This window comes from Mobula birostris, chromosome 21 (assembly GCF_030028105.1).
Source record: "Mobula birostris isolate sMobBir1 chromosome 21, sMobBir1.hap1, whole genome shotgun sequence".
In the NCBI taxonomy this organism is placed as follows: domain Eukaryota; kingdom Metazoa; phylum Chordata; class Chondrichthyes; order Myliobatiformes; family Myliobatidae; genus Mobula; species Mobula birostris.
In genome coordinates this window covers 18,207,404-18,351,582 of record NC_092390.1, presented here as the reverse complement: position 1 = coordinate 18,351,582, position 144,179 = coordinate 18,207,404, and the positions used below count along the sequence as shown (strand labels likewise).

At 44.9% G+C, this 144,179-nt stretch overlaps 2 protein-coding genes across 5 annotated transcripts; one reads left to right on the top strand and one right to left on the bottom strand.

Annotated features, from left to right (window-relative positions):
- Positions 1-26,520: 26,520 nt before the first annotated feature.
- Positions 26,521-41,753, top strand: sfr1 (SWI5-dependent homologous recombination repair protein 1). Of its 4 annotated transcripts, none has more exons than XM_072239070.1 (4): positions 26,521-26,546; positions 34,910-35,028; positions 36,003-36,443; positions 37,762-41,753. In XM_072239070.1, exons 2-4 carry the CDS (start codon positions 34,927-34,929, stop codon positions 37,948-37,950), a joined length of 732 nt encoding a protein of 243 aa, XP_072095171.1. In that variant the 5' UTR covers positions 26,521-26,546; positions 34,910-34,926; the 3' UTR covers positions 37,951-41,753. The 4 variants fall into 4 exon arrangements, with proteins under 4 accessions (XP_072095171.1, XP_072095173.1, XP_072095172.1 ...); XM_072239072.1 differs by lacking the exon at positions 26,521-26,546 and adding an exon at positions 26,564-26,570; XM_072239071.1 differs by lacking the exon at positions 26,521-26,546 and adding an exon at positions 26,592-26,830.
- Positions 41,754-42,248: 495 nt separating this feature from the next.
- Positions 42,249-141,115, bottom strand: cfap43 (cilia and flagella associated protein 43). Its single transcript, XM_072239068.1, has 33 exons — positions 140,974-141,115; positions 136,648-136,769; positions 134,636-134,767; positions 133,339-133,455; positions 126,254-126,334; positions 124,760-124,908; positions 122,999-123,102; positions 121,022-121,174; positions 120,227-120,393; positions 118,768-118,920; positions 115,377-115,507; positions 109,161-109,290; positions 103,316-103,459; positions 101,173-101,250; positions 98,178-98,303; positions 97,399-97,503; positions 96,458-96,574; positions 91,340-91,543; positions 89,168-89,374; positions 87,709-87,798; positions 85,423-85,503; positions 78,185-78,310; positions 76,769-76,888; positions 75,962-76,069; positions 74,980-75,066; positions 74,511-74,599; positions 70,942-71,140; positions 62,033-62,145; positions 57,500-57,659; positions 55,419-55,583; positions 55,065-55,145; positions 45,363-45,516; positions 42,249-42,557 (listed from the first exon to the last, which is right to left on the bottom strand). The coding sequence occupies exons 1-33, from the start codon at positions 141,023-141,025 to the stop codon at positions 42,379-42,381; spliced, it is 4,224 nt and encodes a 1,407-aa protein (XP_072095169.1). The 5' UTR covers positions 141,026-141,115; the 3' UTR covers positions 42,249-42,378.
- Positions 141,116-144,179: the final 3,064 nt, after the last annotated feature.

Below are 144,179 nucleotides of genomic sequence, written 5' to 3'. Positions count from 1 at the left end.
TTTCACCTCTGCCTGTACGCGCGTAGGAGAAGGACAGCCAGGTGATCTGATTTCCTGAAGTGCGGTCTAGGCATTCCTTATCTCAGTATAGCAGTAGTTTAGTGTGTTGGGAGGTAGATAGTGAGGCAAAGAGTCCCTCTTATCATACTAGGGAAGTATTTTAATAGTCTTAAAGCACTTGGGTAGATGCTGTCCTTGAACCTGGCGATCTGTGCTTTCAGGCTTTTGTAGCCTCTGCCTGATTGGAGGGAGAATATCCGGGGTGGGTTGGGGAGTTTGATGATGCAGCTCCTTACCGAGGTGGCAAGAGGTGTAGACAGTCCATGGAGGGGAGGCTGGTTCCTGTGATGTGCTGAGTTGTGTCCACAGGCTGAATTCTCCGGACTCGGCCTTGAACCCATAGAGCTGAGGTTGCGCACAGCAGGACCGACTCAGGATTCTGACCAGAGGATATAATTACCTGTCCCCTCTGCAGATTCCTTCATTCCATTAAACACTTCACTTCAATCATTCTTTTACATTCTGAATCCAAAACAACCAGAGTGAATCTGTGTAACCTTTTCATCTTTGCTGCAGGTTCTGCTGCGGGATCAATACCTCCTTCAGGGTCAGGTGTGGGAAAACGGATGCTGTCCCCTTCCCACACCGAGGTGAGTCCAGGACTTTGCACGGCTCAGCGTCATTCAGATTTCAGCCTGTGGGCTGTGACATGACATCTGACCAAGCACTTTCTAGCTCATTGTACCTCCCTGTCCATGGGTCAATGGTGGATCCGAAACCCGAGGCGCTCACCCCAATGTTTTACCGATCAGAAAACACCCAGAAGTCTCTAAATTTTATCTCTCACATGTCTGTCTACACACTGAGTCCACTGACTGTGCAACACTGCCCCTCCAACACAGCAGCACCCGGTTAGAATCAGAATCAGATTTACTATCACTGACGTGTGTTGTGAAGTTTGTTTTATGACAGCAGTACAGGGCAATACATAAACTGTATATTAAAAATAAATAAATATTGCAATACGAGAGTGAAATATTGAGTAGTGTTCATGGGTCATTCAAAAATCTGATGGCAGAGGGGAAGAAACTGTTCCTCTATCGTTGAATGTGTCTTCAGACTCCTGTACCTCCTCCTTGATGGAAGTAATGAGACAACGGTATGTTCTGGGTAGTGACGGTCCTTAACGATGGATCCTGATTTCTTGAGGCATCAGCTTTTGAAAATGTCCTCAATGAACATAGAACATAGAAATTTACAGCACATTACAGGCCCTTCGGCCCACAATGTTGTGCTGACCATGTAACCTACTCTAGAGACCGCCTAGAATTTCCCTAGCGCATCGCCCTCTATCTTTCTAAGCTCCATGTACCTATCCAAGAGGCTCATAAAAGACCCTGTTGTATCCACAGTGGTGAGGAGGCTAGTGCCCATGAAGAAGCTGACTGAGTTTACAACCCTCTGCCATTTTTTTCTGATCCTCCACACCAGTCAGAACGCTCTCCACAGTACATCTGTAGAAATTAGCCAGAGCTTTTGGTGACATATCAAATCTCCTCCTAATGAAATATAGCCTCTGGCGTGTCTTTTTCATCTTTACACCAATATGTTGGGCGCAGGATAGATCTTCAGAGATGTTGACACCCAGGAACCTGAAGCTGCCCACCCTTAACTGCTGATCCCTTGATGAGGACAGTTATGCGTCTCCTGACACATCTTTCCTGAAGTCCCCGAATCAATTATTGGTCTTACTGATGTTGAGTGCGAGCTTGTTGTTGGAACATCACTCAACCAGCCAACCTATCCTGCGCATGTACGCCTCCTCATCACCATCTGAAATTTTACCCACAACAGTGGGGTCATCATTGAATTTACAGATGGCATTTGAGCTGTGCCTAACTGCACACTCATGAGCATGAATACGCAACCTTGAGGTGCGAGAGTGGAGATTGTTAGCAAGGAGATGTTATTTTGGATCCACACTATTCCTGTCAGTACTGCCCCTCCACCATTGCAACACCTGTTGGTGTTACTACTCCGGTACAATCGTGCTTTTTGGTCGGTGTACTGTGGTCAGACTCTCAAAGTTGTACAGCAAAGTAACAGGCCACTCGGCCCACCAAATCCATGCCAAGCCTTTTGCCATCTGCACTAATCCCATTTGCCCACAATAAGCCAATATCTTTCTCCGCTAACCATCATCGCCACATGTGTTTTGAACCTGCGTGCACTGCGGCTGGAGACGTCAGAGTGAATCTTCCAGAGTTAATCACGCTTTCCCAATTTACTCTAGGAGTGCATTACTGTCATATCCGTAGTTGCCAGGGCTGCTCCACACAGTCCGGGCTTGGATCCTGGCACTGGGCTCTGGGTGTGTCTCACCACTTTATATCAGGTGAATCACCACCCTGATTCACCGCCCCAAAGGCTGCTCAGTAGACGGGGTGTGAGGGGTAAACATGTCAGGAGAGAACACTCATCTTCCACAGCTGTTACCATACACAAAAAAAATGCGGACAAAAATGTAGGTGTGCTGATCAGTAATTTTGCAGATGCCACAACATTGGTGGAGTTGTGGATAGCGAGGTAGGTCATCAGTTAGACGTAGAGCAGTTGGGTGAACGGACAAATGGCGAGTGGCGTTTAATCTGGACAAGTGTGAGGTGTTGCACTTTGGGAGGTCAAAAATGCAGAAGGACAGTATACAGTAAATGGCAGGACCCGCAGCAGTGTTGATGTAAAGAGAGAACTGAGTGCAAATCCATAGCTTCCTGAGAGTGACAACAAGCAAAGAGGAAGCAGGGCACTGTGGTGTGGCAGTTACACGACTTAGCTTGTGGCTTGTGGCCTGGACATTGATTCAGTTGCATGAGTTCAGAACCAACCATCTCATCTGCTAGAGAATCTACTGGGTGGTATGGTAACAAGGCAGTTAGGGTAATGATATGACAGAGCCAGTGACCCAGGTTCAATTCTGCCACTTTCTGTATGGGGTTTGAACGTTTCCCTGTGACTGTGCAGGTTTCCTCTGGGTGCTGTGGTTTCCTCCCACATTCCCAAAATGTATAGGTTAGTAGGTTAATTGGCCACAATGGTGTAATTGGGCAGTATGGGCTCGTTGGGCTGGCCTGCCACTGTGCTGCCTCTCCAAGTAAATAAAAATTACACCAGTAAATAGGGTGGAAATGCAGGTGTACAGCATTGCCTGTCTTCATCAGTCAGGCCACTGAGGCTTGGAGTTGGCTTATTACTGTCACAGCCACCAAGGTACAGTGAAAAGCTTGTCTTGGCACACTGATCCTACAGATCAAATCATTACACAGCGCAATGAGGTAGCAGAAGGCAAAATAAAGTGTAACAGCTACGGTGAAAGTGCGATGTAGGGAGATCTTAACGAGGCAGATTGTGAGCTCAAGAGTCCATCTAATTGTATTAGGGGACCATTCAACAGTCTTATAACCATTGGATAGCATCGTGGTGTGCGCTTACAGACCGCTGAACCCAGGCACAGGGGAGCGACAAACTCCCATGTTGAGATAGAAACAAGAGTTTATTCATCGGAACTCCAACTGAGCTTCAGTGGCTTGACCGAGTGACACTGCAAGACGAATCAACCTCAAAACACACAACATACAAGGACCCCATGATAACAGTGTCCGCTTTAAAAATCACAGAAGGTGGAAAACCCGTGCCAGTCACAACTAACTTGTCGCAATTAAACAGAAAGCACGAGGGCGTAGTGACTCCAGTGAAGACGATGATTAGTAAAGGCAGATGCTTGAGAAGCCTAGAAGCCCAACGCTCTATGGATCGCCACAAAGGTCTGCAGTGCTAGTGACAGGATAGGAACTGTTTTTGAGCCTGGTGGTATGGGCTTTCAGGCTTTTGTATCTTCTGCCTGATGGGAGAGGGGAGAAGAGAGAATCTCCGGGGTGGGTGGGGTCTTTGATTATGCTGGCTGCTTTGTTGAGACAGTGAGTAGATAGAGTTCCTGGGGGGAAGGCTGGCTTTGTGATGAGCTGAGCTGAGTATAAAAGTTGAGAAATCATGTTACAATTGGTTAGGTCAGATTGGGAGTATTGTGTGTGGTTCTGGTCACCACACTATAGGAAGGATATGGAGGCTTTGGAGAAAGTGCTGAAAAGGCTCACCAGGATGCTGCCTAGAATAGAGTCTATTAGATTATGAGGACACACAGACCTCTTTTATCGTCATTTAGTAATGCATGCATTAAGAAATGATACAACGTTTTTCCAGAATGATATCACAGAAACACATGACAAACCAAGACTGAAAAACTGACAAAAACCACATCATTATAACATATAGTTACAACAATGCAAAGCAATACGGTAATTTGATAAGAACAGACCATGGGTACTGTACAGTCTCAAAGTCTCTCGAAAGTCCCATCATCTCACGCAGACGGTGAACCTCCAGCGCTGCAAACTTGCCGATGCAGCATCCTGGAAGCATCCGACCACAGTCCGACTCCGAGTCCGTCTGAAAACTCCGAGCCTCCGACCAGCTCTCCGACACCGATGCACTGAGCACCATCTCTGCCGAGCGCTTTGACCCCGGCCCCGGCAACAGGCAATAGGCAAGGCCAAGGATTTGGGGCCTTCCCTTCGGAGATTCTCGATCGCACAGTAGCAGTGGCAGCGAAGCAGGCATTTCAGAGGTTTCTCCAGATGTTCCTCCGTGCTCTCACGTCTGTCTCCATCAAATCAGGACTGTGCACAGCATCCTACTTCACAGATACGATATCAATTCGGAACGGCCGCGCGCACTGCATTGCGGCGCCATCTTCTCCTCCCTCCAAACCCACAAGGAGAGATTGGACAAACTTGGACTGCTGGATGCTGTGGGGTGATCAGACAGGAATATATAAAATTACGAGAGGCATTGTTAGAGTAGTGAATCAGCGAAGTGATGTATTTGTGAAATTCATTGCCACAGGTGGCTGTGGAAACCAAGTCTTTGGGTATGTTTAAAGCAGCGGTTAATAGATTCCTGATTAGTCAGAGCGTCAAAGGTTATGGGGAGCAGGGAGGAGAATGAGGCTGAAAGGGATAATCAATTAGTCATGATTGATCAGCGGCACAGATTCGATGGGCTGAACAGTTTAATTTTGTCCCATGCCTTATGATTTTATGGTAGATTGTCAATGCTTTTCCAAGGGTAGACATGTCAAATACTAGAGGCTGCACTGTGGGGTGGTGTGTGGGGGGGGGGGTGACGTTGTTTGGGTGAGATGTAGCCTGCAGGCTCCACTTGCTCCCTTGGGAAGAGGGAGACAGATCTCTATAGATGAGGGATCTGCAAAAGATGTACAAATGCCAATAAGCACCCTTCCATTACAGTCACAACCAAATGGAAACCAACTGGTAACTTTAAACCATTGCAACAAAGTGCCCCCTCCAGGATTACAGATCAGTGAGAGACAGTGTTGGGAACCTGGTCACTAAGTCGAGGTGTTGCCAATCCCTTGACCAGCTGGGACACCTGCAGTGGGTTGGCCCGAGGGGAGAAACACTGACTGAATGTGGGCAGTCTCAGCCCACATATATCCTGGAGAGGAGTGCTACCTCGAGCTGACTTGTAGACAACAGCTGGAATCCATTCAGCCCACCAAGACTGTCCTTTCCTTCTATAAGTCCACTCTCTCTAATATCCCTCTCTCTCTTTCGCTGACATCTCTCTCAGTTCCCTGTTCAGGAAGCTCCTCGAATGGAATTTGCTTTCAGCCCGCTGCCTGGCCTCACAATTCATGCCTCAACAACTCTTTGTCCAAATCCAATTCTCCAAGCCTCTCCCTTCCTCTTTCTGAACATAACAACTCGATCCTACCTAGCTTCTGACTCATCCACTTACAGATGCTTTTAAATCTATTTATCTTCTGAAAGTCTCAAATTTTAAACCTCTCTGTTCTAATAAAGATCTTCAGATTCTGTAGTCAACAAAAGACCTGATTTCTGGCAACAACCCTGTAAACTTTTCCCCTCCCGACAGTGTGGATCTGGAAACCGAACATGATACTTTAATGATTTTTTACAGGTTTGGTATCACTTTATCTAAGTGACCAGGTACAGCTATCAGGAACATTTATGTTTTATTCAGAACCCTCCTGTATATTTAAAGATTTTACTTCTGGCGTTGGGCTCATGGCTTTGGTAGTAAGGAAGACAAATGCAATGGTAGAGTTCATTTCAAGAAGATGAGAATGTACAGACAAAGATGAAACATTGAAGCTTTATAGGGTATTGGTCAGGGTGCATTTGGAGTATTATGAACTGTTTTGGGCTCCGTGTCTAAGAAAAGATATGCTGGTGTTGGAGAGGGTCTAGAGGAAGTTCATGAGAATGATTCCAGGAATGAATGGGTTAACATATGAGAAGCACTTGATAGCTTTGGGCCTGTACTTGTTGGAGTTTACAAGAATGAAGAGGGATCTCATTGACTCCAATCAAATGGTGAAAGGCCTCGATCAAGTGGACGTGGGGGAAATGTGCCCTATTGTTGGGGGTCTAGGGCCTCAGAATAGAAGGATGTAGTGTAGAGCAGAGGTGAGGAGGAATTAGTTTAGGCAGAGGGTGGTGAATCTGTGAAATTCATTGCTGTGGAGACCAAGTCATTGAGTATATTTAAAGTGGAGGTTAATAGGTTCTTGCTTAGTTAGGATATCAAAGGTTATGGAGAGAAGGCAGTAGAATGCGGTTGAAGAGGGAAAACAAATCTGGCATGATGGAATGGTGGAGAAGACTTGGGCCGATTGGCCTAATTCTGCTCCCGTGTTTTATGCTGTAAGGTTTTAAAGTGTGACTCTTATATTATCAATGCGTAGAATGACATTGCATGGCCTGTCGGATCTATGGTCAAACCTGCCTCCTGTCTGCGAACCTCTCCACAGGATTTAGGGACTTCTCAAAAGGAGATCCACAGGGTGCTGGTGAGACGACAGGAGAACCAAGTTCAGGTCCTCCGTCGTCGGCATACACACCCGGGTGTAAGTGCCTTGAGAATAAGTTACTTGCAGTAGCAGTGCACTACATCACAAACGTGACAAACATCAGTTAACATAAAGTTAAATTAACCAAAATTACACATGACTTACACAACAAAAGTAAATGACACTAGTGTACATTAATGTAATCCTGAGGCAGATTTGCAGTTTTCAGGTTGGTTCAAGAACCTGGCAGCTTCACATTTGGTTTCCAGCTCCTGTCTGTGGGGAGGGGAGTCGAGAGGGTGACGGAGGAGTTAAAAGGGTGTTGCCAGAAATCAGATCTTTTGTTGACTACAGAATCTGGAGCTCTTTAACAGAACAAAGAAGTTTAAAATTAAATCTGAGAGAGGCTTTCAGAAGATAAATAGGTTAAAAAAAACACCTGTAAGAAGAAGCTGTTGTAGGTCTTCAGGCTCCTGCACTTCCTGTCTGATGGCAGCGTTGAAAAGGTGATATGACCCGGGTGGTGAGGGTCCCTGATGACAGATGTCACATGCAATTCTGGACTCGTTCAATGAATGATATTTGTACTGCAGGCACCCGTTCTGATTCCCGTGTGACTGGTTGGGCCAGTGCTCACTGGAGATCAGAAGGGTGAGAGGCGATCCTGTTGACATTCTGACAGGATTGGCAGGGAAACTATGGAAATTGTTTCAAAGTGTCACAGGGCTGTGGACGGCACGGTAGCATAGCCATTAGCATGGGGCAGCACGATAGCAGAGTGGTTTACCGTACAGGCCACCCGGGGTTCAATTCCCACTGTCGCCTGTAAGGAGTTTGTACGTTCTCCCCATGACCTCCTGGGTTTCCTCCAAGTGCTCTGGTTTCCTCCCACATTCCAAAGACGTAGGGGATAGAGTTAGTAAGTTGTGGGCATGCTATATTGGCGCTGGAAGCATGGCGACGCTTGTAGCCTGGCCCCAGCACATCCTTGGACTGTGTTAATCGCTGATGCAATTGATGTATTTCACTGCTTGTCTGATGCATTGGTGTACACGTGACAAATAAAGCTAATCTCTAATCGATGTAGGTAACCTCAGCACACAGAAATGGGCCTTTCAACCCACCACATCCATGTTGACCTCGTGATGCCCATTCACACTAATCCTATTTGCCTGCAAGCCACTGCATTGGTGGCTGGACCCAGTAACCCCAGCTCACTGTATCCTTCTGTAACTTGCTTACTTACAGGTCCAAATACTTCTGAAACATTCCCCAGCAGCATCGTCCAGATATCAACCACTCTCCGTGTAAAGATTTACCCCTCAGATCTCCTCTCACCTTAGACCCATGCCCTCTTGTTTTTGACGGGAAGAGGATTCTGTCTGTTAAGGGGTAACCAGAACAAGGAGCACTGTTTTAGGTGAACAGGTCAGCCATTTAACATGGAGGTGAGGAGGGATTTCTTACAGGGTTGCGAACTTCTGAAATTCTCTCCATGGTAGGCTGTGGAAGGAGAGATGAGAGATTCAAAGGTGGTTTGGTCTACAGTCTGCGGAAGTGGAGCTGAAGGCAAGACCTGCTGTCACTGAAGGAGGAGCAGGCTGTCAGGGTCCTGCCTGTTCTTGTATTCCAACACCTGGCTTGGCAAAGTAAATGTTTAAGCTGCATATTTCTGCCTCAACCTATCAAACAGTGTTTGTGTTGGTTGTGTTGGGGGGTGGGGGGGGGGGGGTGGAGGAGAGGTTTTCGTTACCTGAGGACTATGAATTGCTACTGGCTTGCCTCTGGATACACAATGAATCAGGTCTTCCCGCAGCACTAGGTGGAACAATAGCTGCTTTCTCTCTCATCTGCGTGAGAATGTCAGCAGACTAGTAACTACAGATGGGCAACACACACCATTCTGACAAAGGAAATATACTAGGTCGCAGAGCAATAGTTCAAGTTTATCGCCATGGGCGCACACACCCCGGGAGAGTAAGCGACATGAAAACTAGCTTTTAGCAGCAACAGCACAGTACATTACCGACATAAATTTACATTAGTGTAAATTAACTTAATGATAACACAAAATAAACAGAACAACATTAGTCCAGTTGGGAGAGAGAAAAAAAGAAATGTAACCCGAGAAAATAACAATGCCCTAAAGTCCAAAACCCTTACACCAGCAAATTTCTTGAGAGAGGGCAACAGGTTACGTGCTCACTTAGATGAGGAGGTCAGAGTAAAGAATGCAAGGGATTCTTCCTCCAGTCAGTGAGGATGAGAGTAACAGGCAATGAAGAAGGGCGAAGTTGTGACAGAGAGCGGTGTAACATGCGAAAGGGCAACATTTCTATAGCAGCCATGAACATCCAGGGCATTGCCAGGGATGAAGCAGTTTGAAGTATTGCAAGAGTGGTAATGGTGGGAGGCTGGGAACCCACAGTGTAAAACAGGATTCATCAGAGCTTTCTTTCAAAGGGCATGGAGATTGCTGGCGTTGTGGTTAGTGAGAAAAGTTACCTAAGCGTACAGTAGGACATTGGCCAGGTGATAAATTTGTCCCAACAAGTGTAAGGTATGTATTTTGGGAAGTCAAAAAGGCATAGGACATGATCAGTAAATGGTAAGGCACTAAGGAGGTGTTTAAAATTATGAGGGGGATTGATAGAGTTGACATGGTTAGACTTTTTCCATTGAGAGTGGGGAAGATTCAAACAAGAGGACATGGGTTGAGAATTAGAGATTCAAGATTCAAAGATTCAAAAAACTTTATTGTCATTCTAACCATACATCAGCTCTGCAGGGCAGAATGAGACAGCGTTTCTCAGGGGCAGTGCAATCAAAACATAACAAACGCAACACAAAATAATAAACATAACAATAGATAGTAAAACACAACAGCCACATGTCAGTTAAAATCAGTTATAAGTGTCCAGTGTAAGTTAAAAGTGTCCAAAGCAGAGTCAGGTGGAGCAGCTATTTAGCAGTCTGACTGCCTGTGGGAGGAAGGACAAAAGTTTAGGGGTAACATGAGGGGGAACTTCTTTACTCAGAGAGTGGTAGCTGTGTGGAACGAGCTTCCAGCAGAAGTGGTTGAGGCAGGTTCGATGTTGTCATTTAAAGTTAAATTGGATAGATATATGGACAGGAAAGGAATGGAGGGTTATGGGCTGAGTGCAGGTCGGTGGGACTAGGATAGGGTAAGAGTTCGGCATGGACTAGAAGGGCCGAGATGGCCTGTTTCTGTGCTGTAATTGTTATATGGTTATATGGTAAAAAGGAATGGTAGTGACACAGGAACATTGGGGTTCAAGTTCATCGTTACTCTGAAATTGGCACACAGGTGGATAGGGATGTGAAGAAGGCATGTGGCGTGTTTGTCTTCATAAGTCGGGGTATAGAATATAAAACTTGGTAAGTTATGTTGCAACTTTACAAAAATATTGCTTAGATTGCACTGTGTGCAATTTCCGTTGCTGACTATAAGAAGGATATGATTATCTAAAATCCCCAGAATGTTGTCTGGAGAAGAGGACGTTAGTTATGAGAAGAAAATGAATAATCTGGGTTTGCTTTTCCAGAGCGAAGAAGGCTGAAGACTGACCTGATAGACTATGAGAGGCATAGATAGGGGACGCAGAATATTATTTTCTCATGGTAGGGGTATGAAAAAGTGAGAGGAAAGGGGCTTAAAGGGGATTTAAGGTTTTTTTTTTGGTTTAGATCGGAACTTGTTGCTAGAGGAGGTGGTGGGATCAGACACACTCAGTGGCCACTTTATTAGGTACACCTGTACACCAGCTCATTAATGTAAATATCTAATCAGCCAATCATGTGGCAACAACTCAATGTATAAAAGCATGCAAACATGGTCAAGAGGTTCAGTTGTTGTTCAGACAAATATTGGAATGGGGAAAAGATGTGATCTAAGTGACTTTGACCATGGAGTGATTTTTGGAGTCAGATGGGGTGGTTTGAGTATCTCAGAAACTGCTGACCTCCTCAGATTTTCACACACACCGTCTCCAGAGTTTAGAGGGAATAGTGCAAAAAACAAAATAAATCTAGTGAGCAGCAGTTCTGTGGGTGAGACTGCCTTGTCAGTGAGAGAGGTCAGAGCAGAATGGCCAGGGATCAAGCTGACAGGAAGGTGACAGCAACTCAAATAACCACGTGTTTCAACGGTGGTGTGCAGAAGAGCATCTCTGAAGGCGTAACACGTTGAACCTTGAAGTGGATGGGCTTCAGCAGCAGAAGACCACAAACATATGCTCAGCAGCCATTTTATTAGTTACAGGAGGTACCTAATAAAGTGGCCACTGGCTGCAGAGTCACTACGTTTATTTCGAGATACAGCAGGGAACAGGATCTTCTGGCCCAGAGAATCACACTGCACAAATAAAATGCCACCCCACTCACAGGACAATTTACAGTGACCAATTAACCTACTGATCAGTACATCCTGGGACTGTGGGAGTAAACCACAGCACCTGGAGGAAACCCACATGCTCACAGGAAGGACGTACAAACTTCTTAGGAGAGTTCTAGAATTGAACCTCAAACTTCAGGATGGTCAAAGTCTAATAGCATCACACTAACTGCTTTGCTACGGTGGCACCCCGATGTTCAGAAGTCATTTAGACAGATACTTCAATAGGATACAATCCCCACGTGAGCAAATGAAGTTAATGCAGTTGGGCAGGAAGGCTGGTGTAACTGTGTTATGTTGAAGACCCCATTTCAGTGCTGTACCAGTCTATGATCATTTTAATTAAGGAACGTTGAAATGTGGTGAATTTTAGGGATCTGGAGTAATCAAAAGCTGTCTCACTGATGGTTTTGAAGTTTTTGGGACGGTTCAGATTGAAGTATTGGGATGGGAATGTGGAGGAGTAAGAGGTCAGGCTGGAGTCCAGGCCACCGCTCCATGTTCGAGGTCCAGTGACATAGATGGATCAGAGGGACATCTGTAGTCCAGGCCTATGCTCTGCTTTCGAAGGCCAAGGACGTGGATGAAGGATATCCATGAATGTTGGTGAGTCCTGAGATCAGATATCCATGTGAGCAGGAGGCATGAGGGCCGTCAGTCGGCCAGCCTGCTGCTCAGCCCAGGAGTTCAGTGTCCCGTCATCGGTCAGTCTGGGGGTCGGTACCAAGAATCGAGCAAGCAGCTGAAAGCAGGAGGCCACCCTGTGGAACTTCTGCGCAAGGGGATAATGTGCGGGGTTAGTTTAGGTGGGGCAGTGAAGAGCAGAGAGTGCGGGAAGAGGTTACTATCTGGATGATTATCAGTGACTTAAAGAGTCCCACAGCCAGAGGTGCCGGGACCTCAGCTATTGACCATCTGCATTCTTGACCTGGGTGAAGAATTCACGGTTGCTGACACAGAGACGGGTGGGATAACAGGCTGAACGAACACGCAAAGAGCTTTGTCCAGGGACGTGAATAGAACGTGTGAGCTGCAGCAAGAGCAGTCGTAGCCCTTGAGCAAAATCAGAGAACAGGCAAAGACGCAAGTTGGGACACTCATGCAAAACATTCATGGTAAAGCCAGCTGACGGCAGGTAGGTGCAAGTCTGGGAGGATGGGAGAGGAATGAAACAACCGCACCCTCCAAAACAAAGTCTGTGGCCACTGCAGGGCGGGGGTGCCTTACCAGACAGCATTAGCAGATAGACAGAGCAACAACAGCATTCCACAATCCCACCCCAGGCCTGAGAAGGAAGCCGAGCAGGGGCAGTGGTGGTAGCAATGGATATCATAGTGTGGCGTGCCAGGATCGAGCTGGTCTGGTAGATTATTAAAAATAAACCACATATACGTTTCCCTTTTGGGCACACAAATCTAACAGGGAATGTACATAAAAATTCAGAGCAGGAGTATTTACTTTGTACATTTAACAATCGCTGTGTAAGAACCATCTGCCTATTTGACATTTCAGTAAATAGCCTTTGATCTGTTTCCAAAGGTCTTACATCTATCCTTCAAAGAAGGAGAACAGTTCTGCACACTGTACTCCAGCAGTGCCCTGTATTCCTGAACCATCACCTCCCTCTCTGTTCTTATTCCTTCCCATAGATGCTGCCTGACCTGCTGTGTTCCTCCGGTATTTTCTGTGTGTTGGATCCATTTCCCGGCACAACAAATAGTAACAGAATCAGAATTATCATCACTGACTTGTGTCATGAAAATAGTGATCAAATAGTGAGATAGTCATGGGTCGTTCAGAAATCAGATGTCAGAGGGGAAGAAGCTGTTCCCTAAACGCTGAGTGTGGGATCTGAAAGCTCCTATGCCTTCTGCCTGATGGTGGCACTGAGGAGAGGCCACATCCTGGGAGGTGAGGGTGATGGATGATGCCTGTTTGAGGCACCACCTTTTGAAAATGTCCTCGGAGAAGCAAAGGCTGGTTCCCACGATGGAGCTGGCTGAGCCTTACAATGAAGCACTAGACTCCCAGATCCCTCGGTATCCCCGACCTCATCTGTTTCATATAATTTACATAAAATCCTTCTTTCCTTTCCCTGGAGAACACACATTATACTCTGTCTTCCAGATCTGAATTATTTTGTAATTTATAGCAAGTTATAGTCCTTACACTGTAGTGTTACTGCAATTTCACATCACATGTCAATGATAAATCTGATTCTGATCTATATCCCCTCTTATGTCCTCCTCAGAATCTTTCCTATCATTGTGTCATCAGCAATTGCTACAGGTGCAGTTTTACAGGTGAAACTCAGGCCCCACCAGCACATCCAGGTGGGATGTCTCTGAGTCATTATTTCACAAAGACTCACAAGGACTACCCCTCACCCAGCATCTAAAATCAGATCATCTGGACACGATCACATTGCAGTTTGTGGAAGTTTGCAGTGCTTTTGATACTAGAACACAGAACATTGCAGGCCCTTTGGCCCACAATGTTGTGCTGGTCACTTAACCTACTCTAAGATCAATCTAACCCTTTGCTCTCTAATAGCCCTTCATTTTTCTATCATCCATGTGCCTAGCTACGAGCTTCTTAAATGCCCTTAATGTATTTGCCTCTATCACTAGTCCATACACCCACCACTGTCTGTGTGAAAAAAAAAGCACCCCCTATAATTTCCACCACTTTCCACCCTGGGAAAACTTTCTGGCTGTCCACTCAATCAGTTCCTCTTCTCGTCTTGAACACCTCTGTCAAGTCACCTCTCTTCCTCCTTCACGCCAAAGAGAAAAAGCCCTAAGCTCGCTCACCGATTGTCATAAGACCTGCTCTCTAATCCAAGGAGCATCCTGATAAATTTCCTCTAAAGTTTCCACATACTTCCTCTGATGAGGCAACCAGAACTGAACATAATATTCCTATTGTGGTCTAATCAGATGTTTAGAGAGCTACAATGTTACCTCACAGCTCTTGAACTCAATTCACTCCCCCCGCCTTCACCCCCTGACTAATGAAGGACAATACCCCATACATCTTTTTAACAAGCTATCAACTTGGAGGGATCTACGGACCTGTACCCCAAAATCCCCCTGATCCTCCACACTGCTAAGAATCCTGCCATTAACCCTGTTTCCTACCTTCAAATTCGACCTTTCAAAATGAATCACTTCTCATTTTCCTGGGTTGATACTGTAACATGTGACTTCACTTCAGACATATTTCTTGGTTGACAGCTCTTTTTGGATGCCCTGGGGATATATAAATCTATTAGGGTGTAGTGCCTAGAAATTCCCACAGTTTTTAATGTGTAACTCGGCACTGGCACGCATCAAGGACACGAGGACTAGCTAGCTGACAGAAAGAGGGGAATATCACAATTATATTGCTGCAGCAATCCCTGATTTATTCAAGCCTAATCACGGGACAATTTACAATAACCAATTAATCTACCAACTGGTACATCTTTGGACTGTGGGAGGAAACTGGCACACCCAGAGGAAACCCACGCGGTCACAGGGAGAACATACAAACTCATTACAGGCAGCTGCGGGAATTAAACCTGCGTCACTCGTACTGTAAAGCATTGTGCTAACCACTACACTACCGTACTGGCATATGACATGAGATTTGTGGTTTTGTGGCGGCAGTTCAGTGTAGTGCGTGGAATTGCTACAAGGTACAGAAAATAAATAAGTAGTGCCTAAGACAGAGAATGAGGTAATCGCTGGGATAGGAGGTTGGTGCCTCAGTGATCAATACTGGGGAATGAGCTGTTCATATACCAATGATAGGCAAAGGGACCAAGTATAATATATCCCGTCTTGTTGTGGCACAAACATTTGTTGTGTCTTCCCTTGCACACTGGCTGTTTGTCAGTCTTTGTGTGTAGTTTTTCATTGATTCTATTAAATTTCTTTGTTCTACTGTGAATGCCTGCAAGAAAATGAATCTCAAGGTGGTATATGGTGACATGTACAGTATGTGATTTGATAATGAATTTACTTTGAAATGTGGCTGTCAATATTGGAATAGGTTTATTATTGTCACATGTACTGAGATACAGCGAAAAGCTGGTCTTGCGTACTGTTCATACAGATTGGATCATTACCCAGTGCATTGAGGTAGAACAAGGTTAAACAACAGAGTGCAGAATGAAGTGTGACAGCTACAGAGACGGTGCAGTGCAGGTAACCAGTGAGGAGCAAGGTCATAACACAGCAGATTGTGAGGAAGAGAGTCCACTTTATGTAATCTCAGATTCAGATTTAGATTTATTTATCACACGTGCATCAAAACTACAATGAAATGTGTCATTTGCATTATCAACAAGCACACCGAAGGATGCGCTGGGGGCAGCCCGCAAGTGTTGCCACACATTCCAGTGCCACCACGGCATGTGCACAACACTCAGCAGGACAAAACGGAACATGCCAAACCACAAGGGAACCTCCTAGCAGGAAGGTTTGCTGGTGCTGCACAGGGGTGGTTTAAACTAAAGCTGCAGGGGGATGGGAACCAGAGTGCCAGAACTGATAGTGGAGAGGTTGTGGAGAAAGACGTTGTTAAGCCTATGTACAAAGTCAGGAATCAAAAGGTCAAACATGGTGAGACTAATATTCTGAGCTGCATATATTTCAATGCAAGGGGTATTGTAGGGAAGGTGGAATAGCTTAGGGCATGGTTCAGCATATGGAATTATGATATTGTAGCCATTAGTGAGACTTCGTCGCAGGAGGGGGCAGAACCAGCAGCTCAATGTTCCAGTGTATTTTTAATGTAACAGAGCAGGAGGGGGTAAAGGGGAGAGATGGCATTACCAGTCGGCGAAAATGTCACAGCAGTGCTCAGTCAGGGCAGAATGGAAAGCTTGTCCAGTGAGGCTTAATGGGTAGAACTGAGGAATAAGAAAGCTATGACCACATTAATAGGATTATATTATAGACCACCCAACAGTCTGTGGGATTTGGAGGGGCAAATTTGTAGAGATTGCAGACTGTCGCAAGAAACATAAAATTATGATAGTAGGTGATTTTAAATTTTCCACATATTGACTGGGACTTCCATACTATAAAAGGAGCAGATGGAAAAGAGTTAAGGAAACTTGCTTGAACACATTTGGCAAACTCTTTTCCATGAGTTTGCCAAATGTGTTCAAGCAAGTTTCCTTAATCAGTACATAAATATCCCAGCTAAAGAGAGTGCAATACTATATCTCCTATTAGGGAATGAGACGGGGCAGGTGACAGAAATTTGTGTAGTGGAACATTTTGCACCTAGTGATCATTATGCTATTAGTTTCAAGGCAATTATGGAAGAGGATAGATCTGTCCTCAGGTTGAGAGTCTAAGTTGGAGAAAAGTCAATGTTGATGTTATCAGAAATGATCTGGCAAGTGTGGACTGGACCAGGCCGTTTTCTGGCAAAGGGATTCTTGGCATCCCTTCAAATGGGAAATTATGAGAGTGAGAAGTTTGTACATGCCTGTCAGAATAAAAGACAAAGTTAACAGATTTAGGGAACCTTAGTTTTCAAGAGATTTTGAGACCCTAGTTAAGAAAAAGAAAGAGATACATATCAGGTGTAGGCAGGCAAGAACAATTGAGGTACTTGAGGAGTAAAAGAAATGCAAACGAACACTTAAGAAGGAAATCAGGAGGGCTAAAAGAAGAAGTGAGGTTGCTCTAACAGATAAGATGAAGGAGAATCTTATGGGCTTCTATAGGTATATTAAAAGCAAAAGGGTAGCAAGGGATAAAATTGGTCCTCTGGAAGATCCAAGAGGTAATGTATGCGTGGAGCCAAAAGAAATGACTTACTTACTTACTGTCTGTTACGGCACTGGTGTTTAGGGCGGCAATGAAGGTCCTTCATCTCTGGCAGTGTTCAGGGCTTCCTTCATCATGTCAGTAGATTCTTTTCAGTTTTCACTAGTGTCAGTCATGCAAGTCCCGGGTGGAGACTCAGGAATACCAACGCACTCAGATGTAGAAGGATTCTTCATTGCTATTTTCCGTAACAATTTTGTTTTATCGTCAGAGATGTTAGCCCTGAACTGAACCCCTGAACCTGCAGGACCAGTGGACCATTCTGAGTTTGGCCTCTATCCTTTGGTTCCAACCAAGAGCCAAAGCAATAAGCCCTGACTCCAGCCAAAGTAGCTCTTTGGGTCATTGAGGCACTGAAGTCTCCAAACCATGATAACGCTGTAGTCCTCTTGGAGGGCAAGAGATGAGAGAGATCTTAAATGGAATTTTTGCATCAGGAGATGGACACAGAATCTATCAAAGTGAGGCAACGTAGCCCCAAGGTTATGGATCCTTACAAAGAACAAGATACTTGCTGTCTTGAGGCCAATAAGGTGGATAAATCCTCAGAGCCTGATAATCTGTTCTCTCGGACCCTGGACAGGCTAGAGCGGAAATTGGAGGGCCCTAGCAGAGAAATTTAAAATGTCCTTAGGCACTATTGAGGGGCTGGAGTATTGGAGGATAATGTCGTTCTGTAGTTTAAGAAAGGCTTTAAAAATAAACCAGGAAGTTATAGGCCAGCGACCCTATAAAAGGCAGGATATAAAGTATTTGGATAGACAGGGACTGATGAGGGCTCGTCAACATGGTTTTGTGTGTAATAAGCTGTGTCTAATCAATCTTATAGCTTTTCGAGGAAGTTACCAGGAAGGTTGATGAAGGCAAGGCGGTGGATATCGTCTATATGGACTTTAGCAAGGCATTTGACAAGGTCCCGCATGGGAGGCTGGTCAAGAAAGTTCAGTTGCTTGGCATTCAAGATGAGGGAGTAAATTGGTTGGCATTGCAGAACAGGCCAGATAGTGGTTGCAGATGGTTGCTTCTCAGACTGGGTGTGCCACAGGGTTGGGGCTGGGTCCATTGTTGTTTGTCATATATATCAATGATCTGGATGATAATGTGGTCAACTGGATCAGCATATTTGAAGATGACATTAAGATTGGGGGTGTAGTGGACTTACGAGGAAGACTATCAAAGCTTGCGGTGGGATCTGGACCAGATGGAAAAGTGGGCTGAAAAATGGCAGATGGATTTTAAAGCAGACAATGTGGGGAGGACTAACCAGGGTAGGTCATACACAGTGAGCAGTATGGCACTGAGAAGTGCAGTTGAACAGAGGGATCTGACCTTACAGATCCCTCTGTTCAACTGCACTCCTTCCTTGAAAGTTACTACTTCCTTGAAAGTAGAGTCATAGGGTCATAAAGAAAGCTTTTGGTATACTTGCCTTCGTAAATCAATGCATGGAGTACAGGAATTGGGATGTTATGTTGCAATTGTATAAGATGCTGGTGAAGCCTAATTTGCAGTAATGTGTCCAGTTTTGGTCACCTATCTGCAGGAAAGATATAAATAAGATTGAAAGAGTGCAGAGAAAAGTTATAAAGATGTTGATGGGACCTGAGTGACAGGGAAAGGTTGAAGAGGTTCGGACTTTATTCCCTAGAACATAGAAGATTGAGGGGAGATTTGATAGAGGTATACTAAATTATGAGGGGTATATGCAAGCAGGCTTTTCCACTGAGAAAGAGAAATTTGGGTAGGTACATGGATGGGAGGAATATGGAGGGTTATGGTCTGGGTGTAGGTTAATGGGACTAGGCAGATTAATGGCTTGGCATGGACTAGATTTGCCAAAGGGCCTGTTTCTCTGTGCTGTAGAGTTCTATGACTCTAGACCAAAACTACAATAGTGAAACGAGCCCTGTTTTTCCCTACCCCCCTTCTCACCCACTCATGCACAAGCAGAGTCCTCTAACCCCAGTATAAGCTGTTTTCTTCAGCCACTAGCTTCCAGTGGACTCCTGGATTCGCAGACACTGAGTCCCGTCTTCACCAGTGGACTCAGAGGGCTCTGGCCATTGTGCCTCAACTTCTGATCGATCTTTATGGTGGAAAAGGTAGGAAAGGTAAATACTAATTGAAAGGTGTTGGTATTCAGAGAGATGAGAACACCCTTGTATAGGAGTCACTGAAGGTTAACATGCAGGCACAAGTGAATAGGGAGACGAATGCTATGTTAGCTTTTGTTGTAGGAGGATTGGAGTGTGGAGTTAAGGCATCTTACCCCATTCAGTGCAGCTCTGGGAAGAGTGTGTGTGGTAAGAAGAAATCTTAACTTCACAACGTAGCTCACTATGACCTTTACACACTATTGTTTGCCTACGTTGAACTTTTCTTTGTAACCGCACCACTTTATTCTGTGCTCTGTTATTGTTTTCCCTTACTCTACCTCATTACATTGATGAAATGAAATGATCTGTATGGATGGCATGCAAAACAAAGTTTGCACTGTTCTTCAATTTACCAATATAAAGAGAGAGAGAGAGAGAGAGAGAGAGAGAGAGAGAGAGAGAGAGAGCGAGAGAAAATGAGGAGGAAGAGGTAGACAATTAACATAATGGGTAGGAGGGAGAGGGAGAGGCAGACAGTGACCAGAGATGATGGTGGAGAGGAAGGGTGGTGGGAGAGAATGAGAGAATGAGAGAAGCAGAGTGTAAGAGAGAGAGAGACAGACAGAGGGAGAAAGAGAAAGAAATGGAGATAGAGAGCGAGAGATGCAGGACATGAGGAGCTTGTGTCTGTGTCACTGTGAGGGTAACTGGGGAGAAGGTGAGGTTGTCAGGGGCAAGACCAGTTCTAGCGAACAGGGGCTCAAACCCATTTCTCGTCTTGTGGATAAATCGAAGTAATTTGCAGCAAGTGGCAACAGGCTAAGACACACACACAAACATGCTCACAGCTCCTTGGGCACAGCATTGAGCTTAAAGAGCAAGTGTAAGCAATCCTCATTGTCTTCAGCAATACATCAGCGTCAGCTCCCCAGGTTCTGCATATTGCGCCCAGTTCCGGGTGTGGCTGCTGGCAACAGCTCTACCTTGCCAGAGCAAAGCTCACTTACACAGCACTTCTTCACTGAACCTTGGTTGCGAAAAGTTCAACATCAGACACAGGAGCAGCAAGTCACCATTCAGGACAGCAAAGGAGCAAATTCATCCCATTAATCCTATACTGCCAAAAAAGGGAAAAACATTGAGAACAGAGAGTGCGTACTGGTCTCTGGCCTCAGCTCATTAGGAAAGACTCTGTACCAGTCTGAGATCCAACTGTCCCCAGGATCCTTTGGGCAGGGTCCACTAGTGTTTAAGTCCCCCAGCCCAAGATGCCGCGCTGAGCACGATGGAAAATTAAAATAAATTCCTTCTGCCTGCGCATGGTCCACGTCCATAAGATAAAGATTAGCTTTATTTGTCATATGTACATTGAAATATTAAAACATACAGTGAACATAGAACAGTACAGCACAGGAACAGGCTGTTCATCCCAGAATGTTGTGCCAAGCCAGCTAAAAAATTAATCAAGAAATCCTCAAACACTAATCCATCCTACCTACACAATGTCCATATCCCTCCACCTGCCTCCCATTCAATTGCCTATCTAAACGTCTCTTCAAAGCCTCTAATGTAGTTCCTTCCACCACCCTTACCAGGGAGCACATTCCAGGTATCCACCACTGAGTAAAAAGCTCACCCCTCACAGCCCCTTTGAACCGGCTCCCTCTCACCTTCAATGCCTGCCCTTTGATATTAATCGTTTCAACCTTGGGGAACAGATACTCTATCCATGCCTCTCATAATCGTGTAAACCTCCATCAGCTCTCCCCCCAGCCTCTGCTGCTTCAGAGAAAACAACCCAAGTTTATCCAGACAGGTCAATTAGTACTGTGTATATTATTATTCTGTACTTTATTATTAGTTAAGTCTTTGCACCCTGCTAAGTTTGTTTTTAAATGTTGTTGCTGTTACAAAATAACTTCCCACTCAGGATCAATAAAGTACTAATTATTATTATGATAGCACATGCTCTCTAGACCAGGCAACGTCCTGGTGATCCTCTTCTGCACCCTCTCCAAAGCCTCAGCATCCTTCCTATTGTGGGGTGGCCAGAAATGTGTGCAGTACTCCAGATGTGGCCTCACCAGGGTTTTATAAAGTTGCAACCGAACCTCTAGACTTTTGAACTCAGTGCCTCAACTGATAAAAGCAAACCTTCTTAACCACCCTTTTCATCTGGGTAGCCACTTTCAAGGAGCTATGAAATGTGTCATTTGCGTCAAGAGCAACACGGTCTGAGGACGAGCTGGGGGCAGCCCAGCTTCCGGTGCCAACACAGCATGCCCACATCTTACTAACCCTAACCGTACATCTTTGGAATGTTAGGGGAAACCTACACAGTCACAGGGAGAACGTACAAACTCTTTGCAGACATAGGTGGGTTGCTTGAGCTGGACAGCGTTATGATAACTGCTACATTACTGCGCCACCCAGTACTGTGATCCATATCCCGCTGTTCCATGCCTCTTCATGCATCTCAGTCTCTCAGAAGCCACTGTGGTAGCTGCCCGTTCCAGGCACCCACCGCACTTTGTGTGAAAAACTTGTCCCTCACATCTCCTTTGGATCTTCTCCTGTTCACCCCAAAAGAAGCCACCAAGACTATAAGCTGCAAGGAGTCCTTGGGAGTAGGTCGTACAATCAGTTCAGAGTTGTGGTCACTGCTCTACTTGCTTATGACGCTGAGGCTCGGTACAGTTTCAATGCCATATTTAAGGTTGCTGAAGACATCACTGTTGTTGGCTGAATCAAAGGTGGTGATGAATCAGTATATAGGAGGGAGACTGGTTGGATGGTGCCACAACAACAACCTCTCACTCAACATCAGTAAAAATAAAGATCTCATTATTGACCACTGGAGAAAGAAACTGGAAGTCCATGAGCCATTCCTCTTCTGGGGATCAAAGGTGGAGTGGGTCAGTAATTTGAAATTACTTGGCATTAGAGGATCTGTTCCGGGACCACCACGTAAGTGTCATTATAGAGAAGGCACAGCGACACCTCTTTCTTAAAATTTTGCCTAGATTTGGCATGTCATTTAAAATTTTGACAAACCATCTATAGATGCATATTGGACAGTATCCTGTCAGGCTGCATCATCATCCGGTATGGAAACAGTAAAGCCCCAAAGCAGAAAATCTACAAAAAGTGGTGGACATGGCCCAGTCCATTGCAGAAAAAGCCCTCCCCACCATTGAACACATCTACAAAGAGTGCTGTCACAAGAAAGCAGCATCTATCATTAAGGACCTCCAACATCCAGCCCATCCTCTCTCCTCAATGCTGTTATCAAGCAGGAGGTACAGGAGCCTCAGGTTCCACACCACCAAGTTCAGTAACAATTATTACCTCTCAACCATCAAGCTTCCGAACCAGAGTGGATAACTTAACTTACCTCAGCTCTGAAATGGTTCCACAACGTGTAGGCTCACTATCAAGGCCTCTACAACTTATATTGTCAGTATTATTAATTAATTTATTTAGTTATTATCAGCTTTTGTCTTGTTTTGCAGATTGTCTTCTGCATTTTGGTTGCTTGCCAGTCTTTGCTTGTCAGAAACGGGTTTAGTATCACCTGAATATGTTGTGAAATTTGTTAACTTAGCAGCAGCAGTTCAATGCAATGCATGATAAACACAGAAAAGATGAATAAATGAATTGTAGTAAGTATATATATTTGTATTAAATAGTTAAATTAAAAATAGTGCAAAAACAGAAATTTTAAATAAGTGAGGTAGTGTTCACGGGTTCAATATCCATTAAGAAATCGAATGGCAGAAGGGAAGAAGCTGTTTCTGAATCACTGAGTGTGTGCCTTTGGGTTTCTGTACCTCCTTGCTGATGGTTAAATGAGAAGAGGGCATGTCCTTGGTGGTGGGGGTCCTTAATAATGAACACCACCTTTCTGAAGTACTTCTCCTTGAAGATGTCTTCGATACAACGGAAACGAGCGCCCATAATGGAGCTGACTAATTTTACAACTTTCTGCAGCTTCTTTTGATCCCCTTCCCACCCCCGATACCTGACGGGGTGATGTACCCGTTCAGAATGCTCTCCACTGTACATCTGTAGATGTTTTCCAGTGTTTTAGATGACAAACCAAATCTCCTCAAATTCCTAATGAAATATAGCCGCTGTCTTGCCTTCTCTATAGCTATGTTGCGACCAGGTTAGATTCTCAGAGATATTGGCAGAGGAACTTGAAATTGCTCACTCTCTCTACCACTGATCCCTTTACGACAAGGGTTCGTGCTCCCTTGTCTTACACTTCCTGAAGTCCACAATCAGCTCTTTGGTCTTACTGACATTGACTGCAAGATTGTTGCTGTGACACCACTCAACTAGCCGTTATATCTTGCTTCTGTATGCCCCCTCGTCTCCATCTGAAATTCTGTCAACAATGGTTACATTATCAGCAAATTTATAGATGGCATTTGAGCTTTGCCTAGCCACACAGTCCTGGGTACAGAGAGTGTAGAGCAGTGGGCTAAGCACACATCCCAGAAGTGCGCCAGTGTTGACGTCAGCGAGGAGGAGATGTAATTACCAACTCGCACAGATTAAGGTCTTCCGGTTTAGGAAGTTGTGGATCTATTTGCAGAGGGAGGTACAGAGGCCTAGGTTTTATAGCTTTTCGATCAGGACTGTAGGTTCAGAGGTGTTAAACACTGAGCTATAGTCAATGAACTATATTGGTGTTTGTATTGCCCAGGTGATCTAAGGCCACATGAAGAACCATTGAGATTGTGTCTGTTGTAGACCTGTTGTGTCGATAGGCAAATTGCAGTGCATCCAGGTTCTTCCTGAGACAGGCGTTGATTATAGCCATGTCAATGTCAGTAGCCTCCAATGTCCACCTTAATGATGAGATCCAACATCATCTTAAATGCGCTGGAACAGCTTCTGGACATCTCCGAACAAGAGTCTTTCATGATCGTGACATCCGAACAGACACCAAAATGTTAGTGTACAAAGCAGTGGTAATCCCAACGCTCCTGTATGCATTGGAAACCTGGACAACATACTGACAACATCTGAAGGCACCTGAAACGTTCCATCAATGCTGTCTTCAAAACATCTTAAATATCAGCTGGGAAGATAGAAGAACCAATGTCAGTGTGCTAAATGAAGCAAAAACTACAAGCATTGAAGCCTACATCATCAAGAGCCAACTAAGATGGAGCGGACATGTTGTTGGGATGAAAGACGAACGTCTGCCGAAACAAATCTTCTACTCCCAGCTTAAAGAAGGCAAACGTAAAAGTGGCGGACAACAGAAGAGATTCAAAGACGTCTTAAAAGCCAACATGAAGAAATGTAACATCGACATCAACAATTGGGAAACCAATGCCAAGGATAGGAAACTCTGGCAAGCCATCATCCGAGAAGGAACAGCAACTTTCGAAGCCAACAGATGTGCAGAATTAGAAGAGAGAAGATGGAAAGAGAGGCAGCAACAACCAAAGCCCGATCTGCCATCTGGAACTACCTGTCCTGAATGCCGAAGAACTTTCAAAGCCAAGATTAGACTCATAAGCCACTTGAGAGCCAGTAAGTAGATCAACAGAACAAAGACCATCATCCTCGACCTCGAGGGATAGCCACGATGACGATAGCCATGGTCAACCTCTCAAAGTATTTCATCACCACAGATGTAAGTGCTACTGGATGATAGTTGTCAAGGCAGTTCACACTACTCTTCTTGGGCACTGGTATAATTGTTGCTCTCTTGAAACAGGTGGGAACTTCAGATCGTAGTGGTGTCTTGTATGTGGTTGTTCATTTATTCTATTTTATTTCTTTGTTTTATTCTGAATACCTGCAAAAAAAAAAACCTCAGGCTAGTCTTTGATAGTAGATTTACTTTGAATTTTGAACTGTGCCTGAACCTGGTGGTGTGTAGTTCTCGTCGGGCTGCTACCATCAGACAGGAGAGCCACGGTTTTACTATTCAGCCAATATCGTCAGCGAGTAGAGGACGATGAATCGTGAATCGCTGAGGGGCAGCACAGAGGGAACTCGGCCCCGCAGGCCGGTGGTACTGAGGGAAGGGCAGAGCAGGCCGGTGGCACTGAGAGAAGGGCACAGGGGACTCTGCCCCGCAGGCCAGTGGTACTGAGGGAAGGGCAGAGGGAGCTCTGCCCCGCAGGCCGGTGGTACTGAGGGAAGGGCACAGGGGACTCTGCCCCGCAGGCCGGTGGTACTGAGGGAGGGGCACAGGGGACTCTGCCCCGCAGGCCGGTGGTACTGAGGGAAGGGCACAGGGGACTCTGCCCCGCAGGCCGGTGGCACTGAGGGAAGGGCAGAGGGAGCTCTGCCCCGCAGGCCGGTGGTACTGAGGGAGGAGCACAGGGGACTCTGCCCCGCAGGCCGGTGGCACTGAGGGAAGGGCACAGGGGACTCTGCCCCGCAGGCCGGTGGTACTGAGGGAAGGGCACAGGGGACTCTGCCCCGCAGGCCGGTGGCACTGAGGGAAGGGCAGAGGGAGCTCTGCCCCGCAGGCCGGTGGTACTGAGGGAGGAGCACAGGGGACTCTGCCCCGCAGGCCGGTGGCACTGAGGGAAGGGCAGAGGGAGCTCTGCCCCGCAGGCCGGTGGTACTGAGGGAAGGGCACAGGGGACTCTGCCCCGCAGGCCGGTGGTACTGAGGGAAGGGCACAGGGGACTCTGCCCCGCAGGCCGGTGGCACTGAGGGAAGGGCACAGGGGACTCTGCCCCGCAGGCCGGTGGCACTGAGGGAAGGGCACAGGGGACTCTGCCCCGCAGGCCGGTGGCACTGAGGGAAGGGCACAGGGGACTCTGCCCCGCAGGCCGATGGTACTGAGGGAAGGGCAGAGGGGACTCTGCCCCGCAGGCCGGTGGCACTGAGGGAAGGGCACAGGGGACTCTGCCCCGCAGGTCGGTGGCACTGAGGGAAGGGCACAGGGGACTCTGCCCCGCAGGCCGGTGGCACTGAGGGAAGGGCACAGGGGACTCTGCCCCGCAGGCCGATGGTACTGAGGGAAGGGCAGAGGGGACTCTGCCCCGCAGGCCGGTGGTACTGAGGCACAGCGCCCTGCCACAGCTGTGAAACTGGGCACTAACACCCCCTTAGTTAACCACCGATCTCCTCTATCCGTGTAACGTTGTCGCCTGAAGTCCGAAGCCGGCGGCCGGCACTACGGAACTGACGCAAACATGAGATAATAAGACTACAAGTCCCAGAGAGCTTAGCGAGAGTCCTGCGCAGGCGCAGTCGTTGGTGTCGCTGAGCGGGAAACGGTGGGTACGAATGCAGGAGCCATGGTAACGGGTGTCCGCTTCCCCCTCGCGGCGGCTCCCCAGGGTGGAGGTTCGGTCCCGGCCGCTCGCCCCATTCCTCCCTCTCTTTCCACTCCCTTTCCTCACCTACTGGCCGCCGGCGACCACCGGCCCCATCCCCGGAGCTCCTCTGAGGACTCTGGCCCCGTCAGGGGGTTTACGCTGAACTCCACCCCGGGGCTCTGCTGTGCTCTCCAGGCTCTGTCCGCCTCCCCCGCCCCCGGTCTTGAGATTCTTTGAAATCGGTACGGTTAGGCTTTGAGACCATCCTCGGAATTCCCTCCCCGGCAAAGCTCAGAGTGCATGAAGCAAAAACTAAACTCCTGGGCCCCTCGGGGCCGAGCGGCCTCTATAGAGGCAGAAGGATGGTCATAGAGGGGAAGGGAGACATTATGGAGGAGTGAAATGGGTGGTTGAGGGAGGAGCTGTCAAGGAGATAGATGGAGACAGGTGTGGGGGGGTGACGGACAGATGGAGACGGGTGTGGGGGGGTGACGGACAGATGGAGACGGGTGTGGGGGTAAACGGCAGATGGAGACGGGTGTGGGGGGGTGACGGACAGATGGAGACGGGTGTGGGGGGGTGACGGACAGATGGAGACGGGTGTGGGGGCCGATGGAGCGATGGAGATGGGTATGGGGGGCAGATGGAGAGCTGGAGATGGGTGTAGGGGGGCAGACAGAGAGATGGAGATAGATGTGTGGGGGGTGACAGGTGAGGAGGGAGACGGGTGGGGGGGACGGACAAAGATGGAGACAGGTTTGGGGGTGATGGGCAGATGGAGATGGGTGTGGGGGGGTGACGGGTGAGGAGGGAGACAGGTGGGGTGTTGATGGGTAGATGAAGATGGGTGGGGATACAGATGGAAAGATGGAGATCGGTGTGGGGGGGGGGATGCTGATCGGGCCATGGATGCATCTCCATCTACCTGCCTTTTCCCCATAACTCTTAATTCCCCTACTATGCAAAAACCTATCCAACCTTGTCTTAAATATATTTACCGAAGTAGCCTCCACTGCTTTATTGGGCAGAGAATTCCACAGTTTCACCACTCTCTGGGAAAAGCAGTTCCTCCTCGTTTCTGTCCAAAATCTACTCCCCCGAATCTTGAGGCTATGTCCCCTAGTTCCAGTCTTGCCCACCAGAGGAAACAACTTTCCTGCCTCTATCTTATCTATCCGTTTCATAATTTTATATGTTTCTATAAGATCTCCTCTCATTCTTCTGAATTTCAGTGATTACAGTCCCAGGTGACTCAATCTCTCCTCATAGTCTAACCCCCTCATCTTCAGAATCAATCTGGTGAACCTCCTCTGCACTGCCTCCAAAGCTGGTATATCCTTCCTCAAGTAAGGAAACCAGAACTGTGCACGGTACTCCAAGTGCAGCATAACCTCCCTACTCTTAAATTCAATCCCTCTAGCAATGAAGGGCAATATTCCATTTGTTTTCTTGATAGCCTTCTGCACCTGCAAACCAACCTTTAGTGATTTATGCACAAGCACTCCCAAGTCCCTCTGCATAGCTGCATGCTGCAATTTTTTACCATTTAAATAATAATGTGCTCTTTCATTTTTCCTTCCAAAGTGGATGACCTCACATTTACCAACGTATTCCATCTGCCAGACCCTTGCCCACTCACTTAACCTATCTATATCCCTCTGTAGACTCTTTGTATCTTCTGCACAATTTGCTTTTACACTCAATTTAGTATCATCAGCAAACTTAGATACACTACACTTGGTCCCCTTTCCCAGATCATTAATGTATATTGTGAACAGTTGCAGGCCCAGCACCGACCACTATGGCACACCACTCACCACTGATTGCCAACCAGAGTAATGCTTATGTATCTCAACTCTCTGCTTTCTATTAGTTAGCCAATCCTCTATTCATGCTAATACATCACCCCCAACTCTATGTATCCTTATCTTATGGATGTCTTTTATGCGGCACCTTATCGAACACCTGGAAATCCAAGTAAGTAACGTCCATCTGTTCCCCTCTATCCACTGCGCTTGTTATATCCTCAAAGAACTCCAGTAAGTTTGTCAAACAGGACCTGCCTTTGCTGAATCCATACTGCATCTGCCTGATGGATCCATTTCTTTCCAGATGCCTCACTATTTCTTCTTTAATCATTAAGCATCTTCCCAACTGCAGATGTTAAACTAACTGGCCTATAGCTTCCCGTCTTTTGCCTATATCCTTTTTTGAACAGTGGCGTGACATTCACCATCTTCCAATCCGCCGAGACCTGCCCAGTGTCCAGAGAATTTTAGTAAATTATCAACAAAGCCTCGACTATAACTTGTGCCATTTCTTTCAGCACCCTGGGATGTATTCCATCAGGACCAGGGGACTTAGCTATCTTCAGGCCCACAAGTTTTCTCAGCACTACCTTTTTAGTGATAGCTGTTGTATCGAAGTCCTCACCTCCCATCACATTCATAATATCTCTTCGTGGCATGTTAGATGCGTCTTCCACTGTGAAGACCAACACAAAATAATCATTCAATGCCTTGGTCATTTCCTCATTACCCAATATCAATTCCCCCTTTTCGTCCCCCAAGGGACCTACATTCACTTGAATCACCCTTTCCCACTTTATATAATTATAAAAACTTTTACTATCTGTTTTTATAGTTTGTGCTAATTTATTTTAATAATCTAGATTCCCTTTCTTTATTGCTCACTTAGTGATTCTTTGTTGCTTTTTAAAGTTTTCCCAATCTTCCAGTTTCCCGCTACTCTTGGTGGCTTTGTATGCACAAGCTTTTAGTATGATGCGCAAACACAAGGAAATCTGCAGATGCTGGAATTTCAAGCAACACACTTAAAAGTTGTTGATGAATGCAGTAGGCCAGGCAGCATCTCTAGGAAGAGGTACAGTGGACGTTTCGGGCCGAGACCCTTCATCAGGACTAACTGAAAGAAGAGCTAGTAAGAGATTTGAAAGTGGGAGGGGAAGGGGGAGATCCAAAATGATAGGAGAAGGGGGGGGGGGAGGGATGGAGCCAAGAGCTGGACAGATGATTGGCAAAACGGATATGAGAGGATCATGGGATAGGAGGCCTAGGGAGAAAGAAAAGGGGGGGGGGATGCTCAGAGGATGGGCAAGGGGTATAGTGAGAGGGACAGAGGGAGAAAAGGGAGAGAGAGAAAAAGAATGTGTGTATAAATAAATAACAGATGGGGTACAGGGGGAGGTGGGGCATTAGCGGAAGTTTGAGAGATGCTGCCTGGCCTGCTTTTAGTTTGATGCCTTCTTTTATTTCCTTAGTTATCCAAGGCTGGTTCTCCCCACCCTTACTGTCCTTGCTTTTAACTAGAATATACTTCTGTTGAGCACCGTGAAAAATCTCTTTGAATGTTTTCCATTGTTCCTCAGCTGTCCCACCATACAGCCTGTGTTCCCAGTCCACACTAGCCAAATCCTCCCTCATCCTATTGTAGTCTCCATTGTTTAGGCATAATACACCGGTTTTCAATCGAACTATTGCACTCAGTCTTTCCAAGAAGATCCTTAACTACAATTTCACCTGTCTCATTGCACAGGACAAGATCTAAGATAGCACGTTCCCTTGTAGGTTCAGTAACATGCTATTCAAGAAAGCCATCACAGATGCATTCTATGAAGTCCTCCTCAAGACTGCCTCGATCAACTTGATTCACCCAATCTATGTGCAAGTTAAAGTCCCCCATGATAACTGCTGTTCCATTCTTGCATGCCTTAGATATTTCTCGGTTTATTACTTGTGGCAGTGTAATGTTATTCGATGGCCGTTAGACAACTCCCACCAGTGATTTTTTTCCCTTTACTATTCCTAATCTCGACCCAGATGGATTCAACATTCTGCTCCTTAGATCTTGTATCATCTCTCACTATCGCCCTGATCTCATCCTTAGTTAACAGTGCTACCCCACCTCCCTTACCTTCCTGCCTATCCTTTTGGATTACCTGATATCCTTGGATATTTAATTCCCAATCCTCTCCATCCTGCAACCACGTATCTGTAATGGCTACTATATCAAACCTCTTTGTACTGTTTTGTGCCACGAATTCACTGACCTTGTTTTGAATTATTCCCATATTTAAGAGGGAGTTCGATATGGCCCTTGTGGCTACGGGGGTCAGGGGGTAGGGAGGGAAGGCTGGGGCGGGGTTCTGAGTTGGGTGATCAGCCATGATCATAATAAATGGCGGGGCAGGCTCAAAGGGCCGAATGGCCTACTCCTGCACCTATTTTCTATGTTTCTATGAATTCTGTAGGCATTCAAATAAAGTGCCCTTACACACATTGTGCTTTTGAAATCTTGTAATCTTACTCTTTTGCACTTGACTTTGCTTCACTCCACTCTTAATTTTCTCTTTTTTAAAAATCTTTTTCTTTATCTTTATCCACACTTTTTTACTTTATCCATACTTCTCCAATCTGTTGAACCCACCCCCATACTATTTATTTTAAAGCTCTATCCACAGCCCTAGTTATGCGATTTGCTAGGATCCAGGTCCCATCACGGTTCCGGTGGAGCCCATCCCATTGGTACAGCTCCCTCCTTCCCCAATACTGGTGCCAATTTCCCATGAATTCAAACCCATTTCTCCCACACCAATCCTCGAGCCACACATTTAACTCTCTAATCTTCTTGACCCTATGCCATTTTGCACGTGGTTTTTTGGTTCTGCTTTTTAATTTAGTCGCTAACTGCTCAAATTCCCTCAGCAGAACCTCTTTCCTCATTCTACCTATGTCGTTGGTACCCACATGGACCATGACAACTGGATCTTTCTCCTCCCACTGCAAATTTCCCTGCAGGTCAGATAAGATGTCCTGAACCCAGGCACAAGGAGGCATCACAGCCTTCGCAGCACTCTAACCTTGTGACAGAGAACTCTGTTTCTTCCCCTGACTATACTATCCCCAATTACCTCTACAATTCTCTTATCTCTCCCCTCTGAATGGCTCCCTGAACTACAGTGGTACAGTTAGGTTGCTAATCCTTCCTGTAGCCTCCACTCTCATCCACACAGAGAGCAAGAATCTCAGACCTGTTGGACAAGCTCAAGGGCTGAGGCTGCTCCAACACTGTCTCTTGGATTCCACTATCCACCTCACTCGCAGTCACACCTCTTGTCCCTGACCACAGACCAAATTTGAATCAGCTAATCTAATGGGTGTGACTCCCTCCTGAAACAGAGAATCCAGGTAACTCTCCCTGTCCCTGATGTGCTGCAGTGTTTGAAGCTCAGATTCCTGGTCATCACCTTTGAGTCTGAGTTCCTCAAGCAGCCAACACTTGCTACAGATGTGGTTACCAGGGACCACAATGGGGTCCATCAGCGCCCATGTCACACAGCTGCAGTACACAACCTGATCCTGCATCATCCCTACTTTAATTAGCTGTAATTTAGTGACTTTTTATTCAACCGTTACAAATGCCTTACCTGCTATTTACCCCCTGTGCCTCCTCCCCAAAGCCTCAAGTTCCCACTCCTATACTAGTCCACTCACCCAATAGCCGCTCTGCTTTGACCCTGCCTTACTTTTATTTTCTCCTGCTAATGAATCATGAATCGATTGGTCCACCGCTAATGTGCCGATCCCCGCAAAATGCTTGTTCTTTAAACTCTTCTCCCTGATGTGTGTGAAGCTCTTTCTCTCTCTTTGAATTGATTGGTCCACCGCTAACGACGGGGAGCTGGAGATGGGTGACGGGCAGATGGAGACGGGTGATGGGCAGATGGGGACGGGCGATGGGGAAATGGAGATGGGTGATGGGCAAATGGAGATGGGTGAGGGGGTGACGGGGAGCTGGTGATGGGGATGGGTGAGGGGGTGATGGGCGGATGGGTGAGGGGGGAGATGGGGATGGGTGGGGGGTGATGGGGAGATGGAGATGGGTGTTGGGGCGATGGGGAGATGGAGATGGGTGTTGGGGCGATGGGGAGATGGAGATGGGTGTTGGGGAGATGGAGACGGGTGTTGGGGCAATTGCAGATGGAGACGTGATGGGGAGTTGGAGACGGGCGATGGGGAGATGGAGACGGGTGTTGGGGCGATGGGGAGATGGAGATGGGTGTTGGGGCGATTGCAGATGGAGACGGGCGATGGACAGATGGAGACGGGCGATGGGCAGATGGAGTCGGGCGATGGGGAGATGGAGACGGGTGTTGGGGAGATGGAGACGGATGATGGGGAAATGGAGATGGGTGATGGGCAGATGGGGATGTGTGATGGGGAGATGGAGATGGGTGAGGGGGCGATGGGGAAATGGAGATGGGTGAGGGGGTGATGGGCAGATGGGGATGGGTGAGGGGGGCGATGGGGAGGTGGGGATGGGTGAGGGGGGTGATGGGGAGATGGAGACGGGTGATGGGGAGATGGAGATGGGTGTTGGGGCAATGGGGAGATAGAGATGGGTGAGGGGGCGATGGGGAAATGGAGACGGGTGATGGGGCGATGGGGATAGGTGAGGGGGCAATGGGCAGATGGAGATGGGTGATGGGGATGGGTGAGGGGGTGATGGGCAGATGGGGATGGGTGAGGGGGGCGATGGGGAGATAGGGATGGGTGAGGGGGGCGATGGGGAGATGGAGATGGGTGTTGGGGCGATTGCAGATGGAGACGGATGATGAGGAGATGGAGGTGGGTGTTGGGGCGATGGGGAGATGGAGATGGGTGATGGGGAAATGGAGAAGGGTGATGGGGCGGTGGGCAAGTGGAGACAGGTGGGGGGGGCAATGGGCAATGTATCTTAACCCTTGGGAGTCATCCCATTGTAACTGACATTAAGGCCAGGGAGCTTTGCCTTGAAGTAGATGTTGATTGTAGAATTCTGCAGAAAGGGCACTAGTGATATTTCTCCAGTCCTTTTGAGGTATCTGTTGCAAATGATCCAGGTGTGTAACACTGAACAGTACAGCGTAAGAACAGTGACCATAATATCAATTTAAACTAATCCCATCTGCCTCTGATTGGTCAATATCTGTACCCATCTTGTTCATGTGTCCATCTAAAGGCCATTTGAACATTGCTGTAATAGCTCTTTCTATTACCTGCCCTGATAGTGCATTCTGGGCACCTATCATCATTCCCGATGTGTGTGTGTATATATATATATATTTTTTTTTTTAGAAACTTGCCATTCAAATGTTTAAACCTTCCATTTTCTCACTTTAAACCTATGCCCTCTGGCATTTGACATTTCCACCCTGGTAATAGACTGAGCATTTATCCTACAAAGGTCTCAAAGAATTTTATTCATAGTTATGTCTATCAGGTGGCCCCTCAGCCTTTGAAGCCCCAGATAAAACAATTTAAGTTGGTCCAACCTTCCCTTAAATCTAATACACTCAATCCAGGCAACATCCTGGTGAATCTCTTCTGCATTCTTTCTACAGCCTCCACATCTTCCTGTAAATGTGACAGAACTGCACACAATACTTCAAATGTGGCTGAATGTTGCCATGTCAGTTTTTATACATGATGGCTGAACGATGAAGACAAGCATGCCATATACCATTTTTAATACCACATACACTTCTGTTGCTATTTTCAGGGTGCTTTGGACTTGTATCCCAAGAACCCTCATAATATTAATGCTGTGAAGGATCCTGCCATTTACATTTTACGTTTGTTCAGATTAAACAAATTTCCAATTAATCTATATTCTGCTGTATCCCTTGACACTCTTTCTAGCCAGGGATCATTGCTGCTCAATAAATCAGGAACCTTGTGTAGAGTTTCAGATCTTCATCTATAGTACCCTTTTTATTGCATTCAGACAAAAGATGTGCAGGTACACTGAAAACATTGTGGAATTCATCATTGATGTCAGGTTTACTGAGAGGTAGATACTGAGTTATTGAATGTGGATTACATTTTTTGTGGTTCTTTACTGTCAGAGTACAATATTGTACAGAGGGGCCAGTTGGGTAGAAGACATTTGATTTGTCGATATCAGGTCTGAGGTCCTCGCAGTAGAGACTGTAAATCTGATAAACTGAGTGAATCAGTTGTAATTTGGAAGTAGCTTTTGAATATGTGCAAATTAATTCTGCAGTCTGAAACCTACTATCTGATGTTGAATCTGAAGTGAAGGTATGTGAGTTGTTTGCTTTACTATTAGTTTAGTCCTATCACTGCAAAGCAGGTGAGTTTCCTGAGCCCTCCTCTAAGGTAAGGGAGGAGCATGTGCTCTGTGCTTACCTACTGGGTAGTACCTGACCTAGCAGAGGTCAGTGTTTCAGCCCCCATCACTGTATGGATTGTACTCTATTGTGGAGGACTGCTATGTGAACCTGTGTTGTTATATTGTAGAGAAACAGAGTGCAAGAATGGAGAATGTAACATTTGGTTCCCCGTGCGAGTCCTTGTCTGCGGACCAATTGAGCACAAGTGTTCAAACTCCAGTTCATTCCAACACAGTGGTGAAAACGGTGAGTGTCAAACACTGTGAAATCTCTGCAAGTAAGCAGCTCCCTTCTGCAGTTCTGACGCACTACTCCTTGCACAGGGAATGAATGTACGCAGGTGCTGTGGTCAGTGTGATTGGCCTGCAGCTTCTTCCCAGTGCTCTTCTCACTCTTGGGTGGAGCCAGCATTGTGAGATAGCATCAATTTTCCTGCTCCCGTGTATTAATCCTTGCATTAACATTCCTGAAAAGGGAAAATTTGAATAGGAATTTGCAATCCCCATTGTTGTAAAATCTTGTGGATTTCATGAACTTGATGTCCCATAGCACTTTTCAGCCAGTTAAGGTCTTTTGAAATTTGGACACCATTGGAAATGGTAGCCTATTTGTAGATAGTGCAGTCCCACAAAAGCAGCATGACAATAACCAAATAATCCATGGATAATCGGATGAGCAAACTGCAGGTCTGAAACAAAACTAGAAGATGTTGGAAGCACTAAGCACAGCACAAGTGAAAAGAGAAACATTGTGTTTCAGGTCTAAGACCCTTCACGAGATGAACGGTCAGCTGTGTTTCTTTCGCCACTTGTGCAGTCTGTTGGGTACATTGCGTTAGGAAAGTATTGGACACAAGACTTTGCTCTAAAATGATTCCATTGGATCTTTTATGATAGGGTCAACATCTCTATGCTTCTATGACAGTGAGGCTCTCCTTTGGAACTATTTGCCAAAACTTGCTCTGAATGTACTTACGCAATAGTATTTCCCCCAGCAGCATCCTCAAACAGTGCAGTTCCCTCGGTGCTGTACTGGAGTGGAGTTTACATTCAGATTTCAGTAGTGGGACAGTAAGCTACTCACTTGGAGCTGAGAGCCCACGAATGCATAACTGACTTTATGAAGGATGGGGACCAGTCTGAAAGTAATTAATAGCAGTGGCGCAATGTAAATTTAATTACAAACACAATACTATTAATTTTAATGTCTCCCTCTGTTAGCCAATGAGTGCTAGTCTCCGGGAGCGGCTGAAGAAAACACGGCGTTCCTTTAATTCTCCCTTCATTGTGCCAAAGCGATTAAAGGTAGACTGTGATGGCGAGGGTAAGAACTGTTCAGAGACTGGTATGGACCTGGGTATCAGACAGATTGGTGAAACTTCTGCTGCTGGGAGTGTTGTGTGCACGAAGACAGAAAGCCCTTGCAAAAAGACACTTGAATGGCATGAAGTAGATGCAGAAGGGGAAGGGCTGCGTTCTGGACCCTCCCGAACAACCTTGCGAAACGCCTGGACCCTAGCCAAGTCACCAAGACGTTATCCCGGGACTGTGAGCGTCGAATATCAGGCACTACTTGAGGAAAGGAATCGACTGCAAGGGGAAGTGCAAAAGAAAGAAGAGCTTCTTCGCAGGTTGAAAATGGTTCAGATGTATAGGACAAAGGTAGGTAATCGACCCAGAAGACTGGATTGCTGTTGGCCTTTACCACACTCTCCTCCCCCCCCACCCCACCCATTGGAAACCCACCAGTTCTATTAATGTTTTGTTAGACTGAGATTTATTAAAACCAGGGTACAATTTCATGTGGCCCCACCCAACTACACCAACTGTTACTGCAATGGCACCCTGATTATAGCAAAGACGAGCCAAGCTGCAGCATGAGAGCATTGGCAAATTTAAAAATAAGGACAGAGCCACATTAAGTTCTAAACATGATCAAAACTTTGGCCAGTGTCTCAGAGATTATGTTTTAATAAGTGTCAAAGAAGGAGATCTACAGAGGGAATTCCAAAGCACTGGACCCAGGCAGCTGGAGGCAAAGCTGCCAGTGATGAGTTGATTAATTCTGGGATGAAGAAGGCTGTTAATGGGAACATTATAGAGATCTCAAAAGATTGGGATATATTTGGGCAGGATGAGAGCTTTAACCGGGCCATTGTGGGTCATTGAGTACAGAGATTACTGATGAGTCAGATTTGTTGTGAGTTAGATCACAGGTTTACAGAGTCAAGTAGGGAAAGCAGCTAGGAGTGAATGTGGGTTGTAGAGATGGGCATAAATGAAGGCATAAATAAGGGATTTGAAATTTAACCTAGGATCAGATATGATGCCCAGGTTGTGACAGTCTGGTACAACATCAGACACCTACTGTGAGAGGTTGGAGTACTGTATGTGGTTTGTTACATGAACGGAAGGCAGTAGTCATTCCGATGTTTTGGAGTGAATTTCTGTTCATTCACTCCCGGATGTCATATTTGCTATGGAAATGTGGAGCTTCTTTAAAACTGAAACTGTTTGTGGATGATGCAAAGAGGTGGAACATAAGCAGGAGGGGTAAAGAACAGATCCTGGGGAGTCCAGAGGTGTGGAATGGATTAAAAAGATGACGTGATTTTCTGGTCACCACTGATGGCTAAGGATGGAAGGCATTAGGTGGGGTCCTGTGGAGAGTCATGTGTGACCGACTGTGTCAAAGACTGTATTTGGGTTGAGGAAGATTTAGTGATTTTTGACAGTAACGTTGGATGTAATTTAACCAACACTAAACACTATCCATTGTACCCGCTTATCCTTCGTTGTAGACTTGAACAGTGGTGTTTCTTTCATCAATCTCACTAGATTGCTGTTATATTTTCTGGGTTCAATGTATATTCAGATGTGTACTTTGGATAATTATCAGTTACTGATATTTTGCACCATAGGCAGGAACATTGTACTTTTCTCAATAATATACCAACATTATGATTCTTGTTTCTTGAAGAATAATTTGACAGAACTGGGGACGCTGATAGAGAAATGGAGGAAGAGCAGCCAAAATTTGCTTTACGAACTTCAAAGGGCCCTTTCTACTGATAACAAGCCCACTCTCACTCAACTCATAGACAGCTTGGCTGTGGAAGATAGGCTGCTACACTACAACAGGTCTGAGGAGGACTTCATAGATACATGAGGATCAGCAGCCTTGTCACAACAATACAACACCCAGAACTGTGATGTAAGCCTTTAGTGACCCTGTGAACTCAACATTTTTTTGCCACGATGAGACATGCCTTATTATAAAGACTGCTCCACTGGGTTCTAAGTGTGTCCTGTTTTTATTTTCTAAAGTATATTGTGCTTTCTGTTTTGAGAAAAATACAGTGCTATGTGTCATGAACTCTTTTCTAGCCATTATTGATACTGTTGGCATTATCCAGATGATATTTACGGTGGATTGGCACTTGCCCTGTCCTGCGGTGGTCCAAGATCACTTGAACAGGTTTTTACACAGTGCAGTGTTTCTCAGCAATGACCCATGGAGATGTTACAGCAGAGAATAACAATGCAACATTACACATTTCATAGGCGACTTTAATGGCTGAGGAGTGGACAGGGCAAGTATGCAGAGGCAAAGAATGGGAAGTCAGCATGATGATTGAGCTCAAGGCTTCTCTCAAGGGGATGGAATTGGGGAAGATCACTGGATACAATGCAATGCCATTAGCTCAGTGAGGACTTTTTGTTACAGGTCACAGTTAAACTCAATAAAATATAACCAAGTGCAATCCGTTTAACAGCGCATTGCTGGTCATGAAATGGAACCTCCACTTTTATTAAAAATCTTTTAAGATGAATAGTGGGAATTAACTTTGAGACCAGCCTTCATTTAAATAAAGGGCACTATGAAGGTGCAATGCAGGAGTTGGCTGTGATGGATTGGGAAACATTAAAGGGTTGATGATGTATCTGCAGTGGTTAGCTTTTAAAGACAGCATGGATGGAGTACATCATTCTTGTGAATGCAAAAATAAAATGAAGTGGCTTACAAAAGAAATTAGGGATAAAATTAGATCTAAGGAGGGAAAATATAAAATGGCAAGTCAAAGCAGGTAGCTTGACAATTGGGAGAGTTTAAAAGGATAAAGGCATTGATAGGGGTAAAATCAAGTGAGCTTGTAGGGCATATAAAAACTGATGGTAAATATGCAAAAGAAAAAAATGATGAAAGAAATGTTGGTTCCTCACAGTCAGACAGGGGGCAATTTATAACACGGAACAATGAAATGGCAGAGCAATTGCCACAGACTTTGGTTCTGTCTGCACAGAGAGGAGGAGGAGGCAAATAACCTCTTCATTAACATCAACAAGATAAAGGAAATGGTTATCAGTTTCAGAAGAACTTGCACCCTCCTTTAACTGCAGCACAGCAGCGGAAACTGCAAGCAGTTTCAAACTCCTGGGAATGCACACCTCACACAACCTCTCATGGTCCCAGAACATGTCCTACACAGTCAGGAAGGCTCACCAATACCTCTATTTTCTGAGGAGGCTGAAGATAGCTGGACTGTGCACATCCAAACTTGCGTTATTCTGCAGATGTGCAGTAGAGAGCATCCTAACAAATTGCATCACTGCTTGATACGGAAACTGCACTGCAACGGACAGGAGGGCTCTACAATGGTAGTCAGAACTGCCCAATGCATCATCTGCACCAGCCTACCTGCTATCCAGGACATGTATACAGAAATGTGCAAGTAACATCATGAAGGATCTCACTCACCCTACTCATGGGCTATTTGTCCCACTCCCATCGGGTGGAGGCCAAGCAGATTCACGACAGGTCCACCAGACTCAAAAATGGTTACTTTCCCCAAGCAGTAAGGCTGATTAACACCTCCACCCACTAACTCACCCCTCCATGCCTCAAATACCACTACTTTATTAATTCCTGTCAGTCACCTTATGAGCAAATACTCCTGTGCCTACTGTTACTTAGAGGACATAAAATCAATCTATGTATATAAATTATGTATTATGTTTTACTTGTGCTGCATTGGATTGGGAGTAACATTTCATTCTGCTGTACACTTATGCACTACAAATGACATTAAACAATCTTGAGTCAAAAGAGGATACAAATATAGAACAGGACAGACTTCAGCCCATGATATTGTGCTAACGTTTTAACCTACTCTAAGATCAATCTAACCCTTCCCTCCTACATAGCCCTCCATTTTTCTATCATTCATGTGCCCATCAAAGATTTTCTTAAATATATTTAATGTACCTGCATCTACCACCATTCCTGGCAGGGCATCACCCACACCCACTATTCCTCGTGTAAAAACCTACCTCAGACATCCCCTCTAGACTTCCCACCAATCAACTAAAAAGTCTGCTGCTTTCTGTTGGTCATTTCGGCCCTGGGGGGACAAATGTCGACCTGACCTCTATCATCAAGTATCCTCCCAGAAATGTTGGGGAACACAAGATGTAGTAATGCAGAGAGACTGAATGAAATAGGTATTTAGTAGGGAAATGGGGTTGGAAAAATTAATGGAATTGAGGGCCAATAAATCCCCAAGCACTGATAATCCAACTCCTAGAATACTTAGAGGTGGCCACAAGGTGCAATGCTGATGCTTTACCAAAGTTCTGTAGCCTCCGGGACAACTACAGTGGACTGGAGGATAATTAATGTGACCACCCCCCCACTACATTTTTTTTTAAGAAAAAGAGAAAAAGCAGGGTATTACAGCCAGTTAGCTCGACATTGGTGGTGGGGAAAATTGCTGGGGTTGTAATATCAAACATGTGGATAGCAAGACAGGTTAAACTAAATCAACATGGATCATTGAAAAACAAATCACACCTGACCAATCAATTAGAAACTTTTTGAAGATGCCATTAACACTGCCCATGAGAGAGAACTGGATAGAGATTAGCATGCAAAATTAAAACACATATTAGTAGTAAAGTACTGACACAGATGGAGTAAATGTTGGCAGACAGCAAAGACCAGAAATAAATGGGTATCTTTTTCCATGTTCCAGGCATTTGCCATAAGGAGTAGTACTTTGGTCCCAGCTATTCACAATATACATTAGTGATTTAGACGAAAAAACCAAATATAATTATTTCCAGGTTTGCAATGCTGCAAAGTGGGTGGGTGTGAGTGGAGAGGAGAATGCAAAGAGGCTCCAGAATGATCGGGAGACTGAGGGACTGGGCATAGTGTATGAACATGCAATATAATGTGGAGGAATGTGAAAGTATCCACCTCATCTGGTAGAGGTATGTTATCTGAATGGTGATAGATTGGTATTGAGTATTTTATGGTATTGCTGAGGAAGGAAGTGCCTGCTAGGGAGAGATGGTTACCAGACTAATTTCTGGGATGGTAGAACTGACTTATAAAGAGAAACTAGATCAATTAGAGTCATATTCATTAAACTTGAATGAAAGGGGATCTTATGTTATCAGGACTGGAGAGATTTGATGTGATGTTCCTGATGATGGGGGGTCAGTCTAAGGCTGAGGGGTATACTATGTAGGACTAGGATGAGAGTGGTGAACCAGTGAAATTCTCCATCATGGAACACAGTTGAAACCAAATCATGGAATGTATTCGAGAAGGTGAATAGGACTTCAAGTGCTATAGGGACCAAGAGATGTGGGGGAGAGCTGAGTCAAGGAATTGAATTGGGATGATCAATCATAATCACAGTGCCACAGCAACTTCAAAGGGATGGTCTACTTTCATTCCCGCAAGAATGAGCTTTTAGTTAGTCACAGAAAAATGAATTGCTTTGGAGTTTTATTTCTCGATGGAATGTACGTACATTTGTTGAGAATTTTTAAATATTTCTTTAAATGCTTGCTATTGTTTATTTTGTGACAAATCTCTTACTCTAATTCCCCAATCAACCTTGGACAATTCTCCCTCATAACCAGGTGTTAAATTCCAGATTAGATTTCTGAATTCTTGAATCCATGAACAGTATCTCACTTCTTTATTTCCTATTTTTGAACTATTTGTTTAGTTTAACTATTTAATATGTATTTACTTTAATTCAATTTTCTTTTTCTCTATATATTATCATGAATTGCATTGTGCTGCGACTGCAAAGTTAACAAATTTCACGACGTATGCCAGTGATATTAAACCTGATTCTGATTCTGATTCTGTGTCCCTCTCAAGCTGAATACACATCATGATTAAATATGTAGCTTGTGTTTTAACACTGCCCTGCTTCATGCCAAGCTGGCAGTGTTTTCACCACAGGAGCTGTATACAGCTGCTTAGAAAAGTAACATTATGGATGCTGGAAATATCAATGTCTGAGAGAAAGAAACCGGGCTTTAACATTTCTTCTCCCTAATCCATAAACAACTGCCTGAGCTAATATAAATGTTTACCATGGGTGTGTTAACTCAGTTCCTCAGGTGACACAACAGGTGGAGTGCCTCATACACAACTGTACAAACTGAGAAAAACAAACATCTTTATTTTTGTATCAAAACAATTTAAAGTAGAACAACTGTCTGGATTATCTAGAGGTGCATTAATTTTCTGATAAAGCCAAACATTATTTTGTAGATCAGAAACAGAAGCTGTTTAATTGTAGATTTGTTCTTGTTTCTCTGTCAGCACTGGGAAGGTTCTCATGCGTTGTTTCTCTAGCTCATTCCTCAGGATAGTAATGTCTTCAGCTTGGGCCCTGGTCAGTTCTACCAGCCTCCTGTGCTGCATCAGTTCCTTGAAACGAGCAAGGGCATCCTCAGGTTTGACCACAGCTAACAGAGAGGGAAGATTCAATCACTATTTGCATGTGCGCTGTGGATAAATGTGTTTACTGCTCAGGTAACACAACTCTATCTCTGACTGATCATATGTAGATGCCTACCAAAACCAGGGACAGGCCAAGAGAAGCCTGTGACCTTTGGTGCCAAGTTTGACTCCCAGGACAGGACTGATAATTGCTGATACCTTAATTGTAATCTTCCAAATTTCCCTTAATTTGGGATCCTTTTCCTTAGATCAGAAGGTTAACACTAGGTAACCTACAGACCAGCCAGCCTAATGTCATTGGGAAATATCAGAATCTATAATTAGTCATGGTGACAAAATATTTGAATGTTTTCAGCTGAGAGTCATGCTTGTTGAATCTTATTTCACCTCTTCTCAGATGGGAACATTTGTAAATATTTCTTGTATGGAAAAGCAGAAGTTATTTATGTTCCTCTGAAGGGATTGTTAGGTAAAGTTGAAATGTACAGCAGATTACTAGCCTGTTTTGGAATTTGGTTAAATATTAGGAAATACAGTAGGGCTGTACTAATCTGCCAGCTGAGTTTTACTGTCCCTTGGGGATTTGAACAGGGCTACAACTATTCACCATTATAGAGCAAAGTAAACAAACTTACCAATGTCATTAAAACATACAGAAACTTAGAATAAACATAAAAGGAACAAAGGTTTGTGACTGTAATGGAGGCAAAATTATCAATGTTCATTGCAAGATCTCCTCAAGTCACGGCAGGGTTCTGTTCTTTAGAAATATTTACTACTTTAACAGTTCATGGGCCAGAAATATGAATGTGAGCCGTGTTGCCAAATGGCAGAAGATCCCTGCAGCAAAACAGCAAATCCATCCTGCTGGTCTCCCAAACACTCCTCCATATGTACAGGCATATCTAATAATCAGAATCTAGAACCAAGAGGCTGTTCATAGGTTAAGGAGTTATTTCTTTACAACAGTAAACATGAGAAACTTCATTACTGCAAAAATCTTTGGACCTGTCTGTCCTGGAGAGCTGAGAATTGAATATATTTAAGTACACTAAGGGTGTAAAAGGATATGGAAATTGGGTGAGAAAGTAGATGAGGTAGAGGATCAGCTGTTACGTTAATGAAAAACACAGCATGCTGAAGGCACCAAATACTCAACTGCAAGTGATTCCCCTTGGTGGGTAAGGGGTTGTATTTCAAGAAAATGAGCTGAAATGCAGTTTTCCATAATATGAATTTGCATCATCTGCTCTGGTCAAGGAAAGTAAGTTGGAAAAAATGTGCATTTATTTAATTTTTCTCCCCCAAAAATCCATGAGGGTGAACTTTACTGTGTTTTGTTGAATGTTTGGGAAGTGATTTGTTAAACTGAATTTCCATAACCCAAATGGCTGTAAATGTAAGGGTTTGCCGGCACTCTATTTGCCTTGTGCTACTTTGATCAAATGTTCATTTTCCTTAGAACCAAAGTCTGAGAGCAATGGAGTAATGAAAAAACAAACATTAGTATAAAGGCAAAAACTCCTGACACAGGGATTTGGAAGTTTTTCTTTGAAGTCAGCTCAAATAGCCATTATTTCACCACTGACCACCAAATGTGGTAAATGGATTTTAATAGGGCAGCACAGATAAGATTGTCCACTTTGAATTGAAGAATAGCTAAGTGCATTTTCTTTTATTCTCTCCCTCCTCAATCTCAGCAACTGTCCAATTACAGCCTACAGCACGGTAATAGCCCATGGTACATACCCACCAACTCACCCCCACTGTAGACACTACAAACCTTCCTACTGTTTTATTTCTGCGCTGTCTACCCTTCTCTGTCACTATTTTTCTGCCTGTTTTTGATTATTGTCAAGTCAAACTTATTTATAAAGCACATTTAAAAACAACCCATGTTGACCAAAGTGCTGTACAAACCATAACAGGTAGCTAAAATCACAAATACAAAAAACACAGATATAAACAACAAGGCACACAGTTTATAGGCAAAAAATAAACAACACATGAGCCTAGGCACAAGCCAAAAATCAGCCACATCAGGAAGATTCAAACACTAGTGAATAAAGATAAGTTTTGATCCTGGACTTAAAAGAGTCAAGGGAGGGGGCAGATCTGATAGGGAACATTGGTTATTTTAGCTGCACATGTGATGTTCTATTTCTGGATAATGTGGTAAGATGTTTTATAAATGCAATTTTCCCTTTCTATTCTAGCCACGTCAGGTCCACTCTCTCCTTGCATGTACAAAACTGGAGTTTAGGAGAATGAGGGGGGATCTCATTGAAACCTATCAAATATTGAAAGGCCTAGGTAGAGTCAATGTGGAGAGGATGTTTCCCATAATGGGTGAGACTAGAACTAGAGGGCACAGCCCCAGACAGGGGCATCCATTTAGAACAGAGATGAGGAGGAATTTCTTTCGTCAGAGAATGGTGAATCACTGGAATTCATTGCCACAGATGGCAGTGGGGACCAAGCCATTCAGTATATTTAAAGCATAAATTGATAAGTTCTTAACTAGTCAGGGCATCAAAGGTTACAAGGAGAAGGCAGGAGAATGGGATTGAGAGGATGATAAATCAGCCATGATAGGGATAGCAAAAGGGACTCAATGGGCTGAATGGCCTAACTCTGCTCCCATGTCTTAATGTCTAAGTTTCTGTTCAAAGTATTTCTGTGATCTCTCTGAAGGGAAGTGTGTGTTCTGCCTGTGCAGGATTAGTGGATGTTTGTGTAGGATCTATGGTGATTCAGAAGGGGTGGGATCTTTTAAACGCTTTGCTGCAACAACACCTGTTTCTACTCACTGGTCATTTCCTGGACATGTTGCCTCTCGCTGACAGAGATGTGCTGTTCTTTCAACAGCTGATCCATCACCTTCATATCCCGCTTTAGCTGTGAAATTTGCTTCTTCAGTTTTTTGATGTCATCTCCTTTCTGGAGAATAACTTTGCCATGAAACTGCAGGAAATAACATAGTCAAACACTGATAATCCCTGGGGAAACTAGGAATCCAGCTGAGTGTGTTTATTTCTTTGGAAATAACTTCAGAGTCACACAGCATGAAACAGACTGTGCCAACCATCAAGTGACCTATATCATTAACATCATTTTTATTCTTCCCTCCTTCACATCAGATTTTACTACCCACCTACGTACTCAGGACAATTTAGAGCAACTAGTTAACCAGCCAACCCAACACTCTAAGGATGTGGGATGAGACCAGAAACCCTTTGGCAACAGGGAGAACTTGCAAACACCATGCATAGATTACAAGAACCTGAAACAAAACAGCATAGGGATTGGCCCTTTGGCCCACAATGTTTGTGCCAAACAATGCCAAACTGAATTGAGGAGAGACTGGATAGGCTGTTTTTTTAATTCCCCTGGAGACTGAGGGTAACCTTGAGGTATACAGTCATGAGGCACATAGATAAGATGAATGATTACAGTTTTTTCACTAAGGTAGAGTAACTCAAAACTGGAGGGTTTAGATTTAAAATGAGAATGGAAAGATAAAAAAGAGACCTAAAAAAACAACTTTTTCATAGAGGGGATAGTGGGTATATTGGTAGAGGTGGGGTACAACTACAATATTTAGAAGACATTTTGACTGGTATATGGATCGGAAGGGCTTAAGAGGGATATGGGGCAAATGCAGTTATATGGGACTGGCTTAGGTAGACAACTTGGTTGGATGACACTATTTATCAACTGTTTTTTGCAAGTTCCAAAAGATACTTAGTATTGAAAATACTTCGCTTTAGGTTTCTGTTAGCATCAAGCTGCTTTGGGGTAAGCTTTTGATTTACTTTGGACAAATATGGAATCGTTTGAACTAGAGTCTTTGAAAGAACCAAACAAAAATGACAGTCTGAATTCTCTCAAGATTTGCCATTGAACCCTGTTCGAGAGTGGCATGAGGCAGAACTGAGTGCCGTTGCTATTACTAAGGCAACAGTGCTTGAAATGTCTGAAAGGAGATAAGTAATCTGCACCAGATGGAATACACCCAGGGTTCTGAATGAGGTAGCCCAAGAGATCCTGGAGGCATTAGTAATGTTTTTTCAAGAATCATTTGATACTGGAATGGTCCTGGAGGACTGGAAAATTGCAAATGTCACTCCACTCTTTAAGGGAGGAAGGCAGAAAAAAATAAATTATAGGCCAATTTGGACTCCAATATATTCCCTTAGTGGTTGGTAATATATAAGAGTCCATTATTAAGAATGAGGTTTCGGGGTACTTGGAGGCACATGGTAAAAAAAAGGCTAAAGTCAGCAATGTTTCTTTAAGGGGAAATCTTGCCTGACAAATTCCAGATGTATGTTGCCTTCCAGGTGCCAGGGTCTGGAACATTTCAGATTGCTTCCTCAGCATTCTTAAGTGGGAGGATGAGCAGCCAGAGGTTGTGGTCCATGGGGGTACCAATGGCATAGGTAGGAAGAGTGACGAGGTTCTGCAAAGTGAGTTCAGCGAATCAGGTGCTAACTTAAAGGACAGGATCTCCAGGATTGTGATATCAGGATTGCTACCCGTGCCAAATGCTAGTGAGACCAGAAATGGGAAGATCATACATACAGTTTAACACGTGGCTGAGGAGTTGGTGTAGGAGGAAGGACATCAGAGTTCTGGATTATTGGGCTCTCTTCCAGGGAAGGTAGGAGGCAGCTTGCACTTGAACTGGAGGAAGAATAATACCCTAGCAGGAAGGTTTACTAGTGTTGCACAGGTGGGGGGTGGGGGATTAGATTTAGAGTTGCAGGGGAATGGGAACCAAGGTGCCAGAACAGATAGTGGAAAGGTTGTGGAGATGTTGTCAAGACAAAAATCTTAAACAAAGTCATGAATAAAAAGGTTAATCATGGTGCGACTAATGTTCTGAACAGCATATATTTCATTGCAAGACATATTGTAGGAAAGGCAGATGAGCTCAGGACATGGATCAATACATGGAAATATGATATTGTTGCCGTTAGTGAGACTTGGTTGCAAGAGGGGCAGGATTGGCAGCTCAGTATTCCGGGGTTCCGCTGTTTTAGACAAAACAGAGTGGGAGGGATTAAAGGGGGAGGGGTGGTGTTACTCATCAGGTAAAATGTCACAGCAGTGCTCAGTCAGGACAGACTGAAGAACTCGTCTAATGAGGCTTTGGGTAGAACTGAAGAAGAAAAAAAGTATGACCACATTAATAGGGTCATATTATAGACCCCCCCCCCCAACAGTCAATGGGATTTCTGAAGAGATCACAGGTTGTTGCAAAAAACATAAGATTGTGTATAAACATAGAAACATAGAAGACCTACAGCACAATACAGGCCCTTTGGTCCACAAGGATGTGCCGAACATGTCCTTACCTTAGAACTACCTAGGCTTACCCATAGCCCTCTATTTTTCTAAGCTCCAAGTATCCATCCAGGAGTCTCTGAAAAGACCCTATCGTTTCCGCCTCCACCACTGCTGCCGGCAGCCCATTCCACACACTCACCACTCTCTGCATAAAAAACTTACCCCTGACACCTCCTCTGTACCTGCTTCCAAGCATCTTAAAACTACACCCTCTCATGCTAGCCATTTCAGCCCTGGGAAAAGGCCTCTGACTATCCACATGATCAATGCCTCTTATTACCTTGTACACCTCCATCGTCACCTCTCATCCTCCATCGCTCCAAGGAGAAAAGGCCGAGTTCACTCAACCTATTCTCATAAGGCATGCTCCCCAATCCAGGCAACAACCTTGTAAATCTCCCCTGCACCCTTTCTATGGTTTCCACGTCCTTCCTGTAGTGAGGTGACCAGAAATGAGCACTGCACTCCAAGTGGGGTCTGACCAGGGTCCTATATAGCTGCAACATTACCTCTCGGTTCTTAAACTCAATCCCACAATTGACGTATGCCTTCTTAACCACAGAGTCAACCTGCATAGCAGCTTTGAGTGTCTTATGGACTCAGACCCCAAGTCCCTCTGATCCTCCACACTGCCAAGAGTCTTGCCATTAATGCTATATTCTGCCATCATATTTGACCTGCCAAAATGAACTAGCTCACACTTATCTGGGTTGAACTCCATCTGCCACTTCTCAGCCCAGTTTTGCATCCTGTCAATGTCCCGCTGTAACCTCTGACAGCCCTCCACACTATCCATAACACCCCCAGCCTTTGTGTCATTAGCAAATTTACAAACCATCCCTCCACTTCCTCATCCAGGTCATTTATAATAATCACAAAGAGTAGGGATCCCAGAACAGATCCCTGAAGCACATCACTGGTCACCGGCCTCCATGCAGGATATGACCCGTCTACAACCACTCTTTGCCTTCTGTGGGCAAGTCAGTTCTGGATCCACAAAGCAATGTCCCCTTGGATCTCATGCCTCCTTACTTTCTCAATAAGCTTTGCATGGGGTACATTATCAAATGCCTTGCTGAAATCCATATACACTACATCTACAGCTCTACCTTCATCAATGTGTTCAGTCACATCCTCAAAAAATTCAATCAGGCTCGTAAGGCACGAGCCGCCTTTGACAAAGCCATGTTGGCTATTCCTAATCATATTATGCTTCTCCAAATGTTCATAAATCCTGCCTCTCAGGATCTTCTCCATCAATTTACCAACCACTGAAGTAAGGCTCACTGGTCTATAATTTCCTGGGCTATCCCTACTCCCTTTCTTTAATAAGGAAACAACATCCACAACCTTCCAATCCTCTGGAACCTCTCCTGTCCCCATTGATGACACAAAGATCTTTGCCAGAGGCTCAGCAGTCTCCTCCCTCGCTTCCCACAGTAGCCTGGGTTACATCCTGTCCAGTCCCGGTGACTTATCCAACTTGATGCTTTCCAAAAGCTCCAGCACATCTTCTTCCTTAATATCTACATGCTCAAGCTTTTCAGTCCGCTGCAAGTCATCCCTACAATCGGCAAGATCCTTTTCCATAGTGAATACTGAAGCAAAGTATTCATTAAGTATCTCTGCAGCCTCCTCCGATTCCATACACACTTTTCCACGGTCACACTTTGATTGGTCCTATTCTCTCACGTCTAATCCTCTTGCTCTTCACATACTTGTAGAATGCCTTGGGGTCTTCCTTAATCCTGTCCGCCAAGGCCTTCTCATGACCCCTTCTGGCTCTCCTAATTTCATTCTTAAACTCCTTCCTGCTAGCCTTATAATCTTCTGGATCTCTATCATTACCTAGTTTTTTGAACCTTTTGTAAGCTCTTCTTTTCTTCTTGACTAAATTTACAACAGCCTTTGTATACCACGGTTCCTGTACCATACCATCCTTTCCCTGTCTCATTAGAACGTACCTATGCAGAACCCCACGCAAATATCCCCTAAACATTTGCCGCATTGCTTCTGTATGTTTCCCTGAGAACATCTGTTTCCAATTTATTTATTTATTATTGAGTGCAATTGTGAACAATGGCCAGATCAGAAATGCTGATCAAGTCAACTAGTTCTCAAAGAGAACTCTGATAGGTCAATCAGATGGTTCACTGCTGCTCCGCGATAGAACACAAAACAGGCACAAGGGTCGCTAGCCCCTGTACCCCAGAAACACACCTGAGTAGTGCGGCAGAGGTATGTGCTATGCATGACCTGATCTGAAAGCATCATGTTGACTCATAACAGATCGTGTTCATGGTGGAACAGCTTAGTCAAGGATGGGGTGATCAGCACTGATGGACAAATTATACCTCCACTACCCCAGAGTAGTGCTTCCAAGTTCTTGCCTGATAGCCTCATATTTCCCCTTACTCCAATTAAGCGTTTCTCTAACTTGTCTGTTCCTATCCCTCTCCAATGCTATGGTAAAGGAGACAGAATTGTGATTACGATCTCCAAAATGCTCTCCCACTGACAGACCTGAGACCTGACCAGGTTCATTTCCTAATACCAGATCAAGTACAGCCTCTCCTCTTGTAGGCTTATCTACATATTGCGTCAAGAAACCTTCCTGAACACACATAGCAAACTCCACCCCATCTAAATCCCTCACTCTAGGGAGATGCCAATCAATATTTGGGAAATCAAAATCTCCCACAACAACGACCCTGTTATTGTTACTCCTTTCCAGAATCTGTCTCCCCATCTGCTCCTCGATGTCCCTGTTACTATTGGGTGGTCTATAAAAAACACCCAGTAGAGTTATTGACCCCTTCCTATTCCTAACTTCTACCCACAGAGCCTCCGTAGACAACCCCTCCATGACTTTCTCCTTTTCTGCAGCCGTGACACTATCTCTGATCAACAGTGCCACACCCCCACCTCTTTTGCCTCCCTCCCTGTCCTTCCTGAAACATCTAAAGCCTGGCACTTGAAGTAGCCATTCCTGCACCTGCACCATCCAAGTCTCTGTAATGGCCACAACATCATAGCTCCAAGTGCTGATCCACGCTCTAAGCTCATCCGCTTTATTCATAATACTCCTTGCATTAAAATAGACACACCTCAAACCATCGGTCGGAGTACGTCCCTTCTCTATCACCTGCCTATCCACCCTTTTGCACTGTTTCCAAGCTTTCTCTATTTGTGAGCCAAACTCCCTTTCCTCCATCACTTCAGTTCAGTTCCCACCCTACAGCAATTCTAGTTTAAGCTCTCCGCAATAGCCTTTGCAAACCTTCCCGCCAGGATATCGGTCCCCCTCATATTCAAGTGCAACCCGTCCTTTTTGTACAGGTCACACCTGCCCCAGAAGAGGTCCCAATGATCCAGAAATCTGAATCCCTGCCCCCTGCTCCAATCCCTCAGCCACGCAGTTATCCTCCATCTCATTCTATTCCTATACTCACTGTCACGTGGCACAGGCAGTAATCCCGAGATTACTACCTTTGTGGTCCTGCTTCTCAACTTCCTTCCTAACTCCCTGTAGTCTGCTTTCAGGACCTCCTCCCTTTTCCTACCTATGTCGTTGGTACCAATATGTATCACGGCCTCTGGCTGTTCTCCTTCTCACTTCAAGATATCATGGACACGATCAGAAACATCCCGGACCCTGGCACCTGGGAGGCAAACTACCATCCGCGTTTCTTTTCTTCATCCACAGAATCGCCTGTCTGACCCCCTAACTATAGAGTCCCCCATCACTGCTGCCATCCTCTTCCTTTCCCTACCCTTCTGAGCCACAGGGCCAGACTCTGTGCCAGAGGCGCAACCACTGTTGCTTCCCCCAGGTAGGCTGTCTCCCCCAATAGTACTCAAACAGGAGTACTTATTGTTAAGGGGGACAGCCCGTGGGGTACTCTCTAACATCTGCTTCTTGCCCTTCCCTCTCCTGACTTTTAGCCACTTATCTGTCTCCCCAGGCCCCAGTGTGACTACCTGCCTATAGCTCCTCTCTATCACCTCCTCACTCTCCCTGACCAGACGAAGTTGATTTTAACTTTCCACATATGGACTGGGATCCCATACTGTAAAAGGCCTAGATAGGACAGGGTTTGTCAAATGTATTCAGGAGAGTTTCCTTAATCAGAACGCAGAAATCCCAATGACAGAGTGCAATACTTGATCCGCAATTAGGAATTGAGGCAGGGCAGGTGAAAGAAGTTTGTGTAAAGAAACATTTTGTATCTAGTGATGCTAATGCTACTAGTTTCAAAGTAAGTATGGAAAAATATATGCCTGGTCCACAGTTTGAGATTCTAAATTGGAGAAAGGCCAATTTTGATGATGTCAGAAATTATTTGGCTAGTGTGGATTGGGACAGCCTGTTTTCTGGCAAAAGTGTACTTCGTAAGTGGGAAGCCTACAAAAGTGAAATTTTTGTGAGTACAAAGCCTGTGAGAATAAAAGGTAAAGATAACAGGTTTAGGGAACTTTAGTTTTCAAGAGGTATTGAGGAGCTAGTTAAGAAAAAAAGGAGGTGAATAGCATATATAGGCAGGGAAAAACAAATGAGGTACTTATAGAGTATATGAAATGCAAGAGAACACTTAAGAAATAAATCAGGAGGGCTAAAGGAAGAACATAGAATAGTACAGCACAGTACAGGCCCTTTGGCCCACAATGTTGTGCTGACCCTCAAACCCTGCCTCCCATATAAGCCCCCACCTTAGATTTCTCCATGACATGAGGTTGCCCTTGCAGTCAAGGTGAAGGAGAATCATAAGGGATCTACACATACGTAAAGAACAAAAAGATTGCAGGAACAAAACTGGTCCTCTGTAAGATCAGAATGGTAATTATACATTGAGCTAACAGAGATGGAGGAGATCTTAAATTTTTTTTGCATCTGTATTTACTCAGGAATCAGACAGATGCATAGAAGTGAGGCAAAGCAGCAACAAGGTCAGATTACAGAGGAACTCAGCAGGGCAGGCAGCATCAATGGAAAAGAGTATGGTCAACATTTTGGGCTGAGACCCTTCGGCAGGAGTCAAGTTATTTGAAGTTATTCTAAGGGACTGGATACATGAGTATTTGGAAAGAGATAGGCTGATTAGGGATAGTCAGATAAGGATGGCTTTGTGCATGGTAGGTCGTGTCTAACCAATCGTATAGAGTTTTTCGAGGAAGTTACCAGGAAAGATGATGGAGATGAGGCAGTGAATGTTATCTACATGGACTTCAGCAAGGCACTTGACAAGGTTTCATATGGGAGGTTGGTCAAGAAGGTTTAGTTGCTTGGCACTCAAGATGAGGCAGTAAATTGAATCAAACATTGGCCTTGTGGAAGAAGCCATAGAGTGGTAATAGATGGTTGCCTCTCTGACAGGAGGCTTGTGACTAGTGCAGTGCCGCAAGTATTGGTGCTGGGTCCCTTGTTGTCACCTATTTCAATCATCTTGATTATAATGTGGTTAACTGGATCAGCAAACCAGACACCAAATTGAGGGTGTGGTGGGCAGCAAGAACAACTGTCAGAGCTCGTAGTGTGATCTGGACCAGCTGGAGACATGGGCTGAAGAACAGCAGATGGAATTTAATGCTTTCAAGTTCGAGGTGTTGCACTTTGGAAGAACCAACCAGGGTAAGCCTTTCACAATGAGCAGTAGGACACTGAGGAGTGTGGTAGAGCAAAGGGATCTAGGGATACAGTTCCATCATTCATTGCAAGTGGTGGCAGAAGTAGATAGGTTCGTAAACAAAATTTTGGCACATTGGCCTTTATAAATCAAAGTATTGAGTACAGAAGATGAGCTGTTATGTTGAAGTTGTATAAGATGTTGGTGAGGGCTAATTTGGGGTATTGTGCACAGTTTTGGTCACCTAGCTACAGGAAAGTTGTAAATAAATTTGCAATAGTACATAGAAAATTTACAACGATGTTGCAGGGACCGGAGGACCTGAGATACAAGGAAAGATTGAATAGGTTAGGATTTTATTCCTTGGAACATAGAAGACTGAGAGGAGGTTTGATAGAGGTATACAAAATTATGAGGGCTATAGATACGGTAAATGCAAGCAGGCTTTTTCCACGGAGATTGGGTGGGACTAGAACCAGAGGTCATGGATTAAGGATGAAAGGTGGAAAGTTTAAGGGGAACATGAGGGGAAACTTCTTTACTCAGAGGACTGTGACATAAAGCAGAGAATGGGGTTGAAAGAGATAATAAATAAGCTATGATGGAATGGTGGAGCAGACCTGATGGCCCGAATGGCCGAATTCTTTTCCGATTTCTTAGGGTCTGTTAGTTTATTTTCATGACCCTAGTTTTTGTCTCTCCCTCCTAGAGGTAAAATTTTTTTCTAATTTGAGATTTGGGCATCTCTGACAAGCCTAATTGCCTTGACTGGTTTACTGGGGCATTTTGGAGTTGACCACACTGAAGGGCCTGAAGGTAGGTAGACCAGACCAGGCAAGGATGGCAGATCTCTTCCGCTGTAAGACATTAGTGAATCTGATTGGTTTTCACAACAATCCACTAGCTTTGGGGCTCCTTATCATGATTAATAGTTTCTACTGAATTGACCTTGCACAGTTCCGTACTGAGATCTGATCTCTGGATCAATAGTTCACATACTGGGTTTTACTGGTAGTGTAACATAACCGCCAGCCCACCATCATCCCTGCACCTGTGTCAGCATCTCTTAAATCTCAGGGTACCCTTTCTGGAATAGGCTCACCCTGTCCATCTGTACTGGTTATACAATGTGTCACTTTGATCAGCTTCTGTGTAAAGAGCTGAGGAGCCTTGCTCTTGAAGTTGTACAGCACACAACAGGCCCCTGGGATTGACCATTTGCCAATCTACACATCCCATTTTCCCACATAAGGAATGTATCCTATGCCTTGCCTTTTTAAGTGTCTGTTTAAATGCCTCTTAAACACAGTGATTGTATCTGATTTCACCAGCTGGCAATGTGTTTTAGATATAAACCACTCTGTTTTTTTTAGCCCCTCAGATCCCTTGAGTGATTGACATTGTTCAGCAACTCCCCAATGCAGGAAGTTTTAGTATCATCCCCTCTCCTTCACACCCCATTCTGAAAATTGCCTTAGGTGATCTCTACCCAAGAGGCTGACAGCAGATTTAATATAAAGGTACTGTTTCACTTACCTTCTCCTGTCCTTCCACTGATCGTTCCATTATCATTATGTGTTGATTGACTTGAGCCTCATAATTATCCTCTCTCAGATACTAGGAGACAGTAAGGTAGATGATGTTACATAGATGAGCTGTTTGTTGAACATTCACATAATCCACAGTAGACATAACATTAACGACTTAACAATGTTGAAAGCCAAATACATTGGTCCTAGAGCCTGGTACCTGAGATTTCAACATCAGGTCTGAGGATTCTGGTCCCAGTTAGCTGAGTTTCCCTATATCCACATCACCCCATCCCCTGTGTTCTCCATCAGATGAAGGACCCACTTCCCAAGATCTTCTCAGTTCTGAGCCACACATTACCATTTGTGCCTGTTTGGTGATCCTGAACTTGAGGATGTCGCGGATCTTGTTGTCCAAGTCATCCACCTGCATCAGCATCTTCTTGTACTCCCACTCCAGCTGGGCAATTCCTTTCTTGAAGTCCTTGCATTCCACCATAATCGCAACTTTCTTTTCTCCTAGTAGCTGGACACCAACAAACATTGGTCACAATTGAATTCCAAGCACATGGCCTATTTGCTCATCACTCACCCTACCCTCTGCTGGGTAGAGATTGTGCTTCTGACTTTCTGTTCCTCTGTTTGAACTGGTCCTCACTTAACTATTGTCACCTCATCTGTGGATCCATACTTCATGTCACTTTGGTTCTTTTGCCAAGCCAGTGTCTATAATAATTAATACCTCTGCCAATGGGAACAATTTCTCTTCATTTACTGAAAACAACTGCAGGTGCTAGAAATATGAAATATAAACTGAAAATGTTGGGAACACTTGTCTGGTCAGGCAGCATCTGTGCAGAGGGAAACATGGTTAACATTTCAGATCAATGACCTACAGGTAGATGCTACCTGACCTGTTTTGTATTTTGAAAAAAGTTGTGTCTTCATATGTGATTATACTTACTCTATGGAATCCCTAGTAATCTCTTGTGTTCTACAGAGGACAGCCTTAGTTTCTACAGCTTATGTACATAACCAAGGTCCCACATCCTTACATTTAGTTCATCTGTTCGTTACTCTTTTCCAGGACTGAGCACAACAATCATGGCCAAAACTGTGTTTATAATGATCCATCATAACTTCCTTGCATGGACATTGATCTTGGAGATGAACCTATTATTTATCAAGTTTTCACTCATTGACCCTATTACTTCAGAAGAAATCTTATCAAGTTAGCTGCACACAATGTATGTTTAGTAAATTTATGCTAGCATTCTTTAATTAACCTCACTTGTCAAAGTGGCTGTTAATTTAAACTTGATTATCATCTCTATTGCCAAAGTTAATCAGGTGGGACTATAGTTGCCGGGTTTATCCCTGAATACTTACTCAAGGTGCATCATTTGCAAATCTCCAGCCCTGGCACCACCTACAGACATCTACAAGATTAAAGCTAATGTCTCTGCAAATTTCATCTCCCCTTCCTCGGCAAGCTAGGATGCATCAGGTGACCTTTCCACAGTGAACCTTTCAGTTGTTGGTGTTGGAAATCTAAACACCGGAAACAAATGAAAACCTCCAACAATGCTGCCAGACCTGCTGAGTGTTTCCTCTTCATATTTCCTGCACATAGTTTTACTTTGTATTTTTGGAATGCTTGATCTTTATTTGATCAAAGAATTAAAAAGATTTGGTAGGAGAAAAAGAAACTTTCCTTGGGTGAGCAAGTCCAGAGCAAAGGGGACACTTTCTGGAAATTGCCCAGCTGTTGAGACATGGCATCCTGACACAAAGGGCACTGGAAAAGTGGGGCAGCTAAAAGTCAAATAAATTGCAGATGTTGGAAATCTATAATAAAGCCAGATAATGTTGGAGCTACTCAGCAGGACAGGCAGACTGACCATTGAGTATAAACAGGGACTTCTTGGAGCTGAGGATCAGTCCAATAATTCCAAATCATAACTGAGATTTATGGAAAGAGGATCATAAGAATGGAACTGGGTTGGGGTCAGTAAGTGAAGCTTGGAAAAGATCAGCTTGATCTGAAAGAGACACCAGAAACTGCAGGTGCTGGAACCTGGAGCAACAAACAGTCTGCTGGAGAAACTCAATGGGTCAAGCAGTATCTGTGGAGGGGGAAAAGAACTAGTGATGTTTTGGGAATAATTTGACAGGTGGAACAAGGAGAGGGAGCTGAATGTTTCTCACGGAAACCTCAAAAAGGTCTTCAGTTGATCAGTCAGGGATAGGGATGCTGTTCATGGCTCTTCTAATGGCCAACCAGCAGGAGGCAGTGGAGAGCAGCTTTACCACTCCACCCTGCTCGCTGGCTGCATTGGCTACTCAGATAGCATGCATTCTAGGGTTCTGTTTAAACCTTCTCTCTTCTATCTTCTGTCTCTCTGAAAGAGTGGACAGCCTGCAGTGGGTCTGTGGGCTTACCTGAATGGTATTGTTCAGGTCCTCCACAACGCTCTTGTTCAGGAGGAGGAAGCTCGAGTAGTCCAAGATGAAGTCATCTCCTAGCACTTCCACCTGTCCTTGCTTCAACACCAGTTGTATCATCAGATTCAGCTGGAACTGTGACTTGATCTCCCGCAGACTGCTCAGAGAGAGGTGTGGACAGAGGTTTATCTGGTAACTAAGACCTCAAGTCTACAACAGCTACCAACAGTTTCTACCCTATTAATGTCCCTTAATACTTTAAGAAACTTAATTCCCACCCCAATCTAAATTCCAGAAGCACAAAACCAGTTTCTGCACTGTTTGATTATCTGAGATTCTGGGCTATACAGTGGTGCAGTGGCCTCACTTCGATCCTGCAGCCCAAATTGGATCCAGACCTGGCAAGAGTTTACATTTCTCCATGTGACTGTGTTACTTTCCCCTGGGTGCTCTGGTTTCCTTCTAAATTCCAAAGAAGTGATGAAGGGTTATTTGGCTGTTAAGTTGATGGCAAAAAGAATCAATAAGGGAATTGACCAGAATATATCGGAGGGAATAATTAGCAGGGAGGAAAAAGAAGAGGGGGAATGGGACTGATGGGTTGCTCTCCAGTTCAAAAGTTCAAAGTAACTTTATTATCAAAATACATATTTGTCACTATATGCAATCCTGAGATTCACCTTCTTGTAGGAATTCACAGCAAGTATACAAAAAACACGAAAGACTGCACCCTATGGGACGGACAAACAACCAAATTGCAAAAGACAACCATGCAAATACAAAGGGAAAAATATATATAAATAAATAAGTGATAAATATTGAGAACACGAGATGAAGAGTCCTTCAAAGTGAGTCCATAAATGTGGGAACAGTTCAGGGATGGAGGGAGTGAAGTTGTCTCCTCTGATTCTGGAGCCTGACAGTTGAGGGGTAATAATTGTTTCTGAATGTGGTGGTGTGGGTCCTATAACTCCTTCTTGATGGCAGCAGCGAGGAGAGAGCATGGCCTGGATGGTTGGGGTCCTTGAGGATGGATACTGCTTTCTTGTGACAGCACTCCATGTAGATGTGCTCAATGGTGGGGAGGGCTTTACCTGTGATGAACTGGGCTGTATCTACTGCTCTTTGTAGGCTTGTCTACTCAAGACCATTGATGTTTCCATACCAGGCCATGATACAACCAGTCAATATACTCTCCACCACATATCTATAGAAGTTTGTCAAAGTTTTAGATGACATGCTGAATCTTTGCAAACTTCAAAGAAGGTAGAGGTACCACTATGCTTTCTTTGAAGTTGCATTTACATGCTGTACCAAGGACAGATCTTCTGAAATAATAACACTAAAGAATTTAAAGTTGCTGACCCTCTCCACCTCTAATGAGGATTGGCTTATGGACTTCTGGTTTCCTCCTCCTGAAGTCAATACTTAGCTCCCTGCTCTTGCAGTGTTGTCATCAACAAACTTAAATATGGCATTGTGGCTATGCTTAGACTCACAGTCATAAGTATAAAGTGAGTAGAGCAGAGGCTAAGCATACAGTCTTATGGTCCATCTGTGCTGATGGTGATTGTGGAGGAGAGATTGCTGCCAATCCGAACTGACTGGAATCTGCAAGTGAGGAAGTATTGGCTCTGCAAGGTATTGAAGCTTATTGATTAGTTTTGAGGGGATGATAGCATTGAATGCTGTGCTGTGTCAATGAAGAGCATCCTGATGTATGTACCTTCAATGTACAGATATTCCATAGTTAAGTGAAGAGCCAATGAAATGGCATTGTTATGGCAGGCAAAATGGAGCAGATCCAAGTTGCTTCTCAGGCAGGAATTGATATGTTTCACCACCAACTTCTCAAAGCTCTTCATTACAGTGGATGTAAGTGCTACTGGAGGACAGTCATTGAGGCAGGTTACTACCTGTATAATTCAAGCCTACTTGAAGCAGGTGGGTACCTCAAACTGTCGAAGCGAGGGAGTAAGGATATCAGTGAACACTCCAGCCAATTGATGGACACAGGTCTTTAGTACTCGGCCAAGTATCCATCTGGGCCAAATGCTTTCTGCAGACTTACTCTCCTGAAGATGCTCGCATGTCAGCCTCAGAGACTGAACTCACAGGTACATCAGGGGCTATGAAATTTCGTGAAGGTGCCTCCTTTTCTTGACAGTCAAAGCAAACATAAAAGGCATTGTGTTCATCTGGGAGCGAAACCTCGTCATCATCTATGTCGCTTGGTTTCACTCTGTAAGAACTGATAGCACACAAGCCCTGCCACTGCTGTTGAGCATTCTTTCGTGATTCAGGTTTGGTCCAGAATTGCCACTTCGCATGTGAGGTGGCTTTCCGGAGATCATATTTGGATCTCTTGTACTTTACTTGGTCACCAGATCTGAAAACCACTGATCTGGCCCTCAGCAGATTGTGGATCTCATGGTTCATCCAGGGCTTCTGGTTTGGAAGACCCTAAACAATTTTGTGGGGACACATTCATCTACGACTGTTTTTATGAAGTCCGTGACAACCGTGGAGTACTTGTTCAGGACCTTTGAGGAGCTCTTGAACATGCCCCAGTCTACCAACTTAAAGCAATGCCTGTAGTTGCTCCTCTACCTTCCACAACCCCCTCTTCATTGTCCTTACTACCGGAGCCTTGCCTCTTTAGCCTCTGCTGTATACAGGCAGGAGGAAGACAGCCAAGTAATCAGATTTCCTGCAATGCAGACTAAGAATGGAATGGTAGGTATTCCTTATGGTAGTATAGCAGTGGTCGAGTGTGTTGGGACCCTGGTGCTGTAGGTGATATATTGATGATAATTGGGCAGAGATTTCTGCAAACAAGCCTCATTGAAGTCTCTTATTTGAAAGGCATCGGAGTAAGATGTTTTTTGTTTGCTAACAGTATCACTCAATACCTTGAGTGCCTCATTAGCACCTGCCTTTCGCAGTATTTAAACTGAGGTCAGGATCATGGAGGAGAACTTTCTTGGTAAGTAAAAATGTCAGCACTTAATCATTAGATGTTTCAGATGGGGAAACGAGTGTGATAAGACTGTTCCATCTGAGCACCACAGAAGGCTTACCATGAAACACAGATCCCCAACTTTTACCTTCTCTGAATCAGTTGTCCGGTCCAATCTGTGCATCGAGAAGCCCTGAGGTCTGTTCACTGAACCCAGTTTGTATTCAGTTAACCATATCTCCATGGAACACAGAATGCAGCAATCTCTCATTTCCCTCCAATACAGCAGTCCTCAATTTTGTTCTCCAGTGACTGCACATTTACTAACAAGATATTGGATAGAGGAAATTTCATACCCTGCTGTTTTTAGTCAGGTTTGGAGTCCCCCATTCTTTCTTCTCTTACTGCCATAGTGATGCACCTTTGTCTACTTAAACGTGCTGAACTTGCGTTTTTGAGAGTTAGGTCTGTTGAGTCAGTCAGAAGATCGTGAAATTGTTAGTTTGTTAAGATGGTTCAAAAGTATGTTACTTAAAGGGAAATTACAGTCTGCAGATTGCAGTGAGAGTGGTTCAGAAGATAATTCATAAATTTTGTATGCTGTCCACAAAACATCGCTGTTTTTCACCAGTGCCATCTTTCTCGCCAAGCCTGACTGGCCTCCTGTGTTAGATGTAGAATTGCTAAAGAAATAGAGGAAGGTATTTGGCCCAAATGAGTACTGCCTGTATCTAGAACGATGCCATAAATCTCATTCTCTTGCACTTTTACTGATGAACAGAGGGAGCCAGAGGTTTAAGGCCATATTCTTTGAAAGTGGAAATGCAGGGCAGTGAATAAGGCATACATATAGAGTTCACATAAGCTGGCTGGTGGTGTAGTGGCATCAATACCAGACTTCGAGGCAAATGGTCCCAGGTTCGAATCTGGCTGGCTGCTTGCATGTTTTCCATCCATGCTGCATTGAATGTCAAACTAGCAACTTTAAAAAAGACACTTGGAGCACTGTATGCAGGTCTGACCACCACTCTATGGGAAAGAGGTGATGGCCCTGAAAACGGTGCAGAGGAGATTCATCAGTAAGACCTCTCGATTAGAGGGCTTTTAGTTATGGGGAGACATTGGATAGATTGAGTCTGTTTTTCCAGTGCGTAGGAGGCGAAGGTGGAGGAATATAAAATGAGAGGCATGGATAGTGTAAATTGTCAGAATATCTTTTCCTCTGCGGTGGGGGTATCAAGAATAAGAGGGTTGGGTTGATCTGAGGGAAAAGTGTTTACACAAAGAGAGTGGTTACCACCTGGAACCTGCTGACAGAAGAGATGATGAAATCAGATGCAGTCGATATGTTTGGCACTGATAGACACCGAATTGGCAAGGCACGCGGTCCTAATGAAGGCATATGGGATTGGTATGGATAGGTACACGGGTTAGCATGGATGTGGTGGGCTGAAGGGCCTGTTCTGTGCTGTATAACTATGGCTAACTTCTGATCATTGCCCTGCCCCCTTCCCACCACAGGCAGCGTTCACGATCACACTTCCCCTAGAATGGAGTGCAGTGACACTGACTTCTTGATGTCTTGTGTATAATTGCTGATCATCTGGTTGCTGTGCTCATCATCATTAATCCTCTTCTGCAAGAAACTCTGCATCTCAGCCAGGGTCACCGCCTTCAGCTTCACCTGGGCAGGAAGCAGAGAGAACACGCATCAATAGATAGGCCAGTTTGACACAGAATATGAGGAAACCTGGCCTTGTGAAAGAACAGCTACCAATGCAGTGGCTCCAGTCTGGTCGGAGCACACAGTGCGGCCGGTCAGGGAGTGGTATCAGCAGCAGGTCAGGGTTACGGACAAGATTCTAAACCATCAATATCACAGAATAGCAGCCAAGGCCAACCCCACTGAGAATCTGATGTACCTGGTGTGTGTCCTCCTCCTACTTACACTGACCCCATGGTCCTTAAAATCTTTATCCAAGAAGAATTCAATCAACTATTAAGAAACAGACAGTTCCAGCTCATAAGTTATAGAGTCACGGAGAAGTGCAGCACAGAAACAGGCCCCTTGGCCCTTTGGTCCATGCCAAAACCGTTTAGACTGCCTACTCCCATTGACAGGCACCAGGACCATAGCCCTCCGTACCCCTATCCATGAACCTATCCAAACTTCTCTTAAACATTGAAATCGAGCTCACATGCACCACTTGTGCTGGCAGCTCATTCCACACTCTCACAGCCCTCTGAGTGAAGAAGTTTCCCCTCATGTTTCCCTTAGACCTCTCACCTTTCACCCTTAAGCCATGAACTCTGGTTGTAGTCCCACCCAAACTCAGTGGAAAAAGCCTGCTTGCTTTTACCCTATAACATTGTATTATGAGGGGTAATATCTGTACCCCTCATAATATTATATCAAATCTCCTCTCAATCTTCTATGTTCTGAAGAATACAGTCCTAAACTATTCAATCTTTCCTCATAACTCAGATCTGGCTGATATAGATCCTTGTAGATTTTCCCTGTACTCTTTCAACCTTGTTTACATCTTTCCTGGAGGTAGATGACCAAAACCGCACACTAGCAAACTCCAAATTAGGCCTCGCCAATACCTTGTATAACTTCAACATAACATTACATCTCTTCTAATCAATACATTGATTTATGAAGGTCAATGTGCCAAAAGCTTTCTTTACGTCCCTAACTACCTGTGTTGCCACTTTCAATGAATTATGGACCTGTATTCCCAGATCCCTTTGCTCTTCCACACTCCTCAGTGCCCTCACTGTGTCAGACCTACCTTGTCAGGCCCAAACGAAGTGCAAAACCTCGCACTTGTCTGCATTAAATTCCATCTGCCATTTTTCCAGCTGATATAGATCTCTCAGCAAGCCATGATAGCCCTCCTGTCCACTATACCCCCAATCTTGGTGTCACCAACATATTTGCTGATCCAGTTAACCACATTATTATCCAGATCATGATATAGATGACAAACAACAAAGGACCCAGCACTGATCCCATTGACACACTACTAGTCACAGGCCTCCAGTCAGACAGGCAACCCTCTGCTACCACTCTCTGGCTTCTCCCACACAGCCAATATCTAATCCAATTTATTACCTCACCCTGAATGCCGAGCGACTGAACCTTCTTGACCGACGTCGCATGTGGACCTTGTCAAATGTCTTACTAAATTCCATTTAACAACATTCACTGCCTTGCCTTCATCCACTTTCCTGGTAACTTCCTCGAAAAACTCTAACATTGGTTAGGCATGACCAACTATGCACAAAGCCATGATGACTATCCTTAATCAGTCCATGTCTATCCAAGTACTTATATCTCCAGTCCCTTAGCATACTTTGCAATAACTACCCACAACTGATGTCAGATTCACTGGCCTATAATTTCCTGGTTTATGTCTTGAGCCTTTTTTAAACAGCAGAACAACACTGCTATACTCCAATAGTCTGGTGCCTTTCCTGTTGCTAAGGATGATTTAAATTATCTCTGCTAGGGCCCCAGCAATTTCTGCACTTGCCTCCCATAGGGTTCAAGGAAACACCTTGTCAGGCCCTGGGGATTTATCCATCCTGAATTGCCCCAGAGTAGCAAACACCTCCTCCGTAATCTGTACAGGGTCCATGAAGTTGATGCTGCTTTGCCTCACTTTTATAGACTCTGTGTCTGTCTCCAGAGTAAATACAGATGCAAAGAATTCATCTAAAATCTCTTCCATCTGTTTTGGCTCCACACATGGATTACCATTCCTGTGGAGGACCAGTATTGTCCCTTGCAACCCTTTTGCTCTTAACATATCTGTAGAATGCCTTAGAATTCTCCTTTACATTGTCTGCTAGAGCAACTTCATGCCTTCTTTCAGCCCTGCTGTGTACATACATCTATTGATGCTTCTGGACACATCTTCAGTGATGTTCCTGGAATCATCGGGTGTTTCGGGTCTTTCAACATCATACAACCTCCTCCAGGTGACCCAGCCGGGGCTGATCAGACCCCAGCTTGTGTCCAGATGGCTAGCTACTTATGACTACATGGCTCTCCTCTTTTGAGTCACAGCCATCTTGAGGCTCTCTCTGTCGCATCGGTGGTACTGCGGATGGCTCTCCTCTTCCTCTCTCCCTCGATGCCCAAAATGCTGAAGGCTCTAACTAAAGAACGGGCTATGAATCCCCTACAACCAACCTCCACTGGGAGACACCTCGCTCTCCATCCAGCCTGCTGACAGTTGCTGACCAGTCCTGCGTACTTGGAGAGCTTCCTTTCAAAGGCCTCTTCCAAGCTATCTTCCCATGGGACTGTCAGCTCCAGCAGCACCACTTGCTTAGTAGACTCAGACACTAGGACAATGTCTGGTCGCAGGGTGGTGGCTGCGATATGGTTGGGAACTTCAGCTGCCCTTCGAGGTCCACCAACAGCTGCCAGTCCTTTGCAGAAGTCAGAATGCCTGCAGATGTCCTTTTGGCAGGTATTGGCTGCTCCCCAGCTCTGACAAAGGCAATGGTCTGCTTGGAGGGTCGGGACCGCTTCGCCCACTCAACTCCTGCGCTGACGGCTTCAGCGATGGTCTTCAGGACCTGATCATGCCTCCACCTGTACCGTCCCTCACCAAGTGTCCTTGCGCAGCCGCTGAGGATGTGCTCCAGGGTTCCTCGCTTGGAGCACAGTGGGCACACAGATGACTCTGCCTTGCCCCATGTGTGCAGGTTTGATGGGCTTGGAAGCACATCGTACACTGCCTGGATGAGAAATTGGATGCGGTGTGGTTCGGCTTTCCAAAGATCAGCCCAGGTCACTTTCCTCTCAAGTGCATTCTCCCATCTTGTCCAAGCTCCCTGCTGCTTCATTCCCACCGCCTTGCAGGCTCTCATCTCCTCCACTACTGCTCTCACCTCCTCCTGAACTAGACGACACCTTTCCTTCCCTCTGGTGTCCATTTGGGGAGTTGGAAAGGATCCTAGCCCAGCTCGGCCTCGTGTGACCACTCCCACTAGCCTCCTGTGACGCAGCCTCGCCTCTGCCTCCTGAACAGCTTCCTCTGCCCTCCACTTCCTGCCAGTACTTACTTGGATCCCTGCTCTAGCCACCTTCGGGTCACTTGAGTCCCTATACTGTAGCACTTCTCTGGCTCTTGTTACCTTGAATTCTTCCTCCAAGGATTTGAAGGGCAGTTGCAGTTTGTTGTGGTATCCATAGAGTGCGATGCTGCTCAGGCTCTTTGGCAGCCTCAGCCATCTCCTGAGGTGGTTGCTAACCCTCCTCTCTAAGGTTTCAACTGTCGAGATCGGAACTGCATAGACGAGGAGGGGCCACAGGATTCTGGGAAGAATGCCATGCTGATACACCCAGGCTTTAAACTTCCCAGGTAGGCCAGACTTGTCCACAGATTTCAGTCAGCCATCCAACTCGGTGCAGGTTGCCTAAATGGATGTTGTGTCCCTTAAAGAGCTGTCAAAAACTTTGCCTAAACTCTTGACTGGTTTTTCTGTGATGGTTGGGGTGGCTGTGCCTGCGATGCTGAACCGGAACTTGTTCTCCACCTTCCCTTTCCTCAGCACCATTGATCTTGATTTGGCAGGTTTGAAACGCATCCGGGCCCACTCCACCAGCTTTTCGAGCCCTTGCAGAATCCCCCGGCAGCCTGGGACTGATTCTGTGGTGACTGTGAGGTCACCCATGAACGCCCTGATAGGTGGTTGCCATTGAGCGGAATTCATTCTGGGCCCTCTGCACTCTGGTTCAGCAGACTTAGTGAGCATGTTCATGGCTAGGGAGAACAGTGTCACTGAGATAGTGCACCCTGTGATGATGCCGATCTCCACCTTGTGCCAGGTTGATGTAATTCCTCCTGAAGAGACCCTCATCCTGAAGTTGCTGTAATAATCAGCGATAATGTCTCTGATTCTGCTGGGGACGTGATATTTGGTCAGTGTGAGCTGCACCAGCTTGTGCGGAATGGAGCCATATGCATTTGCCAGGTCCAGCCACAACACTGACAGGTTGCCCTTGTTCTCTCTGGCCTCCCTGATGAGCTGTGTCACCACACTGATGTGCTCCAGAGAGCCCGGCATCCCTGAAATGCCACCCTTCTGGACTGATGTACCAATATAGGTGTTCTTTGCTAGGGAGGTGCACAACCGGTTGGAAACTGCACTGAAGAAGATCTTTGCCTCGACACACAGCAGGGAGATGATGCGAAACTGATCTATCTGGGTGGCATTTTCCTCCTTCGGGATCCACACCCCTTCAGTTACTCTCCACTGTTCTGGGATCTTCCCCCTTCTCCAGAAGATTCTCAGGATCTTCCACAGACGCAGCAGGAGTTTGGGGCAGTTCTTGTACACTTTGTACGAGGTGTTGCTTGGTCCTGGAGCCGAGCTTGCCCTTGCTTTGCGGACGACCTCTCTGACTTCCTTTAGCTGCAGCTCTGACATATCGAACTGCACATCCGGTTCAGGTGGGTCTATTAGGATGTCGCACTCTCCCAACTCCTGTTCTCTTTCAGGATCATTATATATCTTCTTCAGATGTTGGTCTATGTCTTCCTGCGAACAGGCCAGTTTCCCACTGCGCTTCTCCCCCAGCAGCTCCTTGGTGAACTTGAAGGGGTTGGCGATAAAGGCAGCACGTTTTCGAGCCCTTTCACGACGCCGCCTCCGATGCCACTCTGCCCGGCGGAGGACCCTGATCTTCTTTCGTAGTATGCACATCAGCTGGGCCAAGCCCATGTGCTCCTCTTCTCCTGCCTCCTTGTATTAGGACTTCAGCACTTTCATCTCCTGCCTGATGTTGTGGATCCTCAATGCTCTTTGGTTCTTCGAGTAAGATATTTTGGAGCCTTACTTCTCCTCTTCTCCGAATCGTTCCGCTATGATACTAACAATAATTGTTGTCATGGTTTGCAGCTTCCTATCAACCCCTCCCTTTGCCGTTGCCTCCAGAATTTGGTTAACATCGTCATCAAACTGCTTCCACAGTGAAGTCATGTTAGCTGCAGGCCATTTGATCCGCCTCCTGTTAGACTTCATGTTCGAGCGATCAGTTTGCAACACTTGGAGGTTCCGGGCACTATGGGGTGACTCCGGGCCTGGCCCCTCCTTCGTCTCACCAGGTTGGACACCTGCGCATTGAGCTGCTCCTGCTCCCACCAGACACTTCATCCTCGCTTGGTGGATCTTCAAGCTGCGATCGTTCTTGCAGGTTTTGCCACATGCACACTGCTTCCTCATCGTCGTTTGTTCATTGCCTGGGTCTGATGTCGTTGTGTCCATCCAACTGGGGTGCTCATCCTCCCCCCCCTCTCGGGCACCCCTGGGGGTATCTTTTCCTTAGATTCTTTGTGGCTTTTGTGGGGGTCCTCCTCTCAGAGAACGCAGATTGGGTTGCCAGCCCGTTCTGCCCCGGTTGCCGTCTCTCCGGGCTGTCACTGACTCTCCAGTCGTCACCACTCTTTTTGTGGTTGTCACCCAGTCTTTCCTGGTTGTCACTGATTAACTCAGGGTGTAAGCTGTGTACATACGTTCTCTGTCATTTCTCATACACCATAAGAACCTTATTTGTTTCTACTTACCTGTACTTGCTATTCACCTCTTTGCTCTTAACCAGTGCCTCAATATTTCTTGAAAACCAAGTACACCTTTGCCAGAAAACAGCCTGTCCCAATCTACACTTGCCAGGTCATTTCTGATACCATCAAAATTGGCCTTTCTCCAATTTAGAATCTCAACCTGTGGGGCCTATCTCTTTGCATATTTACTTTGAAACTATTGGTATTGTTTTCACTGGATGCAAAGTGTTCCCTTACACAAACTTCTGTCACCTGCCCTGTCTCATTCCCTAATAGAAAAAGTATCGTACGCTCTAATTGGGACTTCTGGGTACTGCTGAAGGGAACTTTCCTGAACATATTTGACAAACCATCCCAACAAGTCCTTTTACAGTATGGGATTCCCAGTTAATACATAGAAAATTAAAATCTCCTACTGTTATAAGCTTCAGGATACAAGGAGATGGGGAGTGGGATTGATGGGATTGTTCTAAGGATCAGCAAAGATTTGATAGGCTGAATAACCTCCTGTGTCACAGTAAGGAAGGAAAATTTGTGACATCACCTTCAATTCCTAAGTATGATGTTATTTTCCTTCCTCCTTGTCCAGACAGAGGATATCATTCCTTCCTGTTGAGCCTATTCATTCTTTCAAAAGTAATTACATCACCCTGTAATCTTTCACGCTTAAAGTTTATGGAGCCTGATTCATAACTGAGTCCCTTTGATGTGAATGTACAGGGTGCATGTGCAACAACACTCTGCAGGTTTTCTGTAATGCAATTCTGGTTATGAATGAACCCATTAAAATGCTAGTGATATCCACTGTCCTCCTGGCTCGATGAGGAAGACTGGGGCAAGGGACATTACCTGTTTGTGATGTGGACGGTGTGATGCTTTCACTCAGCTGTGAACTCCATGGGCTGCTGGCCTAGACTAGGTCTCTTCCTGAGAGCAGATACCTGGCACAAGGGAATTTCAGCCCCAGACAAGTCGGGGAGACCACTTGGGTAACAAATTAGGAAAACAAAGTATTGAGGGACAAACGTGTTGCTGTTCAGAGAGAGTAAATCACTGAAAGTTTACATGTAGGAACAGTAATTAGAAAGACAAATAGAACATCGGTCTTTATTGCAAGAGGAGTAGAGAAGTTCTGCTCCAGTTACACTCCAATAATCTGCTGTCCCTCAGCACATGGTTCATTAGCTGATGTCTGCCCCACTCTATTTCCTGCCACTGCCTGTAGGGAGTTTGTATGTTCTCCCTGTGACAGCATAGGTTTCCTTGGGATGCTCTGGTTTCCTTCCACAATCCAAAGACGTACCTGTCAGTAGCTTAATTTGTCATTGTAAATTGACCCATAATTAGGCTAGGATTAAATCAGGGAAATGCTGGGTGGTGCGGTTCGAAGGGGTGTTTTGTAAAGTTGCAACATTACCTCCTAACACTTGTATTTTATGCCCTGAAATAGGGAGGTAAGCATACCATATGTCTTCTTCACAAACCTAGCTAACCATAGAACATAGAACAGTCAGACTCAGTCCTGATGAAGGATCTCGGCCCAAAACGTTGACTATTTATTCATTTCCATAGATGCTGCCTGATCCACTGAATTCCACCAGAATTTTGTGTGTGCTGCCATCTAAACTAATTTCTGTCCACATGAGTTCATATTCTTCCATTTTCCTTATATTCATGCACCCATCTAAACATCTCTTAAAAGTATCTGCCTCTACCACCACCTGGCTGCGCATTCCAAGTGCTCACCACTCTCTGTGTAAAAGAGTTTCCCTCACATCTCCTTTGAAACTACCTCCTCTCACCTTAAATGCATGCCCTCTGGTATTAGACATTTGACATTGTTAACTAGGGTTCCTTGGTTCATCAATATTCCTTGGTGTGCTACCATTTACTGTTTATGTCCTACCCTTATCTTACCCCCAAATGTGCATTACGTCTCACTTGCTGGGATTAAATCCTAATGCTGATACTCTGTCCAACTTCCCATCTAGTCTGTACCGGGCTGTGACTTTGGACAACCTTCCTTGTTATCCACTATACCACCAACTTCCATATATGATCCACAAATATGGTAATTGTATTCCCTGCATTCAATCCAAGTTGTTAATCTGTATCACAGAAAGGGTTCTAGTACAAATCACTGCAGTGTACCATTGATCATAGACTTCCCATCAGAAGAGAATCATTTCACCATGAGCCTCTGCCTGCTATCACCAAATCAAGTTTGGATCCAGTTAGCCAACCCACCTTGGATCTCACATGCCTTTACTCTCTGGACCAGCCTACCATGCAGGACCTTGTTAAAAGCCTTGTTGAGGGCATTGTGTACAGATCTGGTCTTCCTCCCTTGTTGCTACAGAGGGAATTCAACAAGAATTAGAAGACCCAGTTGTGGTAGTAGAGGCAGATACATTCAGGACTTTGAAGAGATGCTTTGATAGCACATGAATGTGAAGAAAATGGAAGGATATGGATATTGTGTAGACAGAATAGTTTAGTTGGCTATTTGATTATTAATTTGTTAATCTATATCACAATGTTGTGCTGAATCAATCCAAGTTCAGCACAACATTGTGAGTCAAAGGGCCTGTTCCTGTGCTGAACTGTTAGATTCAAATGGGTTTATTCATAGGATTGGGTTTATTGTACATGACAGGTTATACAGAGTGGCATTATTTTCTCGTGTTCAGAAGAACAGGATGTGATTTTATAACATGGATCTGCTAAATGACAGGGTGGGTACAGTTAGCTTGTATCCCGGAAGCTGAGCTGTCTAGAACCAGGGCTCATGGTCTCGGGGTGAAGGGCACTGAGGTGGTGAGGTTCAGTCAGTGAGACCCGTTTCCACTTGCTGAGGGACATGAAGATGGTGCTAGGGGCAGTGGCCCACTTCTCACCTGTTGCTCGCTCTCCACCTTCATCCGCCTGACGTCACAGAATCGCTTCCATACCAACGGGTCCAGGTGTTCAGGCTTGAAGCGAGTTGAATCCAAATCATCCATGGCAGCCAGTAGATGGGCATACCCATCGCTGAAAGACTCAGACTGGTCACCAAAAGGGTTGGCTGTCGCCACCTGGGTTCTCTTCATCTGCACCCTGCCCAGAACAGGAAAAACACACAATGGGTCCTCAGCCAACAGATGCAAACAGGCGGCCCCATCCAGAACCCAGTCTGACACACAGAATGGACTTGTACATGTGGAGCCCAGGACTGCATCCATTTATATATCTCTGTCTCTCACTCTTACTCTCTCCCCCCCCCCTCTCTCTCTCTCTCACACACACTCACTCACGCGTGCATACACACACACTCACACACACACACACACACACACACACACCCAGGTGCCCCTTGCCCCACCCTCTCTCACACACACACATACCCAAGGATGTTTGGGATCCACAAGTGGGACACTGGACCCAGCAGCCTGCGGTGTGTTTGTGTGTGGTGTGTGAACACTTAGGAAGCATGGGCCCCATGGCTCATAAACTGGGTGCACCAATGATTTCAATCCATGGGACACGTGTGTCAGTGAGGGAGGGTTGGGGCTGTTCCACTGTGACAGGCTTTACTGGAAATGGTATGGAAAGCATTATCATCAATGTTGTGGTGTGTCAATGTGGGGGCACAGTGTGACAGTGTGGTGCTGCTGCGTGTTTCAGTGATGTGGCAGACGTGCAGGCTGGCGTTTCCATGTGCTGCAGTGGTTCAGAGATGTGGCAGATGAGCATGCTGGTGTTTCCATTTACAGGAGTGGTTCAGAGATGTGGCAGACGTGCATGCTGGCATTTCCATGTGCTGCAGTGGTTCAGAGATGTGGCAGACGTGCAGGCTGATGTTTCCATGTGCTGCAGTGGTTCAGAGATGTGGCAGACGTGCATGCTGGTGTTTCCATGTGCTGCAGTGGTTCAGAGATGTGGCAGACGTGCATGCTGGTGTTTCCATGTGCTGCAGTGGTTCAGAGATGTGGTAGTTGTGCATGCTGGTGTTTCCATGTGCTGCAGTGGTTCAGAGATGTGGCAGATGTGCATGCTGGTGTTTCCATGTGCTGCAGTGGTTCAGAGATGTGGCAGACGTGCATGCTGGTGTTTCCATGTGCTGCAGTGGTTCAGAGATGTGGCAGATGTGCATGCTGGTGTTTCCATGTACAGGAGTGGTTCAGAGATGTGGCAGACGTGCATGCTGGCATTTCCATGTGCTGCAGTGGTTCAGAGATGTGGCAGACGTGCATGCTGGTGTTTCCATGTGCTGCAGTGGTTCAGAGATGTGGCAGACGTGCATGCTGGTGTTTCCATGTGCTGCAGTGGTTCAGAGATGTGGCAGACGTGCAGGCTGGTGTTTCCATGTGCTGCAGTGGTTCAGAGATGTGGCAGACGTGCATGCTGGTGTTTCCATGTGCTGCAGTGGTTCAGAGATGTGGTAGTTGTGCAGGCTGGTGTTTCCATGTGCTGCAGTGGTTCAGAGATGTGGCAGACGTGCAGGCTGGCGTTTCCATGTGCTGCAGTGGTTCAGAGATGTGGTAGTTGTGCATGCTGGTGTTTCCATGTGCTGCAGTGGTTCAGAGATGTGGCAGATGTGCATGCTGGTGTTTCCATGTGCTGCAGTGGTTCAGAGATGTGGCAGACGTGCATGCTGGTGTTTCCATGTGCTGCAGTGGTTCAGAGATGTGGCAGATGTGCATGCTGGTGTTTCCATGTACAGGAGTGGTTCAGAGATGTGGCAGACGTGCATGCTGGCATTTCCATGTGCTGCAGTGGTTCAGAGATGTGGCAGACGTGCATGCTGGTGTTTCCATGTGCTGCAGTGGTTCAGAGATGTGGCAGACGTGCATGCTGGTGTTTCCATGTGCTGCAGTGGTTCAGAGATGTGGCAGACGTGCATGCTGGTGTTTCCATGTGCTGCAGTGGTTCAGAGATGTGGCAGACGTGCATGCTGGTGTTTCCATGTGCTGCAGTGGTTCAGAGATGTGGCAGATGTGCATGCTGGTGTTTCCATGTACAGGAGTGGTTCAGAGATGTGGCAGACGTGCATGCTGGCATTTCCATGTGCTGCAGTGGTTCAGAGATGTGGCAGACGTGCATGCTGGTGTTTCCATGTGCTGCAGTGGTTCAGAGATGTGGCAGACGTGCATGCTGGTGTTTCCATGTGCTGCAGTGGTTCAGAGATGTGGCAGACGTGCATGCTGGTGTTTCCATGTGCTGCAGTGGTTCAGAGATGTGGCAGACGTGCATGCTGGTGTTTCCATGTGCTGCAGTGGTTCAGAGATGTGGTAGTTGTGCAGGCTGGTGTTTCCATGTGCTGCAGTGGTTCAGAGATGTGGCAGACGTGCAGGCTGGCGTTTCCATGTGCTGCAGTGGTTCAGAGATGTGGTAGTTGTGCATGCTGGTGTTTCCATGTGCTGCAGTGGTTCAGAGATGTGGCAGATGTGCATGCTGGTGTTTCCATGTGCTGCAGTGGTTCAGAGATGTGGCAGACGTGCATGCTGGTGTTTCCATGTGCTGCAGTGGTTCAGAGATGTGGCAGATGTGCATGCTGGTGTTTCCATGTACAGGAGTGGTTCAGAGATGTGGCAGACGTGCATGCTGGCATTTCCATGTGCTGCAGTGGTTCAGAGATGTGGCAGACGTGCATGCTGGTGTTTCCATGTGCTGCAGTGGTTCAGAGATGTGGCAGACGTGCATGCTGGTGTTTCCATGTGCTGCAGTGGTTCAGAGATGTGGCAGACGTGCATGCTGGTGTTTCCATGTGCTGCAGTGGTTCAGAGATGTGGTAGTTGTGCAGGCTGGTGTTTCCATGTGCTGCAGTGGTTCAGAGATGTGGCAGACGTGCAGGCTGGCGTTTCCATGTGCTGCAGTGGTTCAGAGATGTGGTAGTTGTGCATGCTGGTGTTTCCATGTGCTGCAGTGGTTCAGAGATGTGGCAGATGTGCATGCTGGTGTTTCCATGTGCTGCAGTGGTTCAGAGATGTGGCAGACGTGCATGCTGGTGTTTCCATGTGCTGCAGTGGTTCAGAGATGTGGCAGATGTGCATGCTGGTGTTTCCATGTACAGGAGTGGTTCAGAGATGTGGCAGACGTGCATGCTGGCATTTCCATGTGCTGCAGTGGTTCAGAGATGTGGCAGACGTGCATGCTGGTGTTTCCATGTGCTGCAGTGGTTCAGAGATGTGGCAGACGTGCATGCTGGTGTTTCCATGTGCTGCAGTGGTTCAGAGATGTGGCAGACGTGCATGCTGGTGTTTCCATGTGCTGCAGTGGTTCAGAGATGTGGCAGACGTGCATGCTGGTGTTTCCATGTGCTGCAGTGGTTCAGAGATGTGGTAGTTGTGCAGGCTGGTGTTTCCATGTGCTGCAGTGGTTCAGAGATGTGGCAGACGTGCAGGCTGGCGTTTCCATGTGCTGCAGTGGTTCAGAGATGTGGTAGTTGTGCATGCTGGTGTTTCCATGTGCTGCCATATGCACTCACTTGGGTCTGCGCTTGTACAGTTTGTAGAGCTGGTCGACCATTGCGGCGTTGACATCAAAAAACTCCTTCCTGAATCCACGATCCAGGAGCTGGACAGAAGCAGATGGAGGAGACTGTGTTAGAAGCTGAGGGAAGAGAGAGAGGGGATGGGACTGGAAGGCAGGGTCGAGACAGTTCAGCGTTCACAAGATCTGCATTCTTGTAATCTGCACCGTGCCCTGGTGGGAGCCACTGTCCCTGGAGCCGGTGTTTCACTCAGTGTGGGCTGACCTACTGAGGCAAGATTGGGACAGGGCTTGGCCCCACTCAGTGCAGCTGGTCCTAGGTATTCCAGAATCAGAAGCTGGGCACCTTCCCATTCTACTGCCATGTCCCCATTCCCCGATCCTGGTCCCAGTTCTGCATTCTCATTCCCTGGTCCCAATGCTGTGTACCCACTGACCATTTACTGCATATCCAAGCCACTTACCCTGTCCTCCGCCACCAGGTCATCATAGGCCTCTCGGAATGTCTCCACCATCATCCTGGTCTCCTGCACAAGCCTCGACTTCACTCCCTGCCATTGAGAGAAGGGAACTGGTTTATTGGTGGGAAAGGTGATTATTTGGCACTCCTCAATAATCCAGCCTCTCGCACAGTACTTGGTTATTGGGTGGGAACTGCCCCAGTGAGAGGTGTCCCAGACCACAGGGGATGTCTATTGCTGCTTTTCAGGGCCCAGGGGAACTCCTGAATTCACCCTGAGCATGGGCATGAGGGAGCATCTCCAGGAAATAGTGAACACGTTCGGGAGAGTCACAAATCAGTTTGGAAGAAAGGGACTGGGTCTTGAGCATGTGACTGAAATGGGCTGGGGGTAGGATGATTCAGATTAAATATGACCACCTGCAGGGTTAGGCTGTTAGATATCTGTGATCTATATTTAGAAATCTAACCCACTGGGAGGTCATCTGTTGCCCTAGTTAGGCCAATACCATATGTGAGGGGAGTGAACACAACGTGAGTGAGAACATTGTCACAGACTCCTGTGGACCAGACAAGATGATAGATTAGGGTTTCCAGTGGCAGCGAATGGCAAAGTTGGCAGTGGGAAGGGAATGAGTGGTCAGGTTGAGTGATGGAGGACATGAAGGAGAGTGACGACTGGGCTTGTAACTGACTTGGTACACGGATGTCAGAAAACTGGAGGGCTATCGGAGGGAACTGCTAGATTGATCTTTGAATAGGTTAAAAAGTTGGCACATCATCATGGGCTGAAGAGCTTGTATTATAATGTGCTGCAACGTTCTATTCTTTACATAACGGTGGGGACGGGGCGTACACTGTAAGGGTGGGGAATGGAGAGTGATGTGTATTATGTTGGCCGGGCATGGAGTGAGCACGGTTGAGCACTGAAACACTGCTCTTGTGTCATTGGGACCTGTACTTATCTGAGTCTATTCCTGTCATACCACAGAGGCCTTCTGTTCAGCCAGCAGGTGCTGTAGTTGAGCATTGCGGTTCTGTATCTCCTCCTCGATTTGCAGTGAGAAGACCAGATTGCAGATCTTGAGCTCCTCCTGTAAGTGAAGTACCAGTTACTCAGCAACACACATAACCTCCTCCACACCTGTAAGGCCTGTCAGGCAGGCAGGCTCATCTCCACCACACAGCTGCAACTCGGGCATCGGCCCCACAGGTACGTACAGCTCTCTGAGGCCCATTCCACTCTGTGCAGCTCTTGATCTCTCTACAGGGGCTGACCAGGAGAAACCGCTCCCTTTACACCACACCATCAGGGCAGGGTAGGGCCCAATGGGTCAGGCAGAAAGCTCCATCCATTTTAAGACTTGACAGGGTAGATATGGAGCTGATGCACCCTCTTGATGGGGTCTGGAACCAAGAACCAGAATATCTAATCAAAGGTTTGGCCCCTCGGGACTGAATGAGGAATTTCTGCAACCAGAGGGTGGTAAATCTGTGGAATTAGTATGCTCAGTGGTTGAGTACATTCAAAAACAATATTGGCCAATTTTCAGATTTAAGGAATTGAGTGAAGATGATGTTAAAGTTGACTAACAACTGTGATCTCACTTCTCACTGAAAGGTGGAACAGGCACATTGCCATAGTTTCTGTCTTTTATTTACATGTTTGTCAATTTGCCTTCACCTCCTAGTACATGGTGGCCTGTCTGGGTGTGACATTGCTTGGCGGAAGTGCCCTGGATACAGACCTGGGGAATCAGGTCACGGAGAAGTGTAAGGATTAGAGGAATTACCTGGTAGATGATCATTTCTGTTCTCACTTTTTTTTCAAACAGTTTATTAATAAGGTCATCGAAGGCATTTGTTGTTTCTGTGATGGAAGCCTGCAGTTTCCTTAGTTCAGATTCCAGGGTCTGTAAAATAGCCAAGAAAATCAGCTCAGCCTCACACCACCAACATATATACATGCGCACGCGCGCACACGCACACACACAACCCAACATGTATGCTTCATATGTTGTCCAACCATACACTATTACATAAAAACATACACCTGTTTCCCAAATACACGTGAAAACACGCACACACACGCACCTCCGCAGATTTAGATCCTAGTCTAATCAAAGTTCATGCATCTTCCTGAGGCGCTGAGCCCATCCCCTGAAATATGAGGGTAATGGCAGCTGGTCCGAGAGGCTGGATTTCAGTACAATTCCATACCACTTGGAACATCTGCTTTTGTCGCTGCCTCCATTCTCTTGGCCCCATTCGTGGACCATGTCCTGTCCACCCAGAGGTTCTGCCCAGTTACTCTACGCTGGCTTCCTTTGCAATACCTCAACTTTAAACTCCCATCTCTGCAAACTCCTGCAGCATCAGAACTGACCTTTCATCACCAGCTATTCATCTCAGAGCACTGTAAAGTAAAGCACTGAATCAGGCCCTTCCACCCATCTAGTCCATACCAAATCATTAATCTGCCTAGTTCCATCAACCTGAATCTAGACCATAGTACTCCATACCCCTCCCATCCATGTACCTATCCAAATTTCCTTGAGATGTTGAAATCTAACTGGAATCCATCAATTCCACACTTTCACCAACCTCTAAGTGAAGACGTTTCTTTTCGTGCTCCTCTTAAACATTTTACTTTTCGCCCTTAAACCATAACCTCCAGTTTTAGTCTCACCTAACCTTAGTGGAAAAAGCCTGCTTGCATTTACCCTATTTATACCCTCTCATAAATTTTGTATGCCTCTATCAAATCTCCCCTCATTCTGCTGTGCTCTAGGGATTAAAACCTAACCTACTTAACCTTACGTGTAACTCAGGAGCTCAAGTCCTGGTATCATCTTTATAAATGTTCTCTGCACTCTTCCAATCTTATTGATATCTTTCCTGCGGGTAGTTGACTAGAACTGCACACAGTGCTCCAAATTAAGCCTCTCCAATATCTTATACAACTTCAACAACATAACATCCCACTAGATACATGACTTGGATGTTATATTTTATTTGATAATATTGCTGTGAAGCACCATTGGGCATTGTTTTGCCATTGAAGTTGAAAGGTGTTGTTAATGTAGTGCAGGGCAACATCCTGTGATGAATTGGCTGTTTAAAGGACAGTTCTACCCTAAACTGTTCTCCGTGGCAGTGGAGTGGGCAGACTTCTCTTTTGGACCCCCTCCCACCCGTACTTTGGTTACCTTCCTGTACTTGTCTTTCTCCTCTCTCAGAGCCCGCTCCTTGATGTTGTATTCTTTGGCCTGTTTGACTTGTTCTTCGTTCCATTCATATTCTGGCAAGTTCATGAAGTATGGGACAGGAACTTCCTAAAAAACAAAAAAGCATAAGAGGTTACGAGCAACCAGTAGCGTATCTTATTGGATCCCAGTCTCCTGTTCCTCCTCCTCAACTTCCTGGATTTCTACAAGGTTTATTTTAAATTCCCTGCACTACAGAGGTATCGTGTACATATTTGAAGACAATGGTATTTCATAAAAAATGCTGGGTAATTTCTACAATGGTACTGTGGAAAGCATTCTGTCAGGTTGCAACACCATCTGATATGGATGCTCCAATGCACAAGATCAGAAAATGATTCAGAGAGTTGCATACTCTGCCATCTCTGTCATTGGCACTAACCGCCCCTCCATTGAAAAAAATCTTCAATAGGAGATGTCTGAAAAATGTGACATCCATCATTAAAGACCCTCAGCACCCAGTACATGCATTGTCCTAGTACTACCATCAGTGAGAAGGTACAGGAGTCTGAAGACGCACACTCAATACTTTACAAACAGCTTCTTCTCCTTCACACAGAACTCTAAATGTAGAATAAACCCATGAACACTACCTCGTTATTTTTGACCAAAAGGTATAGGAGCAGAATTAGACCATTTGGCCCATTGAATCTGCTCCACCATTTCACCATGGCTGATTCATTTTGTCTCTCAGCCCCAATCTCCTGCCTTCTCCCCATATCCCTTCATGCCCTGACTAACAAGAATCTATCAACCTCTGCCTTAAATATACCCAATGACTATCTCCTTAAACCTTTTTCTCAGAATAACAACCCAATTGCATCATCAGCACTAATGCTTCTTGGATTAACCGCATGTGTGATTGCCCCAGATTAGGTAGTTTATGATCCTACCAATTTAAAGGCTACATGTTGTAACTTGTAAATTGATGTAGGCCAGACTTTACCAAAGGGCCTGGTTTAAAAAAAAACTCCACAGTCCCCATTGGCAATGAATGCCACAGATTCAACACTCCCTGGCTAAGGAAATTCCTCCTCATCTCCATTCTAAATGGATGCCCCTCTGTTCTGAAACTGTCCTCTGGTCTTGGACTCCACTACCATAGGAAACAAGCTCTCCACACCCACTCTGTTGAAGCGTTTCACCATTTGATAGGTTTCAATGAGGCCCCCCCTCATTCTTCTGAATTCCAGTGAGTAAAAGCCCAGAGCCATCTAACGCTATTCATATGACAAGCCCTTCAATCCCGTGAACCTCTTTTAAACCCTCTCCAATATTAGCATATCCTTTCTTACATAAAGGGGCCCAAATTGCTCACAATACTTTAGGTGAGGTTTCACCAGCGATTTATAAATCTCAACATTACATCCTTGTTTTTATATTCTAGACTCCTTGGAAATAAATCCTAGCATCATATTTGCCTTCCTCATCACAAACTCAACCTGCAAATTAACCTTTAGGGAATCCTGCACAGGGACTCCCGATTCCCTTTGCACCTCAGATTTTTGAATTTTCTCTCCATTTAAAAAAATATCTGCACTTTAATTTCTTCTATCAAAGTACAGGACCATATATTTCCCAACACTGTATTCCATCTGCCACTTCTTTGCCCATTTTCCTAATCTGTCTAAGTCCTTCTGTAGCCACTCTGCTTCCTCAAAGCTACCTACCCCTCCACCTATCTTTGTATCACCCACAAAGCCAGATCATTGACATATAATGTAAAAAGTAGTGGTCCCAACACAGACCCCTGTGGAACACCACTGGTCACTGACAGCAACCAGAAAAGACTCCCTTTATTCCCACTCTTTGCCTCCTGCCAATCAGCCAATCCTTTATCCATGCTAGTATCTTTCCTATAACAGCATGGGCTCTTCCCTTGTTAAGCAGGCTCATGTGTGGCACCTTGTCAAAGGCTTTCTGAAAATCCAAGTACATAACATCAATCAATTCTCCTTTGTCTATCTTGCTTGTTATTTCTTCACAGAATTCCAACAGGTTTGTCAGACAAGATTTTCCCTTAAGGAAACCACGCTGGCTATGGGCTTAACATTTGCCTCCAATGTCTTCCCAACCACAGAGGTCAGACTAACTGGCCTATAATTTCCTTTCTTCTGCCTCTCTCCATTCTTGAAGAGTGGAGTGACATTTGCAATTTTCCAGTCCTGTTACATCTAACACTGTTACATTGAACTTTAGCTTTTCCTTCTCAAAATGCAGGGTGAATTCTATTATATTATGATTACTGGCCCCTAATGGTACCTTTACCTTAAGCTCTCAAATCAATTTTGATTCATTACACAACACCCAATCCAGAATAGCTGATCCCCTGGTGGCTCAACCACAATCTGCTCTAAAAAGCCATCTTGTAGGCATTCAAGAAATTCCTCCTCTTGGGATCTCGCACCAACCTGATTTTCCCAATCCACTTGCATATTGAAATCCCCCAATAACATTGCCCTTTTAACTGCATTTTCTATCTCCTATTGTAATTTGTAGACCACATCTTTGTCACTGTTTGGAGGTCAATATATAACTCCAGACAGGGTCTTTTTACCCTTGCAGTTCCTTAACTCTACCTGCGACGATTCTATACCTTCCAATCCTATGTTACCTTTTTCTCATGATTTCATTTCATTTTTTTTTAACCAACAAAGCCACCCACCCCCTCTGCCCACCTGCCTTCCCTTTTGATACAATGTGTATCCTTGGACGTTAAGCTCCCAACTATAATCTTCTTTCAGCCATGATTCAGTGATGTCCCCAAAGTCATACATGCCAATCCTAACTGTGCTACAAGTTCATCTACCTTATTTCATATACTGTGCATTCAAATATAACACCTTCAATCCTGTATTCACCCTTTTTGATTTTGTCCCCCTTTTACACTGCAACTATTTTGCTGACTTATATCATCAACTCTCCTTGCTAGCAGTCTCATTACACAACGCCAACTACCCGATCCTCAGCACTATCATCCAATTCCCACCACCACCCCCCCCAGCCAAATTAGTCTAAACCCTCCTGAACAGTTCTAGCAAACCTGCGCGCAAGGATATTGGTCCCTCTCGGCTTCAGCTGTAACCTGTCCTTTTTGTACAGGTCGTACCGTCCCCTGAAGAGATCCCAATGATCCATAAATCTGAAACCCTGCCCCCTGCACCAGTTCATCAGCCACACATTCATCTGCCAAATTATCCTATTCCTGCCCTCACTGGCACATGATATGGGCAGCAATCCAAAGATTTTTCAGCTTTCTACCTAGCTCCCTGAAAACTCTCTTTAGGACCTCCTCACCTATGTCATTGGTGCCAACATACACTCAGACTTCTGGCTGCTCACTCTCCCCCCTTGAATGCTGTAGACCGATCGAAGACATCCCAAACCCTATGAGCCAACATACCATCTGGGTGTCTCTACTGCTCCCACAGAATATCATCTCTCTTCCTTGGACTAAGGATTCTCCTATCACCACTGCAGTCCTTTGTTCTGTTTTGAACCACAGCCCCACACTCAGTGCCAGAGACCCATCAATAGTTTCCCACGTGGTATACATATTATTGAGGGAAACGGCTACAGGCGTACTCTGCACTGACTGCCTATTTCCCTTCCTTCTCCTAACAGTCACCCAATTACCTGCCTCCTGCAACCTAAGGGTGATTACCTCCCTGTAGCTCCTATCGATCACCTCCCCATTCTCCCATATGAGCAGAAGGTCATCGAGCTGCAGCTTCAGTTCCTTAATATGTTCTATGAGGAGCTGCAGCTTGGTGCACCTGGTGCAGATGTGTTTATCCGGGAGGCTGGAGGTCTCTCAGAATTCCCACATCTCACCCACAGAACAAAACACAGACCCTGAAGCCATTCTCACTGCACTAACTGTGCCTTAACAGACAAGAAAAGAAATAATAAAGAGGAAGGAGAAACTTACCTTGCCCAAACCCGACGAGGCAAAGCCACTCCAACACTTAACCACTCACAGAATGGCTGCTCTTCTTGCAGCTGCCTTATTTTTATTCATCCTTTCTAATGAATCCCGTTTACTGATTGGGCTCAGTCCAACTTCAAAAACACCAAGAAGTGCTGCCTTTTTACAACTTCAGCGACAGAGCTAACTGATATCACTGTTACTTATTGTGCTCCCACCCACAGATTGGGTGCAGCACAACTCTTCTTGCTCTCTTTTTGCAGTACTAATTTACTTTATGTATATTTATTTCTTACAGTAGTTTACACTGTTTTTATGTATAGCACTGTACTGCTGCTGCAAAACAAAAAAAAGCTCAAAGCGGATGTCAGTTATAGACATCATTCTGATTATAATCTGGTCCTCCCCCATCCCACACTACAGAGACATCATGTACAGATCTGTTCTCCCTCCTACCCACACTACAGAGACATCATGTGCAGATCCGTTCTCCCTCCTACCCACACTATGGAGACATCACGTACAGATCTGCTCTCCCTCCTACCCACACTACAGAGACATCATGTACAGATCAAGTCTCTCTCCCTCTCACACTATGGAGACATGTACAGATCTGGAGCCTCTATCTCTCAATCAGAATCAGGTTTAATATCACTGGCATATGTTGTTAAATTTGTTGTCTTTATGGCAGCAGTATTTAGCAATACATAACGACAGAGAGAAAATAGCGGAATCACAGTCAATATATATCTATTAAATAGTTACGTGAACAAAGTAGAGCAAAAATAATTTTTTAAGTGGAGAGATAGTGTTCATGGGTTCAATATCCATTCAGAAAACGGTTGGCAGAGGAGAAGAAGCTGTTCCTGAATCTTTGAGTGTGTGGCTTCAGGCTCCTGTTCCTCTTTCCTGACGGTAGAATGAGAAGAGGGCATGTCCTGGGTGATGGGGGTCCTTAACGGTGGACGCTGCCTTTTTGAGGCATTGCTCCTTGGAGGTTACTTCCCATGATGGAGCTAAGTTCACAGCTCTCTGCAGCTTATTTTGATCCTGTGCAGTGGTCCCATCATACCAGACAGTAATGAAGTCAGTTATAATGCTCTACATGGTACATCTGTAGAATTTTTTTTGAGTATTTCCTAGTGAAATACAGTCGTTGTCGTGCCTTCTTTGTAGCTGCTCGATATGTTGGGCCCAGGACAGATCCTCAGAGATGTTGACACCCAGAAACTTGAAATTGCCTACTCTTTCCACTCCTGATCACACTATGAGGACAGGAATGTGTTCCTTCATCTTACCCTTTCTGAAGTCCACAATGAATTCTTTGGTCTTACTGACATTGAGTGCAAAGTTGTTGCACTCAACCAGCTGATATATCTTGCTCCTATATGCCCTCTTGTCACCATCTGAAATTCTACCAACAATAGTTGTGTCAGGAGCAAATTTAGGAATGGCATTTGAGCTGTTTCTAGCCACACAGTCATGGATGTGGAGAGAGTAGAGCAGTGGGCTAAGCACACATCCCTGAGGTGGGCCAATGTTAAATGTTAGTGAGGTGGAGATGTTATTTCTGATCTGCACAGATTGTGATCTTTCAGTTAGGAAGTTGAGTATCCAGTGGCAGAGAGAGATACAGAGGCCCAGGTTTTGGAGCTTTTTGTTCAGAACTGTAGGAATAATTGCAGTGGTCCCATCATACTAGACGGTAATGAAATCAGTTATAATGCTCTACATGGTAAATCTGTAGAATTTTTTTTGAGTATTTCCTAATGAAATACAGTCGTTGTCGTGCCTTCTTTGTAGCTGCTCGATATGTTGGGCCCAGGACAGATCCTAACGCTGAACTGTAGTCAATAAACAGCATCCTGACATAGTTATTAGTATTGTCCAGATGATCTAAGGCTGCTTGAAGAGTCAGTGAGATTGCATCTGCGTGGACTTATTGTGGTGTTAGGCAAATTGCAGTTGGTCCAGGTCCTTGCTGAGCTATAACCAACCTCGCAAAGCACTTCATCACTGTAGATGTGAGTGCTACTGGATGATAGTCATTAAGGCATGTCACTCTGCTCTTCTTGAGCACTGTATGATTGTTGCCCTTTTGAAGCAGGTAGGTACTTACAACTGTAGAAATGAGAGATTGAAAAAGTCTTTGAACACACCTGTCAGTTGGTTGCCACAGGTTTTCAGAGCCTACACTACAGAGACATCATGCAGTTATGACTTCCTGCCTCCCACACTACGGAGACATCATATACAGATCTAGTCTCCTTCCCTCTCACAGTATGGGGACATCATACACAGATCCGGTCACTCTCCCACAATATGGAGATGTCATATACAGATCTGGTCTCCCTCCCTCCCACACTACAGAGACATCATGTACAGATCTAGTCTCTTTCCCTTCCACTACAGAGAGCTCATGTACAGACCTGGTCTCCCTCCCTCCCTCCCACGCTACAGAGGAAAAACTATCACAAGTGGAAGTGGTTTCCTATCAATAATGGATTGTGAATTTTGTTGGCAATGCCAGTGGTTACTATCATTGAACAGGGTAGCTGACCACATGGGTGTCTCTGGAGTCACATACAGGCCAGACTGAGCAAGCAGGCAGAATTCCCACCCTGTGTCAGTTTTATGATTGAGACTAGAAATACGTTTAAGTTTCATGAACTCAGACTGCAGATGATTTTTACCAGCTTGACTGTGGCCATTATCAATGCACCTCTTTTGCAGTCCAATTTCATTTCTTGATTCACTCTCTTTGACTGCTGCTATTAGAGGCCTGTGTTTTACTGCCTTGTTACCTCTGCAATGGTCTGGGTTGAGACCCTTTCTCACTAAAGTCATGTTTTTATCATTGGAACTTTTGCCTTCCTTTTTCATTTGTCTAACCTTTCTAGGTGTAAATTAGCTTGGAATATTTAATAACCAATTGCCATGCAACTATTTCTCTCTGACTATTGGATTAAATCCATTTGCTTGTATACATCGTTGGCTTTTTATGATCAGCTATTGTATCTTCAGCTTTACCTTTTATAGCATATCTCCTCAATTTTACTATGTTTACACCATTACTGATCAACCCCTTCCCACGTTGCCATTTTGATCAATGGCCTCGGCCTTTCCCTTTGAACCTATAATCTTTCTTCTGTCCTATAAACCATAATATAACAATCTTTATGTCATGAGTTCTACCGTGGCTAGTTTCAGGTAACTGAGCACACAGGATGATAAAGCTGTTGATGTTTCGCACCAGTTTCAGAATGTCCGATTTCTTTGCCTCAAGGACTCCTCCCATCATATCGTTCAGAGCTCGCTCACGCCAGTCGCTAGCCTGGGAAGAGAGTGAAGAAAGATTACAGTTACAATGGGAAACATTCAGTTAAACAGGCAAGAACCTTCTTCCGATTGTTCAGCTGGAAACATGGGAGCTGTCAGCACACCTGGGTTACAAGATTGAGATTAAGCCCACTGCACTGACACAGTCCTGGTTAGCACTGCATACAGGCAGGGAACAAGAGGGGTATCATGTGTCCGGATTCCTCAAAGTTCTGAGCTGCACACGCTCAGAACCATAATCTGTTTATCTTTATATGGGCACTCTGCATTTCCAGTTTTCACTGGGTGTTCTCAGAGTGCCATTCACTCAGAGTGGACCACCAGAGTTACAGGATGCTACAGCACAGGAAAAGGCCATTTTCATTGTCATATTCCTACAGTCAGTTATAGACCAAGGCATAGGTTTTCACTGGTGCAGTGCAGCCTGTGTGTGCATCAGTGTCAGCTCTTCTACATGCTCTGGGTTTTCTACAACACCTTGTCTACACCCAGTTCCAGCATTTCATTGTTGGTACCATAGGATATGTGCACGTTTGTTTCGATGTCAGCCAATGTGCTGTCTGCCCTGTTCCTGTACCATATGGAGCAGGTAAAATGGAATCATTGACTCCTGTGTGTGATCTGTCTGTTTGGTTCTTCTGTGCAAGTACATATGTGTGAACTTCTGTACATCTAGAATAAATGACAGTTAAAAGAGATGGGTTCTGTTGTTTTACAGAACAACAGAGCAGTGATAGGGTTGTGTTGTTTTACAGTGGGTAGTGATGGGTTAATTTGGTTAACAGTGAACAGTGGTGGGGTTCTGAAGTTTTACAGTGGCCAGTGATGGGGTTTATAATGTTTTACAGTGGGCAGTGATGGGGTTATAATGTTTTATAGTGGCCAGTGATGGGGTTTATAATGTTTTACAGTGGGCAGTGATGGGGTTATAATGTTTTATAGTGGCCAGTGATGGGGTTTATAATGTTTTACAGTGGGCAGTGATGGGGTTATAATGTTTTATAGTGGCCAGTGATGGGGTTTATAATGTTTTACAGTGGCCAGTGGTGGGGTTATAATGTTTTACAGTGGCCAGTGATGGGGTTTATAATGTTTTACAGTGGACAGTGATGGGGTTATAATGTTTTACAGTGGCCAGTGATGGGGTTATAATGTTTTACAGTGGCCAGTGATGGGGTTATAATGTTTTACAGTGGCCAGTGGTGGGGTTATAATGTTTTACAGTGGCCAGTGGTGGGGTTATAATGTTTTACAGTGGGCAGTGACAGGGCCTGAGGTTTTACAGTGGACAGTGACCGGGTTTATAATGTTTTACAGTGGACAGTGATGGGGTTTATAATGTTTTACAGTGGCCAATGATGGGGTTTATAATGTTTTACAGTGGCCAATGATGGGGTTTATAATGTTTTACAGTGGCCAGTGATGGGGTTTATAATGTTTTACAGTGGCCAATGATGGGGTTTATAATGTTTTACAGTGGCCAGTGATGGGGTTTATAATGTTTTACAGTGGCCAATGATGGGGTTTATAATGTTTTACAGTGGCCAGTGATGGGGTTTATAATGTTTTACAGTGGCCAATGATGGGGTTTATAATGTTTTACAGTGGCCAGTGGTGGGGTTATAATGTTTTACAGTGGGCAGTGACAGGGCCTGAGGTTTTACAGTGGACAGTGACCGGGTTTATAATGTTTTACAGTGGCCAGTGGTGGGGTTATAATGTTTTACAGTGGGCAGTGACAGGGCCTGAGGTTTTACAGTGGACAGTGACCGGGTTTATAATGTTTTACAGTGGCCAGTGGTGGGGTTATAATGTTTTACAGTGGGCAGTGACAGGGCCTGAGGTTTTACAGTGGACAGTGAGCGGGTTTATAATGTTTTACAGTGGCCAGTGGTGGGGTTTATAATGTTTTACAGTGGGCAGTGACAGGGCCTGAGGTTTTACAGTGGACAGTGAGCGGGTTTATAATGTTTTACAGTGGGCGGTGATGAGGTTCTAATATTTTACAGTGGGCAGTGATGGGGTTCTGATGTTTTATAGTGGCCAGTGATGGGGTTTATAATGTTTTACAGTGGCCAGTGATGGGTTTATAAATTTTACAGGGGGTAGTGATAGGTTCTGTTGCTTTATGTAGACAGTGATGGATACTAAGTGGGTTTCTGACTATGCGTTTGATCAGTGGAGCTCAGTGGTTGGGTACCTTTGCAGCCATTAACCGCAGCTGCTCTGCCCTGATCTCCTCTTCAAGCTTCAGCTTCTGTTCTGCTGTGAGGTACCTTTCAGCGGTGATCTGCCAAAGAGATAAACATAAGGGAAAGCATAAAAATTGCAAGAATTGGAAATTCAAAAGTTAAAAAAAATTGTAAATGGTGGAAATACTTAGTCTGTCAGGCAGCAGCCGTGGAGAGAGAAATAAAAGTTAATGTCTCAGTACAATGACCCTTCATCTGAATGGTCTGATAGTACATTAAATAACATTTAATACATGAAATATTAATTGTTTTGGTGTTTACAGATCTGTTGAATATTTCTGCTATTTTTATGTATTAGATAAAAGATCATTGTTGCACCTGTCCCAGTTCAGAATGAACTGACTGACCTGCAGTGCCACATCCTATGGTCGTAGAGGGTTACAGTGTTGGTTCACTGAAGCTGCAAGAGGAGCAGGTCACTGTGTGTGGAGAGGCAGAAAGCCCACGGCACACAGTATTCTCAGGGACAGAGGAGGAAGCGATGACTCTGGTCAGCATTAACTGAGACCACAGGAGATCTCTGCCTCAATTTTACCGTGCACCTCAGATCTATAGCCCTTAATGCCAAAGTCAGAGTGAAGTTTATTGTCATATACACAAGTACACGTAAACATAAAATAGGTGCAATGAAAATTCTACAGGCAGCAGCATCACAGGGACGTAGCATCCATAACTAAATCCAGTAATCCCAGATGTGAAATCATCAATAGATCCCCATCAACTGCCTTGTTTCCCAAGGAGATGTCCCGATTTCCTCTCCACCATTAGTGAGGAATGTCCCCTCACATTGCCCCTGAGGACCCTCGCTTCAAGCCAAGCCTGTCGAAATTTGTGGCAGACATGGAAAGGCCTGTAGTCCCTCAGCCCACCAACCTGGCATGATTCTAATTTTATGTTCTGTCATGCTGTTCTGGATTCCCCATCCTGGAAGAAATAGTTTCTCTCCATATCAAGAACGTGCAGGGCAGAGGACAGTATTCATAGGAAGGATCTGTGTGTGAGTGAGAGGGGAAGAGTGTAGAGATAGTGCACAGGGCAGGGGCATTGCATGGGGCGTGGGCAGTGCAGACGGGATGCATGGGGCAGGTGTGCACCAGGTTTGGTGCACAAATGGTATGTTTAGTGGTCAGTGCATGCACGGAGGGGAGTTGTTAGGGGAAACCTCAGTCTAGGGGAAGAGTTAGGCATTGTCTGGGAAGGGGTCAGTGTGCAGGAGATGAGAGCAGTGTTTGCAAAGGGGTCAGTGTGCGGGGGGGAGAACGACCTTGGTGAAGGGTTAGTGATGATGGTTCTGGTGTTGTCTCAAGCAATAATAAAGTCCCCACACCCACCCGCCCTGTCCCATCCACATCGTGCAGCATGTAGGGAGCTCAGACACAGCAGACAGTCTCACAGTCCTTGCATTACCTCTGAGTCCTGTACCACAAAATCTCGCTCTGGCTTCTCGTCATTGCTCATTGCGGGCACCCAGATGTCCTCATTCATATCCAGCTGCATCATTATCTCCCTGATACGGATGTTCCTATCGTTCACTCGGGAGATCTCTGTCTCTTTTTGCTTGTAGGTTGTGTCAAAATCCTTGTTGAACTGAGCCTTGATGTTGTAAATCACGTCCTTGAATCACAGGAGGCAGTGATAAAATATGGGAAGTGACCAGTAATTGAGCTTGGCAGAGGGTAAGGATTGCACCAGTGATAGGAACGTGGTGCAGGAGCCAGGGATTGGAGACTCGTATGTAATACCCTGGTTTAAGACCATGTGTTAATTTATTAATACAGTTATTCTCTGGGGCATTTTCTTTTCTGCAGATGCCCTCAAAAAGCAAATCTTTAAAAAGTGTTCTTTTAATTACATTATATAATCGAGTCTTTCATTTTTGCTGTTTAAAATAAAAATTCAGTTGATTTAAGTTAGGCACGTCATAGTTAGCCAATAGGATTTATCTTGCTAACATTTTGGCCAATAAGATGCCCCGGAGAAAGAAATGAATGACAACGGTAGCCATTCTAGAGAGAGCACGGGAAGAGAAGGGGAGCCATTTTCTAGGGAAAGCGTGGGAAGAAAGAAGGAGAAAGATGGAGAATGCAACTGGACAACAAATATAGTGGAAGAACATGGTGAAATGTGCATTTAACCAAATTTGGAAGGACAGATACAGATGTCAGAAAATCCTCATGCAGACTATGGGTTCACATAGAATATGCAGATAACTCTCAGTTAGCAGCGAGCACACAATATTGGATAAAGGTTGATGCCTTTTTCCTTGGATGTGGCATGGATATTTTTTTGCTGGGACTGGTTCTACAGTGTAGAAATGTTCCAGTACCATGAGTAAACAAAGTGAAGTAAATTGGATTGATTACATGACAATGAGCTCCAACGATTACATGCACACTATAGACTAATATATATGATGCGCCCTTTACTTATTTTGTTTGTTATAGCTTGAAGCATTTTGTTAATACAATTTAAATCTAAGTTCATACTGGTGTGAGCTGACTTACTGGTTCCTGGCAAACATACATTCGTTTGACCAGTGGTCATACAAGTAATTATTTTATTTTCCATTGGGAGAAACATTCAAACTTTTATATTTTGTGTTTACCCAAATCATATCCATCCTAGACCTGTTTATTTATGATGGCTTTTTCATCATTATTCCTATGCATTGTAGAGTTATGTTGTTAATAGTTTGAATTCACAGTAATAGCTAACTCATTATGAGCCTACGGTGAGAGAGTTACACAAAGAATATCATAGCTTTCCCCACAGTTGCTAGTTAAGGTCCTTTGCTTCGGGCCAAACTTGCTAAAGGTATGCAGAGTACTGCCTGTGGCATCATGTGAAGGAGAATTGCACACTTCTAGATTAGTCTAGGTGTGAAATCCTCCTATTAGCTGACAAAAGTGGTGCTTGGGGCCTACCCCACTGCCCATGGACCAGGAGACATGTTGGGGTAGTTGAGAATTAAGACATTAAGAACTGATCACATTGCTGGTGTACACAGACACTAGAGGATCTGAGACTGCAATCTGCTGACAGTGTCTGAATGGGCCATTGCTTTGTGTTTATTGCTGACTCCATGGGACTTAATGACTGGATGCTGCAGTATTTTACAGAGGCCAGGCACACAGGACATCTGCTGAACTGTGGGGGTTGGAAAGGGCTGGAGTTCAAGTGCACTTGGGTGCTGGTTCCTGCCTTACCCACCCTCAGTTCAATGTCTGACACACCCAGTAGACATGACTTAGCTTCAACTGACATCTGTGAATTCCCTCTCATCTAAGGGGACATCCTTCTATTCTGTGCCCTCTGCTCCTAGATTCTCCTACTATAGGAAACATTCTTTCTACATCTACTTGATCTCGGCCTATCAATATTCAGTAGGTTTCAATAAGATCCCCCCCGCCTAACCTTCTAAACCCTAGTGAGTACAGGTCCAGAGCCATCAAATGCTCCTCATATGTTAGCCCTTTCATTCCTGGGATCATTCTCATGGACATTCCTCGGACCCTCTCCAAGACCAGCACATCCTTTCTTAGATAAGGTGCTGGGATATGTTCTACTTGCTTTCCTTACCTGCAAGAAGATGATCTGATTAATCTTCTCATCCCTTGTGTGCAGATCTACCTGCTTGTATAGGTATGGGTTCACCACTCCGTACTGGGATGTCAGACTGCCTTTCAATGCCACACTCTCTTCCTCCTTTGAGTCTTCTTCCTCTGTTTCCTCTTCTTCCTTCTCCTCCTTCTTCAGCTGTGTCTCTACAATATCTTTTCGAGCCTTCAGGCAGAATGAGGATAAAGCCCCATCACTACTACAGGACCCTCAAGCTGTTAGCTATTTCACGCCGTTCCTGATTCTAAGCAACATAGTCTCATCTCACATCACTGATAGGAAGGCAGTGTGAAGCAGTACCTAGACTGTTGAAAGCTTCTGCCCGATTACCTGGTGCCATGGTGTGTTGTTGCCATGACATACTACCTGCAGTGACTTTGACGGGGTCCAGGATTGCAGTATTTTCTGAGTATCATCTACCAGACCCCACACAGAGAATGGTGTCTTTTCCTGACACTTCCTGTGCCCTGTTCAATATCTTTTCCCTTTTGACTCACTCTATGCACTGACTGGTCTTCAGCAGTTCCTTGTAGAAATGCATGCTTTAGCAACCTTCCCATTTTAAAATCCTGAATTTTTATTTTAAATCCTTCTAAGATCCCTTGTCTCATTTTCCCAATGAATGGAAGGCCATTTGTCCCATTAAGTCTATACTGGTTCTGAGTTATCCCACTCCCACAATCGTTTCCTTGTTGTTTAATCTTAGAGTCATACCCATTAACACCAATGCCTCATGTCCATACCACCCCCCCATTCCATCTCATACCACCTACCCACTTTTGGAACAATTAATGGTGACTAATTACGACCATAAGACAAGGCCTTTCAGTCCATCAAGTCTGCTCTGCCATTCCATCATAGCTGATTTATTTTCCCTTTCAACCCAATTCTCTGCCTTCTTCAAGGTTGAACAGACTTTGTTTAACTCAGTCTTTCTTCATATAGCACACCTGCCATCTCATGACCTGACTGGTGAATCACTTTTACCCTACTTTTATGCAGGAAACCCGTTTTTAAGGTAAGGAACTAAACAGTACGCACTACTTCAGCTGTGGTTTCACTAAGGTGCAATATAATTGCATTAAAATATCTTTCCTCTCACATTATACACCATCTAAGATATTCTCATCTATTCAGTTAGTTTGTCTATATCCCTTTACCTCTTCCTTATAGAACTAGGTAGGGTCATATCATCAGCAAACTTGGGGAGATTGGATCCCCTCAGCCAAGTTATTGGACAGTGCAGGCCCTTCAGCACATCATGTCTGTGCTAGCATTGAGCTACATATCTGTCTGTGCACTGTCTATGTTGCTCAATTACCTGGCTATTCATGTGTTTGTTTAAGAGCCCCTTCAATGCTGCTAACGTATCTGCTTCTACCTTGGCAACATGATCCAGGCACCAACCACTCTTGGTGTTTTAAAAAAAAACTTGCCTTGCCTCTCTCCTTTAGACACTCCTCTTCTCACATTAAAGTTGTTCTTTCTGGTGTTTGGGGTTTCCGCCCTGAGAAAAAAGACTGCCTACCCCGTCTATCTATGCCTCTTATAACAGATTGTGAATAGCTTGAATCCAAACACAGAACTCTGCAATACCCTAAGGTTCATAGTCTGCCAACCTGTTTATTCCCCTCTGATTGTCAACCATTTCTCAGTCCATGCCAGTAAATTGCACACACCTTGTTGATCAGCCTCTTGTGTGGAATGTTATCAAGTGTCCTCTGAAAGTCTAACTACATCCACTGATAACCCCATATCTATTCTATTCTACCAGTGACAACCTCAGAGAATTTCAATGGGTTATTCAAACACAATTTCACTCTCTCAAATCCACTCTGACTCTATTGTGTCCTATTATTGTTTTCAAGTTGTTCTGTTATTACATCCCTCATTATTTCCCCACCACTGACTTTAGATTGAGCTAGATGCCTTATACCCAGGATGGACCATTAAGATGGTTGATCTTTGAGGACATGCTGCACACTTTTGACTGAATTGCAATCCCACTACGTACAACCTATGTAACCGGGTGACCATTGGATCTTACTCAGTATCGTCCGGGTCGGAGCAATACTGCGGCTGATGCATTCTCTAGGCAGCCATTTGCAGGGGAGCCTGAGCCTGCCTCAGAGGATGCGGAGTTCGATGGGGCTGTGGCGATCTGTAGTTTGATCAATCACGGCACTGCCCTTGACCCGGCACTGGTTACCGCTGGTCTTAACAGCTATAGGGTTAAGCAAATTTGAGCCTGGGAAGCTGGTACTAGTGATGTAAGTGGTCCGACGCAAGGGAACACTCCAACCCTTCCAAGTTATTCTAATGGGGACTTGCATACTTTTCAGCAGCAACACCCTGTGTTAGGTGTCCTAAGAGACTTATGGGATCAGAAAAGAAAGCTGAGTGGCCAGGAGTGTAAAACCCTGCCTAAACCCGTTTTGTCTCTGTTAAGGCACTGAGACAGTATCAGGGAGCGTAAAGGGTTACTGTATAAGGTGGTTGAGGATGAGAAGCTTGGGGAGTGTTACCAGCTTCTGATACCTAACAGCTTGAGGAGCAAAGTGTAGAGTACGTACATGACTCTATGGGCCATCAAGGCATAGAACGTACTCTGCAGTTGTTGAGAAGCTGATGTTTTTGGGTGGGTATACACAAGGATGTGGCACGGTGGATCAGAAATTGTCCACGTTGTGTACTAACTAAGATGCCGCAGCCTAGGATCCACCCCTGCCCCCCCCCATGAAGTCATTTCTGGCTTCCAGGCCACTTGAAGTTATAGCGGTAGACTTCACTGTGTTGGAGCCGGCAAGTGATGGGCGTGAGAATGTCTTAGTGGTCACGGACATCTTCACTAAATTCACCCAGGCATTTCTGACTCAGGGCCAAAAGGCAGATACCACAGCAAGGGTGCTCTTGAGGGAATGGTTCATGAAGTACGGTGTCCCTGAGAGGTTGCATCCTGACCAGGGCCGTAACTTCGAAAGTGAGGTCATTGAGGAGCTTAGCAAACTATACGGGGTAAAGAAGAGCCGTACCACACCTCATCATCCTACTGGCAACGCGCAGTGAGAGCGTTTCAACAGGACGATGCATGATCTGTTGCGTACGTTGCCTCCAGAAAAGAAGCACATACGGCCGGAACATCTACCCGAGGTGGTGTGTGGATAATAATGCGACACCTCACGCAACCACTGGGTATTCACCTTACTATCTGTTGTTTGGGTGGATCCGCACTTGCCCATGGATGCTCTGCTGGGGCAAGAACAGACGGTGGACCAGAGCTGTACACCAGAGCCAACTGAGGGATGCGCATGCCAGAGCAAAAGAATACTCTGAACAGATGACGGCAGAACGCATTGCCTGGCAGGAGGACAAAGTGTACTGTCCCAAAGTTGATGTGAATGCACTGGTTTACTTGAGGAACAGACTATTAGGCCGTAATAAGATCCAGGATGCTTGGAACTCAATGGTCTACAGGGTGGTAGAGGTACTGGGCAACACCTACACTGTGGAACCTTGGGAGGGTGGGCCTAGCAAGAGGGTGAACACGGTAGACATCAGGCCCTGTGAGAAATATCCCCCTCCAGCTACCCAAAGGAGACTGCAAACTCCGGTAACTCAGGCCAGCTCACCCCTGGGGCATGAATCAGATTCTGAGGATTCAGAGAATGGTGTGATAGTGGTAGAAGACATGTCAGAACAGGGGGTACAGAGCCTTGACCCTAGCCTAGACAGCATATCTTCCAAAAATACGACACCTTCTGGAACTGAGACAGGGGAGCCGACGACGGCTAATGCAGGGGCAGAGGTCGGTAGCCCTCTTGTAGCAGCACCCCGCAGGAGTAAACGAGTAAATGCTGGACAGCACCCTAACCCACATCGCGAACCAAGGTCAGTCCTCGCTGAGGTCTCCATAAGCCAGGCAGCAGTGTCTGAGATACTGGCTAGTCTCAGTTCAGTCCTCTTTAGAGAAGCAGTTAAGGAGGGTAAAAGTACCCTTGTAGTGAGCGAGTAATCGAGGATGATCACTTGAATGCAGGGGAGAATGTAACCGGGTGACCATTGTATCTTATTCAGTATCGTTAAAGTGTACTTAGGAGCCATCCGGGTAATGCTAGAATAGTTGTCAGTGCCTTTAAGGGAGACGGTGATGTCATTACTCACGCGCGGGATAGTGGGGAGACCATTTTGCTTTCTGCTGAAGACACTGGTGGGGCGTTGGAATCTGGTCTCTCCCAGAGTGTTCTGGGCATGGTGAGGAAAGGTGAGCATTAATTGACAATATCCATGTGAATTCATTTATTCTTGCTGGCGGATTGAGAATATCGGTAATTTGACATGATTTACATGTGGATGCTTTAGATTTCCACGCGTGAAAGAATCAACGCTGGGTAGTGTGGCTTATACCAAGTTCCTCACCAGCCAAGTAGGTCAGTCTTCCTGTAGTTTAACTACCAAGCAATACCTTGTAAACGTTGTGCCAAAGTGTACCTTTTGTCTAACTTTATTGTATTGGGACTGATTGTGCATGTAACCGCGTAACGTGAATGTTTAGTCTCTGTTCGGAAGTTCAGCACGTGTGTATGTCTTAGACGAGAGGTATTCACTTACGTTTTTCGCTGTTATGTATAAGGTGCAGGGTGGGTGGGATTCTAATGTTGTTTGTATTTTGTTCCTTCAGGATTGCCACTACCGTATTTGTACCGTATTAGTTCTGGTATTTTTATACTGCAATACGCAATTCTGTTCATACACAAGGGTGTGGATCGAAAGTTAAACTGAGATTGTAATGGCAAGAACTAGTTGTGAATTCGTTCGTTTTGTTTCGTGACCCTCTCCTGGCACTTAAACACCGAAAACCGATAAAGGAATTAAAACCCGAAAAAGTCTTTGTTGTCCTGAGTGTGTACTTTTCCCCAAGCTACACCTAAATTAGGGAAGTAATTACAGGGATTACAACATAATTTAAGGGAATTTGTCTGCACTCACTCTGACACAGTTTCATAGAACATAGAGCACTACAGTGCAGTACTATTCTGCACCAGAGCACTATCAGTGAGGGGATCTGTGGGAGACAGGTACCTTCATATCCATCAATTCGATTGTCCTCTGCCATTCAATCTGTTTGAGGAGCTCTAGCTCCTCCTTGCTGCGCTCTCTCATTGGATAATTCCTCACAGGTAATCCCGAATAAAAAGCCTGCAAAATACAAGGTATATCAAGTCATTGTCTGCTCCCTTGTGTACACTGACTGCATCACACCCATCCAAAGAACGCCAATCCCCATCCTGTGTACACTAGCACTCCATCATATCCCCCTACCTTCTGAACACAGAATCTCCATCATATCCCCCTGCCTTGTGTACACAGGATCTCCATCATATCCCCCTGGCTTGTGTACACAGGATCTCCATCATATCCCCCTACCTTCTGTATACAGAATCTCCATCATATCCCCCTGCCTTGTGTACACAGGATCTCCATCATATCCCCCTACCTTCTGTATACAGAATCTCCATCATATCCCCCTGCCTTGTGTACACAGGCTCTCCATCATAACCCTTTGCCTTGTGTACACTAACTCTCCATCATATGCCCCTGTGGGACACTAACACTGTGATGGCACCCTCTCTGCTCGCTCCATCCCAGTTCTTCACTGACACTTCCTTTAGTGTATTTGTTGTGCATTGTTTCCCCATTGGGCACGCTTTCTCTGCTTTGCCCCTTCAGCAGGCACAGTCACCCTCCATCACACCTCCCTCCGGTACATTATGTTGCTCGTCTGCAGGTACAGCAACTTTCCAAACACCCTCTGTTGGGTACACTTCTACTGAGGCCTCCCCCTTCTGAGTGCTAATCTTCCATGAATTGCCCTGCCATAATATCTTTGCATCCCCTGCCCTGGGGACCCAGGGAGAGTTGCAGCCTTGCCCCATCTGACCTTGGCCTTGCAGCTGAAAAGACATACAGGCAACGCCACACCCAAACGCTCAGAACCTGCCACCTGAACTTCATTCCATTACCTCCAGCGTCCGGCCCTTCACAGCCATCTTGTCCCAGCATTCTTCCTTAATCACCTCACACAGGTACTGGTTTGCCAGGTTCTTCATCTCAATGGACTCACGGACCTATTGATGAGTGAAACTCTGCACAGTGAGCAGGTCCTTACACTGCAAATGCCTGGCTCGTGCTAGCACAGAACACACAGATGCACAGTCCACACAGAAGCACTGCCCACATAGACACATGGCCCACCAAAAAGCAACATGAGGTGACCAACAATAGAAGTTAGAAGAGCAACAGAAACAGGAAATACTGAACACCCTCATGTACATCAATCAGCGTATGCAAAATGAGAAACAGATTGTTTCAAATCTGAGACTTTCATTAGAATGGGATAGTTGGAAGTGATCAGGAGAATGAAGGATTGGAAAGAGTCCTGCAATAACAATCAGGGGTAGCCTAGATTTCAAGAAGCTTTCTGTGTGAACCAAACTTACATTGATTTTACTGGTAAAGATTTCTAATCAGTAACTGAATGCAGACAAGTAGCCCATTCCAAAGGCAGCTGGTGCTGTACAAGATTCGAGTTTATTTGTCACATGTACATCGAAGCATGCAGAGAATTGCTTTGTTTGTGTTAACAGGGAGCAGCCCAGAAGAATCACCACACATTCTGGTGCCAACATAGCATGTCCACAATGTTCAGCAGAACATAAGCAACAAAACAACAACAGCAAAAACAAGCCTCGTTTCACTGTTACAGAGAAAGTACATGCGTCAGAACGGTCTTTGACATCACCTTGGCCACCTTTTCCTCTCCCTCGGCATGCAGACGCTGTTGCTCCTTCAGATCGAGGTTAAATTCGTGCTGATCCAAGCGCTCGTTCTCAGGTACTCTCTCATTTTCAATCATCATCAGGTGGACCTGGACAAAATCAGAAGGTGATGCAAACCATGCACAGTTTTGGTACAGTTTTTCCACCCAGCCAACTATCCCAAGCTTGTTCCTGATAGTGTCTAGTCACTCAATTTCAATGGTGAACCATTTAGAAAGAGCTCAGTCTTGATGTCTGAAAAGAATTACCTTGGATCTTGTTACAACATGGTTGTTCAAAGTGGGGTGTTAAAGTCATAGAGTAATTCAGCATAGAAGCAGGCTCTTCAGCAAAGGCACTTGTCCACTTGTCTTTCAAATGCTATTATTGTACCTGCCTTAACCACTTACTTCGTCTGAGAGTGTTCCATTATATACACTACCCTCCACATAAACTTGGCCCTTGGACTCCTTTTAAGTCTTTTCCCTCTCTAGTTAAACCTATTCTCTCTAGCTCTTGATTCCACAACCCTCAGATAAAGACTGTGTGCATTCACCCTATCTAGGTCTTTGGTGCTGCCTCTGTGTGGTTATCCCTCAGACTCCTACACTCCAAAAAATACAGACCTAGCCTGCCCAACCCCACCCTATAACTCAGACCCTTGAGTCCTGGTGATGTCCTCATAGATCTTTGCACTCTTTGATGTGAGACAGCATCAACGGGTGGGGAGGGTCACAACGTGAAGACCATTCACCCCTCGTCTAGACCCTGATCAACAGCAGACATGAAATCACTTCCCTGCCCCGTCTGATTCAGTTCATTGATTGGTTTATTCTCAGGTTCTGCTCCTTGGGTTAATTTCTGAGTTGAGAGGTACTTATTCTGATTCTCATACTGCACAAGAATCCATTAGTTTCAGCCTTGATGACTGTAAATCTCCTGCTCTCTGAGGGAGAGAATTGCAAACACTCACACCCTCTGAAAACAAATTCATCCTCATGTCAAAAGCATTAGATATGATGCCACATGATGGACAAGAGCAGGGATCTGCAAAGAACTAAGAGAATTCAGTGAGGGAAAAGAGTCATGCCCACACTGACAGTCAGTAACTAGTGGAGCACCACAAGGATCAGTGCTGGGGCTACAACTACTTACTCTCTGTATTAATTACAGAAGTCCCACAGCAACAGGTTCAAGAACAGCTACCTCCCTTCAACCATTCTGTTCGAGAACCAACCGGTAAAACCCTAATCACTACAGTTTAGCAATAATATGACCATTTTAATCACTTTGTACTAAGATACACATTTTTGTCCTAATTATGTTTTTTCTTATAGAATGTGTATTTAATTATTGTTTATTGCTGCTTACATGATGCTATGTGCCTGTGATGCTGTTGTGTGTTTTTCATGGTACCTCTGCATACATGTACTGTCATACAGTATGACAATAAACCTGACTTTGACTTTGAGTGGACTGTAGCTAAGTTTGTTGATGATACACAGACAGGTGGGTCAGCAGACTGTGAGAAGTTCAAAGAAAGTGAAGGGGGCAGGAAGAGATTGAGGGAATTAGAGAGAGAAACTGAGGGTCCATGGAGAGGAAGAGCATGGCCTTGATGGGCTGAATGATGGATGGTGAAAAGGTTTCTCCTATTGGGGGGATCTGGAACTAGGATCTGGAATTCAGAATCAGGAATTGCCGCTTAGGACATGAGGAGCAATTTCTTCTCTCAATGGATGGTGAATATTTGAAATCCTTTCTCCCAGAGGAAGGTGTGGATGCAGAGACACTGAATATATTCTGGGTGGAGAGTGGCAGGTATTTGAGCTACAAAGTGGTATAGAGAGAGGCCAGCCATGATCTCAGAGACTGGTGGAGCAGGCTCCAGGAGCCGAGTCCTTCTCTTGCTCCTGTTTCCATTCTTGCTATTATTTATTCTGAAAAATTTGGATGGTCTCACTGGATCACTGTTGAGTATGAACACATTCAGTACAAGATCCTGTACTGTGGAGGAAGGTACAGGGTTGTCCCAGATTGGGTGGTAGAGGGGTGGTCATGGTAGACCTTGTTGAATTAGACTTTTTAATTGTTATTTTTGCAGCTTAGCAATTGATTATCTGCTTGTATATTATATCATTACTTAGACACATCTACCAATGTTTCCTAGTGTCCACCGTATGTAAATGCAATTGTTTAATGTGCCCCCTACTGGTTACATTTGTATAATTCTGGAAACCTCAGTAAGCTTCACTGATCCTGCATTATTTCAACAGGGCTTTCTGACAGTCTGCCCTTCATGTGCAAATCTGAATAGAATGTTTCTTATCTATGGATATACTGTAAAAAGAGCTAACCGTGCAGCAGCAACATCTTCTTTTTTCTCTTTTGCCTCTCCCTCTCTTCACTTACTTTATCACTGTTCATTTTAGATTTTCCTTATTCTATTAACGCTTAATAAAACAATCATGAAGCAACAGGTTTTGTGCCTCTTTCCTGACTTCTGAAAGGACCTTCGATTAAGTACATCAGAATCCAACAATCTAAAGCATGCTCTCCCCTGGGGGATTTCCTAGGGGTTTCTAGCTGGCCTCTTTTGTCCTGAACAGATCAGATGCCATGAGAGTTGAGTGCAGTAAGATACCCTAAGCTGACACAGGTGGCAATGGTACCCAGTGGTTTGTGGGTGGATTCAGTTGAACTCTGTGGTTGTGGTTGTGCAACAATGATGTTCAAGAGGACCTGAGGAGCATGGGGAATGCAGGACTTTTGACGCTGAGAAGGGGACTGTGGCCAATGAACTACATGTCCTCCCCTGACATATGGGCTAAGTGTCCTGAATGTGTGCAGTGGAGAAGTTACCCTTGGTGTCCTCTAGTCACCCTCATGTCTGGAAGCCTCAGGACTTCAGCCAAGTGGGGCCACCTGGGTCACGTTTCGTGGCTATAACAAAGAGAGGCGAATTGCCGGGGTGCTCACTGTTTGACGAAGTTTTTGGATTCCTTCTCTGAGATGAGCTTTGATCTCTGCATTGTGGATGTTGTCTTTCTTGATTGCCTGGGGAGGCAGATAAATCACAGTCAGCTGCTCAACCTCCATCAACCACATAGCCCCACTTGGGGAAATTAACACCTGAGGATTTTCTGCCCTCATTAACGACTAATACTTCAGAACTTGAGTTCAATTCTCTCTGGGCTAAATATAATCAAACCTCTGGGTAGTTTGGAAGAAAAATCTGGTCTCTATTCAGTTGAATGGAGAAATTACTGGAAGTTTACAAAACAATGTCATTTCAGATTAATCCATTGAAGAAGGAACCCCAGCATCCTTTCAGCTCAGAATTGCCTAGGCCCCCCACCTCACCATAGCACAACCATGTAATTATCTGAAGCCATCAATTGACTGTGTAGGGATGAATGAGCCCAATGATGTATTAGTATTCCTGCCCACCACCCCCACCACCCCCATACATTTTTGCTACTTCTGCCTCACCTCTCTCACAAACGCAATTCTATCAGGGGTAGTAAGTTTATGAAGATTCATCTGGTATCCGACAACTGAGCTGGGCAATACTGGCAGACTGCTTGACTACAGCAGGCATCATAGTAGAGCCGTCCGTTTAAGGGCATCTGGATCATGAGATGTTACCCTGGTCTCCTTCCCAACTAAATGAGAACTGAGACCTGAGATAGTGATTCCTCACCAGGGATTAGATCTGCCACCACACCCTCCCACCTCCCCACCACCCAGCTGATTCAGCATTGTGTTCCTTGTGGACAGCTTGATATCTTCATGTCTGTAAACTGTATTCTGCTTTTATAATATCTGCCCTCGTCTCCTGCAAAGGAAGTGCAGAGACTCTGGACAATACCCCCCCCCCCCAATAGAGAACGGACATGTCACATGCCTGTACCATGAATGGTAGGGGGTGTTCGTCCTAAGGAGGAGTTGTGACCCATTGCAGTCTTGAGCAGTACCTGCTTGCCTGCATATGGACATGTCCCCATAGGGGTGGTACATTGCCCAGACTAGACCGAACGCACACTACACCGAGACTCCTGCTGTACAAGACACCAGTGTGAATGCTCCAGAGTTTTGTCCCACTCACACTCAATTGGAAACTTTGAATTGTCCCTCAGTCACATAATATGGACCCCTCTGAAGATCAACACTGTTACCTCATTTAACCTAAGCAGCAGCTATCCCTCAATCCCTCTCCTCAAGTGTCTCACAGTCACTCTCAGGTGTCCCTCAGTCACTCTCAGGTGCCTCTCAGTCACTCTCCTCATGTGTCCCTCAATCACTCTCCTCAGGTGTCCCTCAGTCACTTTTCTCACATGTCCCTCAGTCACTCTCCTCAGGTGTCCCTCAATCACTCTCCTCAGGTGTCCCTCAATCACTCTTCTCAGGTGTCCCTCAGTCACTTGCAGGTGTCTCTAGTCACTCGCAGGTGTCCCTCAGTCACTTTTCCCACGTATTCCTCAGTCACTCTCCTCAGGTGTCTCTCAGTCACTCGCAGGTGTCCCTCAGTCACTCTCCTCACGTGTCCCTCAGTCACTCTCCTCACGTGACCCTCAGTCATACTCCTCACGTGTCCCTCAGTCACTCTCCTCACGTGTCCCTCAGTCACTCTCAAGTGTCCCCCAGTCACTCTCCTCACACATCCCTCAGTCACTCCCAGATGCCTCTCAGTCAGTCTCCTCAGGTGTCCCTCAGTCACTCTCATGTGTCCCTCAGTCACTCTCCTCAGGCGTCCCTCAGTCACTCTCAGGTGTCTCTCAGTGACTCTCCTCACGTGTCTCTCAGTCACTTTCATGTGTCTCTCAGTCACTTTTCTCAGGTGTCCCTCAGTGACTCTCCTCACGTGTCTCTCAGTCACTCACAGGTGCCCCTCAGTCACTTTTCTCATGTGCCTCTCAGTCACTCTCATGTGTCCCTCAGTCACTTTTCTCAGGTGTCCCTCAGTCACACTCACGTGTCTCTCAGTCACTCACAGGTGCCCCTCAGTCACTTTTCTCACGTGCCTCTCAGTCACTCTCATGTGCCCCTCAGTCACTGTCCTCAAGTGTCCCTCAGTCACACTCACGTGTCCCTCAGTCACTCTTCTCTGCCAAGGACTCACATCAGCTGCTTTCATTTCCAGCCACGTTTCTGTTTTCAATCTAACTGATGTTTCAGCATCGTCAGCGGAGCTGTGGGAGAGGTTGGAGACCGTATCCAGTGTTGGGCTCTTGGACCTGCGGTGAGGATCATCCACTTTGATGTCCTGTAACTCCAATGAAAGGGTGAAGTGTTAGAAATTACTTGGTCGTTTCTAGTAACACAATTGCGTTTATGTACAGGCCTGTCCTTCATGTTCTCCCCGGTAAAACACTGCCCTTCAGCAATAAAGACCTTGGAAAATATGTATCTCAGTCTAAATTGATGGAGCAAGGGTGCCCAACAAAGAGGTTTATCAATAGATGAGCCCAACAGATTCGCAGGTGAAGTGTTGCCTCACCTGGAAGAAGTTTGGGTCCCTGAATGGAGGTGAGGGAGGAGGAGAATGGGCAGGTATTGTTATGGCATGCACCCGACTGCTCCAGCTTCTGGGGTTTAGATGTTCTGACACTCCAGAATATGGATAGCTGGTGCGGCCCCATTAAAGTCTCAGACCCACCTCGTTAATTGGCAGCCATGGTTTGGTGCCAGGATTTTAATATTTAAAGAGCACCTGAACCGCGGTTTGGTGCTCGATCATCAGCTCTGCTTTGGGTTCTTGTCTAGTTTCTCGTTTAGAACCCTGTCCTCATTTCATGTCTTGATTCTAGTCTTGGATTCTCCAGCACTTGGGTCCTTACCATCCTCGCCTCGGTCACAGTTTGATTGAGCCTTACATGGACCCAGCAGAGTATTGGAGTCTCTTGTCAGAGGTGGCCAGCCACAGTGAGAAAGTTTCTAGACAGAGCCTGGAGATACACGACCTAGGTCATCATGCACCAACTATTGCAAGGAGGAAGCCAGAGCTGCTCAGGTGAGGTTGTCGGTCGCTCTGCAGAGTCAGTCCATCTTCCAACCCCAGGTAGTGACCTGGGTTTCTTGCCGGGGACCCCTCACTCAGCGTTCGCTGGTGTATGAGTTCCAGCCATCCCGGTTCCCTACGGAGTGTGGAAAGGTGGTCTTCATGATCTCCCTCCTACCAGGAGAGCCCTGGCCTAGGAGGTCAGAGATTTGCTAGGATTTGGAGGAATTCATGAACACTACGAAGAGGGTGTTCCATCATCCCATAGGAGCAAACAGAGCCTCAGACTGTCTGATGAAGGTGCATCAAGATAGTCAGTCAGCAGCTGGTGAGTGGAGTGTCGGACTTCCGCTGAGGCGTGCGGCTGGAACAGGGCGGCCTTAGCCACTCTATACCACCACAGACTCTGAGGTGAATTAAGGGATGTGCTTGTCTTGGGAGAGCCAATTGAGGACTTGAGGGCACTGATTGATCAGTTCTTCTGGAATGATAAGCGCCTGGCGGAGTGAAACTGGGTCTGTCTCAAGAGGTTGAAGAGGGCTAGCCCAAGCCCAGCCTCAATGTATTATAGTTCCACTTCCTGACATCGGACAATGACCAACCCATCTCCTGCACCAGACCTTTTCGAGCCTGTGCAAACCAGCTGCACAAGATTCCTCCCCAATGAGAGGCCCCGGCATCAGAGTCAAGGCTGCAGCTCTGCTGTGGGGAGTCAGGTCACCTGCAGCCAAATGTCTGAAGCTGCAGCTGTCAGGAGAACTGCTAAGACTGTACAAGCACCCGGAGGACGGTGATGGTTGCCGCCAGTTCTCCCGATTGTACTGATTCTGGTGTCACACTGAAGGTGGAGATCTCCTGGTGAAAGGTGAATGTCTCTGTGGACTCTGGGACGGCTGGTGATTCCCTGGACTTGGGGACCACCGGTCAGTTCAACAGGAGTTGAGCCAGCTCGTGCCCACAGCTGCCCTGGATTATCATCCTCCTGGATCTGGGCAGATCCTGCAGCAGACATTGGTTTTGTGAATGAGGATAGGAGAACATGCAAAGGACATTTGTTTCCATACCATCAATTTTCTTCACATACCCCTGATCCTCGGGCACCCTTGGCTGTCCAAACATAACCCTTCCATGAACTGGAAGGAAGGGAGAATCATTGCATGGTCAAGTTGCAAGAGAGAATGTTTTCAGTTTGGTATTCCAACCCTCAGACTCTACCAAGGCCAGTAGCTGACAAGGAAGAAGACTTTTGCTTGGAGTATCTTGGAGCTTTCGGGAGAGCCAGTCCTGCCTCCAAGGATGGACAAGCTGGCTCCAGTCAACAGGGCTGTGCAAGTCCTGACCCTGTCTAGTCGGGGGAAGGGGGGGGGGACGGGGAGAGAGAGAGAGAGAGAGAGAGAGAGAGAGAGAGAGAAAGAGAGAGAGAGAGAGAGAGAGAAAGAAAAAAAAGAAAAAGAAAGAAAGAAAGAAACTCTAGTTTAGGAACAAGCCAAGAGGCCCACCAAGGATGTGCCCAAGCAGTCTGGAGCCCTAGCAGCCAAGCCTAAGGGAACCAGTTAACAGGTTCTGTCCGTGGGAAAGGTTCCTAAACGTAGTCCCTTGGAGCCTAGTCACAGGAGTACAAGGACCATTCATAGTGCCTCATTGCCATCATCTGAGGATATGGATGAGGATTTGGACTCTGATTTGGTCTCTGTTTCAACAAAATACTCTAAATGAACCTATGGAAGAGACTCTGAGGGCTGCTGAATCATCCCCGTGGCCTGAGGAGCCTCAGGAGTCGTCTTTGGAGGGATGGTAGGGGTAGTTGCAACATCCAAGCTGATTGAAATCCCTTCCATCTATAAGGATTTGGAAAAAGTCTTCAGCAAGGGAAAAGCCTCAACTTTTCCACTGTACCAACCCTACGATTGTAGAATAGATCTACTGCCTGGTACTTGTCCCCCACGGGGGTCGATTATACACTCTCAGACCCGGAGAGAAGCACTATGTAAGAGTAAATAAAGGAGGCTCATCCCATAGGATTCATTCGGCCCTCCACCTTACCAGCTGGCGCAGGCTTCTAATTCATACAGAAAAAGGACAGGAGCCCGTGGTCGTGCATTGATTATAGAGGGAGATTCTTATAACAGCGAAGAATCATTACCCCATTCCACTCATGAATACTGCCTTCAATTCTCAAAGGACAAGAGTATTTTCAAAGCTAGACTTGTGCAGTGCATACAAACAGCATAAAGTAGGGTGACAAGTGGAAGACTGCATTCAACACATTGACAGGGCACTATGAGTAGCCGGTTATCCCCTTCAGCCCTGCGAATGTGCCAGCAGTTTTCCAGGTCATAACAAATGACGTGCTCTGGGATGCTCTCCATAAGTACATCTTCATCTACTTGGATATTACCCTAATTTTCTAGAAGTCCAAGGACGAGCACGTTGCTCACATCAGAGATATCTTAAAGAGGCTTCTAGGTCATGGACTTTATGTCAAGCTGGAGAAATCTGAATTTCACGTAACCTCTGTTTCATTTTTGAGGCTTATCATCTCTAATGGCATTCTCAAGATGGGCCCTACTAAGAAAAAGGCAGTCAGAGATAGGCTACAATGTGAAACAAGTCCAATGATTCCTGGGATTTGCCAACTTTTACAGAACGTTCATCAGGAACTTCAGCTTAGTGGTGGCTCTGTTGACAACACTTTGAGATCCATGGGCCCATTTGTTTGGACAACCGAAGTGGACGCTGCTTTTGCCGAACTCAAACAATGGTTCACAACAGCTCCCATTTTGGTTTCACCTAACCCGGACTTCCCTCCATCGTGGAGGTGGATGCATTGTTGCCTCAATGACACCTTCGGACAATAAACTGCACCCGTGTCCTTTCTTCTCCAGGAGGCTTTCCCTAATAGAGGTGAACTATGACATCAGAAATTGAGAGCTGCTTACGGTCAAGTTGGCTTTGGAGGAACATCATCTCTGGCTTGAGGGGACCAAGAACCCTTTTATTGTATGGACAGATCACAAGAACCTAGCTTATATTCAGGGGGCCAAACATCTCAATTCCAGGCAGGCCAGATGGTCTCTTCTCTTTTAACTGGTTCAATTTTGTTCTGACCTATCAACCGGGGTGAATTATCTCCATGTACTTTGTCACAGGTCTTCTGCCTTCCAAGGGGAAAACTGTCATCATGGTAATTGTAGATCGATTTACAAAGGCCTGCAAATACATTGTGTTGGACAAAGTACCATCAGCAGCAGACATGATTGAGATTGTCCTGCGTTAAGTCTTCAGGATCCACGGATTTCTGGTGGATGTTGTCAGATCAGGGTCCACAATTTGAGTCAAGTTTTTGGTGTTATGATATGCACCTGGCTGTGCCAGTTTTCGGGGTTTAGATGCTCTGACTCTCCAGAATATGGATAGCGGCCGCAGTCACTTTGAGAGCTCAGGCCCACCCGTTAATTTGCGGCATGTTTTGGCATCAGGATTTTAATATTTAATGGGCACCTGAATTGAGGTTCAGTGCCCAATCATCAGCTCTACTTTGGATTCTTATACAGTGTCTAGTTTAGAACCCTGTCCTCATTTCAGTCTCGTATCAAGTCTCGATTTTAGTCTTGGATACTCCAGCACTTGGGTGCTAACCATCCTCACTTAGGCCTCTCATCACAGGCATAGCACTTCCCTCACTTGCAGGGATATGTGCCAGAAGGGAGATTAGTGGAGAGGGATGTATAGACAAGTGAATAATGGAAATCAGAGAGTGGGAGAGTGTTTGGTGGTAAGATCGTGTAGAAGATGGCAGAAGTTGCGGAGAAGATCCAAAGGCTTATGGGGTGATAGGAGAGGACAAGAGGAACTCTATCCATGTTAAGGTGGAGGGAAAAAGGGGTGAGTGCGGACACCCGGGAAAGGGAGGAGATGCGGGTGAGGGTATCATCTATGATGGGGAAGGGAAACCCAATCTTTTGAAGAAGGAGGATACCTCTGATGTCCTGAAAAGGAAAGCTTCATCCTGGAAACAGATGTAGTGGAGATGAAGGAACTGAGAAAAGGGAATAGCATGGGACAGAGAGGGGAAAAGTATAGTCAAGTTAGCCCTAGGAATTGGTAGGTTCATAAAAGATGTCAGTAGACAGCTTGTCTCCAGAAATAGAGACAGAGAGATCAAGAAAAGCGGGGAGAGGTGTCTGGAATGGACCAAGTGAATTTAGGGGCAAGATGGAATATGGAGGCAAAGTTGATGAAACTGACAAGCTTAGCATGGGTGTATGGAGCAGCACCAATGCAGTTTGGAGGAAGTAGGAAGAAATGAAGGAGAAATTGTTAAGGGTGAAGAGCAGATCTGCCAGACAGAGGAAGGTGATGGTGGAGGGGAACTGGTTGGTTGGGTCTTTTGCTGAGGAAGAAGAGAACTTGAAGGTCTTCTTGATGGGGGATAGAAGTGTGTAGGAACTGGACACTCATGGAGAAAATTAAGTGGTCAGGGCCAGGGAATTGAAAGTTGTTGAGGAAATCAAGAGCATGAGAAGTGTTGTGGATGTCAGCGGGAAGGGACTAAACCAAGGGCAATTGAACATTAGAAGGCCTGGATAGATTGGAGGTGAAGAGGATGTTTCCAGCAGTAGGAGATTAGGAAAGTCTAGGACCAAAGGAATTTCTTTAGCCAAAGGTGGTGAATCTGTGGAATTCGTTGCCACAGATGGCTGTGGAGGCCAAGTCACTGGGTATATTGAAAGCGGAACTTGATAGGTTTTTGATTAGTCAGGGTTTCAAAGGTTATGGGGAAGAGGCAGGAGAATGGGGTTGAGAGGGAAAACTAAATAAGCTGTGATGGAATAGTAGAGCAAACTCAATAGGTCAAATGACTTAATTCCGCTCCTGTGTCTTATGGTGCTGTGGAGAGTCACTGCATAAATAAAAGATAATACTGATTTTATTTTGCCTCATTGAAATCTAAATGATTCCTCACCAGATGCTGCTTCTGTTCCATCAGGTTTAGGACTTTGTTCTCTACTTCGGAGGTCTGGTCCAGTAACGAAATTGTGGAGTTACTGTATTCCATCGCTGCCTTGATCTGCGCTGCATTTGTCATGTCAAAGCTACAAAAATGAACCATCATTAGCGGAGCAGAGAAGAAGATAGTCAAACCCTAAACGAGAGGTCTGACTGGCGGGAAAAGCTGGACAGCCCAGGGAACTCATTCTGAAAAAGAGAAAGCTGACGGGTGACATTGAGGGAGATCCTTATGCTGTTTGTCTCAACTACTTATTGGATCTGCCTGTTAACCAGGTGTAACTACAACATGCGATCCCTTTCACTGTCATTCATTTGTAGTGTCACGCTGCTTAGGCAATAATCTTCAGATTGACTGCCAGCATAGTAGGGGGTGGCACGGCAGCATGGTTGTTGGGTTAATACAATTACAGAGCCAGTGATCATTAATCGAAGTTCAATTCCTGCTGCTGTCTGTTGTCCCCATGACCACACAAGTTTTCTCCCACATTCCAGAGACGTATGGTTACGGGTAAGTGAGTTATGGGCATGCTATGTTGGCAATGGAAGCATGGTGACACTTGCAGGCTGCCCTTGGCACGTTTTAGGACTGTGATGGTCATTGACGCAAATGACGTATTTCACTGTATGCTTCGATATACATGTGATAAATAAAGCTAATCTTTATCTTTCTTACTGAAGTCCATAACCTCCTACTTTTTCACTCATTTTGAAAGATTTTTGCCCAGTCATTCAGTCTGTCTATATGCTGTGACGGAAACATAGAGGCTTCATCACAACATGCCCTTCCACTGACATTCATATCATCGATATACCTACAAATCTTACATCAGTTACCATCCTCCAGGTCAACAACATCTGAGGGACAAAAACCTATCTCCGAGCTACCCCATCAGTTCCATCCTTGAAAGAAGCCTATTTATTCCAATTCTGTTTTATACTTTACAAAATATTTTCAATCCATGCTAACATACTTCCTCCAACAAATTGGGCTAAGACCCTGCTCTTATGTAACATTCTACTGAATACCTTTTGGAAATCTAAGTCTACAGTTCCCCTCTATCAACTCTCACTGTCACATTCTCAAACACGAGCAAATTTGTCACACCTGATTTGTCTTTCATAAAATTTTTGTTGATTAAGTTTGATTACATTCAATAATTTTTCAAAACTCTTTAGATTCTGGATTAGTTTCTGAGGATTGGAGGGTGGCTAATGTAACCCCGCTACGTAAAAAAGGAGGGAGAGAGAAACCGGGAATTATAGACCGGTAAGCCTGACATCGGTGGTGGGGAAAATGCTGGAGTCAGTTATCAAAAATGTGATAACAGCACATTTGGAAAGCGGTGAAATCATCGGACAAAGTCAGCTTGGAGTTGTGAAAGGAAAATCATGTCTGATGAATCTCACAGAATTTTTTGAGGATGTAACTAGTAGAGTGGATAGGAGAGAACCTGTGGATGTGGTATATTTGGATTTTCAAAAGGCTTTTGACAAGGTCCCACATAGGAGATTAGAGCACGCGGTATTGGGGGTAAGGTATTGATGTGGATAGAGAATTGTTTGGCAGACAGGAAGCAAAGAGTGGGAATAAATGGGACCTTTTCAGAATGGTAGGCAGTGACTAGTGGGGTACCACAAGGCTCAGCGCTGGGACCCCAGTTGTTTACAATATATATTAATGACTTAGACAAGGGAATTAAATGCAGCATCTCCAAGTTTGCGGATGACACGAAGCTGAGCGGAAGTGTTAGCTGTGGGGAGGATGCTAAGAGGATGCAGGGTGACTCGGATAGGTTGGGTGAGTGGGCAAATTCATGGCAGATGCAACTTAATGTGGATAAATGTGAGGTTATCCACTTTGGTGGCAAGAACAGGAAAACAGATTATTATCTGCATGATGGTCGATTAGGAAAAGGGGAGGTGCAACGAGACCTGAGTGTCATTGTACAGCAGTCATTGAAAGTGGGCATGCAGGTACAGCAGGCGGTGAAAAAGGCAAATGGTATGCTGGCATTCATAGCAAGAGGATTCGAGTACAGGAGCAGGGAGGTACTATTGCAGTTGTACAAGGCCTTGGTGAGACCACACCTGGAGTATTGTGTGCAGTTTTGGTCCCCTAATCTGAGGAAAGACATTCTTGCCATAGAGGGAGTACAAAGAAGGTTCACCAGATTGATTCCTGGGATGGCAGGACTTTCATGTGATGAAAGACTGGATCAACTAGGCTTGTACTCTCTGGAATTTAGAAGATCGAGGGGGGATCTTATTGAAACGTATAAAATTCTAAAGGGATTGGACAGGCTAGAAGCAGGAAGATTGTTCCCGATGTTGGGGAAGTCCAAAACGAGGAGTCACAGTTTGAGGATAAAGGGGAAGCCTTTCAGGACTGAGATGAGGAAAAACTTCTTCACACAGAGAGTGGTGAATCTGTGGAATTCTCTGCCACAGGAAACAGTTGAGGCCAGTTCATTGGCTATATTTAAGAGGGAGTTAGATATGGCCCTTGTGGCTAAAGGGATCAGGGGTACGGAGAGAAGGCAGGTACAGGGTTCTGAGTTGGATGATCAGCCATGATCGTACTGAATGGCGGTGCAGGCTCGAAGGGCCAAATGGCCTACTCCTGCATCTATTTTCTATGTTTCTAATCAACTTTGCAAAACGATTAGCTGTTTCCTCAGTCCTGCTGAAAGGTTTCCGCTCGAAACGTTGACTGTACTTTTTTCTATAGACGCAGATTAGCCTGCTTGGGCCCAGCATCTGCAGATTTTCTCTTGTTTGTAGCTGTTTCCTCTGATTATTGACTCTTGTGTCTTGCCAACAACAGCTGTTAAACTAACTGGCCTGTAGTTATTCACCTTTTGTCTTCCTTTCTCTTTGAACAAGGATGCCATATTAGCTGTTTCTAATTTTATGGTGCCTTCCAGAATTTAGTGAGGTTTGAAAATTTTCAAAGTTCAAGGTAAATTTATGTATCACCATATACTATCCTGAGATTCATTTTCTTGTGGGCACTCACAGTAGATACAAAGAAACACAATAGAATCATTGAAATAGCGTACACAATAAAGATGGACAAGCAACGAATGTGCAAAAGACAACAGACTGTGCAAGCAGAAAGGAACAGAAAATAATAATAATGAAAAAGTGATAAATATCAAAAACGCGAGTTATAGAGTCCTTAAGAGGGGGTCCATAGATTGTGGAACAGTTCAGTGTTGGGGTGAATGAAGTTTTTCACTCTGGTTCAAGAGAAATTTCAACCAATGATACAATCACCTCTGCAGCCATTTCATTTGATCCTTCAGGGGTAGGTCATCTGGTCCAGGCAATGTGTCTGCCATTAGCTCTACGCGTTTCTCTGACACTTTATTTCTTGTAATTGGGATTTTTACAAGTTCTTCCATGTTACTTGAAATTAGCCCACCTCTCATCTTGGGCATATTTGCTATCTCCTCCATGGTGAAGAGACGCAAAACTATTGATTTGATATACCTTCCATGCCTTTGTTTTCTGTAATTAGGGTTAGGGTATTCTGTCAGTAACTTACCACCGTTGTTCTCGAGATGTTCCACACTCGAGACGTTTCTCCCTTCCTATGAGTTATTAGTCTATTGCTACTGAAACCCCAAAACCACTACCAGTTGCTGCCATGCTGTATGCTCGACTTTTCAATTTAACATTATCCTTGATCTCCTTTGTTAACCAAACTGTGTCTCTTTCTCGTGCAACCCTTTATCTGGGATAAATTCCTGATGAGAATTATGGACCAGTTGCTTAAACAGAACACTGCTCATCTAACCCCGTCCATCTTACCCCTGCACATCTAACCCTGCTCTCCTAACCTTACTCAGTAACTCTGCTCATCTAACCCCGTCCACATAACCTTGTTCATCTAACCCTGCTCAATAATGCTGTTCATCCAACCCTGCTCATCTAACCCCGTTAACCTAGTAGCTTCGTTTTCAAGTCCACTTTAGATAACTCCACCTTTCATACAACTGCACTTATTTTGCCATTGAACCTGTGTTGTTCACCTTCAAATGCTGCATCTGGAATATGATAGATAATATTGTGGTCACTAGGGGATCTTTACTCACAAGCTCTTTTATTAACACTTCCTCATTACTCCTGTGCAAATCTAAACCATTCTGTTACCAGATAGGCTCTGCAATTATTGCTCCGAGGAACAGTCCATGATGCACGTCACACATTCTTGCTCTTCAATGCCCTTGCCAGTTTGGTTCCGTGGGCTAAAATCTCCCATGACAATTGCATTTCCCTTCTAACACGTCCAGACATTTACCCATTTACGCACTGCCCTATCGAGAAGTCACATTTTGGAGCATTCCTTCCCTTCCCTTCTTTCCCCTTCTGTTTATTATTTCATCAAAAATTGAGAGTACACCACTATTCTCTGCCTCTACATCATGACTCAACTCTTCTCTTGTACCTAAACATTAGAGAGTCTGCAGATGCTGGAAATCCAGAGTAACACAACAAAGTGCTGGAGGAACCCAGCAGGTCATGCAACATCTATGGAAAGGAATAAAGAGTCACTGTTTCGAGCCGAGGCCCTTCATCGGGAACCATTATCAGGAACCAAGAATATTGAGTACAAGTCACCCTGCAACCACATCTCAGTACCAGCCATCAGAACACTGCTAGCTCATCTATCTACTGCAGCCTCCAACCTGATGGCATGAACACTGACTTCTCTAACTTCTGCTAATGCCCCACCTCCCCTTCGTACCCCATCCATTATTTATTTATATACACACATTTTTTTTTCTCTCTCTGTCCCTCTCACTATACCCCTTGCCCATCCTCTGGGTTTTTCCTCCCTCCCCCTTTTCCTTCTCCCTGGGCCTCCTGTCTCATGATCCTCTCATATCCCCTTTGCCAATCACCTGTCCAGCTCTTGGCTCCATCCCTCCCCCTCCTGTCTTCTCCTATCATTTTGGATCTCCCCCTCCCCCTCCCACTTTCAAATCTCTTACTAGCTCTTTCTTCAGTTAGTCCTGATGAAGGGTCTCGGCCCGAACGTCGACTGTTCCTCTTCCTAGAGATGCTGCCTGGCCTGCTGCGTTCACCAGCAACTCTGATGTGTGTTGCTGCAGATGGTAAGTGCATTCAAATAGACAATTAAACTTAGATTTTTTTTAGTTTACCAACTCTGGATGTGCATTGAGCTGCGTACTTTTGATTACATTTTCTGCTGCAGCTTTTCATAGTCATACTTTATTGATCCTGGGGGAAATTGGTTTTCGTTACAGTTGCACCATAAGTAACTAAATAGTAATAAAACCATAAATAATTAAAATAGTAATATGTAAATTCCACACATTGCTTATCAATTTCCTTTTGTTAGAGATGTGCCCCCTCCTGCTTAGTTTAAAGGAGGTAAATATCAGAATGGCAGACGGTAGCTGTGAACAAAGAAAGGCCTGTAACTCTAACCCACCTCATCACAGCGAGATTCTATTGAGAAAACTTGATCTTTTGGCAAATGCCTGTGATTATCCAAAGGTGAGGGTGAGAGATGAGAGTTAATTAGGTAGAAGGTGAAAGCCATATGTGATGCAATATTTCCTCTTGCCTGGATGAAACTACACTATCCAAGACAAAATAGGGCCTCCATCCACCATCCTAAATATTCATTCCAGTCCCTCATTCCCTTCACAGCACACTCTATCACACATTCCAGATGCTCTAACAGCACTTGCCAGACCTGAAATCTCCAGGAGTATCAGGAATACAGGAAAAGTTCATGTCCCGCGGATTCCCCTGAACCCTGACACTCCCTCCCCTTTGCGGCTGCACCATGGGAGAATCATCTCTGGAAGAATTACTATAGTGGGGGGATGGGGAATAAACGCTGACCAACAACTAGATTGCAAATAGATCATTGAAAATATTGACAGTGTCAAATGTGAGACAGTGGGGAGGTGCTCCTTAATACAAGTAGGAATGGAAATCTCTCAACAGATCTTGAAGCTGGCCACTCATTGTAAATTCTAAACCAAGAATGATGCATTTTTTTCTTGGGAAAAGATGTTAAGTGGAACCAAGATAAGTGAATGGAGCTGTCCAGATCAGCCATGACCTAATGGATGGAAGAGGCTGGAAGGGATGATTGGCCTTTGCCTAATTCCTATGTCAAGTAACTTACCTTGCTGTAAAGCAAATCAGGGTGCCATCATGGATGCCAGTGGTTAGAACTGTTTGACGATCCAATGAAAACATGATCGACTTTAGTCCTTCTGAATGGTAGGAGTGACATTGTGTTGTGAAGTACATCTCCTGGAGAGGAGAAACATTTGGCAGTCATGTGCAAACAGTTAAATTCCAGCTATTCCTGAACCAGCTGTACCTGCAATAATACTGTGCCACCTTGTTTTGGGGCTGAGTGAAGAGATATTGGTGAGAATCTTTCATGGCAATTAGGTAGCCAGACAAAAGCAACATTCTGAAACAGGCACAGTAGCCTAGCAGTTAATGTAATGTGTTTACAAAGCCAGTGATCGGAGTTCAATTCTGTAAGGAGTTTGTACTTTCTCCCATGACCACACGGATTTCTTCTGGGTGCTCCAGTTTCCTTCCACAGTTCAAAGACATGTGGATTAGGGTAAGTTATAGGCATGCTATGTTAGTGCCAGAAGTATGGAGATACCTGCTAGGCTCCCCCTACCCCCCATTCATTACATCTTTGGACTGAATTGGTTGTTGATGCAAAACAATGTATTTCACTGTATGCTTCAATGTTTTGATGTAGATGTTAAAAATATAGTTAATCTCTATATCTAACATTTTTAAATGATGTGAAGTTATGGAAGAAGATGAGGTGCTGAAAGGAGGAAGTAGCTGGGGAACTTGGGGTTTGGTTATGGGCTGATTTGACACATCACCAGTCTAATGGAGCAACAGTTAGAGGAGATGACTACTGACTTCGGGGAAGGTGCCAACAACATTCAGCCTGTTTCCCATAAATCGGTGTAATTATCCACAGTTAAACTCAGGGATGGCAAGGGCCGAGTTCAGAAGGAGACACGTTTTTTGGAGGGAGACATGGTGATGAGTGATGACAATTAATTGAATGGAAAGCAAATCAACTCCAAGGGAATTATGGCATGCAAGGTAATGCAGGAGGTCAAACTTGAGGACCTGAGTTATAGGGAAAGGCTGCACAGATTAGGACTTTATTCCTTGGAGTGTGGGAAAATGAGGGGAGATTTGATAGCGGTATACAAATTTATGAGGTGTATAGATGGGGTCAATGCAAGCATGATTTTTCCACTGAGGTTGGGTGAAACTAAATCTAGAGGTCATAGGTTAAGAGTGAAAGGTAAAATGTTTAAGGGGAACCTGAGGAGGAACTTCTTCACTCAGAGGGTGTTGGAAGCGGGTTTTATTACAATATTTAAGAGAAGTTTGGATAAGTACATAGATGCCAAGGATATGAAGGGCTATTGGTTCAGGTGCAGGTCGACAGGACGAGGCAGAATAACAATTTGGCATGGACTAGATGGACTGAAGGCTTGTTTTTTTTTGTGCTGTAATGCTCTTTGAATCTATGACTCTAGGATAAGGATCAGCAGTGGAGCAGGCTTGGGGAACCGAGCAATCTATGGATCTGTTCCTTTCAGTCTCATGGACTCAGCTGCCTGCTCAGTATTGCTGCTTTGCCCACACACATTCCATACTCTGTGACTTAACTGGTCCAGGAAGAGGTGTCAGAAGCTGTCGACGAAGCGCACATTACCAGGATGGTAGGAATGGGGCAACAGATAACTTGGGCAAAGTGGGAGGGTGCACTGAAGCAGATCACCTGGTCCAACATCTGGCGGGCTGAACCCCAGTGTATCAAGTTCATGATGCAGGCTGTGTTACAATGTCCTGCCTAGTCTAGTGAACCTCTTTGCTTGGGGCAAAAGTGAGGCACCGTCATGTCTTCTCTGCCCAAAATCCTTGGGAGAAGGATGCTACCGCTAGCACCATGACCAGGTGTTGAAGGCAGTGGCAGAAAGTATCTCTACGGCCATTAACAACAGTAGGCATCTCCACCAACCCAGAGAGTCCACAGCCTTTGTCAAAACTAGAGACTAACCACAACCTCAGCCCAGATCACCAGCAGACTTGCTTGCTCCGGTGATCTGACTACTGATCCTGGCAAGCAATTAAAGTTCCCTGACTTCACCGCATCATCATCGTTGAGGCTTGACATGCACATTCATTCAGAAACCTCAAAGCAGGTGGTCATGGTCGAACTGACAGTGCCTTGGGAAGAATGGATTGAGGAGGCCTTCAAGCAGAAGAAAACCAAATACCAGGAGCTGGTAGAGCCACGCCAGAGATAAGCGTGGAGGGCATGATGTGAGCCTATAGAGGTGGGATGTAGAGGTTTTACTGGCTGCTTGCTCTGCAGGACCTGCTGTTTACTTGGCATTACGGGGACTGCAAAAGAAAGAGTCATCAGGACTGTCCCAGAGGCTGCCAAGTGAGGCTCCAGATGGCTATGGATCAAGAGGTGTGACCCGTGGACCCATGTTGCTGGGACACAAGCCAGGGCCTGATCAACCCAGCTAGATTGACTGGGCGATGGTGTCTGTTGTTGAAAGACCCAAAACACCTGATGACCCTAGGTTGCATAACTGATAATGTTTCCCAGCACATACTACAATGTATCTCAATATCGAGTGGACTTGAACCAACAAAAAATCTGGAAATCTCCTCCTACTCTCTCGTATCTCTCCCTTGAGAGTTGCGTACACAGCCCAAAGTACAGCTCCTGGTACCTGAGCCTGTCTGCATTGAAACACCACGAACCTCCTGTTTCTAATTACTCTGTTCCTGGCCTGCCCCTTTACCCACTATTGTTCTGCCTCCGTAAGGACAATGGATCTAGCTTAATGTGACATTCATTGTGGTATTTTAGAAATCCTTTTCTTCACTTTTTATTCCATCTGGTGGTGCCCAGACAGGGCATACAGACCTCGATGCCACTATCAGCTCAAAACAGATACGTGAACACATTCTAGTGTTCTTGGGAGACTGAATTACAAGAGGTTGTGTAGACTAGGGCTTTATTCTCTGGAAGGTAAGAGACTGAGGGGTGATCTGACAAAGGTACAGTATATAAGAAATGAGGGGCATAGACAGGGTGAAACCACAGAGTCTTTTCCCAGGGCAGGGATGCTAAAACCAAGGGTTCAAGATCAGAGGTGACAGATTTATAAGGGACACCATGGGCAACTTCTTCACACAAAGGGTGGTGTGTATCTGGAATGAGCTACCAGAAATAGTGGTTGTTGGACACATTAGTAACATTTAAAAGCCATCTAGATAAATACACAAATAGGGGAGGTTTAGAGGGCTATGGGCCAAACAGGGTCAGATGGGTCTAGTTGCTTGGACAAAGGGCATACTTCTATGCTGCAAGACTCTATGCCTCTAAATGAATGAAATAAGCAAATATGCCACTGTGTTTTGTGCTCTGCCTCAGACCACAGAGAGCAGTAAAGTTTATAACAGAATCCAAGCACCTGCTCACTAGTGCTGCTTACCATGTTTTTAGCATATCTTAATTGAATGAATCCATCTCTGGCCACTGAAGCCAAATATTGCTGATCTGGAGAGAGGTAGAGGAATCCTGGTCCCAGCTCATGGCCCAGAACTTTGACCTGAAGATTCAGGCTAAAGGTTCCTTCATTCTCACCCTGAGCAGAGGGAGGAGACAAATGAAACATACTGTTAATGAGGGGAGCAGACAGACTGGGGGACGGTGGAGTAGACGGAAACTGAGGATAAGGTGGAGAGAATGAACGAGCCAATTGAAAACCATGTCAGATTTGGCAGAGCAGCTAAGTGAGAGGATAAATGTGGGAGAGGAGGGAAGGAGAGAGAAAGAAAGAGGGAGAGAGGTAAAACGTGTGCTAGAGAATGGCACTGGGTCACATATGGGAATAGTGGGAGAGGGAGATGAGGGTGGGGTTGAAGCAGCAGACAGTGGGAAGATGAGTGCAAGGGTGAGAAAGAAGGACAGGGAGCATTGTTACCGAACCATGACCAGTGAAGTGACACAGCATGACAGCAAGTGGGGAGGGTCTGCGAGGGCAATAGTGTGGAGGCAAATGGGAGAGTGAGATGATGCAAAGTGAGCAACTACAGGAGAAAAGGAGGGCAAGATGAGAAATATGAGAGAGGGAGGGTAACAGGGCAATAGCAAGGCAGGGTGAGCAGCTGGGTCAACATTGGAGAAAAGGGAAGGAGTAAGGTAGGAAGCAAGTGAGCAACCTACAAAGCAGGAACCAGTAGCAGTGACTGGGAGTGCAAATACAAGAGAAATACGAAAGAAATGGGAAGAAGGACCAGGATATGTATATGTGAACGTCAGAGTGAGGATGAGTGTGTGTGAATGTGAGTGTGAGGATTGGTGTGGGTGTGAAGACGAGTGTGAGGACTGGTATGGGCATGACGGTGAGTGTGAGGATGAGTGTGCAAGTGAAGGTCAGTGTGAAGGTGAGTGTGAGGATTGGTGCGGGTGTGAATGTGAGTGTAAGGATCAGTGTGGGTGTGAGGGTCAGTGTGAGGATGAGAGCGGGTGAGAATGTAAGAATGTGTGGGTGTGAGTGTGAGAATGAGTCAGTGTGAAGGTGAGTGTGAGGATGAATGTGGGTGTGAATGTGAGTGTGAGGATCAGTGTGGGTTTGAGGGTCAGTGTGAGGATGAGAGTGGGTGCGAAGGTGAGTGTGAGAATGAGTCAGTGTGAAGGTGAGTGTGAGGATGAATGTGGGTGTGAAGGTCAGAGTGAGGATGAGTGTAGGTGTGAATGTGAGTGCAAGGATGTGTGTGTGAATGTGAGGAAGGGTGTAGGTGTGAAGGTGAGTGTGAGAATGAGTATGGCTGTGAACGTGAGTGTGGGTGTGAAGGTTATTGTGAGGAAGGGTGTGAGTGTGAAAGTTAGTGTGAAAATAGTGGATGTTGCAGTCAGTTTGAGAATGTGAAGAGTTCCTTCTAGGGCACCTTAACAATCTTGTATTTGTGAATGCTTCGGGTCACACTGGAGTATCCGTACATATACTGCTCAGAGTCATGTACCACAGACGTCAGCGGCAACTCTGTCTGACTGTATAATTTCCCAATAGCAGCATCAGTCATCTTTCCACGGTTGTTGACAGACGTAGGGGAAGCTGAGGAATAAATAATAAGGTGGATCAGTCAGCATGGGAGCAGCAACATCAAAGGGCCCAATGCCCGAGCATTCACATACTTACCTCTCCAGCTGTATATGCACACTCGCACACAGTCCAGTCCCTGTGCACACACCAGTCACCAGAGAAACCATAACCACTGAGTAAATTCCAAATTGGCTGGGCTCCAATCAACAGGTAAGGTTGGTGCACCAGTTAAATCACTAGAGTAACACAGAGGCCTGGACTAACAATACTGCCTTTGCCCACAAGGGGGACAAGGGCTTTAGGTAGAGGGGAACCACCATCCACAGACTTCTTTTGCATACCATTCTTATTTGGAAATATATGACTGGTCCTTTCTACCCGTGGAAACCCTTCTTCAATTGCACCTTCACTAGAAGGAATGGTTTAAGAAGTAGGTTATCAGCACCTGCGCAAGGGAAGTCAGGAATATTGCCAGATGACTAACAAATAAATAAATTACTCTGAATCCAGTGTTGTTGCTGGTTCTTGGGGCAAACTGTGCTGGTTAGCCCAGGGCTCAGACTACACTGAAACAATTAGGAAGCTGCAAAAGAATCATCACCTAATCTTCAGCAGAGCCAGAACATGGGATTTCTCCTACCTGCAGTAGCCTCTCCAAGCAGATGGAACTTAATGAGCTGCGTCCCTCCATGAACTCTGTCCTCTCCGGACTGACACAATAGTGTCAGACAATCCATGTTCTTCGTCAGCTTGTTAAATGCAAGAGACAGTCCCAGAATCTCACCTCTTATCTCTGGTTAGAGATTAAAAAGAAGGAAGAAGTTAAAAGCTGTGAGAACAGGCACAAAACATGAAGCACAACTCACTCACGATCTAGACCACAGTGACAGCAAAAGGTCCACAACTTCACTGCGGAAAAGTTTTAGAACAGCTTAGTGCTTAGTCTGTACCCAGCCCATAACATCTGTTTCACGAGAGTGTTTAACAGGACAGTATATAAGAGTCTTAATTAGTACCTGGCCAATGCCATTCTGTAAACTGATGAGTTGCCGTAACCACTTAGAATCTTTATTAATTATATCAATGAAGGGACTGTATGCTGATGATGCAAGGAAGGGTTAATGAAGGGACTGCATGCTGATGATGCAAGGAAGGGTTAATGAAGGGACTGCACGCTGATAATGCAAGGGTTAATGAAGGGACTGCATGCTGAAGATGCAAGGAAGAGTTAATGAAGGGACTGCACGCTGATGATGCAAGGAAGGGTTAATGAAGGGACTGTGTGCTGATGATGCAAGGAAGGGTTAATGAAGGGACGGTGTGCTGATGATGCAAGGAAGGGTTAATGAAGGGACTGTGTGCTGATGATGCAAGGAAGAGTTAATGAAGGGACTGCACGCTGATGATGCAGGGAAGGGTTAATGAAGGGACTGCACGCTGATGATGCAAGGAAGGGTTAATGAAGGGACTGCACGCTGATGATGCAGGGAAGGGTTAATGAAGGGACTGCACGCTGATGATGCAAGGAAGGGTTAATGAAGGGACTGCACGCTGATGCGTGGAAGGGTAGCAAGGCTTGAGGAGAACACTAAAAAGTTGGAAAAGGATTTAGGCAGGTTGAATGAACATGCATAAAATGGCAGATGGACTATAATGTGGGGGAATGTAAGTATATTGGCTGCCTGCCTTTTTGTTTCTGGAGGATCACTCTGCTGCTGGAGAGGAGGTACTGCCTTTTTATCACAAAGGGTTTTCTCTGCTACCATGGAGGGGAGGTTGCCTTTTGATTGCTGAGGGATTGCTCACTGCAAGAGAGGGTAAGTCTTGCTGCTGTGCCAGGAGGGTATTGCCTGGGTTTTCTGTGTTTTGGATGTGGACATTTTTTTCAGTCTTGTGGTCTTTTTGTTTTCTGTGTTTTTCACCCTATCTTTCTCGTATTTTTTTGTGTGCGGTGGTGGGGGTTTGAGTGTTGATGTGCCTGTTGTGTTTCTGTTTTTTTTGTGCAGGGAGAAGGGATTTGGTGGCTGATGATCGTACTGCCATTATTTTCTATCTTGGTTTTGTGGCTATCTGGAGAAGTAGAATTTCAGAGTTGTATACTTTGATAATAAATGAACCTTTGAACCTTTGTATCAGTTTTGGGAGTAAGCATATCAAAGCTGAATATTATTGTGGTAGTCTAAGTTTATTAACTCCTGTGTCAGAAAGGCTTGAGTGTTCCCATTATAGAACCAGAGCAAGTTGGGATGATTTAAAGAAGAAAATGGAAACTTGGCCATTTTTGCAAATGGGATCTAAGAGTTTCTTAAATGCCCCTAATGAATCAGCCTCTACAATCCACAGCAGTGTTTTCAGGACTGCTGAGGTAATCAGTAAATATATTTCAGGGTTGAGATAGGTAGCTTTTTGGACTATAGAGAAAGGAAAGGTCATTGCAAACAGGCAGGGTATAGACCAAGGCCAAAGATTAAATCCGAAGAAAGCGTGATGGGATACAATGCAATCCCAGCTCCTGTTCTTTACATTACATCCTATGGTGGGGTGGTAGAGGAAGAAATAACGGTCAGTTTGAAGCATGCAATTTAATTGTGAAACAGACAATTTATTCAATAGTTACCCGTGTATCCAAATATTTTAAATGATTTGGAGGGTTTGGCATTCATGACAAATATCAATCCATCAGTGCATCCAGCCACAAGGATCTGTCCCTCCTGGTCATATCTGAAAGATCAGCAGAGCATGGGATGTTTCACAATGGGGGAGTAATATCCCAACAGATCCATTGCACATTAGGGGAGTGATACCCCTGATGACCTATGGTACACTACACAGAAGTATCACTACAAATTCATTATACATTTGGGGAACAATATCCCTAGAAGCCTATTGCACATTAAAGGAGCTATATCGCTGTAGAGTGAGTATATCCAATGATGATATCACTGAAGATCATCTTGGTGAGCACATAATAGACAATCTAACCTGGACCTACAACACTTCCTCATTAGTCAAGAAGGTACAGCAGCATCTACACTTCAATCTCCTCGGTATATTAACTGCTTTAATATACATTCACTGGCCACTTCATCAGGTACACCTGTATACCTGCTCATGAACATAAATATCTAATCAGCCAATCATGTGGCAGCAACTCAATGTATAAAAACATGCAGACATAGTGAAGAGGTTCAGCTGTTGTTCAGACCAAATAGTGAAATGGGGAAGAAATGTGATCTAAGTGACTTTGACTGTGGAATGATTGTTGGTGGCAGATGGGGTGTTTTGAGTATCTCAGAAACTACTGATCTCCTGGGATTCTCACACACAACAGTCTCTAGAGTTTACAGAGGATAGTGCGAGAAACAAGAAACATCCAATAAGCAGTAGTTCTGTGGGTGAGGACATCTTGTTAATGAGAGGGGCCAAAGGAGAATGGTCAGACTGGTTCAAACTGACAGGAAGGTGACAGTAACTCAAATAACCATGCGTTACAACAGTGTATGCAGAAAACAATCTCTGAACGTACAACAGATCGCACTTTGATGTGGACGGACTACAGGAGCAGAAGACCATAAACATGTAGTACACATTCAGTGGCCACTTTATTAGGTATAGGAAGTACATAATCAAGCGGCCATCAAGTGACTTTTGCTGATCCATGTTTTAACTTTTCGTATACAACTTTTGCAAGATTTGGCAAAACAAATCTCACATAATATGTACCAACACTAGAAATTATCTAAAGTCTGCAATGTTTCGGGTTTGCAAGCACCACATGTACTGGTGAATTCTGATATCAGGTCATTGATGTGAAACGTTAACTCTCTTTCTTCCTATACAGATGCTGCCTGGGCTGCTATGTGTTTCCACATTTTCAGACTTACATCAGTTTTACTGAGACTGGCTGTAATCCATCGGCACCTACTTTAGCCCTAAATGATTTGCTCTGAGTTTTGAATAGAGGTATTGGGAGAAATCTCTTCTCCAGCTCCGTGACTATAGTCAACTGGTGTGCGCAAAAAGCTGATGAACCACGTCTACTTCCTGCAGAGCAGCACGCACAAGATGCTGGACGAACTCAGCAGGTTAGGTGGCAATTATGGAGGGAATAATCAGTCACTATTTTGGGCTGAATCCTTTCATCACAACTGGAAAGGAAGGGGGCAGAAGCAGGAATAAGAAAGTTGGGGAGGGGGGAGGAGTACGTTTGCAGATGAGAGGTGATACCAGGTGAGGCTGACTAGGGGACGGAAGATGAAGTAAGAAACTGAGAGGTGATAAGTGGAAAATAAAGGATGAGTTCCTCCAGGATTTTGTGTGTATTGTTCTGGATTTCCAATAACTGCAGAATCTGGAGTGTTTATAATTTACTACTTACTGCAGAATCTGTATTGGCTTCCTATGGAGATGGACTTGGTAGACAACATGAGGCCTTTCCACTGTCACCAGGTTTGCATAATAGATGTGACCAGTTTCAGTGCCCAGAGCAACATGACTTGAGGATGGACAACATGCCATGGCACTGATCTGAAAATGGGAACAACGAAATACTAACAACGGTATAATGTTTCATCCACCAAAGTATCATCTAATAGAACATAGGATAGTACAGCATGGGAAATCACTCTTCAGCCCAGGATGCCTATGTCTATCATGATGCCAAATAAAAGTATTCCTATTTGCATGTACATGCATTAGAAGAGTTAGGGGTCAGTGCAATTCCAGAGTCAAGGCCCAAAGGTCAAACCCGTGATCAGCATCCTGGGGTGAAACCCAAAGTTGGAGGTGGATATCTGCAAGTCTGAGAATATGTGGATAAGGACTGGAGGCCCAGAAGTAGCCTATCCTGGGGTTGGAGGCCTACCTGGGAATGTGAGTGGATGGGATGGATGGAAAAGGGGCTTGTTTTGCTGTCTTTGTTTTGATTTGTTTTGTTGTTGCTGTTTGTATTGTTCTGTAGAATATTGTGGGCATACTATGTTGGTGCAGGAATGTGTGGTGACACTTGTGGGCTGTCCCCAGCACATCCTTGGGTGTGCTGTTCCAGGCTCTAACCACTCTCTGTAAAAAAAAAACACCTTGTCCCACACATCTTACCTTAAAGTCACATCCTTAGAATTTGACATTCCTTCCTTGGGTAAAAAATTCTGTCTAGCCTACCTATGTCTTTCATCATATACACTGCGTGGAGACTGCATGTCTATCCCCTTGTGCACAACTAAAGGTGGGATGATTAAAATAGACCAGGTGATTTACCCTCTTGGTTATCAAGATTGCATATCCCATGTTGTCACTTTTAAACATGCACAATAAAGATGTTTACTTTAGAGTCTACAATTCTAAAGATTTGGGGGTCATTCTCTGTCTGAAGAATGTACAAAGGTATCTTCCCAAAAGTTTTGGCCACAAGAGAGGCCTGGCCAGCTGCGTCCTCATGAGCTAACTAATAAGGAGTCATTTTGATATCCTTGGGTTAAGAAAGGGTGAATCAGCATGGTGTAGAGCCCCCAAATGCTCTCAGTGTTTCTGGGGGAGATGTCAATGTGTGAACACTGAGTGGCCTTTTTTGCTGAGTTCTGCTGTAAGAGCCACCTACTTTCCCACACACATCCTGCCATACACACCACATGACCATGTAATCAGATGATAAATCAGAAGGTGATGCATATCAATGGAGCAACTCCTTCGGCCACAGCATACCCATTTCCATATGTATCTGTTCGAATATCTTTTAAGAGTAATTGTACGCACCTCTGCCATTTGGCCCATCATGCTTATGCCAGCTCCTCTATGAATCCCACTCCTTGCCCTTTAACCAAAGCCCAGCCACACATTGAAAGATAAGCAACAGAGCAGGTTTAGCATCATATACCATTTCTGAAAGGACAAGTGTGCAGATGTTTTTTCCATCCACGAGTGACCACACCTGCATGGTGCCCAACTTTCGCGCTGACTACAATGAAACAGAGGACATTTAGACATACATTAACAAGTTCAAACATATATACAGTCTCTAGGGTAATAAAATCACTGCTTCTGCAACACTTCCATTCAATTTCTCCTCAGTTCTCAACTACCCTGCAAATATTTTGATGAGGCACCATTTTCTTGGAGGGTGTTTGCCGTGAGAATCGTTTCTGAGAACAATTTACATACTAAGAGACTGGATTTCAGTCCAGTGGTGGAGTGGCAGCTTACTGTGGTTACGGCTGTGAAATCTGCCTGATGAACTTGCACAGGGTTAACAGGTTAACCAATCTTATTCAAAATGAGCTGTGAGGGAGCACTGGGCTTCAGGTATTCCCTTAATAAAATTTGAAACGAGAACTCAGCGGATCAAGTAGCAGCCGTAATGGCAAAAAGAAAACTCATGCACCTTCTACCTTCACAGATGCTGCTTGACCTGCTAATTTCCTAAAGGAAATACCTGAAATTGTTACTTTTTGTTCCTGTTTCCAGCACCCGCGGTCCATTTGTCTTCTATGTTAATTTAAGTTTATTGACTCATTAGTGTGATGTATTTAGATGAACAAAGTTATTTCAGAATCAGGTTTAATCACTGGCATATGTTGTTAAATTTGTTGTTTTGTGGCAGCAGTACGTAGCAACAAAAACTATAAATTACAATAAGATGTACGTATAAAAAATAAATTAAATATGTAGCATGAAAAGAGAGGAGAAAATTTACTGAGGAAGTGTTCATGGGTTTATTATCCATTCAAAAATCTGATGGTAGAGGGGAAGAAGCTATTCCTGAAATGTTGAGTGTGTCTTCAGGGTCCTCAATGGTAGCAATAAGAAGAGGACAGGTCCTGGGTGATGGGGTTCCTTAATGATGAATGCCACCTTTTTGAGGCATTGCCTTTTGAAAATATCCTGGATGCTGGGGAGGTTAGTACCCATGGTGGAGCTGGCTGAGCTTACAACTTGTTGCAGCTTTTTCCAATCCTGTGCAGTGACTCCTCCATAACAGACAGTAATGCAACTAGTTAGAGTGCTCTCCACGGTACATCTGTAGAAATTTAAAAGTATCTTTGGTGACATACCAATTCTCCTCAAATTCCTAATGAAATATAGCCACTGTGGTGCCTTCTTTGTAACTGCATCGATATGTTGGGCCCAGGATAGATCCTCAGAAATGCTCAGCCTTTCCACTTCTGATGCCTTGATGAAGACTGGTATGTGTTCCCTCATCCTACCCTTCCTGAAGTTCACAATCAATTCCTTGGTCTAAGCGATATTGAGTGCTGCCATACCAGCTAATCTATCTTCCTCCTGCATGCCCCCTCATCATCATCTGAAATTCCGCCAACAATAGTTGTGTCATCAGCGAATTTAGAGATGGCATCTGAGCTGTGCCACTCCACACATCTGTGGATGTAGAGAAAGTGGAGTGGTGGGTTAAGCACGTATCCTCGAGGTGCACCCGAGTTGACTGTCAGTAAGGGAGAGATGTTATTTCCCATCCTTACAGACTGTGGTCTTCTGGTAAGGAAGTCAAGGATCCACTTGCACAGGAAGGTACAGAGACCCAGGTTTGGAACTTTTTTATTAGAACTGAGGGTATGATAGTGTTGAACACTGAGCTGTAATCAATAAACAGTAGTGTGACATAGGGTAAGTATTGCTTTTGTCCAGGTGATCCAAGGCCGAGTGGAGAGTTAGTAAGATTGTCATCTGCTGTACACCTATTGTGGTGATAGGCATGTTATAGCAGGTCCAGATCCTTGCTTCGGCAGGAATTGATTCTAGCAACGACCATCCTCTCAAATCACCTCATCACAGTTGATGTGAGCTCCACTGGGCGATACTCATTCAGGCATCTCACCCTGACCATCTTAGGCACTGGTAAGAAGCAGCTGGGAAACTCTGAATGCAGCAGTGAGAAATTGAAGCTGTCCGTTTTTTAAAAAAATTGAGATACAACGTGGAACAGGCCCTTGTCACCCTTCACGCCACACGACCCATCAACCCACCAATTTGATCCTAGCTTAATCACGGACGATTTACAATGACCGTTTAACCTATCCATTGGTACGTCTTTGGACTGGGAGGAAACTGGCATTGGCCTCCAAGACAGAGATCACAGAGTCACCAGATGCTGCAGGGCTTCGCATAGATATGACAGGGTGGGAGGGGAGAGGGGTGGCATGATGGGGGGGGGTGTGGGTTAAGGGATGATGTGATGGGGGTGGGTGATGAGGGTGTGGAGCACTCACAATCAGCTGTACAAGGCATGACCCATCAGGAGCCAAGTGTGGAGAAGTTACAGTTGCCCAACGTTCTGGGTAAGTGGAGAGGTGGACTTCAATAACTTGTGCTCACTCGGACAGGCGACAGAAACATCCCCACAGCTTGATGTGTTATGCTTGCTATTATGCACTACTAGTGTCAGAGAGGAGGAAGTGATATCCATCATTAAGGATCTTGATGATGCCCTCTTTTTTTGTTACCACCATTAGGGAGGAAATACAGGAGCCTGAAGATCCACACTCAATGATCGACTTCCTGGTAAAATTGTGATGAAAGGCCAATCTGTCCCCAGTCTTACAAGATGTGTAGTGAGGTGAATGGTTTTAATGGAAACAGACAGTACAATAGACACTGTAGTCTGCTATCACCGCTAGTACTGTCTGTCTTGGGGGTTGGTGGGGGGGAGTAATAATTATTTTATTCCTTCCTTTTTTTCTGACTCCATTTTCTACTATTATTGAGAAGCTTTTGGCGCTTTCTACTATGAAAACAAATGTCTGTCTGTCTAGGTACCATATCCAATGTGAACTTTGGTGACCATGGTTTTCCATGCAGATCTATCCTTTGTTTTTTGAATGACTTCCATTTCCTCGATGTGTAGCCACCTGGCTATGCTTTTGATGTGCATAAGCCGAGGTCTTCCTCTAGGTTTGCTCCCCTCAATCTTTCCAGAGAGTATGAGTTTTTCTAGTTCATCTTTCCACATGATGTGTCCTAGGAATCTGCGTTGTCTTTCTCTTATTGTTGAGGGAGTGCTGCATTGTCAAAACATTTTCTTTCAGAGAAATCATTCAACCGAGGCCCCACCTACCTTCCTGGCTAGTCTCCAAATTTCTCACAATCAATTTTAAATTTGCCCTGGTTCCTTGTCAATATTTATCTCCCTGCCAACATCATCACAGCTAATTGTTAGTAGATGAACAGTGGCAGAGATTCAAGAAGACATTTCATAATTTCCAATAAGGAAAAGACTCTGTAACTAACTAGCAAAATTAACAATGGCATCAAATTACAATCGACGGTACTCAATGTCAGTCGAAGTGCAGAAGATTGGAAAAATTTTTAGAAATACCCAAAGATTACTTAAACAAGGAACTGCTTGGGCTCCTCTGAGAACTTCTCCATTTGATGTGTGTGTGGTCCATGGTATTTTCAACATTCTCCTGTGGAACCATAATTCAGCTGCTTCTAGTCTCTTTTCCATTGCTGGAGAAATGGTCCAGCATTCACTTCCATGAGTCAGGATAGAATAAATGTAGCACTGCAGTATTCTGTTTTTAGTGTACGTGCTCATCTTTCTGTCTGTTAATATGGTCTCATTTTTTGGAAAACTTCTTTCACCATTGCTATTCTGTATTTGATATCTGTGTCGCACCTGCCATTACTTGTTATTAGGCTGCCAAGATATTTTAATTTGTTGACTTGTTTGATGTTTGTATTTCCGATCTTGATCACACATTTTGGGATGTTTGTCTTTCTGAAGATGATCATGCTTTCTGTCCTCTTGGTGTTGGTTGAGAGGCCTCTGCAATTACTTTCTGCTGCCACTATCATGAGAAGTTCTTGAAGTTTTGTTTCTAAGTCAGCTATTAGTATGATGTCATCAGCATATCTGATGTTATTTATATTATAGCCTCCAATTGTCAGTTCTTTGATACTCCTCAAGATATTTTCACAATACAGGTTGAATACGTCTGGCGAAAAGACACAACCTTGCCTGACTCCTCTCATGATATTCACATACTCACTCACTTCTCCTTCTATTCTGATGGATGTTGTCTGGTCCCAGTACAAGTTTCTTAAGAAACGTATATCTTTCCCATCTATGTCAAGATCTTGAAGCATTTCCAGAAGATCTTGCTGTCTGACAGTGTCAAAAGCTCTTGTATAGTCAATGAAACATAGGTAGATGTCTTTTTGTACCTGAATGGCTTGTTCACAGATCATCCGAGCATGAAAATTGCATTTCTGGTTCCAGTGTTTTCCACAAAGCCGCATTGTTCTTTATTGATTTCTGATTTTATACAGCGTCTTGCTCTCATCATGATTACTCTGAGAATAATTTTTGCCACGTGGCTCATCAGGCTTATTGTTCGATGTAACTCACATTCTGTTGCTCCCTCTTTCTTTGGAAGTGTGATGAACACTGATTTACTTAAATCATCAGGTATCTCCCCATGATCATAGATTTCATTTGCTATTTCTGTTATTTTCTCTATTCCAAAATCTTCTAAGGCCAGTATCATTTCTCCTCTTTGGTCTTCAAAAAGTTCTTTTATATATTCTGTCCAACTGTTTAGGATTTCCTCTTTGTTCATAATTAAGCTGCCATCTTTTGCCTTGATGCATCCACTTGTTGAGCAAGGTAATTTCCCCGTTAGTTCTTTAATCTTCTTGTGTATCAACTTTGTTCCAGGGTTATGGGTTTGCAGCATTTCTATCTCTGAGCATTTCTCATTTAGCCATCTGTCTTTAGCTTCTCTGCATTTTCTTTTTATTGTCTTATCAAGTTGTTTGTAATCTTCGCTGTCTCTTAGTTTGATAGTCTGTTTTTGTTGCATCAATTGTATTATATCTTCAGTTATCCATTTCTTCTTACTTTTCCATTCTTTTAGTGGGATGGTTTCTTTTGCAGCTACAACCATGGATTCCTTCATTATGTCCCAGGAAGATTTGCCTCCTTCATCCTGTAGCAATTGAAAAAGGGTTTTCACCTTGATTGTGTATTCTGTTTTCAGACGAGGATTATTTTGTAGTTGTTGATAATCCAGTGGTTCTGATCTTTTTGGTTTCTTTAATTTTCTCATCTTTATTTCCATTTTGCAAATGACTGGTATGTGGTCGCTTCCACAGTCTGCTCCAGGGTAGTTTTTAGATTGAGTTATCGAGTTTTTGAATCTGTTATTGATTGTTATGTAGTCGATTTGATTTTTGTTGTTCCCATCTGGACAGCTCCATGTCCATTTCCTTCTTGGATGTTGTTTAAACCAAGTGTTGGTGATTATCTGATTGTTTGTTTTACACCATGATACAAGCTTTCTCCTCTTTCATTTCTTTCTCCCAATCCTTGGTCTCCAACAATATGGTCTTCTCTTCCCTCACCGGCTTTTGCATTGAAGTCGCCCATGACTATGATGGATTCTTGTGATTTGCATTCTTCTAGTGCTTTGTCTATGGATTGGTAGAAGGCATCAATTTCTTCCTCTGAGCTTACCATTGTGGGTGCATATACTTGGATGATAGAGATGTTGTTTTGTTGTCCTTTTAGTTTGCTTAGCATCATTCTGTCTGAGATATGCCAGTATCCTAGCAGGCTTTTGGATGTTTCTTTGTCTAAGATGATTGCAACACCCTTTTCATGTTTATATCCACCAAAGTACATCATCCTGTAGTCGTCTGATTGGAATACTCCAGTGCCTTTCCATCTTATTTCACTGGGATACTGACTTCTAACCTCTTCATTTCTAATTTTATGTTTTCTAGCTTACCAGCTTGGTGCAGGGTTCGAACATTCCAAGTGGCAATTCGCAGTCTCTTTTTCTTGCAGACAGTAGTGGTACGACGATCCGGGCTCACCTGTCTGTTTACATGATATCCCGTATCGAGCGAGGTGTCCACACTACTTGGTAGTGGGCTGCCACTTGCGCTGTTGTCTTTTACATTTGTGTATGTATTAACCAATGGTTGTACTTGGGATACAATACAAGAAGTAGCTTCCCCTTGCTTGCTTCTGATGCAATGTCCTTACAAGATGGGTGACCCTGAACATTGTCCTATTAAAAGAACCTACTGCTCAGCGTCCGAGAAGCAGAAAACGTCGATTGTGTTACCCACAACTTGCCTTCTGCTTCATCCAGCACCTGCATTCCGTGGCTTCACTGTAACCCAAGTAGGGAGGCTAACAGATGGTACACCTTGCCCAAGGGTGACCTGGAGGTAGCTGTAGGTAATGGTAACCTCATTACCCAAAGCAAATGCTCCACAGCCGGATGTAGTTTATCCTCATACGCAGGAGATATGAAAACAAATTCAACGTACTTATTCAAACTTCCTGCCCATTTCCCATTCCTATTCTCACTGTTAGCCATTTTCTTACTTTTTATATTCTGTAAAAGCACTTAATGTTTTTGCATTTCTTGTTAGTGTATTCCATAACCTATTTCCTTGTTTAAGTAATCTTTGGGTATTTCTAAAATTTTTTCCGATCTTCTGCACTCCGACTGACATTGAGTACCGTCGCTTGTAATTCGATGCCATTCTTAATTTTGCTAGTTAGTTACAGAGTCTTTTCCTTATTGGGAATTATGAAATGTCTTCTTAAATATCTGCCACTGTTCATCTAATAACAATTAGCTGTGATGATGTTGGCAGGGAGATAAATATTGATGAGGAACCAGGGCAAATTTAAAATTGATTGTGAGATATTTGGAGACTAGCCAAGAAGGTAGGTGGGACCTCGGTTGAATGATTTCTCTGAAAGAAAATGTTTTGACAATGCAGCACTCCCTCAGTCACACTGTCAGTGTGGATCAAGTACATTAGTCTCTGGAACAGGTTTGCACTACAACCAAGTGACTTGAAGATAACAGTGCTTTGCAATGAACAAGGGTGAACAGTGCCCAGAGAAAATATTCTTGTCCCAGGATCAACAGCCAAAAATATCTGATATATTTAGGGAACCAATAGCACTCATCTTTCTCTTACCACACAGTATTCCATTCCGCTCCCCAGAAAAGCCGCTGATACAAAGTCCCCACTGTATATATTCAGGACTGTGCTCACGTCAGTTTGCTGAGATGGGTTATATAGGTATGCTGAACCCTGAGGGAAAAATAATGAACAATTCTCTCATCTCAGTTTACACAGTTACCCCAGGATCATCATCCCAACACTGTACAATAAATAAACACCCCATCTGCAGCTGACAAACTGTTTGTGAGCTAAAATGACCTGATACACTTCCCAGGAGTCATTTAAAATAAAGAGAGGCATTGAGGCTGGCAACCAAGGAACAGTCAAAGAAACACTCTGTAAGTTCCTCCACATAGGATGCTGGAGGAACTCAGCAGGTGAAGCAGCAGGAATGAAGAGTTGATATTTTGAGCTGAGACCCTTCATCAGGACTGTAAAAGGAGTTTTTAGGGGGAGAACTGCAGTGATTGGGTCCTAGCCAACATATATATTTATTTACTTAGAGATACAGCACAATACGGTCCAATGAGCCTTTGCCTTGTGACCAGTTAAACTACTACCTTGTATGTCCTTGGAACATGGAAAGAGGATACCAGAGAACTCAGAGGAAACCCATGCAGTCATGGGGAGAATGTACAAACTCCTTACAGACAGCAGTGAGAATTAAAACCTGATTCCCAGCGCTGTAATAGCATTGTGCTAACCACTACACCTCTGTTCCACTTAGGGATGGAGGTGCTGGATGAGGTTACTTTATTTATTTTTAATTTTGAAATACAATGCAAAACAGGCCCTTCTGGCCCAATAAGCTGCACCATCCAGCAACTGACCTATTGAATGCTAACCTAATCACAGGACAATTGACAATGACCAGTTAATCTACTAAATGGTACGTCTTTGGACTGCAGGAGGAAACTGGAGCAAGCAGAAGAAACTAAAGTGGTTCACGGGGAGAATGTACAAACTCCCTAAAGACAGCCCCAATACTGAACTCTGAACTTTGTAACACCCCAAGCTGTAATATCATTGTGCTAGCTGCTAAGCTACTGTGGTGCATTTTATGAAAGAAAGGGAAGGAGTGAAGGAGATGTGGAATGACTTCACAGGGGGAAGACAAGTGGAATTTAAACTGGAGTCACTCTTTTGCATGAGTGAGTGAGATTGACATGGAAAGCTGGGAAGTTACAGTGTTCTCCAGCCGAACAGAACGGAAGTAACAAAGGGTTCTGGCTGTAGTTCAGGAATGACTGATAGTACTTGAGCTCAGACCACATGTGACAGGAGAAACCAGAAGATGGCTGCCACCCACCTCCTCTGTAGCAATGAGCAGGGATTTGTAGTCCGCTGAAAACGTGATATTTCTGATTGGTGTATTCGTAGACCAGCATTCTTCAACCTCCAGAGTTTGTGATTTGACTTTGATGCAGTAGAGTTTTCCATCCTGAAAAATGCATCACATTTAGTTATAAGCACAGAAACCAAAATAAGATGAGGGGAGGGGGGAAGAGTACAAGCTGGCAGGTGACAGGTGAGACCAGGTGAGGGAGAAGGTGGGTGGGTAGGGGAGGGGGGGATAAATTGAAAAGCTGGGTTGTGACAAATGTTAGAGCTAACTGGCAGAAGAAGAGAAGAATCTAATGGATCATGGAAGAAATAGAAGGAGGAAGGACACCAGAGGGAGGTGATAAACGAGCGAGGAGAAGAGAAAGGAACCAGAATGGGAAATGGATAAAGAGAGAAGGGGAGGGGGATGAAATTACTGGAAGTTAGAGAAATTGATGTTCACATTTAGTTATTAACACGTACACACAGAGGACTGATGTTAACACCAACATATCAGGAGTGGGGAGCAGATAAAAGCAAGGGGAAGGGGAATATTGGGGATCAGGGGTATGTGGTCTGATACCAAGTGAGAGATCCTGAAGTATCCATCCCAAATTCTCCCTTAACATGGCACCCTTACACACTAGATTTCTTTATCAGGCTGAATATAATACATGCAACATGTACAGTAGGGCTGGCAGTGCCAAGAGGCAGCTAGTCCTGTTGAAACAAGATGCTGAAGGCAGTGTTAACTGACTCAAGAAATAGAAGCAAGATTCAGTCATGTAGCCCCTCGGGCTTGTATACTCTTCGGTATGCTCGTAGCTGAACTTTCACCTCTGCACCAGGCTTCTGTGTCAATCCCATATTCCTTGATTCCCCTAATTATGTTGGACATACTGGGGAACACCTCCCTGATTTATAAACCTTACAATGCAGATTGGTTTCCTGATCTTTCCATTGATGTGATGTGGGTGGTGAGGGACAGAGAGATTTTTGCCTGTCATCTCTCTCATGTTCTGAAGTACAAAAGCACAGGTTAACTGATGTAAAGTGGGGCTCACACAGTCACCCTCAAAGTTTGGAGCTGACCTGCAGAGTTTTCTAACTTAGAATTGGTGAGGGGTGGGACATGTTAATAGAACGTAGGGAGAAAGAGATTAATGTAAGATTAGTGTAAGTGGATGTCGATGGTCAGCATGGACTTGATGGCCAAAAGGCCTATTCCATCCCGCATCTTTCTGACTATAACTTCATTCCAGACTTGTTTCTGACCTTTACTGTGACTTCTCACTACAAGTTATGTGTGAACCCGGGTGTGCTGTTGAAACAGACAAGTTCCAGGAAAACTCAGATACTCAGATAAAGCCAAAACTTCCTCATGACTCATGGGCTGATATAAGACTGAAACAGAGAACCTTCCTCTCCTCTGAGGTTTCGTTCCCCTATACACCATATAGACATTTGAGTTGGACAGTTCTGAGTTCGTTCCCTGAGAACTTTTGATTATTTAGCCCAGTACCCAATTCTAAACCTATTCTCGCTCACTGAAATGTCGTCAGTGTCTCTCAAACACACATTCAGGCAAACTGATACTGTCAGTGCTGCTCACATTCACATCTGCATTCTCAGTCTCACAGTATAACGACAAAGCACTTTTAGTCTGGCAGTAGATCCTAATGTTTTACCTATGTTGGAATTGGGGGCTAATCAGGGATAATCCAAGCATTAACTAGGTTATCGGAAGTCAGATTCTTCAGGGAGTTTTGGAACATGATTTAGGAACAACTAATCAAATACGTTACTTCTTGGGATACATGATCACATTCAAGCCTAATTATTCCTGTCCTGTAAAGACAGATTATCTTCCTGAAGTGTCGCCCTCTTAACTGCAACTTCTGGCTACCCCAGTACTTCCAACCCCACTGGTGCTGAGGTACAATCGGTACAGGAGTCGTGGCCCTAGGGCAAGTGGTTGTCACCATCTGAAACATGTACCTTCCCTGCTGTAAACAATCCCCTTGTGTTAAGTGCCAAGGTATTCACGGAGTGTGGCTGCAACTTAGAATATGTGATCAGCTTGACTGTTGACACCAACTTTTCTGCCTTTTCCATCCTATCTAAACGAGGGAGAGAACAAAAGGTTTCTTTATTAGACAGGGTAAGAAAATTTGTGCTTTATAGGATTGCTTTTATATTCATATTGTGTTTTTAAATGCTTATTGTGTTAGAACATTGAACATAGAATAGTACAGCACAGTACATGCCCTTCGGCCCACAATGTTGTGCCGACCCTCAAACCCTGCCTCCCATATAAGCCCCCACCTTAAATTCCTCCATATACCTGTCTAGTAGTCTCTTAAACTTCACTAGTGTATTTGCCTCCACCAATGACTCAGGCAGTGCATTCCATGCACCAACCACTCTCTGAGTAAAAAACCTTCCTCTAATATCCCCCTTGAACTTCCCACCCCTTACCTTAAAGCCATGTTCCCTTGTATTGAGCAGTGGTGTCCTGGGGAAGAGGCGCTGGCTATCCACTCAATCTATTCCTCTTATTATCTTGTACATCTCTATCATGTCACCTCTCATCAGTAAAGCCCTAGCTCCCTTAATCTCTGATCACAATGCATACTTTCTAAACCAGGCAGCATCCTGGTAAATCTCCTCTGTACCCTTTCCAATGCTTCCACATCCTTCCTATAGTGAGGTGACCAGAACTGGACACAGTACTCCAAGTGTGGCCTAACCAGAGTTTTATAGAGCTGCATCATTACATCGCAACTCTTCAACTCTATCCCTCGACTTATGAAAGCTAACACCCCATAAGCTTTCTTAACTACCCTATCCACCTGTGAGGCAACTTCCAGGGATCTGTGGACATGTACCCCAAGATCCCTCTGCTCCTCCACACTACCAAGTATCCTGCCATTTACTTTGTACTCTGCCTTGGAGTTTGTCCTTCCAAAGTGTACCACCTCACACTTCTCTGGGTTGAACTCCATCTGCCACCTCTCAGCCCACTTTTGCATCCTATCAATGTTGTTCTACAATCTTTGACAATCCTCTACACTATCTACAACACCACCAACCTTTGTGTTGCCTGCAAACTTGCCAACCCACCCTTCTACCCCCACATCCGGGTCGTTAATAAAAATCACGAAAAGTAGAGGTCCCAGAACAGATCCTTGTGGGACACCACTAGTCACAGTCTTCCAATCTGAATGTACTCCCTCCACCACCACCCTCTGCCTTCTGCAGGCAAGCCAATTCTGTATCCACCTAGCCAAACTTCCCTGGATCCCATGCCTTCTAACTTTCTGAATGAGCCTACCATGTGGAACCTTGTCAAATGCCTTACTAAAATCCATATAGATCACATCCACTGCACTACCCTCATCTATATGCCTGGTCACCTCCTCAGAGAACTCTATCGGGCTTGTTAGACATGATCTGCCCTTCACGAAGCCATGCTGACTGTCCCTGATCAGACCATGATTCTCTAAATGCCCAGAGATCCTATCTCTAAGAATCTTTTCCAAACAGCTTTCCCACCACAGACGTAAGGCTCACTAGTCTATAATTACCCGGACTATCCCTACTACCTTTTTTGAACAAGGGGACAACATTCGCCTCCCTCCAATCCTCTGGTACCATTCCCATGGACAATGAGGACATAAAGATCCTAGCCAGAGGCTCAGCAATCTCTTCTCTCGCCTCGTGGAGCAGCCTGGGGAATATTCTGTCAGGTCCCGAGGACTTATCTGTCCTAATGTATTTTAACAACTCCAACACCTCCTCTCCCTTAATATCAACATGCTCCAGAACATCAACCTCACTCATATTGTCCTCACCATCATCAAGTTCCCTCTCATTGGTGAATACCAAAGAGAAGTATTCATTGAGGACCTCGCTCACTTCCACAGCCTCCAAGCACATCTTCCCACCTTTATCTCTAATCGGTCCTATTTTCACTCCTGTCATCCTTTTTATCCTCACATAATTGAAGAATGTCTTGGAGTTTTCCTTTACCCTACTCGCCAAGGCCTTCTCATGCCCCCTTCTTAAGCTCCTTTCTTGCTTCCCTATATTCCTCAATAGACCCATCCAATCCTTGCTTCCTAAACCTCATGTATGCTGCCTTCTTCCACCTGACTAGATTTTCCACCTCACTTGTCACCCATGGTTCCTTCACCCTACCATTCTTTATCTTCCGCACCGGGACAAATTTATCCCTAACATCCTGTAAGAGATCTCTAAACATCGACCACATGTTCTTTTATTCTGCATCGGATCCAGAGTAACAGTCATTTTGTTCTCCTTTACCCTTATGTTCTGAAAAATGACAATAAACAGTCATGAACCCTGAAAACAACAGTGTGGAAAATGCAATGTAGGTAAACAGGGTGCATCTGGATTGCAGGTGAGACTTAAATGGAGGTTTGATATATCAGTGTAGGAGCTGGCAGTATTAATTGAAGAACTTCTGATGTTCTGGTCAATATTTCACTCAATCAACCTCCCCTTTTTGCAAGATCCCCACAAAAATGAAGCATTGTCAATTACAAAACATACTGCTTTATGCCTCAAGTTAGTGGACACCTTAAAAATATCTCTCTCACTCTGCTTTGAATCCAAAGCTATTTGCTCAAAGATAGATGAGGGTCACTTGCTGCTCCTCAAAACTCTTGTGTTAGCTTCAGTATTGTTTTCCCAGATTGCTTTCTCATGCCAGGAAGCTTGTGTGACTAATTAAGTAAAAAACACAAAAAAACCACTTTACAACTTAGTGTTTGGGGGAATTCTAAGCATACTCAGATTCAGTCTGGAGGGGATTTTTAGGGAATTATAAGCATTTAAAAATCATGGTCTAATTAAGGTCACTCAGCAAGGCTTTGTGTGGGTAGGTCACATCTTACTAACTTGGTTTAGTTTCTTGAGGAAGATGATAAAGGTGACCGATGATGGTACAGCAATGGAAGTTGTCAACATGGACATTATTAAGGTATGTAACAAGGTCACACACGGGAGGCACATCCAGAAGATTTAGATGCATAGTATCCCCAGTGACTTGGCCATTTGGATTCAGAATTGGCTTACCTATTGAAGACACAGGGTAGTAGTTGATAGGTCTTATTCTGACTAAGCAGTGGCTAGAAGTTTATAAGATTATAAAACAGCCAGTATCTTTTGCTCAGGGCTAAAATGGCTAATACCAGAGGGCATGCATTTAAGATCAGTGGGGAAAGTTCAAAGGATATATATTTGGGGCAAGCTGAGGCTTATAACTGGTCAGACTGCACTTGGAATACTGTGAGCATGTTTGGAACCCATATCTAAGAAAAGATGTACTGGCATTGGAGAGGATCCAGAGGAGGTTCACAACAATGATTCAGGAACGAAAGGGTTAATGTATGAGGAATATTTGATGGCTCTGGGCCTGTACTCGCTGGAGTTTAGAGGAATGAGGGGAGAATCTCATTGAAAACTGTGAAAAATTCAAAGGCCTAGATTGAATGGATGTAGAGAGGATGTTCACTATGGTGGGGGAGTCCAGGATCAGAGGGCACAGCCTCACAATAGATGGATATCCCTTTAGAACAGAGATAAGGAGGAATTTCTTCAGCTAGAGAGTGGTGAGCATGTGGATTGCCACAGACAGCTATGGAGACCAAGTCATTTGGGTATATTTAAAGCAGAGTTTGATAGGTTCTAGATTAGTAAGGATGTCAAAGGTTATAGGGAGAAGGATAATGAGGTTGAGAGGAATGATAAATCAGCTATGACAGTATTCAATGGGCTAAATAGCCTAATTCTGCTCCTATGTCTTATGGTCTAAGTTTTGTTTTCACAGAGAATGATGAGTGCCTGGAATGTACTGCCAAGCATGGTGAAAGCTGATATAATAGAGGCATTGAAGAGGCTCTTAATATGACATATGGATATTGCAGAGAATGGAAGGATCTATGCATTGTTTGGGCACAGGGATTAGGTGCCATTATCTGAATTAGGAGCAACACTGTGGGCTGAAGGGCCTGTTCCTGAGCTGTACCATTGTGTTTTATTTTCCAGGGAGGACAGAGCGAGTGCAGGGTTACATATTAAGAGCTTAATGTAAAAGCAGGAGTTAAAGTTTCAGAGATAGCACAGTAATACTGATAACTAAAGACAGATAGGTAAAGAGGAGTATGAATGCTTAGAGACAGAGATGAGAGTGCAATCAAATAAATATTCTTCAAACATTAAGCCCCAGCTCAGGTTAGATTTTATGGATAGGATGAGCATAATGTCCATTTCCAAAAATAATTAGGCATATTATCTTACCATCGGACAACTGTTCAAAGGATGGAATTCCCAGTAAAACAACTTTATGCATTTCGGCATCCACCTGTAAAAGATGCCCCTTTTCACAGCCAACATATAAATCGGAGGTTGGAGTCCAGCAAATAGATACGGGTTGGACCACTGCCTTCTGGAGTTCTTGTGGCTTGAGATGAGAGAGGGAATTAAAAATGAAAGCATCCCTGGTTACCATCAGCCATTTCACATCTCCTTTCTGGCTTCCTCTGGGCACTCAGAAATACGATAGATTACTGTACCCTGATTGATGGTATTATGTTGAAGGCTAATAATAAACCTTGGCTTCATTCTGGAGAGGACTGGGGACATACTGAGGATTTAGGTTAGAAATGGGATTAGGAGGTGTTTGTGGTTGGGGACAGGATTGGGTTAGGAACTGGTTTAGTTTATGATGTAGTGATCTTTAGAGGAGTTGAGTCTAGACTTGCCACCACAGCATAAATAATGGAAACTCCTAACTTCCTGCACTGTGTATCCTGCAAAATCCAGCTATTCATAACCCATTTATCCCCACGTTTTTATTTCTATTATTTAACCCATCTTCAACCCACACAGGTATTTAATATCCAATAACTCGTTTGTTTTGTAACCTCTATATGACATCTTGCAGACCAAATACAGCAGATGTTGCGGTTCCCTCTCATCTGTTCTGTTAAATGCAACTTCAAAGAAACACAGAAAAAATGTCAAATGTAATTTCTGTTATAATTCCATATTTAATATTCCCAATCTAATTATTATTTTATAATGGCTCTGTTACCAATTCCTTAATAAATGATGCTCCTCCTTTTCCTACTACTAACTAGTCTATAGTTCCTGTGTTTTCTCTCTAATATTTAATAGAGACGTTGCAACTTACCAGTCTGTGGGAACTATTGGAGATTCTACAGAACTTTGCAAAATTCTAACTAGTTCATTGACTATCTCTAAAGGCAAACCTTTCAAAACCTTATGAAGTAGGCCACCAGGTCTAGGGTTTCATCACCATTCAGTCATTTCTTCTGTACTATTTCCTTTCATGTTTTACTACAATTTTCACAACAAGCAAGCCAGTGATAACAAATCTGATTCTGATTCTTTACTAATAGTGACTTCTGTCAGCTTCTCACTCAGTCCAGATCTGTAAATTTTTATTATTTGTGGAGGATTTTCCATATTTTCTTCCAAAGACACAATATTGTATGTCATACAAAATGCTGGAGGAACTCAGTACAGGTGACGTTTCCGGCCAAAACCCTTTGGCAGGACTGGAGAAAAAATGCTGAGGAGCAGATTTAAAAGGTGGGAGGAGGGGGGAGAGAAACACCAGGTGACAGGTGAAACCTAGACAGGGAAGGATGAAGTCAAGAGCTTAGAAGTTGATAGGTGAAAGAGACAGAAGGCCATGGAAGAAAGAAAATGGGGGGAGGAACACCAGAAGGAGTGATGTGCGGGCAAGGAGATTAGGTGAGGATGGAAAATGGTGAAGGGGGGGGGGCATTACCAGAAGTTTGAGAAATGTATGTTCATTGCCTTCTCTCAGTTCCTCTGTCTCTGCCGCATCTGCTCTCAGGATGAGGCTCTTCATTCTAGAATGAAGGAGATGTCCTTCTTTTTCAAAGAATGGGACTTCCCTTCCTCTACCATCAACGCTACCCTCAACTGCATCTCTTTCATTTCACGCATGTCTGCTCTCTCCCATCCTCCCACCACCCTACCAGGGATAGAGTTCTTCTTGTCCTCACCTACCACCCCACCAACCTCCATGTCCAGCACATAATTCTCTGAAACTTTCGCCACCTCCAATAAGATCCCAGCTCCAAGCACATCTTTGCCTCCCCCACTTTCTGCTTTACGCAGGGATTGCTCCCTTTGTGACTCCCTTGTCCATTTGTCCCTCCCCACTGACCTCCCTCCTGTCACTTAACCTTGTAAGAGGAACAAGTGCTACACTTGCCCCTACACCTCCTCCCTTACTACTATTCAGGGCCCCAGACAGTCCTTCCAGATGAGGCGACACTTCCCTACGAGTCTGTTGGGGTTCCTTACTGTGTTCGATGCTCCCAGGGTAGCCTCCTGATGTAGATTGGGAGACCATTTTGCCAAGTATCTATGCTCCGACCGTCAGAACAAGTGGGATCTCCCAGTGGCCACCCACTTTAATTCCACTTCCCATTCCCATTCTGATATGTCCATCCATGGCCTCCTCCACTGTTGGGATAAGGCCACACTTAGGTTGGAGGAACAACACCTTATATTCCATTTGGGTAGCCTTCCAACCTGATGGCATGAACATTGATTTCTCAAACTTCTGGTAATGCCTCCCCCTTCACCATTTCCCATCCCCTTTTCCCTCCCTCATTTTATCTGCTTGTTGCCCATCACCTCCCTCTGGTACTCCTCCCCCTTTTTCTTCCTTCTATGGCGTTTTGTCTCTCTCACCTATCAATTTCTAAGCTCTTTACTTCATCCTTCCCCCCTCCAGGTTTCACCTGTCACCTGATGTTTCACTCCTCCCTCCCCACACCTCTAAAATCTACTCCTCAGCTTTTTACCTCCAGTCCTTCCAAAGGGTTTCAGCCCAAAACGTCAACTGTACTTTTTTCCGTAGATTCTGCCTGGCCTACTGAGTTCCTCCAGCATTTTGTGTCTATTGCTCAGATTTCCAAAATCTGCATATTCTCTCTTGTTTATCCACAATACTGTACGTGCTCAATTTCTCTAGTAACACACACAAAATGCTGGAGGAATTCAGCAGGTCAGACAGCATCTATGCATCATTTCAAGCCGAGATGATTCATCAGGACTTAACTTCTCTCCTGGTTCCTTGTTATCCAATATGGAGTACCATGGTAGCATAGCGGTTAGCCATAAGACCATAAGATATAGGAGCAAAATTAGTCCATTTGACCCATTGTCTGTTCTGCCATTTCATCATGGCTGATTCAATTTTCCTCTCAGCTTCAATCTCCCCACTTCTCCCAGTATCCCTTCATGCCCTGATCAGTCAAGAATTTATGAACTTCTGCTTTAAATATATGTAAAGACTTGGCCTCCACAGTTACCTGTGGCAAAGAATTCCACAGATTCACCACTTGCAGTCTAAAGAAATTCCTTCTTATCTCTGTTCTAAAAGGATGTCCCTCTATTCTGAGGTTGTGTCCTCTGGTCTTAGGTTCTCATCAGCCTCC

Excerpts from the sequence above, each read along its gene's own strand:
- sfr1 (XM_072239069.1), top strand. The coding sequence starts at position 28,505 with ATGTATCCTTATCTTATGGATGTCTTTTATGCGGCACCTTATCGAACA. Across the intron at positions 28,566-34,909 it reads TCGAACACCTGGAAATCCAA|AGAAACAGAGTGCAAGAATG; the intron begins GTAAGTAACGTC and ends GTTATATTGTAG. Across the intron at positions 36,444-37,761 it reads TTCAGATGTATAGGACAAAG|AATAATTTGACAGAACTGGG; the intron begins GTAGGTAATCGA and ends TGTTTCTTGAAG.
- cfap43 (XM_072239068.1), bottom strand. The coding sequence starts at position 141,025 with ATGCATAAAGTTGTTTTACTGGGAATTCCATCCTTTGAACAGTTGTCC. Across the intron at positions 101,251-103,315 it reads TGGAAATGAAAGCAGCTGAT|GCAATCAAGAAAGACAACAT; the intron begins GTGAGTCCTTGG and ends CTGCCTCCCCAG. Across the intron at positions 55,584-57,499 it reads ACCTGAACAATACCATTCAG|CTACTAGGAGAAAAGAAAGT; the intron begins GTAAGCCCACAG and ends GTTGGTGTCCAG.